The sequence below is a fragment of the Loxodonta africana genome, chromosome 23, assembly GCF_030014295.1.
Source record: "Loxodonta africana isolate mLoxAfr1 chromosome 23, mLoxAfr1.hap2, whole genome shotgun sequence".
NCBI lineage: Eukaryota > Metazoa > Chordata > Mammalia > Proboscidea > Elephantidae > Loxodonta > Loxodonta africana.
In genome coordinates, this window is record NC_087364.1 from 46,628,562 (window position 1) to 46,772,740 (window position 144,179).

Below are 144,179 nucleotides of genomic sequence, written 5' to 3' on the forward strand. Positions count from 1 at the left end.
ATACAATGTGCATCAGAGAATAACTGCGCTCCATAGCTACCGATGGCTGCTTTTTTGGAAGTAGATTGCCAGGCCTTTCTTCAATGCATCTCTGTGTTGATTTGGCCCAGCGACCTTTCACTAACAGCCTAGTGCATTAACCGTTTGACCACCCAGGGACTCCTGGTGCCTAGTAAACCCTAAAACTCAAACTCATTGCTTCCAGTGTATTCCAACTCACAGGAACCTTATAGGACAGAGTGGAACCGCCCCATGGGGTTTCCAAGGAGCAGCTGGTGGATTCGAAATGCTGACCTTCTGGTTAGCTCAACCACTGCACCACCCTAAAAAAAAAAAAAGCACCTAGTAAAAAAAGACAGCTGTAAATATATCTGAATTAATAAATACCAAAAAGGATTCCCCCACCACCACACACAAAAGTGGAGTCAGAAAGAAAAGCATATTCCGAGAAGAAAGATGAAGTGAAAAAACAACCAGTTTCAGATGACGGTTTTTTATTCACAGATTTGATTCTTACCGAGAAGAAAGCAATTAGAAAAAGCAAAGACTGTGGCAGCAAAAAATATGAGGAGAAAAAGACGAATAAATTCAAGCAAAGACTGTCATTTAAAATAAAGTTCCGGGTAAATTACTTCTGGTCCTGACACGTAACTTTTAAGAAGAAAAAAAAAAAATGTTTAAAATGTGGTTTTCTGAGTATTATGTCCGTGGATACCAGGGATGAATCTATCCTAACATTTCAACACGACTTTTCTTAGTTCCTGCTCCTTCTGCATATTAGGGAAGTACGTAAAACCTTTTTCCTTCACTTTAGAAAATCCGAATTCGATGTAAACAACTGCCTGAAATTTTTTCTCATCCAGGCGCCGGAAAACCTTTTCCGGTATAAAACCCACCTTCCTTTAAGGTTGCGCATGCCCAGTATGCCCAACTGGTTTGCTGCGCTTTCTTGCACCTCAGACTCCTACTAGCGCCAGGTAAGAGCATCCTAGTTATTGGGCTACCGTTGGCTGCTGCAAACAAAACCTAGGGGGTCCAAAGAGCTTTCGGGTCTGTAAACGGTTAAGGGGTGATCAGTCTCAGTTCAAAAATCCCCTATGGCTCAGAGCCCAAGAGTACACAAAGCAGCTGTTTCTGCTCGCGGGGCACCCAGGAAAGAGAGGATGATGGGAGAAGACGAGCAACTACAAGCCCCAGCATGCAGCGGGCAACTCGACTCCTGGAAAGAGGCCCGCGGTACACTGGCGCCTGGCCTCGGCCCAGAGCCCGGGCCGAGCGTTGAGTGCTGACTGTCGGCCGACCGGAATGCTTAGAATGAGGAGGACGGGCGGGGCGCTGCGAACGAGCCCTTAGGTTTCGTATCCGTGACGCCCCAGTTTCGTGGGGCCCTTCGCATGCGGCGGAGTGGCGTCTTTGCGACCGCCTGTGGCACCCCGCCTGGAGTCGGGCCTCCACGGTCCCACAGCCTCCTGCGTTGCCATGAAACGCCCGGGACCGGACGTGACGCCGCCGTGGAGGAAGAAGGGAGAGGCGGAGCGCGGCACGGTGACGTTCTCCCAAGATGGCGGAGAGAGAGTGAAGAAACTGTGTTCCCCCTTGGGTTGCTATCGGTGAGTTCCATCTTCACCTCCAGCCCTCCGTCTTCGGTCTTTCCTGACTCTGGGCTGTCGCAGGGCAAGCTTCTTGGATTTCAGGGCGAAGGTGCTAACGTAAAGCTTGGGTGAGGCATCCCCGGGGATGGCTTTGGCCGTAACCTTTGCTGTGGGAATTTGCGGGAGTGGGAACTAGGCTGAGGGCAGGGCGGCAGAAGCCAGGAAGGGACTGGCTTCGGTTGTCACTTTCCGATCCCGCCTTGAGGGAAGAGGCAGCAAGGGGAGGGGGTGTGGCCTCCACTGGACGAGTGACAGAATCATTGACAACCTTTCGCCCCGCGGATTTTCCATCTCTGGGCACCGGCTTTTCGTTTTAGAACAGCTGTGTGCACCAGAGAAGCTAACAGCTTTCGGTGATTTGAGAGCAATTTACAGAACCTGTATCATGTCCTTTCCCCATCTGTCTCAATGCGCCCTTCTTAGTGGTTTGTTAATTTTCTTTTTAATATGCATATAGTACCTACTGAACTTAAAAGTTTGGGGATTCGCCTCATGCATGCATGAAGTTTTGCTGTGCTTTTTTCAGCTCACTGAAGCATTTTCAGTAGTCATTTATTGATGTATGCAAAAGGTTGTGTTAGTTGTCCACAGTGAAATGGAAAGGGAGAGAGTCAGTCTCATTCTTTAAGCCTTTTTTAGTTGTATCTGTTTGATATGGGTTTTCTGTGGGGATAAAGTGAGACCTGACTTTCTTCTTGTTCTTGTTATGTTCTCTGTCTCTTTCCTCCCCCTCTCCCCCAACCAATTGCTTGGGCAAATGTTTGATGAAAACTTATGGTTACTGATTTACCTTTTTTTTTTTTGTCTTTTAGAACAAGGGTAAAATTCCATTCTGATAACAAAATGCAGTATTCCCACCACTGTGAACACCTTTTAGAGAGACTGAACAAACAACGGGAAGCAGGCTTTCTTTGTGACTGCACTATAGTGATTGGGGAATTCCAATTTAAAGCTCATAGGAACGTGCTTGCCTCCTTTAGTGAGTATTTTGGTGCAATCTACAGAAACACTTCTGAGAACAATGTCTTTCTCGATCAGACTCAGGTGAAGGCAGATGGATTTCAGAAACTGTTGGAATTCATATACACAGGAACGTTAAATCTTGACAGGTAAAGTACGTATTTTATATTTGGTAATAAAAGGTAATGAGTAATCTTTAGAGTTACAGTAGGTTTGTATTCTATTTTTTTTTCTGAGTTCAGTCTTTAAATACGATACATGCAATTTTTCTTAAATAAATCAGTGTCACAGATTTGAAATGAACAGAAAACAGCATTTTATAAGCATGAAAAGCACAGGTGTTAATGAGGTTACAACTTTGTTTCTGATACATTTGATTTACCTACTGAAACACAGTTCATGATTTCAGTTATGTAAACTTGAAGATGAAATAGTGAATTCTAAGTTCCAGTTTCCCACTGCTTTTTGGTGTTTATATTCCTCTGGTCATTCTTTTTGTTCTCTATTCCTTATCTCTTAAGGTGATTAGGATGGGGGAGTGTAAATGGGGAGGAAAGGAAGAACCTCTGCTCAATTAATCGTAGTCCCATTTCCAAACATAAATAGCAATGTGCAGGGTCTCTTTCTAATCTTGATTCTGGAAATTGGAGCATAAATGGCAGTTACTCCTGTTACCTCTTTAAAACTCCCTTTAAAAAAAAGTGCATAAATCAGATCTGAGGTGCTAGATGAATGCTATCACTATTCTAACAAGAAGCAGGTTCTGAGGAATCTGGTAATGCAGGCGCTGTGTCTCTCTCTTAGATAACAAGCTATTTAGATTAATTGCACTACATCTAGTTATGGGGAGAAAAGTGGAGGGAATAAAAGCAGAGAGAGATCACTCAAATTACTCTTTCCTTCTTTCTTCCATCTTTTATGAAATTGTAAACATAAGTGAAGTTTTCATAATTTTCTGCTGTAGAGAGATTATTCCAGCTGCTGTTAAGTTGATTCCATCTCATGGCAACCCCATGTATGTCAGGGTGGAACTGCTTTGTAGGTTTTGAATGGCTAATTTTTCAGAAGTAGATTGCCAGGCCTTTCTTCTAAGCTGCTTCTGGGTGGACTCAAGCCTCCAACCTTTTGGTTAGTAGCAAGCGTGTTAAGCATCTGTGCCACCTGGGCACTTCAAGGAAAGGTTACGCACTTTGGAATTAGATCTTGCCCGTCAGTCCATAGCAGGATGTAACCTTTGTGGGTCTCAGTTTCCCCGTTTGTAAAAATGATATGGTAGTAACCATCTTGGTGTTACTACGAAGATTAAATAAGAGTTTTCTTGAAGGAAGGGGAACAGTTATGGATACATACTTCCTAGACATAACCAAACACCTTGTGGGGTTAGTGTACTGGGTTTGAAGCCTTAGGACCATAGTCTCTGGAGATAACTTGGTCAGTTGGCATATCTTTGTTCAAAAAGATGTTGGTCTGCATCGTACCTTGGTGAGTAGCATCTGGGGTCTTAAGAGGTAGCGAGCAGACATCTAAGATACAACTATTGATCTGTACTAATGTGGAGCAGAAGAGTAAAAAGGAAACCAAAGACTCAGAGAAGAAACTGCTGTACAGGACTAATACCCCACGTGAACCATGGCCTCATCTGTCTGGAGACCAGAACTAGATGGTGCCCAGCTACTCCTAACGACCGTTTGGACCAGAGACATGATAGATAATTTGGGACAGACTGAGAGAAGAATGTAGGACAAAGCTCAAATTGCTGAAAAAGGCAAGACTTACTGGACCATAGAGACTGGAGCGTCCCCTGAGACTGTCACCCTGAGATACCTTTTAAACTTGGAACTGAAGCCACTCTCGGAGGTCACCTTTAAACCAAATAATATATTGGCTCATAAACAGTATCACCCATGAGTGATGTGCTTCTCTAAATAATCATCTGTATGAGATCAAATGGTGGATATTTACCCTAAAGCGAAGATGAGAAGATTGAGGTAGAGGAGCAGGGAAGCTAGATGAATGGAAACGGAACAACCAGGATGGAAATAATGAGAACATTGACACATTGAAAAAAACGTAACCAGTGTCACTGAATGTGTTTAGAAATTGTCAAAGTGGGCACCTAATTTGCTGTGTAAACTTTCACCAGAAACATAATAAAATAAAGAAAAAAAAGAAAAGAATTTACTTGAAGGCCCACCTCCCAATGAACATTAAGTTCGTTCCTTTGTTTTCTTTCAACTCTTCTTTCTCCCTTGAATTTCACATTTCTTGGGGAAGATTTTGAAAAAACAAAAAGAAAAGGAAACACCTGAAGTTTTACAACCCACTGATAACTGTTATTAACATTTTGATGCCTGTTCTTGCATACTTTTCAAAATGATTTATAGAGATAGAGTAAAACCTGTGAAAGCCAGAACCTGTGTAAGGTGGAAACTTGCCAGAGAAGGAAACCTCAAAATATTTTCCACTAATTTAGAGAGCGATAGAAAAGTGGTAAGACTGCAGCCTGTGAAGGGCGGATATCTTGTGAGACCCGAAGAAACAAGGCAGGTCCATCGTGTTCTGGCTTTCATAGGTTTCACTGTATATGTATGTTCATTTTAAGCAAACGTGTACCTCCCTTTTACATTTCCGTTTACTATGGAAGTATACTTTTTTAAAAAAAAAAACTATAATCAGTCTCTCCTTAATCCTTTTTTTAAAATTGTACTTAGGTGAAAATTTACAAAGCAAATTAGTTTCCCATCCGGTAGTTTATATACTGTGACGCTGGGTGTAATCCCTGCAGTGTGTCCACACTCTCTGCATTACTACCTGAGTTCCCTGCGTTCCCTGCTTCCATTTGTCCAGTTTTCCTGCCCCTTCCTATGTTCTCATCTTTGTTTTTGAGCATTGTCCTTTTGGTCTCACGTAGATGATTTGTTACAAAGAGCATTTTTCTCACGTTATTTTTTATTTATAGGCCTGTTAGTTATTTGGCTGAAGGTGATCTCGGGGATGACTTCAGTTCCAAGTTGGAAGGGTGTCTAAGGGCTATAGTCTCAGAGGTTTCTCCAGCCTCTCTCAAACCAGTAAATCCGGTCTTTTTTTAATGAATTTGAATTTTGTTCTACGTATTTTTTTCCCCAACTCTAACCAGGACTTTTTATTGTGATCCTTGTCAGAGCGATTGGCAGTGGTAGCCAGTACCATCTAGTTCTTCTGGTCTCAGGCTGGTAGAGGCTGTGGTTCCTGTGGTCCATTAGTGCTTTGGACTAATTGTTTCCTTGTTTCTTAGGTTTTCTTCACTCTCCTTTGCTCAGGACAGAAAGAGACTGGTAGTTGTATCTTAGGTGGCAGCTTAGGTTCTTAATCTTTTGAAAAGGAAACATTCGTGCTGCTTTGAAATTTTTTTAAGTTTTGGTGTAATGAAATCCTAATGTGAGTCAGTTCTGTAAGTCTATTAAAAGAATAGTGAAAGGCCATAGGTTAATCTCAAATGATTATTCAATTTACTTAGTAGTTAACTGTACAGATTTCTCTGATTTTAGAATACTAAATACAAAACAAGGTGGCTGGGTTGGCACAGATGGTAAAGCACTCAACTACTAGCTGAAAAGTTGACAGTTCAAACCCACCCAGAGGTGCTTGGAAGACAAGCCTGGTGATCTGCTTCTGAAAGGTCACAGCCTTGAAAACTGTACGGTGCAGTTCTACTCTGCGCACATGGGGTCTCTATGAGTTGGTATTCACTGGATGGCACTTGACAACGATAACAATATGTAATAACCACAAAGCCAGAGAATTTTGGTTGAACTTCAGTTTAGTGGTTTCCGTTTCTCATTTAACTATGCCAGAATAAATCTTGTTGAATTGGTTTGAACACACTGCTGAGCACCTTTCTTTGAGCCTCCATGCAGAGAATCAGTGTGAAGAAGAGTCATGTGTTTTGTTCTATCTTTTTGGTACGTGTTAGTCCTGGCCCAGCCAAAACTGTAAGAGAAGACTTATACCAAAGTAGAAAGACTATACAACTAAATTATTAAGAAAACAGGTAGAATAGTAGAAGTGGGCTCAGGAGCCGGATTGCCTTGATCACATTTTGATTCTAACACACTATGATCTTGGCCAAATTAATATCTTTGAACCTCTGAATCTTCATTTGTATGTAAAATGGTGGTTATAATAGATTTCATAGGCATGTTCTGAGGATTGAATGAGCTAATCATGTAGAGCATTTAGCGATATGCCGGGCAATATATAATTAAATGACTTTCATGACTGTTCAAAAGATAAAAGCAGGTTTGCAAGCGCTATGCTCGTAAACAAAAGCAGAAGATCAGGTATTGAGGTAAACAAATGCTGATTGGTTCTCTTAACTGTGACTAAGAATGCAGGCTGGTCTGTCAAATAGTTGAATGATTTTTACAAATTACTGTTTCGGTACTGAATAATTAGAATGTGACCTAATGCTAGTTTATATTAGTTTTAAAGGCTACCTGATTGTCAGGGGCAGATTAGCAAATAGACAAGGTAAGCACAGTGCTTACCTTGCTTACCAGATCATCTGCAGTGAACAATTTTGCATTTTTTCACCACATCAAAGATCCTGCTGCTAGGTATGGCTGGCATCTGTCTTTCTCCCAACCTCACAGCACTTTCCTGCAGAATCAAAGCCTTTTTTGAAATTTACAATCCCTGACAAGGGTGGATTACCTGGTAAGCAAGGTAAGCACAATGAAACCCACGTGAAATTGTGCACTAAGTAGGCACAAGTAAGCCTGTGTTTACCTTACTTACTGGGTAATCCTCCCCTGCTGATTGTGTTATCTCTTTGGTGGTTCATTTTATGGAGATGAGCTGCTAACCAAAAGGTCGGTGGTTCGAACCCACCAGCCCACTCTGTGGCAGAATGATTTGGTAGTCTGTTCCCATAAAGATTTACAACCTTAGAAACCCTCTGGGGCAGTTGTACTCTGTCCTGTAAGGTCGCTGTGAGTCGGAAAGTACTCGACGGCAGTGGGTTTGGAAGCACAATTATAGTTTAGGACCAAAAAATCTGTTTCAGTTAAGTATAATAAGTGGTGAAGTAAATTTGCTTGTCAACCCAGTAGTATCTGTGGGATATCGTTTTAATAGATTAAATAATAAAATCTATAAAAATGCTTAAGAGTAAATGTAATGTTTTTGGAGAATGATGCTATTACATACATGCAAAAAACATTTTTTATGAAAGATAAATTAAGATTGTATTTGGGGTATTCGTGCTATTTCTTTGCAAATAGAGAATTAACTTGATGAATCATTATTCCAAAATTACAGCCAAAGGCTGTAAAAAAATATCTTAGGTAACATTTTCTTAACTATGGGGAAGGACCCAATTTGCAGACAGATGGTGTTATGAGTTATTTGTAATATGTTTAGGAACTTGAGAAAGGCTTACCCAGAGAGTAAAATGTCCTCTAAATTGGTGATTACGTTTCCAAATTAGCGTATTAAGCCTATAAATTTATAATGAGCTGAAAAATGGTTGTGTTTATTTAAAAAAGGCACTTTGTAAAAAGCTGCTGTCATGTTAAATTATGTAAGGGAAGCATACAGTTGGCACTTGAGGAAAAGCAGATTTAATTAGATGATGATGGGGAAAAAGGGTAGATATATATAGGTTCTGTAGGATGATTTCAGGAACCTTTAGAAGTTCGTGACACTATTCATTTCCTTTCAAATTTTAGGCCTTTTCTTTTTAAAATAAAGTTGTATTATGTATACTATATATCGTCAGCTGTGATTAAAAGCTTTTTCTGGCTCATACGTATAATAAAGAGGGAAAAGGAAAAAGAGATCTTTATCTTGAAGAACTAAACAGTATTTGGAGCCCTGAGGCGCAGTGGTTGAGATGAGAGCTCAGGCTGCTCACCAAAAGGTGGGCCATTCGGATTCGCTAGCCGCTCCTTGTAAACCCTATGTCCTATAGTGTTGCACCATTGAGTCTGAATCGACTTGACGACAATGAGTTTTGGAAAAGAAGGCAAGTAGGAAGATTATTTGAGGGGGTGTGTGTGTCCCCTCAAATAATTAATGGGTTGTATTTTTTTTGTGTTTAACATAGTAGCTGCAACAATGGGCTCGGGCATAGCAGTGATTGTGAGACTGGGGCAGGGCTGGCAATATTTTGTTCTGTTGTACACCGGTTGCTTTGAGTTAGAACCAACTTGTCGGCACCTAACAGCAACAACAGTATTTTTTGTGTGAATACCAACTCTACTCTGATTTTACAGCTAAGGAAATTAAAGCCCCCAAAAGTGGTGACTTACCCTGATTATGCAGCTAGTAATGCCAGAACCAGTGCTAGGTTAACTAACAAACTTTTGACTACATGGTAAATTTCTGGAGGGCAGGGGCTGTTTGGTATTTCGTAATATCCTTCTCAGTACCACACAGAGTAGCTCAGTAAATACTGACTGGAATGCTGAACAAGGCGACATGTAACTTTATCAAGCTGGGTTGAGTATTACACACACACACATACAGAAAGGTGGGAGAGTTGCTAGAGAGGGCTTACTTCTTGCCATCAAGTTGATTCCAACTCGTAGTGACACTATAGGACAGAGTAGAGCTGCCCCATAGGGTTTCCACGGAGTGCCTGGTGGATTCGAACTGTCAAACTCAGCTAGCAGCAAATGCTTAACCACTGAGCCACCAGAGCTCCAGAGAGGGCTTACTACGTTCTAAAACCTTGTTCCTCAAAATATGGTCTGTGAACCAGCAGCATCAGCATCACCAGGGAGTGTGTTAGAATTAAATGATCTCAGGCTCCACTACACACCTGCTGAGTCAGAACCTGCATTTTAACCAGATCCTGGAGTGATTCACATGCACAGTAAAATTGGGACGTGCAGCTCAAGCGCCCACAGGGGAGCAGAGAAAGGGAGTGGGAGGCCATTTTTATTAAACTCTCCTGGGTGCCAATCCAGAAATGTTGGTTGCTCTGAAGAGGTCTCGGGGTGAATGAGAGGAGGCAGTAAGTTATCAACAGCTGTTTTCATGTCCTAAGTATTTTTAAAACAACCAGAAAATATAACATTTTATTTTTCTTTAGTGGAGCCATGGTGGCATAGTGGTTAAGAGCTGCACCGCTAACCAAAATGTTGGCAGTTCAAATCCACCAGCCGTTCCTTAGAAACCCTATGGGGCAGTTCTGCCCTGTCCTAAGAGCTGCTGACGGGTTTTTTGGGTGGTGGTTGATAGGTAGGCGTGAATAGCCATCATTTTTCATCTTTTCAAGCTCTGTGAAATTGGAGGTTTTTCTTTGAATGTTATTCTGAATGAATTACTTTTGTACATTTATTCCTTGCACATTTTTTTTAGCATTTTGTTTTAGTATAGGTTTTTAAAAGACATTGAAGTATATGCGCAACTGTTTGAACAACAGTTTTTCTTTGATCAGAATATTGTCATTTAGCCTTGTTTCCTTACAGTTGGAATGTTAAAGAAATTCACCAGGCTGCTGACTATCTCAAAGTGGAAGAGGTGGTCACTAAATGTAAAATAAAGATGGAAGATTTTGCTTTTATTGCTAATCCATCTTCTACAGAGATATCTAGTATTACTGGAAACATTGAGTTAAATCAACAGACTTGTCTCCTTACTCTACGAGATTATAACAATCGGGAGAAAACTGAAGGATCCACAGATTTAGTTCAGGCAAATCCTAAACCAGGAAGTTTGGGGAGGAAGTCATCTCAAACTAAAAAGAAGAAGAAGGCTTTCAACTCCCAGCAAACAGAACAGAATAAAGCACTGCAATATTCCAGTGACATTTTAGGGAATGCATCTGTTGAATTATTCCTAGATGCAAATAAGTTGTCCACACCCGTAACAGAACAAGTTGCACAAAGACATGATAATTCAGAACTTGAGTTGACATCAGTTGTGGAAAATACTTTTCCAGCACAAGATACTGTGCAGACTGTCACTGTGAAACGGAAACGTGGAAAATCCCAGCCAAACTGTGCTCTGAAAGAACACTCCATGTCTAATATAACCAGTGTCAAGAATCCTTATGAGCTGGAGAGCTCTGGGGAAGAGCTGGATCAGAGGTATTCCAAGGCCAAGCCGATGTGTAATACATGTGGGAAAGTGTTTTCAGAAGCCAGCAGCTTGAGAAGGCACATGAGAATACATAAGGGAGTCAAACCGTACGTCTGCCACTTGTGTGGGAAGGCATTTACTCAGTGTAACCAGCTGAAAACACACGTAAGAACGCATACAGGTAAGACTGGTTTGTGGGGTATGTAGTTGTTTTTAATACTGTGATTGCAATAACTTTAAAAAAAAGTATTTTATATATTTATGTTTTGTATTATAAAATGTGTATATTTTATATTTCTATCGCAAATGCTGACTGCTTGTGCCCAAAATTTGGTATATTCTTGTCTTCAGAAAAATATATAGTAGGTGAGACTGTTGAAAATTTCTTTGTAGTTCTTACCAAGTATTTTAATGGCTTTTTTGGCATTTAATATTTTATTATAACAGATGAAGTCCTAATGCATAAACTCTTTATACCTTTTTCCTTCATAGTTAAAATAAGCATAAACTTGGTTCTAGTTTGCTAAGTATTTAACAGAGACAAAGATATTAAAACTAATAAAAAAAAAAAAAAGCGTTAGTTCAGGCCAGTTCCGAGATTCTGTCAAGACTCCTCATCACCTGCTTCCTCAACCTTGCCAATGCCTGAACTTGTTTATTAGAATTACACATATATGCCTTCCTCAGTCTCTACATTTGCCTTTTATTTTGCAGATACTCTGTCTCATGGTGAAGTGTGAGCACTCATTGGTACCCCTAGATTTATTATTTTTTAAGATGCAATATGTATTTTTCTTATTGATCATCTGTCACTATTATGAATTGAAGAAAACTAATTTTTTTTTTTTTAACTCTACAGATGTTTTAGCATTAAATCTGGAAAAAGAGATCCTATTTGCTTTTACTTTTACCAGTTAACCTTTTCTGATCACCGAAACTAGTAGTATTGATGAACTCTTTGGAAAGCTTATATGGCTTAAGCAAACAGAACAGAGTATTTCCTTCTAATTCTAAATTTTATTTATTTCTTCCTTTAGGTGAGAAGCCATACAAATGTGAATTATGTGATAAAGGGTTTGCTCAGAAATGCCAGCTAGTCTTCCATAGCCGCATGCATCATGGCGAGGAAAAACCCTACAAATGTGATGTTTGCAATTTACAATTTGCAACTTCTAGCAATCTCAAGATTCATGCAAGGTAAAAAAAAAAAAATAAAAAAAAAAAAGTCATTTGATCTTTTAGTTTGTCGTTCACCACCATCTTATGAATAGACTACTGGATTAGAATTCAGGACAGTAGAATTCTAATTGTGATTCCACCATAGAATATCCTTAGTATATTCAAGGAACTACAAAGAAACCATGGTGGCTGGGACGGAAGCTGGTGAGGGGTAAAGAGTCCTAGGAGATAAGATCAGAATGATGATAGGGCATCCTAGTGGTAAAAGGTTTTGTAGGTCATTTAAAGCTTTTATTCTTGAGATTGAGAGATGATATGAAATTGCTTGCATTTTAAGAGGATCACTGTGGCTGCTGTATTAGGAAAAGACTGTAGGATTGCAAGAGTGGGAGCAGGGTGACCAGTTAGGAAGCTGTAGATAAAACCCAGGTGAGAGTGATGTTGGCTCACACCAGGGTGGTAACAGTGGAGGAAGTAAGAAGTTAGATTCTGAATATATTTTAAAGGTAGACCTGTCAGAATTTGCTGATGTATTAGATGTGGGGTAGGAAATAAAGAAAAGTCAACGGTATTTTGAGATTTTAGGATTCAGCACCTGAAAAAATGGAGTTGCTGTTAACTGAAATGGAGAAGGTTTTCAGGTAGAGCAGTTTAACAGGGAAAGGTCAGTTTTGGACATGTTAAATTTGACATGACTAGTAGACATCCAAATGGAGATGTGCAATAGATAATTAGATATCTAAGTTTAGAGTTAGGGGACTGGCTTGAGCTGAAGATACAAATGTAGGAGGCATTGGCATTTAAATGGTGCTTAAAGCCATACCATTGAATAAGGTCACAAAGAGAGTGAATGTAGCTAGAAAAGAGATCAGAAAACTGAGTCCTGAGTCACTCTAAGTTCCAGGAGGTAGGAAAGAAACAGCAGAGACCACTAGGAAGGAATAGCCATTATAGGAAGAAAACCAGGAAAGTGGGCTGTCCTGGAATTCAGGTGAAAGAAATGATTCCAGAAAGGAATGACCAACCATGTCAAATTCTGCCTATAGGGAGGTGAGGACTGAGAACTGATTAGTGAAGTGGGAGGTCAGCAGTGCTCTTGACCAAAGCAGCATTAGTAGAGGCTAGTAGAGAAGAGGTTAGTAGAGAAGAAATGAAAGTAGAACATTTGGAGACTCAAGGAATTTTTGGTAAAGGGGAGCAGAGAAATCGAAAAGCAAACAGGGTTGGTTGGTTTTTTTTTTTTTTTAAAGAAGGGAAAAATATCAGTATTATTTGTACGCTGTGATCCAGTGTGGTAGGAAAAATGGGACACTGTAGGACAGGGGAAATGCAAGAGTGGTATCATTGAGTAGGCGGGGGGGGGGGATAGGCTGTCTAGTGTACAAGTGGAAGTAGTTCGTTTCAGATAAACGGTTACTGTCATAGTTAACAAGAGAAAGCAAACTATATAGGTACAGATCCTAGTAGGTAGATAGTTGAGATGGTGGAAATTTTCTTCTGATTGCTTAAATTTTTCCGGGTGAAGTAGGAAGCAAGAACATCAGCTGAGAGTGAATGCTCGAGGTTGGAGGAAAGCTTCAAAGAGTGGACGGTGAACGGACTAGCGAAAATAATTGCTGGGGAGTATTAGAGGCCAAGCTGACAATCATGGAAAGATGATGGCGAAACTTTTGGAACTGCTCTCAAAACTAATGTTTTGATAATAACCAGAGCATTTATTTTGGCAGTGTTTACACTGAAACAACTGTCAATTTTAAATATATATTCTTAATGTGTTAAGAGGAAGTAAAATACTGTATAAGAAACTACTAAAAAGACCATTTGCAGAGATAGATCCCCAGAGTATTCCACTTACCAGCCTATAACTTTGTTTACCGTAGGAAGCATAGTGGAGAGAAGCCATATGTCTGTGATAGGTGTGGACAGAGATTTGCCCAGGCCAGCACCTTGACCTATCATGTTCGTAGGCATACTGGAGAAAAGCCTTATGTGTGCGATACCTGTGGGAAGGCATTTGCTGTCTCTAGTTCTCTTATCACTCATTCTCGAAAACATACAGGTAAGATTTTGACACCGCTTAAAAGAAGGCAAGGTGTTGTACATAAAAGGAAGTAAATTAGGTCTTTACAGAAAGTGGGTTGTTGACTTTGTAGTTAGATATCTGTTTATACCTCTATAGGCTTTTTAACTTGATTTTCGTATAAATATTAGATATAAAATGACTTATTTTCTAGAGTAATATAAGGTGGGTGAATTTTCGTATCATGCAACTTATACACATTAAAATTTTGACAACATATAAACTTGAGTTGAGACGTGTTTACGACCTTAGCAAGGTTCCTTAGTCTCTTGAAGCTTCATTTCTTTTGAATAAAATTATGGAGTAGCTAGGGGGTGAGGGTGGGTTTGGGCAAAACGTTGATTTTATAACCTCTTAGGACCTACACAGACATACCGAGATTTGAAAATTAAATATTACAGACAAAGACATCAAATGCAGACTATGAGTTTTGAAGCGGACTTTATTGTTCAAAGATTTTCATTTTTTGTAGGATACGTTTTTTAATGGGATCTTTCCTCAGTGCTTTTATTTCCCTTTTATAGTATAGTATATAGCAAAAACTAAAATATGGGTTGATGCATGTACTTTTTTTTTTAATCATATAAAAGTCAGTCTCCTTGCCTAACCCATCTCTGCTAGAAGGGACATTTGCAGAAGTGAAGATTTATTATATAAAAGCTTCAGGTTACATGAACAGTGTAATATAATTACTAATATTTAAGTGGGATTACTGAAAATACCTCGAAAATACAATATAAAGAGGTTTTAATTTAAATACAGCCATGTGCTGCATAACGTCCATTTGGGCAATGTCTGACAGCATATATGTTCATGGTTCAGGCTGCCACCCTCTGGGGGGTGCCCACAGTCTGACTTGGCAGCAAGCCCACCCTGCCCTGCTGCCCCTACCCTCAGGAACAGGTGCCCCTGCTGCTGGGAGGAGTAGGGCCCAATTCTGTTCCTGAGTACCCAAGGTCGGCAGGTATCATGGGATCTGGCCTGGGCAGGGCACTGGGTCACCAAGGTTGCTCCCCTGCTGCCCTGTCCAGTGCCCAGACCCTCCCTGCCATGACTTTCACGAGGCTGCAGGGCCCCGTGCTGAGTAGGACCTGACCACTTTACTGAGCGCTCACCCAGGGCATCCGCAGCAGGAGCTCTCTAGGCCATGCATCACACAGCAGCCCTTGAACCCCACAGGCCCGGATGTTCACACAACATCCCAATCACAGGATCCTATCAACATCCTGTTTAACAGGACGTACCATGGACGTTAAGCGACATATGACTGTTATATTTTAGAAGAACAGTTTAGTTATTTGTAATTAATAAATATTATATTCGTATAGTACACCACTTCGCTATCTTTTATTTTCCATCTAGGTGAAAAACCATACATATGTGGTATTTGTGGGAAAAGTTTTATTTCCTCAGGAGAGCTCAACAAACACTTTCGATCCCATACAGGTCTGTGTTTAGGGAGAACGTATTATTTTTTGTTCTCTCTAATTTCTTTTTATGTAAACCTTGACTTTTAAACCATTATGCACTATGTGATATCTAGTTATACTCTACAGTAGCAATATTTTAATGTATAAATATCAACTTTTTATTTGGTTATTTCATTTTTTTTTTTTTTAGTTGCTTGGAGTGTGAATTAAGTTTAGTCATTAGTTGTGTAGATCTCTGAGAGATATGCTAGATAATCATTAGTTTTTAATGATTTGGATTAAAGTGCACAGATACACCAAGAAATGAAAAGGAGCGATAGTACCAAGTTAACATCAGAATTTCTTATTAAACAGTGTTTAAGAATAAATTTTAGTATTGATGTGTTTATTGTAAAAAGTAGTCTGTAGGTAGTATAAAAAATATTGAATGTAAAAATATTTTGGAAAACGCCACTTTAAAAATGTACTGTTTTGACTTTTTAAAAAGTATTCCTTATAATTTGTATCTAGAATAGTTTGAGCACCAAGTAGAGTTTTAATAAGTAAGTTTACTGACGTCTATATTCTAAAGCTCCGTAGTTCACGGTATAAAGCATTGAATAATTCTTAATTTCAAAAGAATTTTGATTTTGTAGCATTGTATTCCATCAGTACTCTTTAAGGATTTCCTGATGTGTAAGCTATCTGAGGACAGAAACCGTAAATTTTTTTTTTAGTTGTACCTCTAGCCAGAGACTGGCATTTAGTTGGCATTCACTAAATGTTTGATAGAAATAAAAGCGTAAGTTTTTTGTTTGTTCGTTTGCAAATAAATTTCTGTTAACGAAAATGTTCGCTTTTCCCTGAATTGGGGATGCTTTTAAAGGAGTGCCTGTGTATATACGATTTTTCATTTCACTGTGTTAGAACCAAATGATAAAAATTATAATTTCAAAGCAGTATTAAGCAGTATAATAATTTTTGCTTTGTGTTCATAACATTGATATTTTTGTCTTAACTAGCAGCTTCTAAAATACTGAGATTTTAAACTTTTTAACTTGTTTTTTAGGAGAAAGACCATTTATCTGCGAATTATGTGGAAATTCTTACACAGATATTAAAAATTTAAAGAAGCACAAAACAAAAGTCCATTCTGGTAAATGCTTGTATTTTTAAAAAATTTGATGCTCTCATATTTAGTGTGTGCCATTCCTTAAACTGTTACGGTTGAAGTGTAAGTTGTAATAGTTTAAACCAGATATCTATTTTTAAAAACACATATATGAGTAAAGTAGTTTTGCAGTTTGCAAAAAAGTTCACTCTAGATTTGTTTTCATAGTGAGATCCTAATAATGCATACTTAAAATATTTCCTCCTTTAAAATTTTGATTTATAATCCATTTCAGGATGAACATATATATAATAAGCAAACTATATATCATTGTTCCCCATAATAGAGTCCTTGTAACCCAGGATTTCCTGTAGTTATTGTGAAGAAAGGCTCATAATTTAACACTAGCCCAGAAATGCAAAAGAGGAGATAGGGAAAACAAGTATCCCCAAATTATTAAAATATCCATAAATGGAAAGCCCGTCTGTTGCTTAAAATCAGTCCTTGAAAGCGTTTCATTGTGCTTATCACTTTATTTTGCCACAATTAGAAACAAAACAAAAAACTGGACTCCTTTAATGTGTAAAGGTTTGTTCATAAGGATTAAGCTAGAAATATCTGAAAACTGCAGTAAGCCATTAACTCAACATTTATTAAATGCTTATAAAGTGCACATTAACTGCAGCGAATATGAAGTTGAACAAAGTAGACCTAGCTCTTAAAAGCTTACAACCTGATGTAGGAGACAAGTACAAGTAACTGTATTTGTTACAGTTTTTTCTTTATCACAAAAAGTGCTGATAAAGAAAAATATTAATTCCTTCTGAGGGTAGGTATTAGAAAAGGTTAAAATTAGAGGGACTGTGCAGGATGATTCAAGAGCTGGCAGTGGGAGAAGGAGGGTATGTTCTAGGCAGAAAGAACCTTGTGAAGAGAGTCACTGGGACGAGAAAGTGCAGGCTATATTCTTGGCTGGTCAAACTGTAGGGTAGTTGGCAAGAATACACAAAATTATATGTGCAGTTTCGTCTAACTAGGATGTTGTGTGCTGTCAAGTAAATTCCAGCTCATAGTGATCCTGTAGGGCAGAGTAGAACTGCCCCCGTAGGGCTTGCAAGGCTATAATCTTTACTGAAGCAGACTGCCGCATCTTTGTCTCACAGAGCGGCTGGTGGGTTCGAGTCACAAACCTTTTGGTTAGCAGCTGAGTGCTTATCCACTGCGTTACCAGGGCTCCTCCTGACTAGGATAGTGAGAATGAGATAACGTCAACCCTTTGGAGCGACCAAAGCATGTTAAAGCTGTGGAAAATTTGATGGCAAAAAATTATAAAATTTCTTATTTCTGTCAGTGTGAAAATTACTCCCTTGTGTAGAACAGCATTTGTCTTCTCTGAAATATATGAAAATACCATACTTCTAAATTTGAACTCACAGAATAGCATAAGCTACTCAATACATTCAGTGAATGAATAGAAGAGTTATTATGTATGTTGGTCTGTTAGGCACTTTGAAGGGGTTGGAGAAGTATAATTTGATATTAATCCTCAGAATTTAAAGTTTAGTTGAGGATTCATGTCACACCTGAGTAGAATGTTGAATAGCAACAAAAGGAATGTCACAAGGCCGGATATGATTAAATAGGTAATAAGCAGCTCACCCTGTTTCAGACGGATTAAGTCCATTTTTATAATAGAGTGAGTGCTTGAGCCTAGCCTCCTCGAGGGTCAGATTGGATTTGTGTAATAATGAGGAGGAGAAATCAGTGGAAGAGAGACAAGAGTGAAAAAGGAGTGGAGGTTGGAATGCAAATTCTGGGAATAGTAAGTTGATCAGTCTACTGCTGGAGTTGGGGGAGGGTTGTTTTGTTTTTTAAAGATAGTATAAAATTTTTTCCCCTTTTTTCCATTTCAGGTGCAGACAAAACTCTGGATTCCAGTGTAGAGGGTCATACCTTGAGTGAACAAGATTCCATACAGAAAAGTCCTTTTTCAGAAACTGTGGATGTGAAGCCTTCTGACGTGACTTTACCCCTAGCTCTTCCCCTTGGGACTGAGGACCACCACTTGCTTCTGCCTGTCACAGAGAATCAGTCTCCGATGTCAGATACGCTGTTGAGGTCAGCTGTCAATGGTTACTCAGAACCACAGTTGATATTTTTACAGCAGTTATACTGACTTTGTGAGGAATATGGAATTGCTAAGACATCTCTGATAGTAAATATAAACATCTCTAATTAGGTGAATATATTGAGATTAAATTACCATTCTTTTGATTTGTGACCATTATTTTTCATTCACTGAAGTAAAAGCACCTGATGCCGCATCATTACTGTGCAATGTTTGTTTTGATTTTGGGCTTTTATGTCTAGACTATACATACAGATTTTTTAGAAAAGAATTATGCTACAGTAGCACTCTTTTGGGTAGATAAGTTTTATTTTCTCTTAAAGCTGCCTTGAGCCCATTTTATTTTGCATTTTAGAATTGCCGTTCATTTACTGAAGTAAAATCCATTAGTTTATATGATTCAGTTTTTTTTTTTTTAATTGTGTTAAAAACATTTGCCATGTCAACATTTTTACAGGTACAGTTCAGTGACACTGATAACATTCATTGTGCTGTGCTGTTCCCAGATTTTTTTATCACCCATAACAGAAGCTCAGTGCTCCTTAAATGGTTCAGTTTTGACCTGTGTGGGTTTTGTTCTTTACTTCCCCTCAGAATTTAAGCAAAATCCATGGTAATACCAGCCCAAGAGTGTTGCTGTTTATAACTGCCATAGGCCGGTACATAAATTATGGAGGGATGGGGGATAAAATTTCTTAATTTCTGCCTAAGGAAACTTAGGTACTAATAAGAATTGTGCTTTTTCTCAATTAATATATTTCGTTGGAGGTAACTATTCTAATAAAACAAATATTTCTCTTAAAAGCTAGAAAATAATATATATGTTTTTGTTCATTTAAAACTCAGTATTCTGGAGAAAACCAATAATAGTATTTTTGGTTTGAGTTAATTGAGGCTACGTTTTTTAAATGAATTTTAAGTAGGTATTTGGTGTTTTTATGTTGTCAAAGGATAGTTACAAAATTTGATTCAATTTGTTTTATGTTTTAATAGGTTTCTAAATTGCTGGAGGTCAGGAGACCATACTGGGTTTTGAAAATTTTGATAAGCATCTCTTATGCCTATTATGCACTTTTAAAAATAAATATTAAATTCTAAATTTTCTAAACATAAACTTAACGCATACTATAAATCACTTGGTTTCTGTATTTGATACATTATATTACATAAAGAGTAAGAAGCTAGCTTCAATTATAAGTAAACATTTTGGACTATCAGAAGGCCAATTTATTTTATATTTGAGTTTTCTATAAGCTTTGGATTTTAAAATTTTATAAATTAAACAATATTTGATCGTTGTTATAGTTTCGCAGTGGTCCTTTTCCTTCCTAATGAATGTAGAAAATGCTGTATTATTGTGATATTTACTGCCACTCTTCCCCATCCCCCTTTTCCCATGTATTGGTTTATTTCATTACCTGTTCTTTGTGCATTAAATTATCAGTTCCACACAGTTTTCCTATACCGCTGATCAAATACCATGGCCACATTATTCCTGCCATACATTAGTTGTGGCTTGTTTTCTGGTTTATTACATCTGTAATAAAGTTAATGTATTTTCTATTGGTACTTTAATTGTAATTTTCTCTGTTTGGGATCCAAGTCATAGGAACCAATTAGAGGATATAATAAAACCACTTAATTCTTGTAAACTGTAGAGATCTTTACCATTTCACAGTACATTCAGTATTTTCACAATAACTGGCCACCAGTGAGACTGACTTAATTGAATCACTTTAAAATACTGCCTTTGTGTGATGCACATCAAACTTACTAATTAATTATTTATCTAAGAAATCTAATTCTATGTGTTTATTAACCCAGTATACTGGGTTTTAGTGTAAAATCTGTAAAGTTAAAAATGCTCAACTAATTGATTCTGGCTTAAATTCAGTAGGAGTTTATTGAAATACGAAGAAATTAAAGAAAATTGAAAGACTTTGCCTCTTTAAGAAATGTACTGCAATGGAGACGTTATGTTTAATTCTCATCTTCACTAATCACAGCATCTAAGGAACAAATTTTCTTTTTAAAAACTGCTGCAGTGATGTTGAGGATGATATTCACCAAATTTGCTCAAATATAGTGGTAATTAACATTTTGCCTTTGTGTAGATTAGCCTTCAAATTTGTAATTATTATTACTTTATATTTTTACTTGATATTACTTGTTTGGAGTGGCAAAGGTTGGTTTACTATGCTTTTCTTCACCACGTTACCTGCTTCTTAACTAAAATAATTTTCTTTTAAATTGACATGGTATGAGTCATCATTATCATCTGCTATTTCGGAATGACATGTAAAGAAAGTTTGAAGGCTAAGTGTCCCTCAGCATTCTTCTCATCATGCTATGCTCCTCTTTACCATAACATGCATATATATTTAGTTGTACACCTGGTATTATTCCAAGGAGCCCTGGTGGCACAGTGGTTAAGCGCTTGGGTGCTAACTGAAAGACTGTCAGTTAAAATCCACCAGCTGTTCTGTGGGAGAAAAGACCTGACAATCTGCTTCTGTAAAGATTTCAGCCTAGGAAACACTACTGGACAGTTCTTCTACTCCGTCCTATAGGGTTGCCATTAGTCGGAATTGATTCAACGGCCCACGACAACGGCAAGGGTATTATTCTAATGCTTGTGATTAACATTTTAGTTCATCTTTTGATAAATACATTTATTACAGTGCTGTGTTTTGGAAAAGGCATATTCTTAATCATTTAAGTATTACAAAGTTGGTTGAAGTCTTTAGATTGTTGAAGTTTATTTTATTGTTTTGTTGAGAATATACACAGTAAAACATAGCAATAGTTTCTGCATGTACAGTTTAGTGACACTGATTACATTCTTCGAGTTGTGCATCCATTCTCACTCAGTTCCTAAGTTGTTCTTTCCTCATTAACGTAAACTCACCTCCCTGAGGTTCCTATCCAGCCTTTCAAGTTGCTGATACCAATTTGATCCCATATAGGTAGTTCTTAAAAGAGCATAATGCTCAAGGAAGGCCTTTTTTACTAGTTAAGGTAAACTATTGTTTGGTTTTAAGATGGCTTCAGGGGATATTTTTGGTTTAAGCTTTAGAGACTATCTCAGGGCAGTAGTTTCAAGGGTTCATCACCCTCCATGGCTCCAGAAAGTCTAAAGTCCGTGTACTTTCCCTCTTTCGACCAAGATTCTTTTGTGGAATCTGCTCAAAATATTTAGTAGTGGTAGCTGGGCACCATCCAGTTCCTCTGGTCTCATGGCAAAGGAGACAGTTGTTCACAGAGGCAGTTAGCCACACATTCCATATCCTCCTAGTCTCCTTCCTCTGTTGCTCCAGGTGAGTAGAAACCTATTGTGCCCTTGGATGGCTGCTAGTAAGCTTTTAAGACCACATCACTACACAACGAACTAGGAGGTAGAGCAGAAGCACTGAACATGTTATTAGGCCAATTAACTGGGATGTCCCATGAAACCATGACCCTGAACTCCAAACCAAGGAACCAAATTCCTTGAGGTGTTTGGTTGTACATAAACAGGTTCAGCAGCTACTCGGGTTTTTTTTGGTCATAAGTATATCACACAACTTTTGCCAATTCAACTTTTTACAGGTGTATAACTTACAGTAATTATAATAATAGATTGTGCAGCCCTACCCTTAATGCAGTTTTTCCATCAGCTTTAATCCTTGTTTTCCACCTCCCTCCCACCTCTGGTAACCACTAATAAACTTTGGTCCCTATACATTTGCCTTTAGGTCATACAATATTTGTCCTTCTGTGATTGGCTTATTTTCTTCAGCGTAATGCCTTCATGCTCCATCCATACTGTAGCATGTGTCAAGGCTTCATTTCTCCTACTGGCTGAGTAGTATTCCTGTTGTATGTATGTACTACCTTTTGTTTATCCATTCATCTGTTGATGGGCATTTAGGGTGTTTCTACTCTTTGACTCTTGTGAATAATGCTGCAGTGAACATCGGTGTGCAAGTCTCTCTTTAAGTCTCAGCTTTCAAGTCTTTTGGGTATATACCTAGGAGTGGAATTGCTGGGTTATATGGTAGTTCTATTTTTAGTTTTCTGAAGAACCACCACATTGTTTTCTACAGCAGTTATACACAATTTTGCATTCCCACCAATGGATAAGATTTCAGTTACCCCACATCCTTGCCAACATTTATTTTTGTTTTTTAATCTTAGCCATCTTAGTGGGAGTGAATTGGTACCTCAGTTTGATCTGCATCTCTGATAGCTAATGACGCTGAGCATCTTTTCGTGTGTTTGGTGGCCATTTGAATGTGCTCTTTGGTGAAATGTCTATTCAAGTCCTTGTCCTTTTTATGATTGGGTTATTTGTCTTTTTGTTGTTAAGTTCTTGAAGTTTTATATGTTTTTTGGTTATTAGATACTTGTCGGATATATATGGTTTCCGAAGATATTCTCCCCGTCAGTAGCTTGTCTTTTCCCTTTTTTGGTAAAGTCTTTCTGATGAACAAAAGTTTTTAATTTTTATGAGGTCCTGTTTATTTTGTCTTTGCTTTTATTATATTAGATAAACCATTGTTGAAAGCTAGGCTTGACAACGTTGCCCCTGCTTGTTCTTCTAAGAATTTTATGGTTTTAGTTTGCACATTTAGGTCCTTAATGCATTTTGAATTTGTTTTTGTGTATGGCATGAGGCATGGATCCTGTTTTCATTTTTCTGCATGTGGAAATCCAGTTTTCCCAGCACCCTTTATTGAAGAGACTCTTCTTTCCCCATTAAATGGATTTAGGACCCCTGTCAAAAATCAGTTGACCATAGATGTGTGGGTTTATTTCTGGACTCTCAGTTCTATTCCATTGGTCCGTGTGTCTGTCGTAACACCAGTACGAAGTTATTTTGATTACTGTAGCTGTATAGTATGTTTTAAAATCAGAAAGTGAGAGTCCTACTTTGTTCTTCTCTTTCAACATTTTTTTAGTTATTCACGGCCTCTTATTCTGTATAAAGTTGAGGATTGTTTCTTCTTTAAGAAGGATATTGGAATTTTTGATCAGGATTGCATTGAACCTATGGATTGCTTTGGGTAGTATTGACATCTTAAAGTATTAAGTCCTTCAATCCCTGAATGTGGAACATCTTTCCATTTATTTAAGCCTTCTTTAATTTTTTTCAACAGTGTTTTATAGTTTTCATTGTATAAGTCTCTCACATCCCTGATTAGATTTATCCCTAGGTGTCTTGTTCTCTTGGAGCCTTGGTGGTGCAGTGGTTAAGAGCTTGGCTCCTAACTGAAAGGTTGACAGTTCAGATCCACCAGCTGCTCCTTGGAAACCCTATGGGGCAGTTCTACTTTGTCCTATAGGGTTGCTGTGAGTTGGAATCAACTCGGCAACAGTTTTGATTTGGTTTTATTTTGTTCTCTTAGATGTTATTGTAAATGGAATTGGTTGCCTAATTTCCCTTTCAGATTTCTCATTTCTGATGTATAGACATCCAACTGATTTTTGTTTGTTGACCTTGTAACCCTGCAACTTTGTTAAATTTCTCTGTTAGCTCTAGAAGCTTTCTTGTGGACTCTTTGGAATTTTTTATATATAGGATCATATCATCCACAAATAGAGATACTTCTTCTTTTCCAATCCTGATACCTTTTATTTATTTTTCTTGTCTTATTACTCTGGCTAGGACTTCTAATACAATATTGAAAAGAAGTGATGAGAATAGGAACCCTTGTTCCTGATTTCAAGTGGAAAACTCTCAGTCTTTCCTCATTAAGTATACTGTTGGCTGTTGGCTTTATGTATATGCCCTGAATCACATTAAGGAATTTTCTTCTATTTCAGTCGTCTTTAGGGTTTTCATCAAGAAAGGATGTTAGCTTTTATCAAATGCTTTTTCTGCATCCATAGAGATGATCATGTGGTTCTTTTCTTATGTTCTATTGATGCAGTTTATTACATTGATTTTGTAATGTTGAAGCATCTCTGTATTCCTGAAATAAATCCCATTTGGTCATAGTGTATGACTCTTTTAATATGCTCTCGAATTCTGTTCACTAGTATTTTGAGGATTTTTGCATCTATATTCACAAGAGATACTGGCCTGTAGTTTTCTTTTTTTTGTGGTGTCTTTGGGTATTAGGGTTATGTTTGCTTCATAGAATGAATTAGGGAGTATTCCTTCTCTGTCTTTTGGAAGAGTTTAAACAGTGTCGGTGTCAATTCTTCTCTAAATGTTTGCTGGAATTCCCCAGTGAAGCTGTCTGGTCCAAGCCTTTTTTTCGCTGAGAGATTTTTTGATCACTGATTTAATCTCTTTGCTTGTTATGGGTCTGTTGAGACGTTTATTTCCTCTTGAGTCAGTTTGGGTAGGTTGTGTGCTTCTAAGATTTGTCCATTCGGATTACTCAGTTTGATGCATACAGTTTATAATATTCTGTCACGATTCTCTTCATTTCAGTTGGGTAAGTTGTAGTGTCCCCTCTTTCATTTTATATTTTGGTTCTTTGCATCTTTTCTTTGTCAGTCTAGTTAAAGGTTTGTCAATTTTATTGATCTCTTCAGAGAACCAACTTTAAGTTTTATTGATTGTTTTGTTTTCAATTTTAATTATTTCTGCCCTGATCTTTGTTATTTCCTTTCTTGTAGGTTTAGGCTTAATTTGCTCTTCTCTTTCTAGATCCTGGAATTGTCAAGTTGGGCTGTTAATTTGAGATCTTTTTTTATGTAAGCATTTATTGCTATAAGCTTCCCTCTGAGTACTGCCTTCACTGCATCCCATGAGTTTTGGTATGTTGTGCTTTCATTTTCATTTGAATCTAAGACATTGTGATTTCTCTTTTGATTTCTTCCTTGACCCATTGGTAGTTTAATAATGTGTTGTTTAATTTCCATGTTTGTGTATGTTCCAGGTTTTTTTTTTTTTTTTTTTTCTGTCACTGATTTATAGCTTCATTCTATTGTGGTCAGAGAACATAGTCTGTATGATTTCATCTTTTTAAATTTATCGAGACTTGCTTTGTGACCTAAAATGCAGTCTGTCCTGGAGAATGATGCATGTGCACTGCAGTAGTATGTATATTGTGCTGTTTTGGGGCGGCGTGTTCTATATATGATTGTTGAAAATTCTGATAAGAAATGAATTATTTTCACAGTGAATTTAATTTTTTGTATTATTCTTACTGTATTGTTAGATTTTAGACTTTAAATTTAGATTGTATATAAGTGGTTTTTTGCTGTTTTTAAATTGTATTTGTTTTATGTTTTATTTCACAGGATGATTTTTATCGACAAATTTTTAAAAACTTATTTTTTCAAAGGAAAGGGTCTGTCAGTTCCATTGCAACAGTAATTTAATACTTCTTTTCTGTATGTTTCAGTTTGACAGTTGTGCAAATGAGAGCAGTTAAAATGTACTTAAAGATAATGTACAGGTACTCAATTTTTTTTTTAGATATCCTAAACTAGTAGTTCAACATGGATGCATATCAGAAAATAGTTTTAAAAGTTAATGATGTTCAGACCCCACTCTAGTTTAGAGCTACTGAATCAGACAATCTCCAGGGCATATAGATGCAGGAAAAGCCCCCTATAGGTGATTTTAAGATATACCAAACATTGTGAAATACTATCCTAAACATCTCTTGTTCTTCTACCTTTGGGAAGCAGTTACAAATGAAGCCCTTGATAAAGCTTTTTATCTTTTATTAAAAGATTTTGAGTCCCTAGAACTTGGCTAGAAATACCACCAATGTTTTTACATGTATTTTACTGTAATTTCTTTAAAATTCTACATTTTCATTACTTATGCATAATATTGAGATTTAGTTATTGGAGCATTAATTTTGGGGGACAATGATATAGTCTACTCGTCTATCCTCTGCATCCTTTGCCCCATTCTTTCAAGAAAGGTTTGGTGTATTTTTTTAAAGAATTAGATAGCTATTGTATAAACATAATAACCTTCCAGAAACAAAGTATTTAGTTTCAAGAAGAATATGCTAAAACACCATGGGTGTAAACACTTTTGGACAAATGTATCTGGCCAGTATTTCAAATGCTGGAAAAATACTGAGATCAGAGTACATAAAGCTTCAAAGATAGATAAACTCCACCCTTACATTTACAGTCAAATGGGAAAGACAAGCATGAAAAAGACTAGCAATAAAACAAGTCAGAATTTATGGACTGTTACGGAGGAAGGCAAGAAATGCTGGGTAATCAGTTGATGGACAGGGAAAGAGCCAGTGCTCACCTGGATAGGTAAATGAGATGGCCAGTGGAGGGAATTTGCACCTACCTTGCTGACTGAAGAGTGAGACAGGTGGAAGGGAAAAGTATGAAATGTGGAGGCAGGGGCAGATTAACCAGTAAGCACTAACCTTATTAACAGAAATTTGTGCACTATAGTAAGTAAACACAAGTAAGCCCGAGCATACCTTGCTTATTGGGTAATCCATCCCTGTAGCAGAGCAGATAGCAGTCAGACATGTCTAGCAGTACGTCCACACCATCTAATTTGAAACATCCCTGTCTACCTATGGCCTGTACTGAAGGGGTATAATTAGATAGCCAACTTTATAACCCACGATCTTACACCCCCAATTACAGTTGACTACTGAAGAGCCGGGAATAGACACCCAAGTTTGTAACTCATGATTTCATACTTGTAATGGCAGCTGACTGGACACCCTACCAGGAAGAAAATTCATAGGCCGGACTGATCTGGTCAGATTCTCAAAAATTTGAACTACGAAAATTCAGAGACTATCAGGTAATGGTATACACTTAAAAGATCATTTAGAACTGACCCAGAGTCAGCGAAGCAATCTAAAGGAAATTTTAAATAAGCACGGAAAGCTAACCTATAGAGCAAAGCAAGGGAACAAAGTAGGTTTAACAGAGCCGAGACTGAGGTCCTAGGAGAAACAGAAGGAACAGCCTTGGTTTCTGGCTATACAGTCCCATTTCCTGTCCCGGGATGCCAGTGGTTCTGCTTGTTTTTATCCTTACAGTAAATCCCCTTTCTCGTAAACAGGCTTAAAGTCAATTTCTGTTCCTCACAAACAGCCCTGACTTAGATACCTAAATTTTAAGCCCTGGTGGTTGAGAAGACGGTGATGCCATGAACTATGATAGGGAAGCTAAGTCAAGGAGCAGGTCTGTGGAAGGGAAGACTATTTTGGATGTGGTAAATTTGATTGGTGGTGAGATACTCATGCGAAAATGTTCAGTAGTAGAAAATGGGTCCTGAAGCCTGGGAGAGATTAAAGCTAGAGATTACAGATGTTAGAACTTTCTGCATAAGGCTAATAGTTTTTGTAGGAGAATTACTAAGATGGCCCAGGGAGATAGTACAGAAGAACAAAAGATGACAAAATTTTGGGGAAATTGCATTTAAAGGATGAGCAAAAGACAGAAAAGGAGATGGAAAGTGAAAACAGAAAGATGAGAAGAACACCAGCGTAGTGCTAGTTTTACAAAGATAATGGCGACTTTGCAGTGGTATCACATGGTACAGAGAAATAGGATAGGAATCGAAGACAGCACTGGGTCCTGTGGAGCATAATGGTCCTTTGAGAAAGAAGGCAGTTGCAATATAGTAGTGGGAGTAGAGGCCAGGTGGATATGGTTTAAGTAGGAGAGATTAAGGAGACAGGGATGAACGGATACAATTCTTTATAAAAGTTTGAAAAGGAGAGGATGTAGGACAAACAAGATCATTATTTTATCAAATGCCTAAAAAGTACAAACCATTTTACTTGAATTTTTGCATTCAGATTTGAAACATCCGTTAAGTGAGCATAATATGACCTATAGCACTAATATGAGACAGTATTGGAGCTGAGTCTTAAAGGATGATTGCTAATAAGGAAGGGGGAGGAAAACTTATAACAATGTAATATGGCTGCAAATTTACAATTCAGGTGTGCAGAGGAAATGGAGTTTTCCCTACAGAACTATCTGCCCTTCCTCTTGAGCCCCCACCCGATGGGCAGTCAGGAAAAAAATTCGCTTTTAGTCCTAACCAATTTAAAACCTAGTCAGGTTAAAAAAAAAAAAAGTTAATTCCAACTCATAGCGACCCTGTATGTGTTAGAGTAGAACTGCACTCCGTAGGGCTTTCATGGCTGTGACCTTTTGGAAGCAGATCGCCAGCCCATTTTTCCAGGGTACCTCTGGTTGGGTTCAAACTTCCAGCCTTTTGGTTAATTGTGGAGTGCTTAACCATTGGTGCCACCCAGGGACTCCAATCCAACCCCACCCCCCCAAAAAAAAACCTATTGGCAAGTGGATTCTGACTCATAAAGAGGGTATAATTTATCCCCTTTAAGTAATGCTTAATCTTTTGGGGGGGAAAAGTCTCATTTCCACCCTTTGTCTTCTCTCTAAAATGTTGTCAAGCTGTGTGGTGGAGGGGGCTTACATGACATAATGTCATCAGGGAAATGAGGTCTTCAACTGTTTATTCTCCGGGCATCCTACTGGCCTCTGGTGCTGTAGGCAGCAGCTTGTAAAATATGGGATCAGGTCTCTCCTAGCCTTGTTAGGGTGGGGTAGTCCTTGGCTGCACTGGGTTCATCGCTGTTTTTCTGGGTGTGGAGAACTCTGTGAGGCTATCACCTGCAGCTCTGTCTCAGGTAGTGCAGCGTAGGTCTTGTTGGAGATTTACCAATGCCACCTCACTCTAGGCTGGAGGCAAGCCTACTTCACTTTGAATTCAGCTACCTTCTTAGTCTCTCCTTGGGAGAATGTGGGGAACTTGTGGGTCCCTTCCATAGCACGCAGGAACAGAGTAGCCTGAGAAAGAAAGCGTCAGGGCTTCTTTGTCTGCACTGCTAAGTTTTGCATTCATGTGACTATGTCCTAGCCTGAGGGGCTCTCTCCAGAATCCTATATGCTCCTCTACTTTCCTAAACTATGATGGAACACTTCAAAGCAATGAAAAATGAATGGATTATTGCTACATTAAACAACATGAATGAATCACACTAATGTTAAGCAAAAGAAGCCAGATGCAAAGAGTACATGCTGTATGAGTACATACCATTGTACATACCATTGATAGTTCAAAAACAGGCAAAACTAATCTATGGTGTTACATGTCAGGATAGGGGTGGCCTATTGGAGAAGGGTGGGAAAACTTTTGGGAAGCTCGTGGCATTTACTTTTTTTACCTGGGTCATGATTAACCAGATGGGCTATCTTTGTGATAATTCATCAAGCTGATCACCTAAGATTTGTGTACTTTTCTGATTTGCTATACTTCCGTTAAAAAAAAAAAAAAAGTTAAACTAATTTGAAGATGAGGAAATCAGATTTTCATGAGATTAAGGGTGACCAAATCCCCAGACTGTTGGCAGTAGATCTTGATTCAGTGGGTCTGACTAAAAGAATCTATTTTTAATATGTGTCCCAGGCGATGATGCATATAGTACTCCACACTTGGGGAAATGCTGATTTAGAGTCTAGTTTAACAAACTGTAATCCCTGGACGTTCAAGTGTAGGAAATTTATCATATTGTTATTCCCGTTGGAGTTTATTGGCTTTATGGAGCTGTAACTGCTAGAGTAACATTTCGTCATCAACTTTTTTCAAAAGTAATGACCCGTTGCTATCAAGTCGATTCCGACTCATAGCGACCCTACTGGACAGAATACAACTGCCCCATGGGGTTTCCAAGGAGTGCCTGGTGGATTCAAACTGCCAGTCTTTTGGTTAGCAGTCTTAACCACTCCACCACCAGGGTTTCCAGCGACCTTACAGAACATAGTAAACTGCCCCATAGGGTTTCCAAGGAGCGGCTGGTGGATTCTAACTGCTGACCTTTTGGTGAGTAGCCGTAGTCTTAACAGCTGTGCCACCAGGGCTCCAAAAGTAATGACAGTTGTTAAAAATGTCCATATTTTTTTCTATTTTAGGACACAACAGGCTAGGATATTAACAGTCTTTCCTGAATAAACAAAAAAGGAACATTGACAAGTAAGGTTTCAGAAAACCTAGGAACTAGTAAAATCAAGCAATTTAAGTGTCAGAGTCCTTAATCACTTTGTGGAATTCTCTGGTTCATACAGTTTTCCCAGTACCATGGTAAATTTCTGGGCAAGGATCATGCTTCATCTTTATATTCTCTCTAGCACATAGACAATGCTTTGTGGGCCACAGGGACAAAAAGTGTCTTTTGCATCAATGAAAGGTCAGATAATTTCTAAAAATAACATAGAAACAAGATTTACAAAAACAACCACCTTGAAATCAGTTTCACACATTTTGTTATCAGTATGGGCTACTGGGTGTGTATCTTTCAACCAATTCCAGATATTTTGAGTTTTTTTTTTTTTTTCCCCAGAACAGATTCAGCCTAAGGCTAGGATATTAAATATCTGTCCTAAAACAAACAAACAAACAAACCAAACCCCTTGCCACTGAGTCGATTCCAACTCATACCGACCATTCAACTTTCTGAAAGCATGAGATTGGAAGACAACATTTAGATCTGTTTTGGTTGGTTCAGTGACTATAACATTAACTGAAAATAATTCCTCATACAGTTTATTCAGATGCTCTTCCCATTTCATAACTCTTCCTCCCCCCCTCGCCCAGAGTAGGAAAAAAGTGACATTAGGTGACAAATATGAGTAAAGATTGGTTAAACTTTAAAAATCATGAACTAGTAGGGGATATTTATCTTAATTATTCTAAAGAAATGAGCAGTAGCAGTTTTTTTTTTTTTTTTGATGTTAGATTTTGGGAATAAACAGCTATGATTTGAGGAATGCACAGTCCTTTAAGTGAAGGTCAATATTTTTACAACTATAGAGTTGACCACCTTCTGCATTCTACCTCCTCATTCTCAACATTTAGAGACAGTATTTTCTTTTAGCCCGCAGAACTTAAGCTTAATTTAAAGTAACCTTTTAAAACCATCCACATGTTTTTTCACACTTTTCTTGGCTTGGGGCAGTAATAAATCATTCAGATTAAGCAGCCTTCTCTTGGTGTATATGAACTTAAAAAATGATATAGTATCTTTTACACGTTTGACAATATAAAAGGCTTATTGTGTCTGTTTCAGTTATCTAGTGCTGCTATAACAGAAATACCACAAGTAGATGGCTTTAACAAAGAGAAATTTATTTCCTCACAGTAAAGTAGAAGTCCAAATTCAGGGTGTCAAATTCCGGGGAAGGCTTTCTCTCTCTGTTGGCCTTCTCATCAGTCTTCCCTCATAGTAGGAGCTTCTCTGCGCAGGAACCCCAAGTCCAAAGGACACACTCTGCTCCTGGCACTGCTTTCTTGGTGGTATGAGGTTCCCCGCGTCTGCTTGCTTCCCTTTCATTTCTTGTAAAATAAAAGGAGGTACAGGCCACACTCCAGGGAAACTTCCTTTATATTGGATCAGGGATGTGACCTTAGTAAGGGTATTATAATTCCACCTTAATCCTCTTTAACTTAAAATTACAATCACAAAATGGAGGACGACCACACAATACTGGGAATCATGGCCTAACCAAGTTGCCACATATTTTGGGGAGACACAATTCATGACAGTATCTATTGCCCTCTGATGGTATCTTAATTTGGAAACAAGATTGGCCATATACAATAGGAATTATTTGCCATCAAATCATCAAAATGTCACTGACATGATTCAGCAGAGAGAACTATCCTAATTTCTATTTAACTGGCAGCACTGATTGTTTGGAAAGGGGCATCCATGTATATGTATAGTATCTGCCTGTATTTGTGAAACGGTTATTAATACTATATGTAATACCTACATAGGCTATATAGATTATTTTCTAAACTTCAAAATTCACTGGAATTTGCCACCTGAAACTTTTTTACCACTTGATAACTTTTAGTTAAGATGCCTGTAGTGATCTTATCTTACATGCTATGTTACTCCTTGGTTATGTTTTCGTTATAAAAAGAACTTAGTTCCTTGATCACTTTCTCTAGGGTTAACATTTTAGTCTCTACTTTGTAAAATTCTTACACTCAGTTTTTCACAGTGAGCAACTATACAAGGTTCAATATAGTTGTATGTTACACATTTAACGAAAGTGTTCTAATTGATGAAAGAAAATACATTTATTAGGCAATGAAGTATTAAGCTCTGTGAAAGTAGTAAATATATGAAAATTAGGACTTGTTTTTCACAGATTTTGACCTACTGGTACAAGAGCAAAACCTGCGTTAGATGAGTGGTTGTAAGCCTCTCCGTAAGTTGGTGTCCAATAATAATGCTTCTTAAGGCCATTGGAGACTTCTGCCAGATACACGTGTTCATCCACCACAAATGGCTCTACGTCGGTACTGTCTGCTTTTAAACGGCCTGTGTGAATTAAGTCTGAATATGCCTAGGATATTTAAGAGAAGAGCAAACATATTGTGAAGAAAATTATTTATTCATTTTTCAGTACTTAAACAAATTTAAATATTCAAATTGACTATGTTAATTTGTAGTTTAAAGTAAAATACTCTGAATAACACTGCTGAATTTTAATATTTTCCAGGTATTATAGGTAGATTTTTTAATTCATTTAATTTCACACAAGGAAATTATAATTTTGCGATACTTCTAAGTTAATGTATTAGGCATGCTTCCTTTGTGACTCCCAGAATTAACAATTTTCTGTATTACAAATGTTGTGGACAGATGGTTCCGTAGTCAGAATTTTCAAGTCCCACATGATTTCTTAATTGAGGCTGTTGTATACGCCCTTGGAAATCTGATAATCAGAGACTCATTTGTCAGAAAAATAACGGAATCAGAGATTTTGGCACACAAGTGTGTGGCGTTCATGGACACCTCCTTTCCCCAAAAAAGTAATCTCCAGGTTTAGGCTAAGAAGGACAATTCCTACAGCAGTAGTGCTGAGCTTCTGGCCCGGCTGGCCTACTAGTTATTTCTTCATTGTAGAATTTCTTTTTACATCTCTTATGGCTCCTTGGTTTCTATGTAAGGGTGTCATATAAACATGGTGAACCGATTTATCAATAGATTGCCATTATAGAGAAACAGGTGGAAATTTAGATAGCAAAAGATTTAAAAGTTTAGATGCTTTCTGCTATAGCTTGTCATTAGTTCCAAACTAAAGGACATAGATGTTTTTCTAAAATTAAGAAGTTTGTTTTGTTTTGTTTTGTTTTAGGATAGTAGTGTACCTTTTAATCTTTTTAGTAGTGGGGTTTTGGTTAGTCCTTTAGCAAATTTTTCTTCATTCTTTACAAATGAAAATTTTTGTTACTTTGCTTTTTGTTTCTTTTAAACGTAGTGTCCAGGACTCTGTATTTATATATGTGAGAAACCAAACATTTTGACAAATACCTTTACAAGTTGTATATCTTGTTTAATTTTGGAGAAGCTGATTGGAAATTTTGCCACGTCAAATTTAGGACAAATCAACAATTGTGAGTAGCCTTTTTAACTTTGGAAGAATTAGAAGTGTGTGATTCAGAGATCTTTATGCTAATATCTGATACCTGATTTCTTTTCCTAGTTTAACCACAAAATTTTCCAGTTGCTAATTTTTGGGACTTAAAAATTAATTTAATGGATTAAATTAAGATGGATTGACATAGAGGCTGCAACAATGGGCTGTAGCGTAATAATGATTTTGAGAATGGCGCAAGACCAGGCAGTGTTTTGTTCTATTGTACACAGGGTCGCTATGAGTTGGAACTGACTCAACGGCACCTAACAACAACAACAAAGTTAAAAATTATCAAAACTGCAGTGTCTCATACGCTTTGTAACCATTTTAAGACACCATTCTAAGCTGTGAATAATGTCTGATGTTATCGAGAGAATCTCAGAAAAAACTTACCACGCAGGTAGCCTCATCAAATTTGTTTCCCCAGATGTAGATATGAGAGAGTGTGATATTTGTTTTCATTGATTGTGAAAGTGCGACAAGTCCTTCTCCCTCTATGTTGTTACTAACTACTGACAACCTATGGAAAAACAAAATGTAATAACCCTGGAAACCAACTGTTGTACAAAGAGAGAACACATGAGTTAGCCACAACTTCTATTACAAACATTTGATTGTGTACTCACCATTATTCTTCAGTATATTTAATGGTGTGGTCAAATACTGACCATATATAATTGCTAAAATCCAAGAGACTTAAGTTTTCTAACTAGATGTTTCATGGACCTGATAGAGCTACCTACATTCTGAAAACAGTCTGTTGTTTTATATTAATTATTCAGTAAATGTTTGGATAGATTACAAATCTGTTTTTTAGGATAAGGTCATCCGACTAGTAATTTCTTTTTGATTCATTTTTATTTTTAAAACTTGATCATATAGAATGCTTATGATTTTTCTGCTGAGGCTCAGGATAAATAACATAAGCAATAAGAATTTTCTCATTAATTTTAATAAGTAGCCATAACTAGAATCTAATTTTTCAAAGATATTGTTTTTGAAAAATAGAAGAAACTGAACTGTTACTGTGACTTAACACTATGTCAGTTTAGAAACTGAGTTTTTATACTTCATCATAATCTTAAGAATTAAGAGGTTTGAGGTTAGTATTGTAAAAATTTGAGTTATGTTGTTTTGATTATATATAAAAGCATACTAACGCTTTAAGACTTCTGTTGTGTGAAGCAAGAGTCTGACTGAGATAGCTTGCTCCTGCATTTTCTATTCTGTTGAAGGAAAGATCTATTACTTCCAGGGTGGTATTGCTCTTCAGTACATCGGCCAAAAACACCATTCCATCACAAGTTATTCTATTGCTGGGAAAGGAAAAATATTTAGTTACATGTGAAAATAGCATGTTATTGTTCTTTTATTCATAGAAATAAAATGCTTTAAAACTGTTACATAATAATAAAAAATATTTTCTATTTTAGTAAAAGTTTATTTTAATCACTCAATTGCAGGAAAGTTAATGAAGTTTTATCGTAAAATATTGCTTCTTTCCTGGTTTAGAAAACTAAATTGCTCATTCAAGTTATTAGAAGGTATCAATATAAACTAAATTAATAAATATTAAGGATTAAGATAAAAGGCTCACTACGATGCTTGTATTTCCTAATTATTGGAATTGGTGTATAACAACGTATCCTGTGAATATGAGTATTTACATAGATTATTCCTGTGATTTACTGTAATGTGTAAATTACAGCTTACCAGCTGACATCAAGGTAGCGTAGGTTACTATTCACATACAGGGCATCACATAACTGTTTGAAGCCAGAATTTTTCATATCATGCTTACACATGTGTAGTTCAACAAGGCAGTGATTTTCTTTTAACATGTGGCCTATGTGGACTGTGGACTCTTCCTAAAATTGAATTAAAATCTTGTTTCTAAAATGTAATTTTAAAGCAGTACATGTTTATTCCAAACATATGGAATAAAGTTACTTAAATTAGCTTTTTAAAAAGATTTTATTGGTTAAGACTATTTGTTTGCAGCGTGCAGTTGTTTGTCATGTTGTACAAAAAAATCACCTCTGCCCCAAATGCTACCTTTACCCCCTCAGAAACAGGTAGCAGGCACTTATAAAATACAGTGACCATGTGATGCAAAATAGACTAGTTAATTTAAAACAACAATAATCCAACAATGCTTTCAGGGAAAAAAAATTGGTCCTATTATATGTTTAGCATTAAAAAAAAAAAACCCTTGCCGTCAAGTCGATTTGCACTCATCGCGACTCAATAGGACAGAGTAGAACTGCTCCATAGGGTTTCCAAGGCTGTAATCTTTAGGAAGGCAGAGTGCTACATCTTTTGTTTGAACCAACTTTTTGGTTAGCAGCGGAGTGCTTAACCACTTCGTCACCTGGGCTCCTTCCATTTAGCATATAAGCTCCCATATTGCTGGCCTCTCAAGAATCTCTCAACCTTTCCTACAACCCCGCATATGTTTCAGAACTTCGTTTTTGATCTCTAGTCTTGATGGTTTTTAGACAAAATACAGGCACATCTTCCAATCTTCATTTTTATTAAAAAACAAAATTTGTTATCCTGTATCTGATTTCTCCTTTATAATCACCCTAAATGTTTATAAAATGTTCTTAAATGTTTTCTGGTCACTAGAAGACTTTTTTTTCCCCCGCTTAAATTCTTCAGTCTAGCTGCTTATAGGCAAAAAGTATACCACCTTGCTATGGATTGAATTGTGTCCCCCAAAATATATGTTAAAATCCTAACTCCTGTACCTGTAAGTGGAGTCCCTGGGTGGTGCAAACAGTTAACCATAGACTACTAACCAAAAGGTTGGCAATTAAAACCCACTCAGAGGCACCTTGGAAGAAAAGCCTGGTGATGTTTCCTAAAGGTCACAGCCTTGAAAACCTTATGAAGTACAGTTCTACTCTGCAACACATGGGGTTGCCATGCATTGGAACTGACTTGATGGCAACTGGGTTTTTTGGGGTTTTTTTTGTTGGTACCTGTAAACATTACCCTGCTTGGAAATAGGGGTTTTCTTTTGTTATACTAATGAGGTCGTACCAGAGAAGGGTGCGTCCTAAACCTAATCACTTTGTTAACTCATTTAATTCTCTGAGAGAAGTGTAATTTAACTTGTTTTACAGAAACAGGAATACCACAAGAAGGTGGCTTTAAAGAAGCGACATTTATTTTCTCATAGTTCTGGAGACTAAACGTCTAAATCAGGGTCTCAGATGCTTTGATTCCTTCTGTGGGCCTCTCTCCTAGTCCTGGTAACTGCCATCAGTCCTGGGCATTCCTTGGGGTTCCTCACCACCAGGTGTGTCACTGTATCTATTCTGCTCTTTTTTATAATGCAAAAAAGTACCTGGTGCACAGTAAATCTGTTCTATAGGAAAATGGAAAGCATTTAATTACTGTTCAATATTCTGTTTCAGTATTCTGTATCTGATTTGTTTAAATTATTGCTTTGACAGTGAAAAGATATGTTCAAAGGGATGCTGTTTAGTCTGGGATCATAAAAAAATGCCAACTGACCACTTAGGAGTCCCAGTATTGCTCTGGCTAGTGACCAGCACAGAGGACATATTCAATAAATATTTGTATTCGTACCTTGATTGCATTTTTAGGCCAAGAAACTTGAAAGATGAATCATCCTAATTAAGGGAGGGAACTAGTGTCAGGCATAGTAAAGGGTTTTAGTCCTGACTTTCTGATTTAATTTGTATAGGGTGGCATGGCTTCAGTGTTTTTCCAGGCTCCCCAGGTAATGCCAACAAGCAACTAAGGGTGAAATCCAACATCTTAGAGCTTTTTGTTTTGTTATCCCCTCTGCCTCCATGGTAATAAACAGTAAAACCCTTAAATAGACTAGGTTTTAAGCTTATCTTTGGGAACAGCAAAGTATGGGGAAACACAAGAGAATTCTACTCAAAAGCCATTTAAGAGGGAATAAGCACCCTTAGGATAGAGAGAGTGGTGCTGGCTCAGAGAGGAAGAGAAGGCAGGCTAGTGCTTGGTTGGCTGCAGACCTAGGCCTTAGAGAGGGGCTGGGCTTTTACTAACTACTCTCAGATGGATTTGGGAATGATAACATCACTCAGCATGTGTAAAAGAGGGTCTGTATTTCTAATGTGTTTTCATATATCTTAACATACTTATTTCCTCAGGAATTTAATCCAAAAATTTCTAATTTAGCCTTCAAATCTCCTGTCATGTCCTCAATCCGACAGATTTCCCTGCCACCTACTTCCCCCTGCTTTGATTTTGATGTCCTTCTTCATGCACCCATGGCACCCTGAGCAGTTCACTCTAAAGACTCTACATTTTACTCGTTAATGGCTCTCCATGTAGACTGAAAGCTCCTTGAGGACAAGGGCCATGTGTTTTATTTGACTTTATAGCACCTAATTGTGTCTGGTTTACAGTTACACTCAAATATTTACTTAAGCAAATGAATCATGATGAAACAATTCACTGGGTATTTGAGCCAGGTATTTTGCTGATCTTTTAAGTATTTTGGGTTGTTGTTGTGTGCCATCAAGTCCGTTCATAATGAGACCCTATATGACAGAGTAGAACTGTCCCAAATAGTTTCCTAGGCTGTAATCTTTATGGGAACAGATCACCACATCTTTCTCCGTGGAGTGGCCCGTAGATTTGAACTGCCGTCTATGAGGTTAGCAGCTGAGTGCTTAACCAGTGTGCCACCAGGGCTCCTGTATTTTGGGTAGGGTTCTTGTATTTGAGGATTCTGGGTATACTGTTGAACAGACTATGTACATGAAATAATTAACATGATATAAGATTACAAAAAATTTGGTACAGAAAAGTACAGAAATAATTCAGAGGAAAAAGTCCATGCTGGAAAAAAAAGGAAAACACACTTTTGCATTAGAAAAAATACTACTTTAAAAAATGGTTAATTCTGAATTTCTCAAACTGATGGGCCGCAGTGAGGTAGATAATTTAAAGACTGTATAAAGTGCTTTCAACATTTTCTTTTCCTTTTAGTACACATAACTGTGCTTTTGTTCAGACCAATATTAAAATGAGTTCTTATTCCATAACTTTTTACAACTAATGGGAAAAGAAATACTCCCAAAAGGATGTTAAAGCTTCAAGGGAGAAGCCCTGAAAGTAGAAACCATGTTTTTACTCATCTTTCTGTCTTCCACACGCAGCTTTACATATAAGATCAAGTCCAGACTTGCCAACCTGCTAGTCATACACATTTCAAAGATAATTTCAAAGACATAGTGGTTCAGTCATATCAGTTAATGTAACAAAAAACAGTAGTTCACACTGGGCCCTTTTAAAGCCTGGCCTTTACAGCTTTAACCATTTATACTTCCAGCTTACTACTCTGCCCCTCACAGATTTACTCACTCAGTACCTGTCTACAAGAAAACAGATGACATGTTTGCTACTTAAGTTAGCAACTTCTAAGATCACAGTTATGAGTCTTGTCAAGAAATAATGTAATAATGTTCTATAAATAAAACTTTCTTAGTAAATAGTAGCTTAGAAGATATAGTAAGTACAGTTACAAGAATATGGTACATTCATGAACCTTGAAATAACTCTCAGTCCCTTAATTCTATTCACATGTTGTTATGTTAACTGCCATCACTTTGAAAACATACCTGTTCGCCATACAGTATAGGACGGTTTAGGTTTATTCCCTTAATTGCTTGGTTTTGAGTTAGTACTGTAGCAAATGCGATCACACTTTGCATTCCCTAAAGACAGGTAAATTCATTAAGGAAACTGACAAAGTCTATAAATGAACCTCCCTAAATAAATATTTCAGTTATCCGAGGGCTGATAAATCAAAACTGTTTTCATTTTATTACACTCTGAATTGCAGGCTGATGAAATTCAGAAATGAATTGTTACCATGTTCTTTTCTCCCTGCCCTAAAATCTATCTATGACTTGCACGGGGAGTTTCTGAAGTTTCAATACCCATTATTCCTAGGGTGTCTGCCTCTGGGTTTGCTCCGAGATCCTCAGAGTTCTGTGTGGTACCCAATAATGCAAACTTCAGATATACAGACATACATTCGGATCTCAGCAAGGGGTCCATACTGCTTGTAACACATCCCTTTGTGCAAGTATTCTTTCATATTCATACTAGTACTTCAAGTGTGTGCATGTGTGGCAGGGGAGGGTTCCTGGCCACATTTTTCTCAACTTCTACAGGTCTCCCTCTCCACCTTACTGGACAGCTCTAATCCCATCTCCATGATGGACACCACGACACACACCCAGCTGTTAGGCTAGAAAACCTAGGCCTCTCCTCACTCCACCATTCCTCATGCCCTCCCATCCAGCTGATAAGTGAGCCTTACAGATTCCAACTGCTGGGAGAACAGCCTGTGGTCAACTCCCCCCCTCTGCACTGCCTCGAGCTGAAAACAACTTCTCACAGATTGATAGCACAGTATGTACTGGATGTTCTACCTTGTTTGGAGAGATCTCTCTCTCGCAGTTCAACGTGTACTTCTTTGTTCTGCTTATGTGTGTGCATCACGTGGCACCTAACCAACCCCACTGCTTTATCTGTTCCTGGAGGGAAGGGGACAGCACAAGACAGGTCTGTGCAGCCCACCATCTGGCCCTGAATGCAGTGAGTGACCCATTGGGCATGGGAGACTGACACCCACTATTGAAGCAGATCTTACTCTGCTTCTGTTCCATGTAAGCAAAGACTGTTCTATCCAGTGCCTGTTGTGTGAATCGTGTTTTTATTGGTGACCTGAACACCTGCTTGACCTCACCTCCAAAAGATGTCTCAAATTAGTCAACTCCTTTCTACTTATCGGCCACCCCCCAGCCCCAGTCCTCATCATCCCTCATCTAGAATGTTGTATCTTTCTTTCTTTTTGTATTTGTACTTTTTTTTTTATTATTGTACTTTAGATGAAGGTTTACAGAGCAAACTAGCTTCCCATTAAACAGTTAGTACATACACTGTTCTATGACATTGGTTACCAACCCCATGACATGTCAACACTCTCCCTTGCTTGACCCTGGGTTCCCTATTACCAGCTTTTCTGTGTCTCCTGCCTTCCAGTCCTTGCCCCTGGGCTGGTGTGTCCCTTTAGTCTTGTTTTGTTTTACGGGCCTGTCTAATATTTGGCTGAAGGGTGAACCTCAGGAGTGACTTCAGTACTGAGCTAAAAGGGTGTCCAGGGGCCCTATTCTTGGGGTTTCTTCAGTCTCTGTCAAGCCAGTAAGTCTGGTCTCTTTTTGCGAGTTAGAATTTTGTTCTACATTTTTCTCCAGCTCTGTCCAGGGCCCTCTATTGTGATCCCTGTCGGTGCAGTCAGTTTGGTAGCTGGGCACCATCTAGTTGTGCTGGACTCAGTCTGGTGGAGTCTGTGGTAGTTGTAGTCTGTCAGTCATTTGGACTAATCTTTCTGTGGTAACTTTATAAGTGAGCAGTCAGCTTCCTCTTGCCACCCTTTAATTTCTCACTGAGAAACCAGAGTGCTTTTTTGAAAATGTCAATCAGATCACACCATTCCACAACTTTAAAACATTCCAAGTTTTCTTGTAGCTTTTATGACACAATCCTCCTTCCTCCCGCCCATGCAACCTTGCCTAATCTGGCCTCTGTGGACGTCTCCACCTTCACTTTAAGGCACTCTTTTACTCCCTGTGCTCAGCCACACAGGCCTTTCAGTTCTTAAAACCTGGTAGGCTCTTGCTTGCCTTCAACAGTTTCATTATTCATGTCCCTCCCTCATGGTTTTTGCCACATCTGAATATCCCTTTTACTATTTACTTAATACTCTTATGTTAAATCAACCCACTATTTCACTTTTGTTGTAAAAATCTGGTATCACTGCCATAAACAGAAAACAGAAATTATCTGTAAAATATGTGAATATTAAAATTACCTTATTCTGCACCAGTAATGCTATTCATACCACACTTAGAAGCACTATCTTAGAGTCTATGCATGCTAGGCTCCTTGCCTGGAATGTTCTGCCATGACCCTTCTACATAGCAGTTTCCTATCTTAGGAGGTTACCTCTTCCCCATTATCAAAGCACCATTTGTCATCTTCATAGCAGGTGTATTTATGTATTGATGTTCTCCCAGTGAAAATATAAGCTCCATAAAAGCAGAGACCATACTGGTTCACTGTTATACCCTTAATGTCTAGCACAGTGCCTGGTACAAGTAGACAATAAATACTGAATTGAACTAATGCTTTCACAGTACCAAAGTGACTACCCTTACCTCCTTAAAAAGGTAGTCCTTCAGAACCTGTGGCCCTAAAGGACCACCTGGCTTATCTTACTGTTTGCATGTCCCAGGGATTTTGCATGGCTGGGTGGAACCTAGAGGCTGTACAATAGATTTTCAAAAGTAGGCCTGAAAGTTTAAAAGCATGTTTGAGAAAGCAAAGCCTGAAGTTTGAAGACATGCAAAAACCACACATTTCTCATTATCAGACCAGATGAAGGCTCAGAGCAGTTTTCGTAAACCATCATCATTTTAGGTTTTTATGCTACAATACAAATAACTACTCACTACAAAATTTTTTTCTCAAAAGTAAATATATATTGTTTTAATGAGTGAAGTAGTATTTATTTAATTAAAATGGACGTGATCAATTTCTTTAAAAATCCTGTATGGGTTAAGATGGACTGGATGGATGTTTGGGAATATTTTTATTACACTGGGTATTTTTCTATGGTTTTACTACAATCTGATTTTATTAACAGTACTATTATGTCTGGGGGGAAAAATCTTTTCTCTGATATTAGATATTAGGGGCAAGATTAATCATTCATAAGGCTCAGGGTCTCCTGAACAATTCTGCTCTGTACTGGTTTCCTGGGAGAATGGCATTCCTTATCTCAGTGACTTTCTTATAACCAATTTACTCACCAGATCACAATCTCCTAGATCTAATTTCTCTAAGGATGAATTAACTTGCAGCATTGCAGCAAAAAACATTCCACCTTTGTTTTCAATCTTGTTTCCAGTCATTCTTAGGTACTTCAGGGTTGTATTCTTCTGAAAAGGAAATGAATCAAAACTTAGATATTTAAGTATTTAATCCATAGAATTCTCTTTAAGTTATGTGAGTTAGAGACTATTTTTCTAGGATATATTCCTTAAAAGGTAACATGGGATTTCTCATAATAGATAAAAAATTTAGTTTAACAGTAGGACTGTTTAGGAAAGAGATGTCCAGGCAATGACCAGTAAATAAAACAAATCTTAATAAACTTTCCTTTCATTGGAAAATCTGCAAATGTATCTTGCAAGAAAATTATCACTTTTTTATTGTGGTAAAACTCACATAAAATTAACCATTTTGAAGTGTACAATTCAGTATCACTTAGCACATTCACAATGTTGCTCAACCATCACCTCTATCTAGTTCCAAAACATTCTCATCATCCCCAAAGAAGACCCCGTCCGTACCCATTAAGCAGTCATTCTTCATTCCCTCTGTATCACTTTAAAAAAAAAAAAAATTGTGTTTTTGGTGAAAGTTTACACAGCAAATTACTACACATTTTAACAATTACTACACAAACTGTTCAGAGACATTAGTTACATTTTTCACAATATGTTAACATTCTCATTAATTTCCTTCTGGATGTTCCATTTCCAGTATTCTGGTTTCCCTGTCCCCCTACCCTTTCATCTTTGCCTTAGAGTAATTGTTGGACTATTGGTCTCATATAGGTAGTTTTTTAAAGGTGCACAGTACTCACTGGTAATATATTTTACGAGCCGATCTGCTTTTTAGCTAAAAGGTGCTCTCAGGGGGTAGTTTTTGTTCAAGGTTTATGGAGTATCTCCGGGCAATAGTCTCTGGGAAGTCTTCTAGTCTCAACTGGTCCAATAAGCCTGGGCTTTTAAGAATATGAATTCTGCTCCACATTTTTTCTCCCTCTATCAAGATCCATCTATTGTGGCCCTGATTACAAATGTTAGTGGTAGCCAGGCACCATCTAGCTTTTCTGGATAGATGAGGCCATGGTTTGTGTAAATTGTTAGTCCTGTAGACTAGTTTCCCTGGTATCACTTCTAAAGTGATATAATTCCTCAGACATCTGCAAAGTTTAATTCTATCTCCTATTCTCTTTTGATAATTTTTTTCACAAAAATTACAAATGTTTCATAGTTCTAGTGAATAAATATGATATATTTATATCGAAGAGCAAATATATTAAAAACGAATTCAGATATTTCTAAGATCAGGACCAAGATAAGATGCCCACTCTCACCACTTTTATACAACTTGTACTAGAGATTCTAACCAAAGCAATTAGGCAAGAAAAAGAAATTTTAAAAAACATTGGAAAGGAAGAAAATGATCTATTTGCATATGACATGATCTTGTATGTAGAAAATCCTAAAGACTCTACAAAAAGGAAACTATTAGAACTAAAAAATGAGGTTCCTCAAAAAGCTAAACAGGCAGGGGAAAAGGCAAACACTTTGGCCTGACATGTTCTTCTCCCTGGTGCTATGGGCCAGGGCAGTTGGCCTCACCACCCAGTGGGGAAGACATATAATGTATGTGCATAAGACAGCTGTGCAAAATGGAGCTGGAGGAACCATATTTGTGCACAGAGATACTCCTGAGAATAATCCAGATACTCCATTTGGTTTTACAACAGAAAACTATAAGAGGATAGAGGCAATTGTAAAAAAAAAAAAAATACCCAGAAGGGCATAAAGCAGCAGCTGTGCTTCCAGTCCTGATTTAGTGCAGAGACAGGATGGATGGTTGCCCATCTCTGCCATGAACAAGGGTGCAGAAGTTTTACAAATATGTCCAACGATGGTATATGAAATAGCAACTTTTTATACAATGTATAATCAAAAGCCAGTTGGCAAGTATCACATTCAGGTCTGCTCTACCTCACCTTGCATGCTTTGAGATTCTGACTGCATAGTGGACCGCCATTCAGAGAAAGCTTGGAATAAAGGTTGGGGAGACTGTACCTGACAAACTTTTCCACATAGAGGTGGAATGTTTAGATGCCTGTGTAAATGCACCAATGGTTCAAATAAACAACTGCTGTGAAGATCTGACACCTAAGGATATTGAAGAAATTATTGATGAGCTCAAGGCTGGCAAAATTCCAAAACCTGGGCCACGGAGTGGATGCGTCTCTTGTGAGCCAGCTGGTGGTCTTACCTCTTTGACTGAACAACCCAAAGGAACTGGTTTTGGTATACAAGTAGATGTTTAATTTATATTCAACTGTACATATGTCATATGTCAGTGGAAAAATAAAATATGCCTCTCCCGTCTGAAAAAAAAAAAAGTTAAACACAAGAGCCAAAATGGCACTATAGATAAAAGCACCATGCCATCCCTCTGAAGCAAAGACCCGAAAAAAACTAAGTAAAACAGATACAAATGTCAATCCTGGAACCCTAAGCATCAAATGAAGGAATCAAGAACTCAGTCAAGCATCAAATGGAATAAGAGAACAGAGAAAGAGGAGAGCTACAGAGTGGAAGTCGCCTGCCAGCTCACTGCCACCTGGATTCAACATTTTGGACCTCAGCCACCAAGGACTGTGGACAGAGAGTACAGGAAGGCAACTTCACAGAGCTTCCAGCAGGAGACAGTGAACCCAATAACCAGGGATAAATGCTTTCCCACTCCCCACCCTTCTTTCCTGTACAAGGCCTTCACCACTTTCCAATGGGCCACGGTCACTCGGCTGAAGAAACACCAGTTCACTGCCACCTGGGTCCACCTGACCCCCACCACCCAGCTCCTTAGTTGCCATTTTTTTGTTTTTTATTTTTTTGTTTTTTGATCATGTTTTTTGGCTTTTTTTGTTGCCTCTCCCTCTCTCCCTTTCTCCCTTTCCTTTCTCCCACCCAGGTAGCTCCATGTGCTATCCCCTCCCCTTCTTGACAGGCTGTGATTTTTTGGTTTGTTTGCTTTGTTCTTTTTTTCTTTTTCTGTTTCTTCTCTCTCTCCTTTCCTTTCTCCTGCCCACCTATGCAGCCCTGTGCACTGCCCCTGCCCCTTCTGGAGGGGCTGTACGGCACTGCTTGGCTGGTGAGTCACTGCATGTGGCCTCCCTGGGTCTGCGCTGCTGTCACCAACCGGCTCCCTCAGTGCCACTGTGTTTATATTTGTTTTTTCCCTTTTTTTGTTTCTTCTTTCTCCCTTACTTTCCTTTCTTCCACCAACCTAGCCCCATGCGCCACACCCCCTTCTTGGTGGGGTGTGTTGTACCACTTGGTTGGAGAGCCTCTGGCGCACAGCCTCTTTGGGTCTGTGGCGCCTCCACAGGCCAGCTTCCTCAGTGCCATATTTTTTGTTTTTCATCATCTTTCCCCTACTCGCTTTTCCTTCTCCTTCCCACCTAGACCTTGCACTGCCTCCTGCCTTCCTGATGGGCTGTGCCATGCCACCTGGAAAGAGAGACATCAGCTTGCTGCCACCCCAATTCCGCCCTACCCTCAATGGCTGGCTCCCCTTCCACATGTAATTTTTGTTGTAGTTATTTTTATTTATTTAATTTCTTTGTTGGTTGCTTTCTTCTCTTTCCTTTCTTCTGCTCACCTAGCCCTGTGCACCACCCACACCTCTTCTCAACAGGTTGAGCCACACCACTCAGCTAGACAGCCATCAGCACGCAGCCTTGCCAGGTCTGCCCCACTCCCACCACTGAATTTTACTGTGCCACCATTTTATTTACTTTTTTTTGGGGGGGGGGGATTTTTTTCTCTCTTCCTTCTCTTCCTTCACCCACCCACTTAGCTCTGCACATCACATCCTATTCTTTCCCTCCTGCCTATCTGCACCTTGCACTGAGTGCCGCAACCCTGAGCAGCACCAATGTAGTCCCCTCGGTCCTGCCCTGCACTGCCCTCCAGCCTCACCCCATTGATCCCAGTCTGTGCTGCAAACTACTCATCCCTACCCCTTTACTCCCGCTGGACCTGCCCTGCTGCACCATAGCTGAGTGATGGGCCTTGTCCACCTGGACAAGGTGGTGAGAAGTATTGTGCCCACAGGCAAGCAAGCAAAAAAAGATGCCCAGCCTGCCTGCCCAGATACAACCAAATTTTTTTCAAAAAGCAAGGTGAAACAACAACAACAAAAAGGAGGATGCAAATAATTCCTGAATGTTCCAGAGATAGCAGACAATATCAAAACATATTTAAAAAGCAGGAGAGGATGGCTCCAGAAAGTGATCAAACTAAAGCACCAGATGACCTTAGGGTAGAAGAAAAAGCACTGAAACTACCTGATAGGGAATTCAAAACTCTAATATTCAGGGTTCTCCAAAAGATGAAGGAAAATGCAAACAAAAATAATGAAAAAATAGACAAAATTATGGAAAATACAGACAATATCGGAAAACACAGACAATGCAATGGAAGAATTCAGGAAAATAATACAGGAACTAAATGTCAAAGTAAATAAACAACTAGAAATCATACAAAAACAGCAATTAGAAATCCAAAAGATAAACAACAAGATTTCAGAAACAGACTGTGCAATAGAAGGTTTTTGGAACAAATTTGAAACAGTGGAAGACAGGATCAGCAAAATTGAAGACAAATCCTTGGATACCACTTTGTTTAAAGAAAAATCAGAAAAAAAGACTAAAGAAAAATGAAGTAACCTTGAGAACAATGTGGGATACAATCAAAAGCAAAAATTTATGTGTGATAGGAGTTCCAGAACAGGGGGAGAAAGCATTGAAGATTTGCTGACAGAAAACTTCCCTAATATCATGAAAGATGAAAAGCCGCCATCCAAGAAGCTCAACGAACCCCACACAGGATAGACCCCAAAATAAAATCACCAATACATATCATAATCATACTCTCTAAAACCAAAGACAAGGAAAGAATCCTGAGAGCAGCTTGAGAAAAATGAAAAGGGGAAACAATAAGAATAAGCTCTGATTCCAAGAAACCAAACCCGCTGCCGTTGAGTTGATTCCAACTCAGAGTGACCTACTCAGCAGAAACCATGCAGGCAAGACCACGATGGAATGACAAGTATAAAATCTTGAAAGAAAAAAACTGTCAACCAAGAATATTATAATATATCCTGCAAAACTCTCGCTCAAATATGATGGTGAAACTAGGACATTTCCAGATAAACAGGAATTAAGGGAATATGTAAAAACCAAACCAAAAAAGAGTTAACAGGAGTCCTTTGGTTAGAGAACAAACAATATCAGACAACAACCTTTAGGACATAAGACATCAGCCAGATATCAACCTAGATAATGAACTTCAAGGATAAAACAAAACTAACAAAATTACAACAGGGAACCAGAGAGGTCAATCTGTAAATGACAACAACGTCAGAACAATAAAGAGGGAATAAACGGTGTAGGTATAGAACTTTCAAATGGAGAGGAGGTCAAGGAGATATCAAGTAATAAAACACTGGTTTAAACTTAGCAAGATAGGGGTAAATTTCAAGATAGCCACAAAGAACATTAACAAACCTACTCATCAAAATGAAAAAGAAAAAGTCTCAGTAAACACAAAATCTAGAAAAATGAAAGAAATGAAAAAAAAATGCACAAACAAAAGGAACTCAGGACAGAAGAGTAAGAGAAACAAAGAAAATGTCAGCTCCACAAAAAAAGCACTATAGAATGAAAGCAATAACTCACACCTATCAATAATCACACTGAATATAAATGGCTTAAATGCACCAGTAAAGAGACAGAGTGACAGAATGGATTAAAAAAAAAAAAGATCCATCTATATGCTGTCTACAAAAGACACACCTTAGAAATAAAGACACAATTAAAATCAAAGAATGGAAAAAAAAATATATATCAAGCAAAGAGTAATCGAAAAAGAGCAGAAGTGGCAATACTAATCTCAGAGAATACAGACATTGAAACAAAATCCACCATAAAAGACAAGGAAGGACATTATATAATGATTAAGGGGACAATCCACCATGGGGACATAACCATAATATCTACACACCTAATGACAGGGCCCCAAAGTACATAAAACAAACTCTAACAGCACTAAAAAGAGAGATTAACAGTTCCACAATAATAGTACAAGGGCAACATACCACTCTCAGTAAATGACACAATATCTAGAAAGAAACTCAACAAAGGCACAGAAGATCTAAAGGCCACAATCAACAAACTGGACCTCATAGACATATATAGAACACTCCACTCAATAGCAGCAAAGCACACATTCTTTTTCAATGCACACGGAATGTTCTCCAGGATAAACCATATGCCACAAAGCAACCCTCAACAAAATCCAAAACAGAGAGAATACAAAGCACCTTCTCTGATCACAATGCCATAAAAGTAGAAATTAATAATACAAAGAGCAAAGAAAAGAAATCAAGTACATGGAAACTGAGTAACACCTTGCTCAACAGCCACTGGGTAACAGAAGAAATCAAAGATGGAATAAAAAAAATTCCTAGAATCAAATGAGAATGAAAACACATCATACCAAAACCTCTGGGACACGGTAAAGGCAGTGTTCAGTGGCCAATTTGTAGCAATAGATGCACACATCAAAAAAGAAAAAAAGGACAAAATAAAAAAATTAGCTACACAACTTGAACAAACAGAAAAAGAACAGAAAAAGAAGCCCACAGCCACCAAAAGAAAGGAAATAATGAATATCAGAGCAGAATTAAATGAAATAGAGAATAGAAAAAATAGAATCAACAAAATCAAAAGTTGGTTCTTTGAAAGGATCAATAAAATCAACAAACCATAGCCAAATCAACAAAAGAAAAACAAGATAGGACACAAATAACCCAAATAAGAAATGAAATGGGGGACATTATGCCAGACGCAAAAGAAAGAAAAAGGATCATAACAGAGTACTATGGCAAACTATACTCTGACAGATTTGACCTACCTAAACTAACACAAACAGAGGTCGAAAATCTGAACAGATTCATAACAAGAAAAGAGATTGAAAAGGTAATTAAAAAAAAAAAAAAAAAAAACTCCCAACAAAAAAAAGCCCTGGCCCAGATGGCTTCACTGGAGAATTCTACCAAACATTTAGAGAGGAGCTTGCACTAGTACTAATCAAACTATTTCAGAGCATAGAAAAGGAAGGGATGCTTCCAAATTCATTCTATGAAGCCAACATAACCCTGATACCAAAACCAGGCAAAGACACCAGAAAAAAAGAAAATTACAGACCAATACCTCTCATGAATATAGGTGCAAAAATTCTCAAAAAAATTCTAGCCAATAGAATTCAGCATCACATTGAAAAAAATAATATACCACAACCAAGTAGGGATTCCTACAAGGTATGCAAGAATGATTCAACATTAGAAAATCAATAAACATAATCCACCACATAAATAAAAGAATCACATGATCATCTCATGGATGCACAAAAGGCATTTGCTAAAGCCCAACACCCATTCCTGATAAAAACTCTGAATAAATAGGTATAGAAGGGAAATTCCTCAACACAATAAAGGACACCTGTACAAAACCAACAGCCAACATCATTCTTAACAGAGAGAGGCTGAAAACATTCCCCCTGAGAACAGGAACAAGACATGGATGCCCTTTATCACAACTCCTATTCAACATTGTGCTGGAAGTCCTAGCTACAGCAATAAGGCAAGAAAAAGAAATAAAAGGTATCCAAATTGGTAAGGAAGAAGTAGAACTATCCCCATTTGCAGATGATATGATGCTATACACAGAGAACCCAAAGGACTCCACAAGAAAACTACCGGTACTAATAGCAAGATTCAGCAGAGCAGCAGAATACAAGATAAACATACAAAACTCAGTTGGATTCCTATACACCAATAATGAGAACTATGAAAAAGAAATTAGGAAAGCAAACCATTTATAACAGCCCCTAAAAAAAAAAAAAAAAAAAAAAATCTTAGGAATAAATCTAACCAAGGACGTAAAAGACCTTACAAAGAAAATTACAAAAAACTACTCAAAGAAACCAAAAGAGACACACATAAATGGAAAAACATACCATGCTCAACATTGTGAAAATGTTAATTCTACCCAAAGCAATCTACAAATACAACACAATCTTGATCCAAATACCAACAGCATTCTTGAATGAGATGGAAAAACTTATCAACTATATGGAAAGGAAAGAGGACCTGGATAAGTAAAGCACCATTGAAGAAAAAGAATAAGAGGGCTTGCACTACCTGACCTCGGAACCTACTATACAGCTACCATAGTCAAAAAAGCCTAATAATAGTACAAAAGACACACTGACCAATGGAACAGAATTGAGAATGCAGACGTAAATCCATCCACCTACAGTCACCTGATCTTCAACAAAAGGCCAAAGTCCATTAAAAGGGGAAAAGACAGTTTTTCAAACAAATTGTCATGAATTGAATTGTGTCCCCCCAAAATATCTGTCAACTTGGCTAGATCATGATTCCCAGTATTGTATGATAGGCTACCATTTTGTCATCTGATGTGATTTCCCTGTGTGTTGTAAGTCCTATCACTATGATGTCAAGCGATGGATTAGTGGCAGTTATATTGACGAGATCTACAAGATTAGATAGTTTCTTAAGCCAATCTCTTTTGAGATACAAGAGAGAGAAGCGAGCAAAGAGACATGAGGACCTCATACCACCAAGAAAGCAGTGCCGGGAGCACAGCGTGTCCTTTGGACCTGAGATTCTTGTGAGGAGAAGCTCCTAGGCCAAGAGGAGATTGATGACATGGACCTTCCTCCAGAGCCGAAAGAGAAAGTCTTTCCCGGGAGCTGATACCCTGAATTTGGACTTGTAGCCTACTAGACTGTGAGAGAATAAATTTCTCTTTGTTAAAGCCATCCACTTATGGTATTTCTGTTATAGCAGGAGTAGATGACTAAGACAACAATCATACAATACTGGGAATCATGACCTAGCCAAGCTGACATATTTTGGTGAAACACAATTCAATCCATAACAACTGGGATCTTCTAAAAATTTTAACCACTTAGGCTCATCAAAATACTTCATCAAAAGAGTAAAAAGAGAACCTGTAGACTGGGAAAAAAATTTGGGTTATGACAAATCCAACAAATATCTAATCTCTAAAATCAATAGGAAAATTCAACACCTCCACCTCAAAAAGACAAATAATCCAGTTAAAAAATGGACGAAGGATATGAACAGACACTTCACCAAAGAAAACATTCAAGCAGCTAACAGACACATGAAGAAATGCTCAAGATCACTAGCCATTAGTGATCAAAACTACAATGTGATACCATCTCACCTTGACATTACTAACACAAATTAAAAAAAAAAAAAAAAGAAAATAACAAATGCTGGAGAGCCTGTAGGAAGTTTGTAACTCTTATGCACTGCTGGTGGGAATGTAAAATGGTACAACCACTTTGGAAAATGATATGGTGCTTCCTTAAAAAGCTAGAAACAGAAATACCATACGATCCAGCAATCCCATGCCTAGGAATATATCCTAGAGAAATAAGAGCCGTCACATGAATAAACATATGCACACCCATGATCATTGCAGCATTATTCACAATAGCAAAAAGATGGAAACAACCTAAGTGCCCATCAATAGATGAATGGATAAACAAACCATGGTACATGCACACAGTGGAATACTGCAAAACAATAAAGAACAATGATGAATCTGTGAAACATCTCATAACATGGATGAATCTGGAGGGCATTATGTTGACTGAGATAAGTCAATCACAAAAGAACAAATAGTGTATGAGACCACTATTATAAAAACTCATGAAGAGGTTTCCACACAGAAAGAAACAATCTTTGATGGTTACGAGGGAGGGATGGGAAGGGAAAAAATTAACTAGACAATAGATAACTGGTAACTTTGGTGAAGGGTACAACGGTACACAATACTAGAGAAGTCGCACAACTTGACCAAGGCAAGGTCATGGAAACTTCATAGACACATCCAAACTCCCTGAGGGACTGAATTACTGGGCTGAGGGCTGTGGGGACCACAGCCTTGGGGAACATCTACCTCCAGTGGCATAATATAGCTTATAAAGAAAATGTTCTACATTCTACTTTGGTCAGTAGCGTCTGGGGTCTCAAAAGCTTGACAGCGGCCATCTAAGTTTTCCACTGGTCTCACCCTAACTGGAGCAAGGGAGAATGAAGAAAACTAAACACACAAAGGAAAGATTGCTCTAAAGGACTAAGGGACCACAACTACCACAGCCTCCACCAGACTGAGTCCAGCACAACTAGATGGTGTTCAGCCACCTTCACTGACTGCTCTGGCTGGGTTCACAGTAGAGGGTTCTGGACAGAGCTTGAGAAAAATGTAGAACAAAATTCTAACTCACAAAAAAAGACCAGACTTACTGGTCTGACAAAGACTGGAGACACCCTGAGAGTATGGTTTCCGGACACCCTTTTAACTCAGTACTGAAGTTACTCCTGAGGTTCACCCTTCAGCCACTGATTAGACAGGCACATAAAACAAAACCAGACTAAATGAGCACACCAGCCCAGGGACAAGGATGAGAAGGAAGGAGGGGACAGGAAAACTGGTAATGGGGAACCCAAAATAGAGAAGTGGAGAGGGTTGACATGTCGTGGGGTTGGCAACCAATGTCACAAAACAACATGTGTATTAATTTTAATGACAAACTAATTTGCTCTGTAAACCTTCATCTTAAGTACAAATAAGTAAACAAAAAAAAGTTAAACACAGAATCACCTTATGACCCACCAATTCCACTCCTAGGTGTATACCCAAAAGAACTGAAAGGAGCGCAATACTCACTCCAGCGCTATTCACAATATCCAAAAGGTGGGCATAACCTAAATGCCCATCAAAAGATAAATGAATAAACAAAATGTATATACATACAATGGAATATTAGTCATAAAGAGAAATGATACATGCTACAACAAAGATGAACCTTGAAAACAATACGGTGAGTAAAATATATCAATCACAAAATGACAATGTATGATCCCACTCATATGAAATATCTATAACAGGCAAATTTATAGAGACCATTAATGGTTGTTAGGGGGGAGAGGGGAGGGGTACTCACTGCTTAATGGGCACTGAGTTTTTGTTAAGGTTGATGGAAAAATTTGGAAATGAAGATTGCTGATGGTTGTACAGCATGATGAATGTAATTAAAGTTGCTGAATTGTACACATAAAAATGTTGAAATGGCAATTTTTTTGTTATATGTTAGTACTACAATAAAAAAAACACATTCCCGTAATATTAGAACATAAGTTCACATTAACATTTGATTCCATTGGATCCAAGCTATCAAACGTTAAAATTCCAAAATAAAATATTAGTTTGACGTCTATAAATGCTTACATGTAGTGCTTTAGCAATCAGTTCTCCACCATCGGGCCCAATATCATTAAACATAAGGTTTAAGTAAATGAGATTAAGTTGTTTCTAGAATAAGGAGAGAAGTTATTACACATGTGTTATTGGAAATCGATCAATAATATATATTTCAGAGCTACTATAAGTAAAAACTTTTACCTCCAAAGAAAATGTTCTTTAAAACCCAGAAAAACTTAAAGTGCAGCAAAAACAACTGTTGTTGTTAGGTGCCAGCAGGTTAGCTCCAACTCATAGTGACCCTATGTACCACAGAATAAAACACTGCCAGGTCCTTCGTCATCCTCACAACTGTTGCTATGTTTGAGCCCATTGTTGCAGCCACTGTGTCAATCCATCTCATTGAGGGTTTTCCTGTCTTTTGATGACCCTCTACTTTACCAAGCATGATGTCCTTCTCCAGGGACTGGTTCCTCTTGATAACATGTCCAGAGTACGTGAGATGAAGTCCCGCCATCCTCACTTCTAAGGAGCATTCTAGCTGTACTTCTTCTAAAACAGGTTAATTCATTCTTCTAGCAGTCCATGGCATATTCAATATTCTTCACCAATACCACAATTCAAAGGCATCAATTCTTTTTCGGTCTTCCTTATTCATTGCTCAGCTTTCGCATGCATATGAGGCAACTGAAAATACCATGGCTTGGGTCAGGCGCACCTTAGTCCTCAAAGTGACATCTCTGCTTTGTGTGTGTGTGTGTGTGTGTGTGTGTGTGTGTGTGTGTGTGTAAGTTATTGGCATGGCTTAGGGACTTGGCATAACCCAGAAGCCTTTTTCTTGACTGCCTTCTTGTGAGCTGTCTTGACTTCACATCTTAAGCAACAATTGATGTCCTTGCTTTTTAACATTTTAAAGAGGTCTTTTACAGCAGGTTCGCCCAATGCAATATGTCATTTGATTCTTGGCTGCTGCTTCCATGGGCGCTGTGAAGCCAAGTAAAATGAAATCCTTGACAACTTTAATATTTTCTTCATTTATTGTGATGTTGCTTATTGGTCCAGTTGTGAGAATTTTTGTTTCATTTATGAAGAAGTGTAATCCATACTGAAGGCTACATAGTCTTGGATCTTCATCAGTAAGTGCTTTAAGTCCTCTTTGCTTTCAGCAAGCAAGGTTGTGTCATCTGCATATTGCAGGCTGTTAATGTCTTCCTGCAATCCTGATGCTGCATTCTTCACATAGTCCTGCTTATTTGGATTATTTGCTCAGCATACAGATTGAATTAAGTATGGTGAAAGGATGCAAACCTGATGCACACCTTTTCTGATTTTAAACTACACAGTATCTCCTTGTTCTCTCAGTTTACCGTACCGTGGTGGCTTGATGTTGCTGTGATGGTGGAAGCTATGCCATCAGTATTTCAAATCCCAGCGGGGTCACACAATAGTGGACAGGCTTCAGCAGAGCTTCCATATTAAGACTGATTAGGATGAAGGGCCTGGCCATCTACTTTGGAAAAAAATTAGCCAGTGAAAACCTTATGAATAGCAGCAAAAGCTACTATTATTGAGGAGAAAAAAATCACCATTCTCATTTAAACATAAAAATAATTGTAGTATAAGTGAAACAAGAAGTCTCTACATTCAGCTTTGACCAATGGTTAGAAGTATGGCTATGTTTATGTATGTATTTAACCATGGTGTACAACAAGTGTGCCCAGGGTGACTTGGGAACTATAGGTATCAGCTCTGTAAGACAAGACACAAATGCATTCCCAGTGTATTTCCAGTGTTACAGCAGTCAGGATCCTTGATATTTTGCAAAATTAGTGTTTTATGTGTATGCCATTAAAATAAGTGATTTCACTCTGAACAGAACTGAGAACATTTTGTAGAAAAATAATACCTGAAGCAGTTTTGCAGCATAGTAGGCACCAACATCTTTTAAGAGGTTATATCTAACATCCAAACCTAGAGGACATAGATGAATAGAGGCTGACATTCCTTATCATGAACACTTAAAAACCAGGTCAGTGGAAAGCAGGAGGTATTGATTCTTAAAGAGACAAACCATTAACATATGGATTCTTCTTTAAAATTCCAGAAAGAATCCAAAAATCTTCACTTGTTACTCTTTCCACTGGTATTATGCGATTGTTTCCAGCAACATTTAAAGTGATTCCTTTTTCCAATCTGTTTAAAAAAAAAAAAAAAAGATTTTGAACTACAAAGAAAGAAACTCAGTAAAGAAGTAAAAGTATTTTTCTTCATGTGGATATAGTAACATCACGAATAGCATTTACTGGAACCAAGTATGTACCACAATACAGACTTACACCAGATAAAACAATACTGGACATTGTACAGCAAAGTACTACCATATATCCTGTATCATTTAATTTTTCACCAAAAAACAAAGTATCTCCTTTTTATTAAACACTGGCTTCTTCAGTGATTTATTTGCCTAAATTCAGCCAGCTCAGAGGAATTAAGGACAAATTTGGAGCCCAGGCTGGGGGACTCCTGATCTAGTGTTCCTCCCAGTATATTACACAGCTTCTAAGACCTATCAACAGGAAACCCTGGTGGTATGGTGGTTAAGCACTATGGCTGCTAACTGAAAGGTCAGCAGTTTGAACCCACCAGGTGCTCCTTGGAAACCTTATGGGGCAGTTCTACTCTGTCCTATAGGGTCGCTATGAGTCAGAATCAACTCTACAGCAATGGGTTTGGTTTGGTTTTTGGTTAAGACCTACTAACAGTGTTGGTCATTTTTTTTTGTTTGTTGTTTTAATTGTTTTAGATGAAGGTTTATTAGTTTCTCATTAAACAATTGATACACATATTGCTTTGTAACACTGGTTGCCAACCCCACAAAATGTCAACACTCTCCCCTTCTCCACCTTGCATTCTCCATTACTAGCTTTCTTGTCCCCTCCTTCCTTCTCGTCCTTGCCCCTGGGCCGGTGTGCCCATTAAGTCACATTTTGTTTTATGGGCCTGTCTAATCTTTGGCTGAAGGGTGAACCTCAGGAGTGATTTCAGTACTGAGTTAAAAGGGTATCTGGAGATCCGTAGTCTTGGGGTTTCTCCAGTCTCTGTCACACCAAAAGTCTGGTCTTTTTTGGTTAGAATTTTGTTCTACATTTTTCTCAAGCTCTGTCTGGGACCTTCTATCGTGATCCCTGTCAGAGCACTCAGTGGTGGTAGCCAGACACCATCTAGTTGTGCTGGACTCAGTCTGGTGGAGGCTGTGGTAGTTGTGGTCCATTAGTTCTTTGGACTAATCTTTCCCTTGTGTCTTTGGTTTTCTTCATTCTCCTTTGCTCCAGAGTGGGTGGGACCAGTGTAGTATTTTATGTGGCTGCTCGGAAGCTTTTTAGACCCCAGACGCTACTAACCAAAGTAGGATGTAGAACATTTTCTTTATCAACTACCTTATGCCAATTGAGCAAGCTGTCCCCTGAGACCATGGTCCCCCTTGGCCTAGTAATTCAGTCCCTCAGGGAGTTTGGATGTATCTATGAAGCTTCTATGATCTTGTCTTGGTCAAGTTGTGCTGGCTTCCCCAGTGTTGTGTACTATCTTACCCTTCACCAAAGTGAGCACTTACCTTTTGTCTATTTAGTGTTTTTTCCTCACCATCCCTCCCTTGGGTAACCATCAAGGATTGTTTCTTTCTGTGTGGAAACCTTTTCACGAGTTTTGTAATCGTGGTCTCATACAGTATTTGTCCTTTTGTGATTGACTTATTTCACTCGCATAATGCCCTCCAGATTCATCTGTGTTACCAAGCATTTTTAAATGGCTCTAATATCACTCAGGTTTCAGAATTTTCACACAGATAACTATCAGTGAATGCTGCTGATATAATGAAGTACTTGTCTTTCTTACCCCTTTTTACTTTCTTCATCCACTTCCTGAAGTATATGCAACAAAAAAGGATTAATTCTCTGAGACTTTTCCATACACAGATTATAATAATGTTCCCGGAGGCTGGCAACAGGTGCTGAGGCTTTTGAAAAAGAAATACGTTACCATTCATCACATATAAATTATTCCAGAAGGTGTCCCTCTAAAAAAAATGAGAGTTTTTTCAATCAAAGATATGCATGTGTGTGAGTGTGTGTATAGACTGGGGGGTAGGGATAGGAGGTGAGAGAAATGAAGGACAGAGAAGACAGAAAGAAGTGAGGAAAAACCAAAAACCAAACTCGTTGCCATTGTGTCGGTTCCGACTCATAGCGACCCTGTAGGCCAGAGTAGAGCTGCCCTATAGAGTTTCCAAGGAGCACCAGGTAGATTCGAACTGCCGACCTTTTGGTTAGCAGCCACAGCACTTAACCACTACGCCACCAGGGTTTCTGAAGTGAGGAAGAGGGATAAAAAATACTCTTTGGAGAACTAGGGTCATAGAACCTGGACCATTAAATCAGACCTCACCACGTGTCTGAGGGTAGGGAGACAGGCTTGAATAAGCACACTAACTTGCAAGGGACATAAAGGGAAAACTAACCTCCATTATGTACCAGGATTGGCAGCTGAGGGAAATGCCTTGAAAGAAGTTAGATCATTTGTCCAAAATCACACAACTAATAAGGGCAGAGTAGAGAATCACATTCCAAATCCTCTTTTCACTCTGCTACACTGGGTTGCGGTGACTCAAGGTTTATTTTTTTTAAATAATGATTGCAGATAAGCACAACTGTTATCAGAGGATCTAAACTCAAAAGGAATCTGAAAAATCACCAGGTCCCCTATGCTTCTTGGATATAGCTCTGTGCGTTCTTCATACCAAGCTGAGTCTTGGCTCATAGAATCTCTTCACCTACCCTGTTCTTCCGTGTCCTCTTTCTAAAGGTGGTTCTTTCCTGTCAGTCCGTAATAAAGAAGACAGAAACAAAGCAGGAGTTGAGACCCCTTCCTCTGTTCTACCTGCAGCTTTCTGTAATAACAGTTTTATTGTTTTCAATATTTACAAGTGTCTATCGCAAGGCTCAGGTCTGGAGTGGGAGCCATGCTGTTATTTCTTACAAGCACGTGCCACTGTCTTTGTTTTCCCTTTCTGGATGTCCCTTCAGAAATCTGTGCTCAGAAAACTTACTGTTCAACCAGGCTGGTTTCTTTAGGAGCCAGCAGACTGCGGATCTGATGGCCTGCAGATCACTAAGGCTTTCTTCCACAGCACCGCCGGGTGGGTTCAAACCACCAACCTTTAGGTTAGTAGTCGAGCGTAAACCTTTTGTGCCACCTAAGGACCTCTTGGGTCTTGATATGCTGGAAGTGTCCTTTGCTGACTGGATTTCTGCACTATCTATGAACTAAAGAGTTTGCTAAGCAAATTTACAGCACAAGATTTAAGATAAGGAACATTACATTTAGACGCTTTTCTTACAGTTCTTTTAACAACCTTTTAAAAATAAATTCAACACACTCCAGACAATCTGGAAATTTTCATATCAAAAAGAAAATCCATGTTCATCAGCAATCCCACTGCCAAATTACAACCAGTATTGAGGTTTAAGAGTATTTCCTTCCACATCATTTTTCTTTTATATGTATATATAAATATTTTAAAACAAAATGGAATCTTTCAGTATACTTTTATATCCTACTTTTTTCAGTTTATATTGTGAGCAGTTTTCCCATATCCTTAGGTATTCTCTTAACATTTTTTAATGTCAGCGTAATTCCTGTCATGTAGATGTGCATAATCAAACCCTTCAACTATTTTAGCAAATCTTCATGTATTTAAATAACACTTTAGCACAATATTTCCAAACTGTGTTCTGTATGGTACTAATGTTCTACAAGATGATCAAAGATGTTCCACACAGAATGGATTTTACTGTCAAAGTGCTGTTTTAAACAAAGTTAAACAGTCCTATCTACAACGCTTCTCAGGACATTTAAAACGCTCACGTGCACGAAGACTCTTCAGATTCTTGAGCTCGGGCTGGAAGTGAGAATGTCGCATTTCCCAGACACACGTGACCATGGCTCCCTTGGAATCCAAAATTGCTTTAGTGTCACCAAGAAACAAAGCAAGTAGATCTCAAACAGAAGGTGAAGCTGAGCTGCCACTAGATTTCTCTCCCCCCTTTTGCCTACTACCTTCCTGGGTATTAAAAAGAGGGAGACTGCAGGAGTCAGAAGCCACCGACAGGAATGGGTTTGGTTTTGGCGAGAACCTAAAGGTCAGTGTCTACCCTCAGCTGGCCCCACCACACCCAGGACAGGCAGAATGTGTCAGGTTCAAACTCGTTGCAGTTGAGTCGACTCCGACTCAAAGTGACCCTACAGAGCAGAGCAGGACTGCTCACAGGGTTTCCAGAGCTGTAATCTTTACAGAAGCAGACTGCTACCTCTTTCTCCTGCAGAGCAGCTAGTGGGGTCAAACTGCTAGCCGAGTGCTTAGCCACACTGCTACCAGGGCTCCCTTTCGTGTCGGGCTTACAACTAACTCACGTTTTTGTGAAGGCATGAAGGAATCTTAGGTTACAAGCTAAATACAGCCACAGAAGGTTATAAGAAGACTATTCATATTCAATTAACTAGCCATAGATTTAAAGTATAAAAAGTTTCTGCTATTTTTTTTCTGGCTAGTCTTCCTTTTATTTAAAATTCACCTGAGTACTGTATGCAGGATTTTATGGCAGCAGTCATTTATTTCCTATACAATATTCATATTAGGAGAAAAATAATAAAACCAGTCTTCAAACTGTACACTGTAAAGCAAAAACTAGGGAATTACCAGTTACGCAGAAAAATGTCAAGAATCTAACACAAATTTTGTGTTTCACCCCTGCCTAAGCTTTGGATTCTAAATCCCTTCTTTCACCTGGCAGCAAGAGCTCGTATGGGAGGCCGTTACCTATGCTCTACTCTACCAAGGAGCCAAGTATTGGGAAATCCAAGAGGACTCGGACTTGGGTGCCTAACAAGAATATGCTGTTGTGAATTTGAGCGAGTTATTTAAATTCTCCTAGCTTAAATTTCCTCTTCTGCTAAAGGGAAAGCATAACTATGCCCATCTCCTGGGTGTAGCGAAAATTAAAAGAGGCTCCTGCCTCAGCTCTTTATCCGCAAGCACACTTTAAAAGAGTCATGAAATATGGAAATGAAGGAGGGAAGCAGGCTACATTTAACTTGCTAGATATAATTCATGGGCACAGAAATATTTAAAACAGTGGTACAATGTTGGAACTTTCTCAAGACCCTCTTGCACACATGGGGCTTGCCCTCTGGAGCTTCTACATAAAAAGGACTGAGGAAGAGAGCTTCCAGGTTCCGTTTTCCCCAAGACTATAAAAGCCACCACTCGTCTGTTGGTTTGTCATACTGTGGTGGCTTGCATGTTGCAGTAATACTGGAAGCTATGCCACCGGTATTTCAAACACCAGTAGGGTCACCCATGGTTGACAGGTTTCAGTGGAGCCTCCAGACTAAGACAGACTAGGAAGAAGGACTTGGCCATCTACTTCTGAAAAAATTGGCCAGTGAAAGCCTTACAAATAGTAGTGGAATATTGTCTAACGCTGTGCTGGAAGATGAGCCCCTCAGGTTGGAAGGCATTCAAAATATGACCAGGGAAGAGCTGCCGCCTCAAAGTAGAGTCGACCTTAAAGACGTGGATGGAGGCAAGCTTTCTGGACCTTCATTCGTTGATATAGCACAACTCAAAAAGAGAAGAAACAGCTGCAAACAGTCATTAATAATCAGAATGTGGGATGTACAAAGCGTGAATCTAGGAAAATTGGAAGTCATCAAAAATGAAAAGGAACACATTAAGATCAATATCCTAGGCATTAGTGAGCTGAAGCGGACTGGTATTGGCCTTTTTGAAACAGACAATCATACAGCCTACAATGTCAGGAATGATAAATTGAAGACGAATGGCATCGTGTTCATTGTGAAAAGGAACATTTCAAAATGTACTGTGAAGTACAATGATGTCAGTGATCCGATAATATCCATATGCCTACAAGAAAGACCAATTAATATGACTATTATTCAAATTTACCCACCAACCACCAAGGCTAAAAAGATGAAGAAATTGAAGATTTTTACCAACTTTTGCAGTCTGAAATTGTCTAAATATGCAATCAAGATGCATTAATAATTATTGGTGATTGGAATGCAAGAGTTGGAAACAAAGAAGGATTGGTGGCTGGAAAATATGGAGTTGGTAATAGAAACGATGCTGGAGATTGCATGATAGATTTTGCAAGACCAAGGACTTCTTTGCAAATACATTTTTTCTACAACATAAACGGCAGCTGTAAATGTGAACTACCAGGTGGAATAAACAGGAATCAAATCAAGTACATCTATGGAAAGAAACGATGGAGCAGCTCAATATCATCAGTCAGAACAAGGCCAGGGGCCAGTTATGAAACAGATCATCAATTGCTCATATGCAAGTTCATGTTGAAGCTGAAGAGAAAACAAGTTCATGAGAGCCAAAGTACGACCTTGAGTATATCCCACTTGAATTTAGAGACCATCTCAAGGACAGATTTGACACACTGAACACTGATGACCAAAGACGAGTTGTGCAAGGACATCATACATGAAGAAAGCAAAAGGTCATTAAAAAGACAGGAAAGAAGAAAAGACCAAAATGTCAGAAGAGACTCTGAAATTTGCTCTTGAATGTAGAGTAGCTAAAGCAACTGGAAGAAATGATGAACTAAAAGGGCTGAACCGAAGATTTCAAAGGGCAGCTCGAGAAGACAAAGCAAATATTATGATAAAATGTGCAAAGACCTGGAGTTAGAAAACCAAAAGGGAAGAACACGTTCGGCATTTCTCAAGCTCAAAGAGCTGAAGAAAAAATTCAAGCTTTGAGTTGCAGTACTGAATGATTCTATGGGAAAAATACTGAACAATGGAGGAAGTATCAAAAGATGGAAGGACTACACAGAGTCACTGTACCAAAAAGAATTGGTTGGCGTTCAACCATGTCAAGAGGTAGCATGTGATCAAGAACTGATGGTACTGAAGGAAGAAGTCTAAGTTTCAGTGAGGGCACTGGCAAAAAACAAGACTCCAAGAATTGATGAAATGTCAACTGAGATGTTTCAACAAACGGATGCAGGGCTGGAGGTGCTGGAAGACAGCTACCTGGCCAACCGACTGGTAGCAGTCCATATTTATGCCCATTCCAAAGAAAGATGATCAGCAGAATGTGGAAATTATCAAACAATATCACATGCAAGTAAAATTTTGCTGAAGATAATTCTAAAGTGGGTGCTATACATCGATAGGGAACTGCCAGAAATTCAAGCTGGATTCAGAAGAGGATGTGGAAGGAGGGATATCATTGCTGATGTCAGATGGATCTTGGCTGAAACAGAGGATACCAGAAAGATGTTTACCTGTGTTTTATTGACTATGCAAAGCCATTTCACTGTGTGGATCATAACAAATTATGAATAACATTGCAAAGAATGGGAATTGCAAAACCCTTAATTGTGCTCATAAAGAACCTGTACATAAAGAGGCAGTTGTTTCGACAGAACAAAGAGATACTCTGCGGTTTAAAATCAGGAAAGGTGTGTGTCAGGGTTGTATTCTTTCTCCATACTTATTCAATCTGTATGCTGGGCAAATAGTCCAAGAAGCCAGACTATATGAAGAAGAACGCAGCAACAGAATTGGAGGAAGACTCATTAACAACCTGTGATGTGCAGATGATGCAACCTTGCTTGCTGAAAGCAAAGAGGACTTGGTGCACTTACTGATGCCTTCAGTATGGATTTACACTTCAACATAAAACAAGAAACCAGACTGGTCCTTCACAGCTGGACCAATATGCAACAGCAGGATAAATGGAGAAAATACTGAAGTTATCAAGGGTTTCATTTTACTTGGATCCACAATCAACACCCAAGGAAGCAGCAGTCAAGAAGTCAAATGATGTATTACATTGGACAAATTTGCTGCAAAAGACCTCTTTAAAGTGCTAAAAAGAAAGATGTCACTTTGAAGACTAAGGTGCGCCTGACTCAAGCCATGATATTTTCAATTGCCTCATATGCATGCAAAAGCTGGACAATGAATAAGGAAGACAGAAGAATTGATGTATTTGAGTTACAGTGTTGGCGAAGAACATTGAATATATCAGACTTCCAGAAGAAGGAGCAAATCTCTCTTGGAAGAAGTACAGCTAGAGTGCTCCTTAGAAGCAAGGATGGCAGGACTTTGTCTCACATACTTTGCACATGTTATCAGGAGGGACCAGTCCCTGGAGAAGAACATCAAGATACATAGAGCGTCAGCTAAAAAGAAGACCCTCAATAAGATGGATTGACACTGTGGCTGCAACCATGGGCTCAAACATAGTAAGGATTTTCAGGATGGCGCAGGGCCCAGCAGTGTTTAGTTTTGTTGTACAAGGGTCGCTATGAGTCGGAACCTAACAACAACATAAAATCAAAGCGACAGGCGCACATTCCTCCAAGGCAACCTATAGGGCCAAGGGCGCATCCACCTTGGGGTCCTGGGGCTTCCCTCCCGCCCACCTTTGGGGATGTCCCCAAAGTTCCGGCCACAGCCGGGGTTCCCAGGAGCACCCGTCCGCCCTGTCGCCTCGGGCCTGCAGCCTGAAGGGCGGGTGCGATCTCTCAGCTCCGATCCCGCTGCTCCTCGCGCGTTTCGGCCGGTCCAGACGGGTACCGAACGGCCCCTACTTCTTACCGTCCTCACTGACTGGGCCCAGAGAGGGTGCAGGAGTGGAGGCAGGAGTGGGGAACTGGACCCGGGCGGGGGCTGGGACAGGAGCAGGGGCCGAGGCGGGGCCGGGGTAGGAGCTGGGGGCCGAGCCCGGCTTGGCCTCCTTCTGGGGACGCCACATGCTGCTCTATCCGGGTGGCCCTAGCGGCGGCGCCGGCGTTGCCACGGTGACCCCGGGCGCGCCCCGCCCCTGCCTACGGGCGCGCTCCCTGGACCCTGGGCCGCGATGCGGCCGCGCAGACCCTGCGGGAGGGATCCAGGAGGCTTCCGCGGCCCGTGCTGGCCTCTGCCTGGGCCCTGAGGCCTGTCTGGACGGCCAGTGACTGCCGATTGTGTAGAGGCTTCTCAGTCGCCCGGTCTCAGTCCAGGTCACCCTACCCTGGGTTAAAGGCACACTGAGAGGAGGTTCCCCGGCTCCTTTTTAGGAAGAAGAGTTTCCGAGATTTGGAGGACGCGGCTTCTGGGCTAGGGGGCGGGGCTACAAAGACGATTATGACACCGCCCCCTCTCCTACAAAGTGTGCACAGGCCTCTAGTGCCCAAGGGCAGAAACCGTCGTACGTGATAAGGGCGTGAAGTCTTAGACGTATAAAGGGGCACGTAGAGCAGACTTGTGGGGGAGGGGCAAGACATCAGGGAGGGCTTCCTGAAGGAGGTGACAAACAGGCTGGTTTGAGTGAACCCGCCAGGAGGTGGAAAACTACTTGGTGCATGCGAGAGACGCACAGGTACTTGGGTTGCTCAGAGCAGTGCAGATGGATAGTGGGGAGATGGCAGGTCCCGATCCGTGTTAAGCCCTGTGCATCCTCCAGGGAGCAAGGCTGCTATGGGGTAGGGTGCCCTCAGATCTGGAGGGCTCGGATGGAGGATGGACAATGACAGATTTGGTGGAGACTGAGTCTGAAGCAACTGCAATAGACCAGGAGAGACAATAGGGCCTCGGCTAAGGCTGGGTTGGGAAAATGAGGAGGAAGGGACAGAAGGAAGTGATATACAGGGTAACATGGGCAGGATTTGGTAGTTGGATGGGGAGGGAGAAGGAGAGGGCAGGAAAGGCCTGTTTGGAGGCTGGCATTCACCAAGAAGGAGGTCTAAGTGATGTGCAGAGGGCCCTGGAGCCAGCCAGAGACTTCTCGTGGGTGGAAATGGAGAAGATTCTCAAAGTGAAACCAGGCTGCTTATGAACACATTTAAAAGGTGAAAAACAAAACATCACAGCCCTCCCTACCTTATGCTGTCTCACTCTGCAATTCAGGCCAGTGCTCCACTGCCATGAAACTGTGTTCCGGGCAAAGCCAGAGTCTCTGGAGTCTTTGTGTAGCCTGCAGACTTTAAGCATCACTTGAAATGTCATTTCTTCAAGGTGAACGTGATGATGATAGAAAACAAATAGTTGTGTGATCATTTACCCCATCTGCTCCCAACAACTTTGAGGCCCCTCGGAATAATCCTAAAGCAAGTGTGAGTCCAGGTAAAATTCAGCATTTGCCCTTGCCGATCTTTACCTTAAAATAAATAAATAAATGTTTGTGTTGAGCTGATTCTGACTCATAGCGACCCTATACGACGGAGTAGAGCTGCCCCATAGGGTTTCCAAGGAGCAGCTGTTGAATTCAAACTGCTTACTTTTTGGTTAGCAGCCAAACACTTAAACATAGCGCCACTAGGGCTCCCCCCCTACCTTAAAGTATTTTGCATTAAGAAGATAGAGAAAGGTAAGGAGGGATTGAGTGTCGAGCCAAGGTCCAGGGTCCAAAAAATGCACAAATCACACACAAGCATCAGATGGAACAATGCTTTGCTCAAATAGAGAAGAGACAGATGATGTCAGCTTCAATAGTGGGTACCAGCCCGCCATGGCCAGTGGGTTACTACCCACAGCTGACTGGCTCAAGCCTGGTGGTCTCCACACACTTCTCTGTTGTCTCAGTGGAAAGATTCTTCCCACCCTCCTCGCCCCCCCGCCAATGGATATAGTAGTTGGGTTGGCCAGGTGCATATGACATGCACGCATAAGCAGAATGAAGAACTCAGTAGGCCTGGAAGAGGAAGTTTCCCTGTTAAGGAAGAAGAAGAAGAAACTGGGAGAGAGCCGTAGTTTCTAGCTTCTGTTATCAGGGAATGTTCCAGTCCCAAGTGGCCGAAGCAGACCACCCTTCCAACATTGAAGATTAATTAATTGCTCCTCCAGGAGAAGAGGGGGGACACTCTCTAAGGAATCAACAATTGCAGAATCAGACTTTGTGTTTTAGAGAGTGACTAATAAACAATTAGAACAGAATAAACAGAAAAGAGCTGCTTTCACCAGACAAACAGCACCCTACAGCACCGTTCTCCCTGTTTGCCTTAGCAAAAAGTAAAAAACAGAAACAAAACAAGACAGCATTTACACAGAACTACAGCCTGCAGTATCAAAATGCACATCAACTCAGATGGTCAGAAAGACACTGATCACAAGTACAATTCATTTCCATCACTACCCCTGGTGATTTCCCGGTGAAGGTAGGCTGCAGTTTGAGAATGCTCCCTCAAGACTCACTGATGGGATGGGGGTGTTGCCGAGCCAGTTTCAAGGAATCTTGAGTGGGTTCACGGAGTGCTTATACCCCAGGAACCCAGAGTGGAGGTCTAACGTGAATCTGAGTTTTCTAGAAGTCAAAGCAAAAGAGAATATATAAGGGTATGCGGTTCCTTGGTAGTGGAGTGGTCAAGAGCTATGGCTGCTAACCAAAAGGTTGGCAGTTCAAATCTACCAGGCACTCCTTGGAAACTCTATGGGGTAGTTCTACTCTGCCCTGTAGGGTCGCTATGAATCAACTTGACAACAATGGGTTTTTGGTTTTTTGGTGGTGCTCGGCTGCTAACTGAAAGGTTGGTGGTTTGAACCCACCAACCACTTTGTGGCAGAAAGATGTGGCAGTCTGCTTCGGTGAAGATTACAGCCTAGGAAACGCTGTGGGACCAGTTCTACTCTGTCCTATAGAGTCCCTATGAGTCAGAATCAACTCATGGCAAAAGGTTTAGCCCCCATTTTCCAATAAAAGGCAGTGTTTACATTTGTCTGGCACCTTATACTAGGAAGGTTTAGAATGTGTGTCTTTATAAAATTAATAGACAATGTCTTTAATGATAGCTTTGTAGAGGATTCAGAAATATTTTCCAAATGGTTGTTTCTTTTGTTGTGACACTACTTTAAAAGCCATCAGCATGGCATTTAATTATAATTTAAGGAAGTCATTCCTCCAGTAAACACAGATAATGTGGTTTAGATATGTTGTGTTCAGATAACATGGAGGTAGAACTCAAAGGTGCTGGGAGAATTAATATTTAACATATCCGTTAGCTATTTTTTCCAACTATCAGATGGCTCAACTGAGTTGCTAGCAAGTGCTTGAACAGAGTAAATTCCTGGTTGGATTTTCTGACAAGTGTCGGAAGTGCTGACTTTTGGTGGTGGTCACGTATGCATACATGAGGTTATTATTCTGTTATTAAAACATGGTGTTGGTCCTGGATTTAAAAAAAAGTGAGTTGTATGAAAAGTTTACATTCATATTTTCTGTTGAGATGAGAATATAGAAGCGATTAGTAGTGGAATAGCGCCCAAACCTTCTTTCTCACTGTGCAAGATAATAGGACTAAATTCTAAAAAAGAATGGTTTTGTCTATGAATTACTGGATCTGTAGTTTGGTGGTGTGCATGAGAGAGAAAGAGTGGAAACATTTTTGAAAATGGATAAAATGCCATTTTTGAGTCTATTTAAAGGGAACAAATCCTGATAAGCTGTTTCAAATAAATAATTGGGTGGCGATGGAGGCGCAGAACTCAGCACAAGAGCACAAGAGCTAACAATTTCAGATGTTTGTTAACGCTGTTTTCCCCTTCAGGTGACTGATTAGAGGTTTTCAAAAGAATGGGGTTACTGGAGTTCAGCTTGGCAGAAGTCTTCACTGCGCAAAACTTTCAGGCTCATTATCCGATTACAGGTGTTTTTTCTTTTCTTTTTTTTTTTTTGTCTTTTAAAAAATTTTTATTGTGCTTTAAGTGAAAGTTTACAAATCAAGCCAGTCTCTCATACAAAACCTTATGTACACCTTGCTGTATACTCCTACTTGCTCTCCCCTTAATGAGACAGCACACTCCTTCTCCCTACCCTGTATTTCCCTGTCTAATCAGCCAGCCTCTGTCCCCCTCGCCCTTCTCATTTACCCTCCGGATAGGAGCTGCACACATAGTTTCATGTGTCTACTTGATTCAAGAAGCTCACTCCTCACCAGTATCATTTTCTGTCTTACAGTAGATTATGGGGTTTTGTTTCCCCCTTGTAACATTTCTCTTAAGAAGAAAACATATCAAAGATCTCAGTATCCCAGAATCTGCCTTATCAGCTGAGCATTTGAGATTACCCCTACCCCTTGCTGAAAATATAATTTGCTTGCTTATAGATTTCCACTGAAGTCTGTATGAGACTTCATCTCAATACCAGCTGAGCCAAGACTTGAAAAAATTTCCCAGAAGTATTTATCAAAGCAAAGGGCAGTATGACCATTAAATGATTATCCAGTCATAGGTCAACTAAGGCTATTTTTAGCTTGTCCGTGATCCACTGGTATGTTGTTAGAGAAAAAAGATTTTCAGGGTGAAGCTTTAAGCAAAATATTGATACTGTTTTAGCCAAAAACAGTTATTTATGCAATCAAAGAGAGTCACACACCATATTAACATCAGGCCCCTAATTTTATTTTTCCAGTTTGTATATAATCAGACTTGGAAACGAAAGTATCAACATTCAAAGTAAGCCTGAGAGAATTCATCCGTTCCTAAATGATTTCCTCAAGCATCAGAATTATGCCAAGAAGGGCTAATTATTAAACTATAAAAAACCCTGGCTCCTTGAAATGAAGATGCAACAGTTATTCCACTTAGAAACCCCACAGTAACACCAAAAAAAAAAAAAAAAAAAAACACCTGTTGCCGTCAAGTGTATTCTAACTCATAGCGACCCTATAGGACAGAGTAGAACTACTCCATAGGGTTTCCAAGGAGCGCCTGGTGGATTCAAACCGCCAATCTTTCAGGCATCAGCCAAGCTTTTCACCACTGCACCACGGTAACATCAGGTTACAATAATTAATTTTACCAAGTTCTGATAACAATTCCTAGAAAAATGGCCAGTAACGATTCAATCTTTCAATTCTTATTTACTGTGGTTGAATTACTGGCAAAGCTGTTACAAATCCTGTCTTTACAATCTTTTGTTAAGTTTGTTAATGGATGCACAATGTACATAGATAGCTTTGAGAGGGCTGCCAAACTGGTCCCAGACACACATGGAATACGTAATGAAGGAGAGAGAACGTATATACATACACATTCAAATGTACTTAAACCAAAAAAACCAAACCACGGTTTCCTCAGACGTACTAAAACCAAAAACCCGTTGCTGTCGAGTCGATTCCGACTCATAGCGACCCTATAGGACAAGGAGAACTGCCCCATACGGTTTCCAAGGGGCGCCTGGTGGATTGGAACTGCCGACCTTTTGGTATAGCAGCCGTAGTTCTTAACTACCATGCTACCAGAGTAGGTCTTATTATGGAGCAAGATGAATGTCAGGAGAAGTAAGTTCTTTCATGTGTCTGAAAACCCTGGTGGCGTAGCGGTTAAGTGCTACGGCTGCTAATCAAAAAGTTGGCAGTTCAAATCCGCCAGGCGCTTCCTGGAAACTCTATGGGGCAGTTCTACTCTCTGTCCTGTAGAGTCGCTATGAGTCGGAATCGATTCAACAGCACTGGGTTTGGTATTTTTGGTTTAGAAGCCCAGACGCACACGTGTTAATGCTAACGAGAGTTGCAAGTCCACATGAATTTCTTCCAGATGACTCTGTGGAAAGGCTGGCACAAGAAAATCAAACCTGAAATCTCAGACCCAAGGAGAATGATTTTCATAAAAGGCAGGGTTCTTATGAAAAAATACATTAAAAACCTAGGTGAGGTTAGGTCAAATCTTCTGCCTTTGTTTCCGCTTCCTACCATATTTTAAGAGTCTTTTTAGTTTCTTTATCCGTAAAACAACAAATAGTGCCTTCTTCGAAGGATTAACCAAAGGGTCGCCAATTCGAATCCGCCAGGCGCTCCTTGGGAACTCTGTGGGGCAGTTCTACTCTGTCCTACAGGGTCGCTATGAGTCGGAATCGACTGGATGGCACTGGGTTTGGTTTTGGTTCACAGGGTTACTGTGAGGATTAAATAGGCTAATAAAATGCTCAATCTAAGTAAAACCTAGGGCATGTTGTTAGTGCTCCGGATGTTAGCTATTTTTATTATCTCCTCCTCAGTCATATACTGTGAATTGTCTAGGAGCTTTCAGCATTGTCTGAAGTTTGTATTTAGGAAACTGGAGATTTTATCCTATAGGACTGAACAGTATTAGATTAATCTAATGACAAAAATATTGAAAATGGCTAGTTCTATACATAAGTTACTCAGTACTAAAACTTCGTCTTCCTTTAAATAACAGAAAGCAACACTGCTCCAGAAGTCCCTTTAAGGCTAGGCCTGCAGTAGCAAGGGCCTGGACCACATACTGTTTGTTGTGTGTTGCTGGGAACAGTAACATCAAGCGTGCTTAAAGGGAAAATTATGGCTTTAATACCTGTATTAGAAAAGTTTAAAACCAGTCTCAGCTGATTTTAAACTGATCTCAGATATTATCTCAAGAGACCTAGAAAAGAATAACAAAATTAAATAATAAATATAATAGTTGTTGTTATTGTTAGGTGCCATCAAGTTGGTTCCAACTCATAGCAACACTGTATACAATAGAACAAAACACTGCCAGGTCCTGTGCACTCTCTAAATCGTTCTGTGCTTGAGCCCATCCGTACAGCCACTAGTGTAATGGTAGAAATAATAAAAGAGAAAACAAACAATACAATCAACAAAAGCCATCGTTGGGTCTTTGAAAAATTTGATAAAATCACTAAAATCTTATCGAACTGATCAAGGAAAAAAAACACAAATACCAACATCAGGAATGAGAGGGGGAGGTGATAACAGATCCCAGACCTTAAATGAATTAGGAAGGAACATTATTTAACTTTATGCCAATAAATTTGAAAAATTAGAGGAAATACAAAAATTGAAAACAGTAACTCTCCACATGAACAGACACAGAAAGATACGGAAAACGACATAAATGGACACAAAAAGATACAGAAAATATGAATAGTTCTATATCTGTTTGAGAAATTGAAATTGTGATTAAACACTTTTTCACAATGAAAACTCCAGGCCCAGATGGATTCACTGGTGAATTCTACCAAACTTAAAAAATAAAACCAACTATTATAGTGGTTAAGTGCTACGGCTGCTGACCAAAAGGTCGGCAGTTTAAATCCACCAGGTGCTCCTTGGAAACTCTAACGGGCAGTTCTACTCTGTCCTATGGGGTCGCTATGAGTCGGAATCGACTCGATGGCAGTGGGTTATTATTAATCAAGATTATTTGGGTTATTGGTCTTGATTATGATTTTTAACTTTTCATTTGGAAATAATGTGACACTTACTGAAAAGTTTCAAGAATAAGAATGGTACAGAAAATATCCATTTACTGGTTACCCGGATCCTCCTTTTATTAACATATTACCCCACTTGCTTTAGCATTCTCACTTTTTGTCTCCGCATATATAATTTTTTTTAGAAACATTTGACAGTAATTTACATATATTATGACCTGTTACCCCTATATCCTTTAGTCCTTCAGTTTGAACTTCCTAAAACTTCCTAAAAGCTTCCTTGTATGTGTGTGTCTCTGTTTAGTCTGGCTGTCATTCTCTGAGAGTCCTGGATCTGTTATTTGGTGATTTAATCACTTTGATGCAATTAATTTAAATGTCCAGCTGTTATTTTTGAATATTTCTTGTACTTCATTCTCACACTCCTCTCTTTCTAGCATTCCAGTTGCTTGCATATTACACCATCTGATATCTACCCATAGGTCTCTGACATTTTGTCTTTTTTTTTTTTACTGTATGAATTCTATTGACCTGTCTTAAGTTCACTAATTCTGCCTTATGCTGAGTCCAAGCTGACAATAAGACCTCTTAATTAATTTTTCAATTCAGATATTACATTGCTCCATTCTAGAATTTCCATTTGTTTTGCTTTGTTTTAGAGTTTCCATTTCTCTGCTGAAATTCTCCATATTGCCACCCATTTAAATTAATTTTGTTATTTTTATGCTATTGTTAATGGAATTTTGTTATTTTTATGCTACTGTTAATGGAATTGTTTTCTTAATTTCTTTTTTGGTTGTTCATTGCTAGCATATAGAAATGCAACTGATGTTTGTGTATTGATTTGTATCCTGCAAATTTGCTGAATTTATTAGTTCTAAGAGTTTTTCGTGGGTTCTTTATGGATTTCTAGATAGAAGATCATGTCATCTTCGAATAGAGATTGTTTTACTTCTTTCCAATTTGGAGGCCTTTTATTTCTTTTTCTTGTCTAATTACTCTGGCTAGACCTTTCAGTACTATGCTAAATAGAAGTGGTGAAAGCAGGCATCTGTCTTTTTGTTCGTGATCTTAGGCGGAAAGCTTTCAATCTTTCACCATTGAGTATGATGTTAGCAGTGGCTTTTCCATGTATGGACTGTATCATGTTGAGGAATTTCCCTTCTATTCCTAGTTTATTCAAAGTTTTTATCATTATGGTTACTAGAGTGGGGGGGGAGGGGGCTTTCACGAATTAGTAGATAAGAACTATTTTAGGTGAAGGGAAAAACAACACACAGTACAGGAGAGGTCAGCACAGCTGGACTAAACCAAAAGCAAAGAAGTTTCCTGAATAAACTAAATGCTTTGAAGGCCAGCATAGCAGGGACAGGGATTTGGGGACCATGGTTTCAGGGGACATCTAAGTCAATTGGCATAATAAAATCTATTAAGAAAACATTCTGCATCCCACTTTGGAGAATGGCATCTGGGGTCTCAAACGCTAGCAAGAGGCCATCTAAGATGCATCAGTTGGTCTCAGCCCTACCTGGAGCAAAGGAGAATGAAGAACACCAAAGACACAAGGTGATGATGAGCCCAAGAGACAGAAAGGGCCACATAAGCCAGAGACTACATCAGCCTGAGACCAGAAGAACTAGATGGTGCCTGGCTACAACCGATGACTGCCCTGACAAGGAACACAACAGAGAACCCCTGAGGGAGCAGGAGAGCAGTGGGATGCAGACCCCAAATTCTTGTAAAAAGACCAGACTTAATGGTCTGACTGAGACTAGAGGACCCTGGAGGTCATGGTCCCTAAACCTTCTGTTAGCCCAAGACAGGAACCATTCCCAAAGCCAACTCTTCAGACAGGCATTGGACTGGAATATGGGATAGAAAATGATACTGGTGAAGAGTGAGCTTCTTGGATCAAGGAGACACATGAAACTGTGTGGGCGGCTTCTGTCTGGAGAGGAGATGAGAGGGCAGAGGGGGTCAGGGGCCAAAGGGACATGAAAATAGAGAGTGGAGGGAAGGAGTGTGCTGTCTCATTAGAGGGAGAGCAACTAGGAGTATATACCAAAAAAAACCCCAGTGCCATCGAGTTGAATAGTGACCCTATAGAACAGATAGAACTGCCCCACAGAGTTTCCAAGGAGCGCCTGGTGGACTTGAACTACCAAACCTTTGGTTAGCAGTCGTAGCACTTAACCACTAAGCCACCAGGGTTTCCAGGAGCATATAGCAAGGTGTATATAAGGTTTTGTATGAGAGACTGACTTGGTTTGTAAACTTTCACTTAAAGCACAATAAAAATTTTAAAAAAAGTTTTTATCATCAAAGGGTTTTGGATTTTATCAAATGTTTTTTTCTGCAACAATTGAGATGATCATGTGTTTCCCCCTGCTTCATCCTATTAATGTGCTGTATTACATTGATTCATTTTCATATGTTGAGCCACCCTTGCATCCCTGGGATAAATCTCACTCGGTTTTGATCCTTTTAATAAGGTGCTGAATTTGTTCCTCTATTCTTTGTTGAGGATTCTTACACCTATTTTCATAAGGGATATTGATCTGTAGTTTTCTTTTATAGTGTCTTTGTCTGCCTTTGCTACCAGGGTTCCATGTACACTTGGATGTTCCATTTACACTTGAGAAGAATGTGCATTCTGCTGTGCTTGGGTGAAGTGCTCTATATATGTCTGTTTTATATATGCTGGCCTGATAGAATGAGTTAGATAGTGCTCCCTCTTCAATTTATGGTAAGAGTTTAAGAAGGCTGTGTATTAATTCTTTAAATCTTTGGTAGAATTTACCATTAAAGCACCTTTTTCTGGCCTTTTTTGTTGTTGTTGCATGTTTTTGATTATTAATTCAATCTCCTTACTCCTTATAGGCCTGTTCAGTTTTCCTATTTCTCCTTGAGTCTGTTTTGGTAGTTTGTGTAATTATAGAAATTTATGCATTCGTCTAGGTTATCTGATTTGTTAGCATACAGTTATTCGTTGCATTTTCTTATAATCCTTTTTATTTTTGTAAATAGTAGTGTCCCTGTCCCTCGTTCATTTATTTTATTTTATTGTTCTTTAGATGAAAATTTACAGCTTAATTTTTCATCCAAAAATTTATACACAAATTGTTTTGTGACATGGGTTGCAATCCTCACAATGTGACAGCACACTACCCCTTTCCACCCTGGGTTCTCTGTGTCCATTAATCCAGTTCCTGTCCTTTCCTGTCTTCTTGTCTTGCTTTTGGGCAGGAGTTGCCCATTTGGTCTTATATATGTGATTGAACTAAGAGATACTTCCTCACATGTGTTATTCTTTGGTTTATAGGCCTGTCTAATCTTTGCCTGAAAATTGGGCTTTGGGAGTGGTTTCAGTTCTGGGTTAGCACAGTGCCTGGAGGCCATAGTCTCAGGGGTTTTTCCAGTTTCTGGAAGACCAGTAAGTCTGTCTTTTTTTCATGAATTTGAATTTTGTTCTACATTTGTCTCCTGTCCAGTACTCTCTGCTGTGATCCTTGTCAGAGCAGCTGGTGTTGGTACCTGGACACTGTCCAGTTCTTCTGGGCTTAGGCTGGTGGAAGCTCTGGTTCATAAGGTCCTTTAGTTTTCGGGCTAATATTTTCCTTGTGTCTTTGGTTTTCTTCATTCTCATTTGCTGCAGACAGGATGGGACAAATAGATGTATCTTAGATGGCCGCTCACAAGACCCCAGACACTACAGATCACAGTGAAATGTAGTACATTTTCTTTATAAACTATGTTATGTCAGTTGACCTAGATGTCCCCCAGAACTAAGGTCCCAGCACCCAGCCCCAGAAACTCATCCCTCAAGGTGTTTGGATGTGCCTAGGAAATGTTTATGCCTTTGCTTTCTTCAGTTTCTGTTGACTTCCCCTATACTGTGTGTTGTCTTTCCCTTCATCAAAGTCGACACTTGCCTACTATCTAGTTAGTGATTTCCCCTCTCCCTCCCTCCCCACCCTAAAAAAAAAAAAACCATCAAATATTTTTTTCTGTGTATAAACCTTTTCTTGAGTTTTTATAATTGTGATCTCATACAATATTTGTCCTTTTGTGACTGACTTATTTCACTCAGCATAATGCCCTCCAGATATATCCATATTGTGAGTTATTTTGCAGATTTATCATTGTTCTTTATTGTTGTGTAGTGTCTTAGTTATCTGGTGCTGCTATAGCAGAAATACCACAAGTGGATGGCTTTAACAAAGAGAAATTTATTTCCTTGTAGTAAATAGGCTAAAAGTCCAAACTCAGGGCATCAGCTCCAAGGGAAGGCTTTCTCTCTCTGTCAGCCTTCTCATCAATCTTGCCCTGGACTAGGAGCTTCTCTGTGAAGGGACCCCAGGTCTAAAGGAAGCGCTCTGCTCCTGGCACTGCTTTCTTGGTGGTATGATGTCCCCCCTCTCTGCTAGCTTCCCTTTCGTTTTATCTCGTGAGAGGTAACAGGTGATGCAGGCCACATGCCAGGGAAACTCCCTTTACATTGGATCAGTGATATGACCTGGGTAAGGGTGTTACAATTCCACCCTAATCCTCTTTAACATAAAATTACAGCTACAAAATGGAGGACACCACACAATCCCAGGAATCATGGCCTAACCAAGTTGACACATATCTTTGGGGGACACAATTCAATCCATGACATGTAGTATTCCATTGTATGTGTGAACCATAATTTGTCTATCCATTCATCTGTTGATGGGCATTTAGGTTGTTTCCAACTTTTTGCTATTGTGAATAATACTGCAATGAACATGGGTGTGCATATATCTATTCATGTGATGGCTCTTATTTCTCTAGGGTATATTCCTAGGAGTGGGATTGCTGAAAGGTATGATATTTCTATTTCTAGCTTTTTAAGGAAGCTCCATATCGTTTTCCAAAGTTGTTGTACCATTTTACATTCCAACCAGCAGTGCATAAGAGTTCCAATCTCCCTGCAACCTCTCCAACATTTGTTATTTTCTGTTTTTTTGATTAGTGCCAGTATTGTCAGAGTGAATGGTGTCTCATTGTAATTTTGATTTACATTTCTGTACTGGCTATTGATTGTGAGCATTTCCTCACGTGTCTGTTGGTTGCCTGAATGTCTTCTTTGGTGAAGTGTCTGTTTGTATCCTTTGCCCATTTTTTAATCGGATTATTTGTCTTTTTATTATTGAGGTGTTGAAGTATTTTGTAGAATTTAGAGATTAGACCTTTGTTGGATATGTTGTAGCCAAAATTTTTTTCCCAGTCTTTAGGTTCTGTTTTTACTCTTTTGGTGAAGTCTTTTGATAAGAGTGTTTAATTTTTGGAAGCTTCCAGTTATCAAATTTCTCTTCTGGTGTTTGTACATTGTTAGTTATTGTTTATATCCTATTTATGCCGTGTCTTAGGGCCCTTAGCATTGTTCCTATGTTTTCTTCCATGATTTTTATCGTTTTAGAGTTTATATTTCGGTCTTTGATCCATTTTGAGTTAGTTTTTGTGTATGGTGTGAGGTATGGATCTTGTTCCATTTTTTTACAGGAGGACATCCAGTTATGCCAGCACCATTTGTTAAAGACTGTCTTTTCCCCATTTAATGGACTTTGGCCCTTTGTCAAATATCAGCTGCTCATAGATAGATTGATTTACATCTGGGTTCTCTGTTCTGTTCCATTGGTCTTTGTGTCTGTTGTTGTACCAGTACCAGGCTGTTTTGACTACCGTGGCTGTATAATAGTTCTAAGATCAGGTAATATGAGGCCTCCCACTTTGTTCTTCTTCGTCAGTAATGCTTTGCTTATCCAGGGTCTCTTCCTTTGCATATAAAGTTGGTGATTTGTTTCTCCATCTTGTTAAAGAATGCTGTTAAAATTTGGATCAAGATGGCACTGTATCTGTAGATTGCTTTGAGTAGTATTGACATTTTCACAATGTTGAGTCTTCCAATCCATGAGCATGGTATGTTTTTCCACTTGTGTAGGTCTGTTCTGGTTTCTTGCAGTAGTGTTTTGTAGTTTTCTCTGTATAAGTTTTTTATGTCCCTGGTTAGATTTATTCCTAAGTACTTTATCTTCTTGGGTACTATTGTAAATGGTATTGATTTGGTGATTTCCTTTTTTTTTAATTATTTTTATTGTGCTTTAAGTGAAAGTTTACAAATCAAGTCAGTCTATCACATGTAAGCTTATATACACCTTACTACATACTCCCATTTACTCTCCCCCTAATGAGTCAGCCCACTCCCTTCTTCCAGTCTCTCCTTTCGTGACCCTTTTGCCAGTTTCTAACCCTCTCTACCCTTCCATCTCCCCTCCAGACAGGAGATGCCAACACAGTCTCAAGTGTCCACCTGATACAAGTAGCTCACTCTTCATCGGTATCTCTCTCCAGCCCATTGTCCAGTCCCTTCCATGTCTGATGAGTAGTCTTCGGGAATGGTTCCTGTCCTGGGCCAACAGAAGGTTTGGGGACCATGACTGCTGGGATTCTTCTAGTCTCAGTCAGACCGTTAAGTCTGGTCTTTTTATGAGAATTTGGTATCTGCATCCCACTGTTCTCCTGCTGCCTCAGGAGTTCTCTGTTGTGTTCCCTGTCAGGGCAGTCATCAGTTGTGGCCTGGCACCATCTAGTTCTTCTGGTCTCAGGATGATGTAAGTCTCTAGTTCATGTGGCTCTTTCTGTCTCTTGGGCTCATAGTTATCGTGTGACCTTGGTGTTCTTCATTCTCCTTTGATCCAGATGGGTTGAGACCAATTGATGCATCTTAGATGGCCACTTGTTAGCATTTAAGACCCCAGACACCACACTTCTAAGTGGGATGCAGAATGTTTTCTTAATAGATTTTATTATGACAATTGACTTAGAAGACCCCTTAAGCCATAGTCCCCAAACCCCCACCCTTGCTCCACGGACCTTCGAAGCATTCAGTTTATCCCAGAAACTTCTTTGCTTTTGGTCCAGTCCAGTTGAGCTGACCTTCCCTGTATTGAGTATTGTCCTTCCCTTAACCTAAAGTAGTTCTTATCTACTAACTAATCAGTAAAAAACCCTCTCCCATCCTCGCTCCCTCCCCTCCTCGTAACCAGAAAAGAATGTGTCCTTCTCAGTTTATACTATTTCTCAAGAACTTATAATAGTGGTCTTATACAGTATTTGTCCTTTTGCATCTGACTAATTTCACTCAGCATAATGCCTTCCAGGTTCCTCCATGTTATGAAATGTTTCACAGATTCGTCACTGTTCTTTATCGATGCGTAGTATTCCATCATGTGAATGTACCATAATTTATTTAACCATTCATCTATTGATGGACACCTTGGTTGCTTCCAGCTTTTTGCTATTGTAAACAGAGCTGCAATAAACATGGGTATGCATATATCTGTTCGTGTAAAGGCTCTTATTTCTCTAGGGTATATTCCGAGGAGTGGGATTTCTGGGTTGTATGGTAGTTCTATTTCTAACTTTTTAAGAAAATGCCAGATGGATTTCCAAAGTGGTTGTACCATTTTACATTCCCACCAGCAGTGTATAAGAGTTCCAATCTCTCCGCAGCCCCTCCAACATTTATTATTTTGTGTTAGAATGTTCCATGTGCACTAGAAAAAAAAGTGTATTTTGCAGCTGTTGGGTGGAGTGTTCTGTATAGGTCTATGAGGTCAAGTTGGTTGATTGTAGCAATTAGGTCTTCCGTGTCTCTATTGAGCTTCTTACCGGAAGTCCTATCCTTCTCCGAAAGTGGTGTGTTGAAGTCTCCTACTATAATTGTGGAGGTGTCTATCTCACTTTTCAGTTCTGTTAAAGTTTGTTTTATGTATCTTGCAGCCCTGTCATTGGGTGCATAAATATTTAATATGGTTATGTCTTCCTGGTCTATTGTCCCTTTAATCATTATGTAGTGTCCTTCTTTATCCTTTGTGTTGGATTTAACTTTGAAGTCTATTTTGTCAGAAATTAATATTGCTACTCCTGCTCTTTTTTGATTGTTGTTTGCTTGATATATTTTTTCCATCCTTTGAGTTTTAGTTTGTTTGTGTCTCTAAGTCTAAGGTGTGTCTCTTGTACGCAGCATATAGACGGATCGTGTTTCTTTATCCAGTCTGAGAATCTCTGTCTCTTTATTGGTGCATTTAGTCCATTTACATTCAGAGTAATTATAGTAAGGATCTGTTTAGTGCTGTCATTTTGATGCCTTTTTGTGTGTGTTGTTGACAATTTCATTTTTCCACTTACTTTTTTGTGCTGGGATGTTTTTCTTTGTAAAATGTGTGTTCCTCATTTTCATAGTAGTCGAATTTTTGTTTGCTGAGTCGTTATGTTTTTCTTGGGTTTTATTTTGAGTTATGGAATTGTTAGACCTCTTTGTAGTTACCTTAATATTTGCCCCTATTTTTCTAAGTAAAAACTTAACTTGTATTGTCCTGTATCGCCTTGTTTCCCTCTCCATATGGCAGTTCTATGCCTCCTGTATTTAGTCCCTGTTTTTGATTATTGTGATTTTTTACATAATGACTTCAATGATTCCCTGTATTGAGCATTTTTTTCTTTTTAAAATTAATCTTAATTTGTTTTTGTGATTTCCTTATTTGAGTTGATATCAGGATGTTCTGTGACCTTGTATTGTATTGTTATCTGATGTTATTGATTTTCTGACCAAACAATTTCCTTTAGTATTTCTTGTAGCTTTGGTTTGGTTTTTGCAAATTCTCTAAGCTTGTGTTTATCTGTAAATGTTTTAATTTCGCCTTCATATCTGAGAGAGTTTTGCTGGATACATGATCCTTGGCTGGCAGTTTTTCTCCTTCAGTGCTCTATATATGTCATCCCATTGCCTTCTTGACTGCATGGTTTCTGCTGAGTAGTCTGAACTTATTCTTATTGATTCTCCTTTGTAGGAGACCTTTCTTTTATCCCTGGCTGCTTTTAAAATTTTCTCTTTATCTTTGGTTTTGGCAAGTTTGATGATAATATGTCTTGGTGATTTTCTTTTTGGATCAATCTTAAATGGGGTTTGATGAGCATCTTGGATAGCTATCCTTTTGTCTTTCATGATGTCAGGGAAGTTTTCTGCCAACAGATCTTCAACTATTCTCTCTGTATTTTCTGTTATCCCTCCTTGTTCTGGAACACCAATCATATGCAAGTTATTCTTCTTGATAGAGTCCCACATGATTCTTAGGGTTTCTTCATTTTTTTTAATTCTTTTATCTGATTTTTCTTCAGCTATATTGGTGTCAATTGCTTCATCCTCCAACTGCCCCACTCTGCATTCCAATTGCTCTATTCTGCTCCTCTGACTTCCTATTGAGTTGTCTAATTCTGTAATTTTACTGTTAATCTTTTGGATTTCTGAATGCTGTCTCTGTATGGATTCTTGTAGCTTATTAATTTTTCCACTATGTTCTTGAATAATCTTTTTGATTTCTTCAACTGCTTTATCAGTGTGTTCCTTGGCTTTTTCTGTAGATTGCCTTATTTCATTTCTGAGGTCATCCCTGATGTCTTGAAGCATTCTGTAAATTAGTTTTTTATATTCTGCATCTGGCAATTCCAGGATTGTATCTTCATTTGGGAAAGATTTTGATTCTTTAATTTGGGGAGTTGTAGAAGCAATCATGGTCTGCTTCTTTATGTGGTTTGATATCGACCGTTGTCTCCGAGCCATCTATAAGATATTGTAACGGTTTATTTTATATTTGCTCACTGAGACTTATCTTGTTTTGTTTTCTTTCATTGTACGTAGATGGGCTACTAGATAGCGCTGTCTTGATTGTTGTAGGCTTTGAATCACTTATATCGTCTTACCAGCTGGTTTGGGCCATTACCAGAAACACAAGCCTAAGAGTCCACTCACTATTCTTGAGTAGAATCTGATTTTGGGTCACCAAGTGTGTTGGGTAGACTGTCACCTATTCGCTTAGAGGAGTAGTGGTGATAGTTGTGTGTACCAGATTCTAGTAGCAGCAGAGGGTCACATTCCGGGGGGTCAGGATGCTGACAGGCTTCCCTCAAGTGCCAGTGAGGTAGGTGTGTCTCTATTCCTAAAGCACTTTGGTGGGTGGGCTCTGCAGCTGTACCTTAGGCACCCAATGCATGTACCTCTACAGATGGGTAGATGTCACTATCCTCAGACCCCTATGGCAGGAGGTTAGGTGGTTTGGGTGGAGCTTCAGCCCTCAGTTCCCCGTTGTGGGTCAGTGAGGGCTCCGTTTAATAGGTAGAGATATCAGACCTGGGAAACTTGTCTTTCCAGTAATCCGCTAAAACAATTACAGTCAAATCCCTATCAGAATTGCCTTTGCATTAGAATAGCCACCTTGTTCCCTGTAGGGATGAAAGCCCAAGACTGTGGATCTCAAATGCTTGGGTGGAGCTGGTTCTGTATTTTTAGTCCAATTTTGGGAAGTCAGGGAAGGATTCTTGGTCCCTGGGTTTTTTGTAGCTGCTTCTCTCAAGCCAGGAGAATGGATTAGGAAAAGACAAAACAAACAAACAAAGAAAGAAAAAAACCAGCAGAGCACTTCACTCTCTGGCCCAGGAAATTCCAATGTTAATGAAGCCGCCTGGGAAGGGGAGGGGAGGGATCAGAAAAAAAGGAGAGAGTAGCACCCTGGAATAGAGACAAAGTTACTTATCTTGCTTGGGATGACTGTTTTATCTGAGATTCCTGAGGGGCGCGCCGACTGTGTGTGCTGGCTGGGTAGAGATTGCCCCCGAGGGTCAGGCCCATGTCCCGTGCTTGCGCTGTCTCAGAAGCCATGGTTAGTTCCTCTGCTCCCAGTCCAAAGCCCAGCGCCAAGGTTCCCCAGCTGGGACGCCGCACTCCCGGCTCCAAAACCAGTCACTGCCTCCCGGTGACTTCTCCTCCTGTCAGCCATGTTGCTGCGCTGCCTGCATGCACTGACTGGGCTTCCCCCGAGGTCACTTCTGGGGGCTAGGGCTGCGTCCCATGTTTGCGCCATCTCAGGGTGCCATGCTCAGCTCCCCTGCACCCAGTCCAAAGCCCGACACCAAGGTTTTCTGACTGGGACGCTGGCTCCAGGCTCCAAAAACAGTCGCTGCTTCCCCATGGTTGTTCGTTCTCTCGTTAGCCCCGTCAGTGTGCAGCCTGCTTGCACTGGCTCAGTCTCTACGGAGGTTACCCCAGGGGGCTAGGGGTTAGGACTGTGTCCTGTGCCTGCCCCACCTCAGCAAGCCGCAATCAGCTCCACCACTCAGCACCAGAGAACCGCCAGGGCTTCAGGCTGTGGGGTGGGTCACGGGTTCCAGAAGCGGTCGCTGGTTCAGGGCACAGCTTTTCGCTCACCTGTCACTCAGGTCAACTCTTTAGATCTGTATTTGATGGTCAGGATTTGTAGATTGTCATGTATGTGATCGATTCACTTGTTTTTCCGAGTCTTTGTTGCAAGAGGGATCTGAGGTAGCCCCCTCCCTGGTGATTTCCTTTTAAAAGTTCTCTTTGATGATGTAGAGGAATTCAACTGTTTTTGTGTGTTTATCTTGTATCCTGTCACTTTGCTGAAATCTTCTGTTAGTTCCAGTAGCTTTCTTGTAGATTCTTTGGGGTTTTCTGTGTATGAGATTGTTATGCATTGAATTGTGTCCCCCCAAAATGTGCGGCAACTTGGCTAGGCCATGATTCCAAGTGTTGTGTGATCGTTCACCATTTTGTGATGTGATCCGGTTTTCCTATGTGTTGTAAATCCTGTCTCTGTGATGTTAATGAGATGGGACTAGCGGCAGTCATGTTAATGAGGCAAGACTCAATCTACATGATTAGGTTGTGTCTTAAGTCAATCTCTTTTGAGATATAAAAGAGAGAAGTGAGCAGAGAGACATGGGGACCTCATTACCACCAAGCAAGAAGAGCCAGGAGCATGTATCCTTTGGACCCGGGGTCCCTATGCTGACAAGCTCCTAGACCAGGCAAAGATTGATGACAAGGACCTTCCTCCAGAGTTGACAGAGAGAAAGCCTTCCCCTGGAGCTGGCACCATGAATTTGGAGTTCTAGCCCCCTAGACTGTGAGAGAATAAATTTCTTTGTTAAAGCCATCTACTTGTGGTATTTCTGTTATAGCAGTGCTAGATGACTAAGACAAAGATCCATATCCTCTGCGAATAGGAATTATTTTACCTCTTCCTTACCAATTTGGATGTGCTTTATTTCTTTTCCTTGCCTTATGGCTCTAGCTAGGACTTCCAGCACAATGTTCAATAAGAGTGGTAATAAAGGGCATCCTTGACTGCTTCTCTTTCTCAAGGGGAATGCTTTCAGTCTGTCTTCATTTAGAATGATGTCGGCTGTTGGTTTTGTATAAATGCCCTTTTTATGTTGAGGAATTTCTCCTCTGTTTTTTTTCTCTGAGAATTTTTATCAGGAGTGGGTGTTGGACTTTATCAAATGCCTTTTCTGGGTCAATTGATATGATCATATGGCTCTTTTGTTTTATTTATGTGGTGGATTACATTGATTGTTTTTCTACTGTTGAAACATCCCTGCATACCCGATGTGAATCCCACTTGGTTATGATGTATTATTTTTTTTGATATGCTGTTGACTTCCATTGGCTAGAATTTTGTTGAGAATTTTTGTGTCTATGTTCATGAGGGATATTGGTCTGTGGCTTTTTGTGTGTGTGTGTGTGGTGTCTTTGCCTGGCTTTGGTATCAGGATTATGCTGGCTTCATTGAATGAATTTGGGAATATTCCTTCCTTTATTTGCTCTGAAATAGTTTGAGTACTATTGGTGTGAACTCTTCTCTGTAGGTTTGGCAGAATTTTCCAGTAAAGCCATCTAGGCCAGGTCTTTTTTATGTTGTTGTTGAATTTTTTCTTTTTAATTACCTTTTTAATCTCTTCTTTTGTTATGGGTTTTTTTAGTTTTTCTACCTCAGTTTGTGTTAGTTTAGGTAGGTAATGTCTTTCTAGAAATTCGTCCATTTCCTCTAGGTTTTCAAATTTGTTAGAGTAGAATTTTTCCTAATATTCTGTTATGATCCTTTTTATTTCAGTTAGGTCTGTTGTGATATCATCCATCTCATTTCTTATTTGGGCTATTTGCTTCCTCTCCTGTTTTTCTTTTGTCATTTATGCCAATGATTTGTTGGTTTTATTGATCTTTTCAAAGAACCAACTTTTGGTCTTGTTGATTCTTTCATTGTTTTTCTGTAGTCCATTTCATTTATTTCTGCTCTAATCTTTTATAGGGTAGCTATGAGTCAGAATCGACTCAATGGTAATGGGTTTTTTTTTTTTTTTTGGTGCCTCGGGGCTTCTTTTGCTGCTGTCTTTCTATTTGCTTGAGTCGTAGGGTTAGGGTTTTGATTTTGGCCCTTTTTTCTTTTTTGATGCATGCATTTATTGCTATAAATTGACCTCTAAGCATTAGTTTTGCTGTATCCCAAAGGTTTTGGTAAGATGTGTTTTCGTTCTCATTTGATTCTATGAATTCTTTTATTCCATCCTTCATTTCTTCTATACCCCTTTCTCTCTTTCTCATCTCCTTCTGGGATTCCCACAATGCATATGTTGCTCCACTGATGGTGCTACACAGGTCCCTTAGACTGTGTTCACTTTTCTTCATTCTTTTTTTCTATCCATTCCTCAGACTGGATAATTTCAATTTTCCTATCATCAAGTTTGTTAAATCTCTCTTCTGGTTGCTAAAATCTGCTGTCAAATTACTCTAGTAAAATTTTCATTCAGCAACTGTAATTTCTATTTGATTTCTTTTTATAATTTCTATCTTTATATTGATATTCCCATTTTGTTCATACATCATTTTACTGGTTTCTCTTAATTGTCTATGGTTTTCTTTAGCTCTTTGACCATACCCATTGCTGTCAAGTCAATTCTGACTCATAGCAACCCTATAGGACAGAGTAGAACTGCCCATAGTGTTTCCAAGGAAATGCTGGTGGATTTGAACTACTGACTTTTTGATTAGCAGCCAAGCTCTTAACAACTGTGCCACCAGGGCTCTCTGTCTAGTAAGTCCAATGTCTAGTCTTTCTCAGGGATGGTTTCTGTCCATTTATCTTTTACCTTTGAATGGGCCATACTTAGAGTAGTGGTTAAGTGGTTTTTGGCTGCTAACCAAAATGTTGGCAGTCTGAATCCACCAGGCAGTTCTTGGAAACCATATGGGGCAGTTCTACTCTGTCCTATAGGACTGCTATGAGTTGTAATCGACTCGACGGCAATGGGTTTGGGCCATGCTTTTTTGTTTCTTTGTATACGTTATTTTCTGTTGAAAACTGGACATTTGAATATTATAATGTGGTAACTCTAGAAATCAGATTCTCTCCCCTTTCCCAGGGTTTGCTGCTCTTGATTATTTAAGTTTTAGCTTATCTTTTGACTAAGCTTTCCTTGAACATCAGGACCTTAAAAAACAAAGAAAAACCTCTCCACATTAGCTCTGTGCTTGGGCACTCCTTTAACACTTAGCCAGGCTGTTTACAATTTTGCAACCTTCACTTCCTGCTTACACTTAGCATATAGATCAGCCCATAGTGAATGCTGAGGGTCTTTTCAAGTTTTTTCTGAGCATGCATCCTGTCCTGGGCATGCAGGTGTCTTTCTAAATTTCCCAGTACGCACAAGCTCTTTCAAATGCCCCAATTTCCCAGAGAAACTCTCCCTCCTTTCTCCCTGACTTTAGTCAGTCTATTGACTGTCTCAAGCATAATCTCTTGCTGCAGATGCCTATGAGTTTTTTGATCACCTTTCAATGTTTTTGAGAAATTCGCACCACTTTTCCAACCTGAGTCGTTCCTACTTAGGCAAAACAGAAAAATTAGAGTGTCCTTCAGGTAGTTCCCAGGCAGATGAAAACAAACACAATAATTTTTAAATAAAGTCTGCTCTGCTTTCTCCAGAACCATGGGACAGGTTTCTGCACCGGAAATGCAGGCCTCTGTCCTCTAGAGTGCCACTGAGCCAGAGAGAGGGTGGCTCAAGGATAAGTAAAAATACCACGAAGATTTCCTACCATTTTTCAGTTGTGTTTTTATTGATTAAGCATTCACTTGACTACTGTACTGGTAGCTTTTTCAATGTTTCTGATTTTTAACTTAGTGTTTTCTCAATGTTATGTAGGAGCAACAATCTTTCACAACCTTTTCATCCCTACTTGGAAACAGAATCAAGATAGACATTTTTAAAAACTGAAATTAGACAACCTTTTTTTTTTTCTTTTTGTCTGTATAAGAATGAACTTGATAGAGGAGGCTATGCTTCAATTCTTCTCCCAACAAGAAAGACAAAAATCTAAATTTTTTGTTCTGTTATAATTTCAAGTACTAAATTGAATGAACTAAATTTAATCTTTTTTAAGGATACCAAGTCTGGTGGCAGGTAAATTCTGCTTTTTATTCCCCTTTCTTTTCACAATATTTCAGGCTTGAATGTTTGAACTTCCTTCAAAATGATGTCAATGGACATTATAAAATCAGTAGAACATTCATCTAAAATTCTGAGAGATAATCCACAACATATCACTGATAGAATATTTTTCATAGATGCTTCTAACCAGAGCCTGACTACCATTCCACCAGAGATCTTAGAATTAAAAGAATTAGAAGAAGTACATTTGGAAAATAATGACATTGCAGTGATTCCCCAGGATATTCAGCATTTAAAGAACATCAGGATCCTCTACTTGAACAAGAACAAACTGAGGAATCTGTGTCCGGAGCTGGGGAAACTGGCCAGGCTGAAGGGCCTAGATCTAAGCAACAATCCCCTTCTTTTCTCATCCATTCCCGTCATCAGTCACATCCGTACCCTGCGGGAGCTCCGGCTCTACAAGATTTACCTGAGGGAGTTTCCCATTGTGATCTGTAAATCTCTTCACCACCTGGAGCTGCTTGGCCTGTCGGGAAACCTCCTGAAATCTTTGCCCCAGGAAATAGTGAACCAGACCAAACTGAGGGAGATCTACCTGAAGCAAAACAAATTTGAAGTTTTCCCTCAGGAGCTCTGTGTTCTCTACAACCTGGAGATCATTGACCTGGATGAGAACAAACTAAATTCCATTCCAGAAGAGATTGGAAATCTGACAATGCTGCAGAAATTCTATGTAGCTTATAACAAGGTGCCCTTTATACCCGACTCACTGTACCATTGTAGCAAGTTGTCAGTCCTTGATTTTTCCCACAACCTCCTCTACTGCATCCCGCACACCCTCACTGAGCTCACAGAGATGACAGAAATTGGGCTGAGTGGGAACCAGCTGGAGAAGGTGCCCCGCCTCATCTGTAAGTGGACCTCACTGCAGCTGCTCTACCTGCGCAATACGGGTCTGCGGAGTCTGCGGCGCTCCTTCAGGCGCCTGGTCAACTTGCGTTTCCTGGATCTCAGCCAGAACCACCTGGAACACTGTCCGTTGCAGGTCTGTGCACTGAAGAACCTGGAAATCCTGGCGCTGGATGATAATAAAATACGGCAGGTACTGATATCCTGACTGTCACTATGCCCTTGTCAGGAACCTTTCCTGTTCCATGGTGGTGTGGTTCTGTGTCTAAACTTCAACTCCATCACAATTATCTATTCAAACTGACTTTATGGTCGAAAACCTAGGGTTAAAAAATATATCCAGCAAGGTAGTAATTTATGTGTATATATACCCAGAACCCAGTGCTGTCGAGTCTATATATATATATATTTTTTTCTTTCCCTAAATAACAATAGTAATAATGACTATTGTTTATTTAGAATATGTATATGACAGTCACTGGGCTAAGTACCTTGCATGGATTATTTCATGCAATCCTACAATGACTGTTTGATGTATATAATATTATTATCCTAAATGATATGTGAGGAAAATGAGGCAAAGGGCGCTTAACTAATTTATGCAAGGCCACACAATCTGTAAGTGATAGAGCCTGGATTACACCCCAGAGCTACTGAGCTCCAGGGTCGATATTCTTAACAAAGATTCCCCCATCAGGGTTTCCTTAAACAGCAGGCTTTTCTGACACATACTACCTTTGGCCTTAATGTTCCACTCACAGGAAACTGCAAAAACAGATCTGTGCCTAGGGAAACTCTCCTACATGTACCTTGAGTGGTGTGTTCAGAAATGTCCATCAGAGCATTGTTTATAATTGTGAGATATGGAAGACAATCTAAATGTCAGTCAGTAGGAGAATGGGCAAATCAATTGTAGCATTTTTATAAAATGGAATATTTTATAACAAATTAAATGAACTAGAGCTTTCTCTCTCTCTCTCTCTAAAACTCTGTTGCTGTCTATTCCAAATCATAGTGACCCTATAGGACAGAGTAGAACTGCCCTGTAGGGTTTCCATTGAGTGTTTGGTAGATTAGAACTGCCAACCTGTGGTTAGCAGCCGATCTCTTAACCACTGCACCACCAGGGCTCCATGAAAAAAAAACATACACACACACACACACAATGTGGGTAGATTTCAAAATTGTAGTGTTTATTAAAGAACATTCTGATATCACTTATAAAATTTTAAATCACACAATACTACAAATACACACATAGAACACACATTTTATGAATATTTATATATACATGAAATGAAAGCATAGAATTGTAAATTGGAAGAAAACTCACTCAATTCCTGATAGTGGCTGTCTCTGTGAAGAGGGAGGGAGGAAGTCAAGGAAATGGGAAGGGTAACATAGGAGACCTGAACTCTAATTTTAGTATTTTATTTTCTTTATTAACAGACTTAGATGATAGGCATACATGCATTTATGTTTCTTTTTAATACCTGAAAATTAAAAAACAACAGCGTTGTAAAAAGCAAAGTACAACTGTAGAGAGAGAAAAACAGAAATTTAGAAATCAACAACTATAACCAAAGAATAGGTCTGCTTTTCCTGGCCATGAACACCAGTCTCAGGGATTCACTATACATTATAAAAGTCTTGGGCCTTTAAGGTATTTAAATATATATATATATTTTATTTAATTTTCAATTTCTAGAAACTTCTGTCTTTTTTTTTTTTTTTTTAAGTTTTTCTAGTCCTTAAACTGCCTTTCGAGAAAGTAAATATTCTGATGTTAATTTTAAGATTTAGGAAGATAATCTACAGCTTTAACCTCTACTCAGGTAGCAGCCTATCTTGCAGGATTTTGGAGATTTCATAAAGGCCTTCTGCCCCCATCCCTCGGCCCCCCAGTATTCTACCACTAATATAAGACATTTTTTTTTTTTTTTATAGGAGACAAAATCTTTCATTCCACAGTTAAAGGCTTAAAATAGAAAATACGCTTTGGAAGGATAACACACTGATTGAATTCTTATTGAGTTATGAGTGATACTCAATTCTTTTCTGAGAAGAAAAAGAAAACCACACACAGACTGCTTGTTAACAAAGATAACCCTCATCCAATACCAAGTTTTACAAGTCAAATTGTGCTGAACGTGGACATGTTAACTATTATTATAAACCTGTTGAAACCCGTTGCTGTCAAGTCAGTTCTGACTCATAGCCACCCTATCGGACAGAGTAGAACTGCCCCACAGGATTTCCAGGGAGCACCTGGTGGATTCAAGCTGCCAACCTTTTGGTTAGCAGCTGTAGCTCTTAACCACTATGCCACCAGGGTTTCCAAATATTATTATATTGAACATAAAAAATTCTATGCACTATTCCTTTTCATTTTTCAGCCATTCTGACCATATTTTGTGTGTGTGAGTTTGTCCTCCCTTCCCAATTTCTTCTTATATTAACCTCTCCTGTAACCTCCCAGTACATTTCTCTCCTAAATGACACAAGCCCTTTAAACTAAGTCTTTATCTCTCCCACCCCAAATATTTAACTGTGGTTTCTGGCTCTTGAAGCCTGGCCAATTGCACCCGTTATAGTCTTTTAAGCATCATCTCAGTAGCTTCTCCTTGCCTGGGTGGGTGCAAAAATAGCTGACTTTCAATGTGTGCCTAGGTGGATTGCATTTGCATAGTGCATTTCTATTGGAGTCCCTGGGTGGTGCAAAGGATTAACAAACATAGCTGCTAACCAAAAGGTTGGATGTTCGAGTCCACCCACAGGTGGCTCAGAAGACAGGCCTGGCTATCTATTGAATCAGCTTTCGGAAACCCCATAGAACACAGTTCTACTCTGACACATATGAGGTCACCATGAGTTGGAGTCGATTCGATGGCAACTGGCTGGTTATATTTCTATTAACAAAGAAAATCAAGACAGTACGCCCTACCTCAAAATGGATATAGCATCATCAATAATTACTCTCATTTGAACCACTGAAGTTTTTCTTCTGTTCATCGAGGTTTATTTCTACTACATTTTAATACGACTATAGTGGGACTAATTCTTGGATCTTGAATATCCAGAAAAAAATTTTAAAACACTTAAAATCCACTTTGGAAAAAAAAAAGTTAAAGCCATGAGCTAGGTAAACAGCAATGACTGAAATCACTAGGTTATAATGAAGTGGTTAGACTTAAAAATCTTTTCTCATTGTTTTGACTGCACTGATTGCAGGCACCTTGCATTAAAGAGATCTTAGTGCCTGATACAAATTTTGAATAGCCAAGGAGAAAAGTTTAAATATCAGTTTCTCTGGGTATTGACTTGATCTGATTAAATAAACTAGAATATTTTATAGCATCTTTGTGGAAATGGGCCCTCACCCTACATAGTAAAGAGAAAAACATGTCTTCTGAAAGATTCCAAGTTGTGAGACTTTTATAGGTGGGTTATCCTTATACTGAGCTTTCTTTTTTCTTCAACTGTGAGTGATCTTTTCACCAATTATCTGTGTATTCTACCAATCTATAGAGAGGTTGGAAACCCTGGTGGTGTAGTGGTTAAATGCTATGGCTGCTAACCAAGGGGTCAGCAGTTCAAATCCACCAGACGCTCCTTGGAAACTCTATGGTGGAGTTCTACTCTGTCCTATAGGGCCTCTATGAGTTGGAATCTACTCAACGGCAGCGGGTTTGTTTTTGGGTTTATAGAGAGGTTGGAGACGATGGAAAAGCTCAATATCATCAGTTAGAACAAGTCCAGGGGCGACCGTGGAAGAGACCATCAATTGCTCATATGCAAGTTCAAGCTGAAACTGAAGAAAATCAGAGCAAGTCCTCGAGAACCGAAATATGACCTTGAGTATATCCCACCTGAATTTAGAGACCATCTCAAGAATAGATTTGACGCATTGAACACTTGTGACCGAAGACCAGACGAGTTGTGGAATGACATCATCCATGAAGAAAGCAAGAGGTCACTGAAAAGACAGGAAAGAAAGAAAAGACCAAGATGGGTGTCAGAGGAGACTCTGAAACTTGCTCTTGAGCATCGAGCAGCTAAAGCAAAAGGAAGAATTGATGAAGTAAAAGAACTGAACAGAAGATTTCAAAGGGCCTCTCGAGAAGACAAAGTATTACAATCACATGTGCAAAGAGCTGGAGATGGAAAACCAAAAGGGAAGAACATGCTCGGCGTTTCTCAAGCTGAAAGAACTGAAGAAAAAATTCAAGCCTCAAGTTGCAATAGTGAAGGATTCCATGGGGAAACTATTAAATGATGCAGGAAGCATCAAAAGAAGATGGGAGGAATATACAGTCATTATACCAAAAAGAATTAGTTGATATTCAACCATTTCAAGAGGTGGCATGTGATCAGGAACCGATGGTACTGAAGGAAGAAGTCCAAGCTACTCTGAAGGCACTGGCGAAAAACAAGGCTCCAGGAATTGATGGAATATCAATTGAGATGTTTCAACAAACAGACACAGCGCTGGAGATGCTCACTCGCCTATGCCAAGAAATACGGAAGACAGCTTCCTGACCAACTGACTGAAAGAGTTCCATATTTATGGCTATTCCCAAGAAAGGTGATCCAACTGAATGTGGAAATTATAGAACAATATCATTAATATCACATGCAAGCAAAATTTTGCTGAAGATCATTCAAAAACGGCTGCAGCAGGATATTGACAGGGAACTGCCAGAAATTCAGGCTGGTTTCAGAAGAGGACGTGGAACCAGGGATATCATTGCTGATGTCAGATGGCTCCTGGCTGAAAGCAGAGAATATCAGAAGGATGTTTACCTGTGTTTTATTGACTATGCAAAGGCATTCGACTGTGTGGATCATAACAAACTATGGATAACACTGCGAAGAATGGGAATTCCAGAACACTTAATTGTGCTCATGAGGAACCTTTACATAGATCAAGAGGCAGTTGTTCAGACAGAACAAGGGGATACTGATTGGTTTAAAGTCAGGAAAGTTGTGCGTCAGGGTTGTATTCTTTCACCATACCTATTTAATCTGTATGCTGAACAAATAATCCGAGAAGCTGGACTATATGAAGAAGAATGGGGCATCAGGATTGGAGAAAGACTCTTTAACAACCTGCATTATGCAGATGACACAACCTTGCTTGCTGAAAGTGAAGAGGACTTGAAGCACTTACTAATGAAGATCAAAGGCCACAGCCTTCAGTATGGATTACATCTCAAGATAAAGAAAACAAAAATCGTCACAACTGGACCAATGAGCAACATCATGATAAACAGAGAAAAGATTGAAGTTGTCAAGGATTTCATTTTACTGGGATCCACAATCAACAGCCATGGAAGCAGCAGTCAAGAAATCAAAAGATGCATTGCTTTGGGTAAATCTGCTGCAAAGGACCTCTTCAAAGTGTTGAAGAGCAAAGATGTCACCCTGAAGACTAAGGAGCGCCTGACCGAAGCCATGGTATTTTCAATCGCATCATATGCATGTGAAAGCTGGACAATGAATAAGGAAGACCAAGGAAGAGTTGACGTCTTTGAATTGTGTGTTGGTGAAGAATATTGAATATACCATGGACTGCCAAAAGAACGAACAAATCTGTCTTAGAAGAAGTGCAGCCAGAATGCTCCTGAGAGGCAAGGATGGCGAGATTGTGTCTTAACATACTTTGGATGTGTTGTCAGGAGGGATCAGTCCCTGGAGAAGGACATCATGCTTGGCAGAGTACAGGGTCAGCGGAAAAGAGGAAGACCCTCAACGAGGTGAATTGACACAGTGGCTGCAACAATGAGCTCAAGCATAACAACGGTCGTAAGGATGGCGCAGGACCGGGCAGTGTTTCGTTCTGTTGTGCCTAGGGTCGCTGTGAGTCGGAACCGACTCGACAGCACCTAATAACAACACAACAGAGAGGTTGGGGGCTGAGCTGAGCTCTAACCATTCTAGGGAAAAGTAGGATGGCAGGTTAGGGAATGGGTGGGAGGAAAGCCCAAAGACTAAAGTGGTGAACTTTGAAAGATATCCTCAGTTAGGAAGGAAGCCAGATAAACAGCGTGTGGTTTCATATGAATTAAGAGGCCACTGAAGCTGGGCTTTTTCTTTCCACAGGAAAATGAGGTATCTCTGTAATGCGATCAATAGGGTGATCATGTCATATATTTTAAGAAGAATCCAATTTTTCCATGTTGTTCCAGAAGGCCTGAAAAAAGACCAAGAGAGGAAGATTTTGACTTAAAAGAAAAAAATCTGATGATTAGAGGTCTCCAGGGAAGATAATGAGCTTTTCATTCCAGGTGTTAAATATGGGCTAGATATCAATCAGCCTATTGGAGGGTTGGGATAGAGGACATTTTTTAAAGCCTTCCAACCCTGACAGTCTGGGAGTCTGTGAAACGTCTGTCTAGACCCTGCACAAGGCATCCACTAGGTATCAGGCAGAAGGCAGACTATGACAAGGTGTAGTTGCAGTCGTCTTAACTGAATACTCTGATTAGGAATAGTATGAACATACGGTTACTTCCAAATGGGGTTTAAATTTCAAAATTGCTGAGTTTAGCCTTTTAGGATGAGGGGTCATATCACTAAATTTATTGGTTCTAATAATTGAATTTATTATGAATGTTATGATTATAATATTACACTAATAATTCTAGTACTTTCTTTTTCAGTAGTGTCAAGCAGTTGCCACACTAAATGTACAATGAACAGATTAAAAAATGCTCCAGTTTAAAACAGTGCATAAAAGTAAAGAGTAGAGAGCCTCAGAAGAAGGTTGAACTCTTGATTTCAGGTCTACAAGTATAAATACTAGATACGCAAACACGTGCAAACTTTTCATCAGTGTAAGGTGCTACATTGCTCTACTTTTTGTTGAACAATCTGCCCCAAACCAAAAGCCCAGCTGATTTTCTTACTGTTAAAAAGAATTTTGACCTGAAACTTATCTTTTTGGAATACTTCTAGTTACCTCCAGAGATTGGCTCACTTTCAAAACTGAAGATACTTGGATTAACAGGAAACCAGTTCTTTTCCTTTCCAGAGGAAATCTTTTCTTTAGCATCTTTGGAGAGACTATACTTGGGACAAGATCAGGGAGTCAAGTTTACCACTGTGCCGGAATGCATTAGCAAACTGCAGGTAAGCCTCCACAAATGAACAGGCAGAGAAGCACAGGCCACTGACTCCTTACAGTAGCTGATGTCAGAAAACAGGGAGGTGTTCCTGCAGGCTGGATGTGGAATCATGGAAACCCTGGTGGCATAGTGGTTAAGAGCTACAGCCGCTAACCAAAAGGATGGCAGTTTGAACCCACCAGGCGCTCTTTGGAAACTCTATGGGGCAGTTCTACTCTATCCTACAGGGTCACTATAAGCCAGAATCAACTTGATGGCAACAGGGCATGTGTGTGGTGAGATTCCCAAAGAAGCAGTCATTCTCACATTTTGCGGCTTCCACTGTCTTACTGAACAATTCCTGTCTGCATACCCAAAGAACATTTTATTGTGATTGCTATTGGATATGTCATATCATTCTCACTGTGTGGTTTGGCATGTTTTATTTACAGAAATAGCATCATATGTCTTTCCATTTAATTTCCACTTTTCATAAGTAAGCTCCCTGAAAATTGAACTATTTTGAAGTTAAAATATACAGGTGATGTGGCTGGGAGCCTGTAAGGGGCAATGTGACCTCCTTCTCTGCATTGTGGCAGCTCCTGAGTTGTCCAACAAATCATGGTTTATTTAACTAGTGCACCAGCTTCATGCTGAAGTTAAGTCCACAGTACCGTGCTGAATCCTAGCAAAACAACAAGACAACTTCATTCAAAGTAGCTACGTCAGTGTGTCTTTAGACATACATCCTTTAAAGAACTGTTATGTTTTTCATGTTCCTGTTACTGCACTCCTAATAGTGATGAATTATGTGTGGGCCCCTAGGCAACCCCAGTCGTGGATCTGAGCAGTAGCATGTACAGCACACAGGTCCTATGATACAGCAGTCCTATTCCTAGTTCCCCATCTCTTTGCCATGTGTTCATAGAACACCTTTTGTCATCTTGCTCCTTACACATGTCATGCCACACTCTCCAGAATCTTAGGGCATAATGCAAACATATATTTTGCCCAGTGAATTTGTAATAGTAAGATCGAACACATCCAAACCTATCTCCATGGAAGTAGCATTTTGGCTATGTCCACTTAGATGATGTTGAGTCAATATTTGTGGCAATTATAATTCTGTAGCAATGGCTGCAGAAAATTAGTGATTAAAAGGAAGAAAATGATAAATGTAGTTAAACAATCCAAACTATTTTCCATGAATTATAGTGAAACAAATAAGCACTAGATTCCCATAGTCTCTTCTCCCTGCTAAAATGGGAAATGGGTTCAATGGCTTTCTCAAAAATAATTTTATTTCTTGAAGATGGTTCTTTAAATATGTTCTTTTTCCTTTATCCCAATGCATAATTCCCCCAATTTAAAGGGGATGGGAACTCACAGGTGATTTTGGTTATTCTAATTTACTGTTATTATATTAAGGATCATTATGGTACATCTCATGTTGTTTCAGAGGCTTAAAGAGCTGCACATAGAGAACAATCACCTGGAGTACCTGCCCGAATCCTTGGGTTTACTGCCTAACTTGGAAATTCTTGATTGCTGCCACAATTTGCTTAGGCAACTTCCAGATGCCATTTGCAAAGCACAAGGTAAAGAATCTTAATAGTTCCACAGCCTATTAGAGTTTGTTGTTGTTGTTGTTGTGTGTTGTCCGGTTGATTCCCATTCACGTGACAGAGTAGAACTGCCTTAATTTTTACCAAAGCAATGGACAGATCTTTCTCCCACAGAGCTTCTGGGTAGGTTCAAACATTCGAGTTTTTGGTTAGCAGCTGAGTACTTAACCTTTGCGCCACCAGTGCTTCTGAAGCATAATGGCTCCATTGCTTTATTAAAGACCTTTCTCAGTGTCTGGAGGACTGAGTCTTAACTCATTACCTCCTTGCAGCTGCTCCCCAGCAACATGAGGAAGGCCAGGTATCCTACCTACTACAGGTAAGAACCTCACAAAAGCTGTTAGGTTGTACTGAGAATTAAAAGAAAAATAAATAGCAACTGCTAAGAAAATTAACATTCATCCATTACACCACCAAGAATAATTTACAGAGTATCTACTATATGTCTACTATTTACTGCAGATGGATTCTGCAGTAAATTTACATCTTTGTTGCTAAATCACTTGAATGAAAAGTATTGACCCAGAGTGGTGAAATCAACAAGGGGGAATTTTGGAACTACAGAACTGACATGGGAAATCATATATGACTCACATTTAAACACCCAAATATTTTCCACCATGCTAAACCATTCTGCATCTGTCCATCCATCAATCCATCCATCCACTTAGCAAGCTTTTGCTGAACACCTACAGGGGACAGACAGGGGCAGATTAACCAGTAAGCAAGGTATGCACTGGCTTGTGCTTACTTACTAATCTATAATGAACACTTTCACATATGGTGAAACCCATGTGAAATTGTTCACTGCAGATTAGTAAATATGCACAATTAAGTGCATGCCTACTTTGCTTATCGGGTAATCTGACTCCGGGGACAGATAAAAAAATTTTTTTGCCATAGTGCGCTGAATCCCCAGGTTTACAGACAAATTCTCAAACTATGGCTATTCTCCTTTAATAAAAGAAGGATGAAGGAATAGGACAGTGGAAGCTGCCACCTATACATAAGACATTCAAAAATTTGGCTCAGAGGCTGGGCCAAAATGGCAGAATGTCCTCCCTTTTACAACAAAGACCTGAAAAAACAAGTGAATCAGATATATATGACAATCTAGGAACCCTAATCATCAAAGACAAAGCTGAAGAATTAGACTGAGTGACAGGTGGAAGGAGAGACAATTCAAAGACTGTGGAAACGAGAAATTACGGATTGTGGGATCGTCAGCATCCTGCTAGCTGAATCTGCACAGCTCACCCAATTGAGGCAAGCAGTAACATCCCAAGCTGAAACCCACCCCATCTGGCGTAGCTAAGAAACAGTGAATATGCACACACTTCCAGAACCAAACAGGAGTGGCACCCAGACCTGCAAAAGTTAAGTGCAAGCTCCCAACCTACCACGTGTGCATACCATAACCCTTCCCCCATAAGAGCTCCACAGTCAAGGAGCACTCCCTTCTCCTCATCTATCCCCCTACCTGCTCCTATACCAGTCCGGTGACATTCAACACAGCCATGCCCCCTAAGCCGGGAATTCAAGGGTCAGGACTGGAGGGACCTACTCCTTTACCAGCCACTGGCATAGGGGGTGCATGGACTTGCAGTGACCTTCAGCCCCACCCCCCGACTACCCACACCAGTGCCTTGAGGGCCGACACCACACAGCATGCCCTCATTACGACAAAACACGCAGGGCATCAATCCTAAAGCCTATTTTTACCTGCAAAAGCCAAGTAGGAGCTGCAGATTTGTAACATTCAACATCACCCCGCCCCCTAAGAAGGGGCCTCATCCACCCACACCCACAGGGTTCTGAAGGCTGGTGGTACCACCCATCCCATCTAGCTGCCCATGACAGTGGTCTGAGAATTACTGGGGTCCTGTATGGATTGAATTGTGTTCCCTCAAAATGTGTGTCAACTTGGCTAGGCCATGATTCCCAGTACTGTATGGTTATCCACTATTTTGTGATCTGATGTGATTTTCCTATGTGTTGTAAATCCTACCTCTATGATGTTAATGAGGTAGGATGAGAGGCAGTTATGTTGAGGCAGGACTCAATCTACAAGATTAGGTTGTGTCTTAAGTCAATCTCTTTTGAGATAAAAGAGAGAAGTGAGCAGAGAGACAGGGGGACCTCATACCACTAAGAAACAAGATCCAAGAGAATAGCATGTCCTTTGGACCCAGGGTTTCTGCTCTGAGAAGTTCCTTGACTGGGGAAGATTGATGACAAGGATCTTCCTCCAGAGACAACAGAAAGAAAGTCTTCCCCTGGACCTGGCACCCTGAATTCAGACTTCTAGCGTCCTAGACTTTTAGAGAATAAATTTCTCTTTGTTAAAGCCATCCACTTGTGGTATTTCTGTTATAGCAGCACCAGATAACTAAGACAGGCCCTCAATCTCTCTGGCCAAATACCGGGTGCCCAATGACTGGCTGCACTACCTCTCCCCACTATGCACTGTAGCGGGCAGGGGCACGCTATCCATTGGGCACTCAGGGGCAGCCAACAGCCCCCTGCCTTGCCCTCCCACTGCAACTAGAGACCTGTGCCTGCTTTGAACACCCCCATGCAGCCTTGCCTGCCCAGTACTGTAGGTGAGAGTCTCCACATCACATACTTGTTGACCGAAGACCTGGGCACTTGTGACCAACAAGTAAGTAGCAGAGCACACATACAATGCCCACCCAATGATCAGGGAGAACACCCCCTGCACCCATGGCCAGGTGACCAGCAGGACAGATTCATGACCTCACCAAAAACTTTGCATACATATTCAGCACCCCAATGAGAACAGTGAACAGACTCCTGGGCTCACACACCTAGTAGCTGCTCTGACCAATTGGAGACAGGAAGTGAGAGCTTCAGCAACTTCACATAGGGTAGCACACATGCCCAGCCTACTCGGACATATCAAAACAAAAATACAAGACACAGTCAAATGAAATACAGTAAATAAATATAATAATTTATTGATGCTTTGGAGACAACAGTCAATATCAAATCATGTAAAGAAGCAGGACAAGATGGCTCTAGCAAGTGACCAAAATAAGGAGCCAGAAAACCTCCTGGAGGAAGGCAATAGGGACTACCTGATAAAGAATTCAAAAGACTAATATACAGAGTTCTTCAAGAGATCAAGAAGGAGATCAGGCAAAACACAGACCAAACCAAGGAACACACAGGCAAAGCAATAGAAGAATTCAAGAAGACAATACAAGAACAAAATGACAGAATAAACAGGCTGCTAGAAACCATACAAAATAAAATTTCAGAATTAGACAACTCAATAGAAGGTTATAAGAGCAGAACTGAAACAATGGAAGTCTGAATTAGTGAGATTGAAGATAAAACCCTTCACACCAGTATGTTTAAGGAAAAATCAGAAAAAAGAATGAAGAAAAATGAACAAAGCCTAAGGATTATGTGGGATACTATCAAGAGGAAAAACCTACGAGTGATCAGTGTTCCAGAATGGGGGAGGGAGAGGAGAAGATAACAGAAACACAGAATTGTTGAAGATTTGCTGGCAGAAAACTTCTCTAATATGAAAGACGAGAAGATATTTATCCAAGAAGCTCAACAAACCCCATACAGGATAGACCCCCCCACCAAAGAAAGTCACCAAGACATATTATAATCAAACTTGCCAAACACAAAGACAAAAAAAGAATCCTGAGAGCAGCTAGGACAAATGAAAAGTCACCTACAATTGAAAACCAATAAAACTAAACTCTGATTACTCAGCAGAAACCATGCAGAGAAGAGGACAATGGGATGACATATATAAAGCCTTAAAGGAAAAAAATTGCCAGCCAAGAATTATATATCCAGCAAAATTGTCTCTCAAAAATGATGGCAAAATGAGGTCATTTCCGGATAAACAGAAATTAAGGAAATTTGCAAAAACCAGACTAAAATTACGAGAAATATTAAAGAGAGCCAACATCAGGCAACAATCCAAGACTAGGACACAGGACAAATCAACCAGATACCAACCCAGATAGGGAATTCAGAAAAACAAAACAAAGCTAAAAGACTGAAAATAAGGAACCAGAGACATCAATATGTAAATAATGACAACGTCAAAACAAAACAGAAGGAATACACAGTGTAGTCATAGAACTTCCATATGGAGAGGAAGTCAAGGCAATATCAAAAAAGAAAAAAAAAAAAGACTAGTTTAAGCTTAGAAAAATAAAGGTAAATTTCAAGGTAATCATAAAGGAAGCTAACAAATCTGCCATTAAAATAAAAAGAAAAACAAAGACTCAGCAAACACAAAATCAACAATAATGAGATGAAAAGAAAATACATAAACAAAAAGACCTCAGCACAAAAATTTAAGCAGAACAAAGAAACTATCAACCACACACATGCAAAAAACAAACAAAAAAAACAAGACAGCAGTAAGCTCGTAAAAAAAAAAATTTTTTTCATACGTATCAATAATTACACAGAATGTAAATGGCCTAAATGCACCAGTAAAGAGACAGAGAATGGCAAAATGGATTAAAAAACACAATCCATCTATATGTCATCTACAAGAGACGCACCTTAGACACAAAGAGGTAAACAACTAAAACTCAAAGAATGGAAAAAAAATAATCAAGCAAACAGTAACCAAAAACAGCAGGAGTGGCAATATTAATCTCCAGCAAAATAGACTTTAAAGCAAAATTCACCATAAAGGATAAGAAAGGACACTATATAATGATTAAATGGTCAATACACCAGGACACCAGAACCATAATAAATATGTACACACCCAATGATCAGGCTCCAAAATACATAAAACAAACTCTAACAGCATTGAAAACAGAAATAGCAGCTCCAGAAAAGTTGTAGGAGACTTCAAAACATAACTTTCAGTGAAGAATAGAACATCTAAAGAGAAACTCAATAAAGATACAGAATATCTAAATGCCACAATCAACCCACTCAACCCCATAGACATATACAGAATACTCCACCCAACCAGCTAATTATACATTCTTTTCTAATGTACATGGAACATTGTCCAGAATAGACCACATTTTAGGCCACAAAGCAATCCTTAACAAAATCGAAAACATTGAAGTAATACAAAGCATCTTCTCTGATCATAATGCCATAAAAGTAGAAATCTGTACAGAAACAGCAAGGGAAAAAAATTAAGTACATGGACACTGAACAACACCTTGTTTAAAAACTACTAAGTAATAGAAAAAAATCAAGGATGGAATAAAAAAATTCATAGCATCAAATGAAAGTGAAAACACATCTTACCAAAAGTTTTGGGACACAGTCAAACAGTGCTTAGAGGTCAATTTATAGCAATAAACACACATGTCAAAAAAAAAAAAAGAAGGGCCAAAATCAAAACAGTAACCCTACATCTGAAACAAATAGAGAGCAGCAAAAGAAGCCTTCAGGCACCAGAAGAAAGAAAATTATAAAAATTAGAGCAGAAATAAATGAAACAGAGAACAGAAAAACAATTGAAAGAATCAACAAGACCAAAAGTTGGTTCTTTGAAAAAATCAACAAAATTGACAAACTACTGGCCAAATGGACAAAAGAAAAACAGGAAAGGAAGCAAATAACTTGAATAAGAAATGAGACAGGTGATATCACACAGACCCAATGGAAATGAAAAGGATCATAACAGAATACTATGAAAAACTGTACTCCAACAAATTCAGAAACCTAGAAGAAATGGACAAATTTCTAGAAACACATTATCTACCTAAACTAACAGAAACTGAGGTAGAAAAATTAAACAGACCTGAAACAAAAGAAGAAATTGAAGAGGTAATAAAAAAAAAAGTCCCAATGAAAAAAATTCCTGGCCCAGAGGACTTCATTGGAGGATTCTACCAAACCTTCAGAAAAGAGCTAATACCAACAGTATTCAAGCTACTTTAGTGCAAAGAAAAGGAATACTCCTGAACTCATTCTATGAAGCCAGCATCACCCTGACACCATAGCCAGGCAAAAACACCACAAAAAAAGAAAACTACAAACCAATATCCCTCACAAAGACACAAAAATTCTTAACAAAATTCCAGCCAATAGAATTCAGTAATATATCAAAAAAAAAAAAAAAATTATGTCATGACCAAGGGGGATTCATACCAGGTATGCAGAGATGGTTCAATAGTAGAAAATCAAACAATGTCATCCACCACATAAATAAAAAAAAGAACCACATGATCTTATCGATCGACACAGAGAAGGCGTTTGACAAAGTCCAACACCCATTCCTGATAAAAACTCTCAGCAAAAGGAATAGAAGGGAAATTCCTTGATTTAATAAAGAACATTTATACAAAACCAACGGCCAACATCTTTCTAAACAGAGACAGACTGAAAGCAATTCCCTTGAGTACAGAAACCAGACAAGGATGCCTTTTATCACCATTCCTACTCAACATTGTGCTTCTGTGCTAGCTAGAGCAATAAGGCAAGAAAAAGAAATAAAGAACATCCAAATTGGTAAGGAAGAGGTAAAACGATCCCTATTCGCAAATTATATGATCTTATATAAAGAAAACCCCTAAACATCCACAAGAAGCTACCGGAACAAATAGAAGATTTCAGCAAAGCAGCAAGATACAAGATTAACATATACAAATCAGTTGGATTCCTCTACACCAACAAAGAGAACTTTGAAAAGGAAATCAACAACTCAATACCATTTACAATAGCCCCCAAGAAGATAAAGTACTTAGGGATAAATCTAACCAGAGATGTAAAAGACCTATACAAAGAAAACTACAAGACACTACTGCAAGAAATCAAAAGAGAACTACATATGATGAAAAACATACTACGTTCATGGATAGGAAGACTCAACATTGTTTCATTTTTTTACAGATGGACATCCAGTTATGCCAGCACCATTTGTTAAAGAGTCTGTCTTTTCCCCATTTAACTGACTTTGGCCCTTTGTCAAATATCAGCTGCTCATAGATGAATTGATTTATGTCTGGGTTCTCAATTCTGTTCCATTGGTCTATGTGTCTGTTGTACAAATTCCAGGCTGTTTTGACTACCATGGCTGTATAATAGGTTCTAAAATCAGGTAGTGTTCTTCCCACTTTGTTCTTCTTCTTCAGTGATGCTTTACTCATCTGGAGCCTCTTCCCTTTCCTTATGAGGTTGGTGATTTGTTTCTCCATCTAGTTAAAGAATGCTGTTGGAATTTGGACTGGGATTGCATTGTATCTGTAGATTGCTTTGTTTAGAATTGACATTTTTACAACGTTGACTCATAGCAACCCTACAGGACAGAGTAGAACTACCCCATAGGGTTTCCAAGGAGTGGCTGGTGGATTTGAACTGCTAACATTTTGATTAGCAGTCATAGCTCTTAAACCACTGCACCACCGGGGTTCCATTAGCCATTAGAGAAATGCAAATCAAAACTACAATGATATACCAACTCACCCCAACAATACTGGCATGAATAAAACACACACACCCACACAATAACAAATGTTGGAGAGATTGGAGATTTGAACTCTTAAACACTTCTGGTGGGAATGTAAAATGGTACAACCAGTTTGGAAAAGCTAGAAATAAAATACCATATGATCCAGCAATCTCACCCCTAGGAATATACCCTAGAGAAATAAAAGCCGCCACACGAATAGACATATGCACACCCATGTTCACTGTAGCACTATTCACACTTTGAGAGACTGAATAGTTGGGACTAGGGGCTGGGGATCATAGTCTTGGGGGATATCTAGGTCAACTGGCATAATATAGTTTATAAAGAAAATGTTCTACATCCCACTTTAATGAGTAGAGTCTGGGGTCTTAAAAGTTGCAAGTGGCCATCTAAGGTACATCTATTGGTCCCATCCTGTCTGCAGCAAAGGAGAATGAAGAAACCAAAGACACAAGTAAATATTAGCTCAAGGGACTAAAGGACCACTGAACCAAAGACTCCACCAGCCTGAGACCAAAGAACTAGATGGTGTCCAGCTATGTAAAAACAGTGTGGGGACAGTGTCTGACCTCCTCGAACTTCACAAAGGGGAAGGAGAATCAAGATCGACAGCCCAAGGCTGATTCCTATGAGGCAGAGGTCAGATACGCCTCCTCCTTCTGCCATCTGTACCAACTCTGACACTAATCGTCCCTCCCACAGCACACTCTACTTTGCTGGACTTGATAATTCATTGCAATGGCCACACAGAGCTCACCGACTACACTCATGATTATGGGGTTTATCAGGGAAGTAACAGGTTACAGTTCAAGCTCAGGAACACTCAGGATACATTTTTCCCATCAGGACAGCCTCTTTCCAGCTGTGTTTGCAGGCATGCCTCTCCCTGGCCCTAGACCTCTCCCCAGAGGCACTCAGCTTTCTCTCTCTCTCTTTCTCTCTTTGTCTTCTGCTTCTAGGAGCTTCTCAGCGCAGTTATCCCGGGTCCAAAGGACGTGCTCTCCACTCCTGGCTGTTCTTTCTTGGTGCTGGTAGGATCCTCCTCTCTGCTCTGGAAATGGCTCTCTTTTAAGGCAAAATGGATCAAGCCCCTGTAGGGCTACAATTATGCTATTACACACTCCAGCCCAGTCACCTGGGTGGGAGTTACAAGACCATGGCTAGAAAGGCCACACAAAAGTAATCAATCACATCACAGGCTACCACCACTGACCGCTCTGACAGGGATCACAACAGAGAGTCCTGGACAGAGCAGGAGGAAAATGTAGAACAAAACTCAATTTCACAAAAAAAGATCAGACTAGAGGAACCCCTGAGATTATTTCCCCCCATATACTCTGCTAATTCAGAAATGACACAATTTTCAAAGCCCACTTTTCAGACAAAGATTAGACAGCACACTTTATAAAACAAACAGTAACTCAAGTGAGGAACACACTTCTTAGTTCAATCAAAAATATGAGAACAAATGGGCAACTCCTGTCCGAAAGCAAGACGAAAAGGCAGGAAGGGACAGGAACTGGGTGAATGGACACAGGGAACCCAGGGTAGACACGAGGAGCATGCTGTCACATTGTGGGGATTGCAACCAATGTCACAATATAATGTGTATAAATTTTTGAATTAGAAATTAAGTTGAGCTGTAAACTTTCACCTAAAGCACAATAAAATAAAATAAAAAAATTTTGGCTCCGGGCATGGTGTGCAGCACCCAGGGCAACGCTTCTGACCATGCATCTTGTTCTTGCCCTGAGTCCCTGGGAAAATTAAACTCTCTTAAAACTTCTCAGTGGTTACCACGTTTTTGTCTCTAATATTTATTTACACTGGCTCCAAGAATGAGTGGTAACACATGAGTTTAAAGAGAATGCAAATGAGGTGCATCAGACCATTAAATCTGTTGCTTTTGTTACATGGCACAGCAGGCAGCAAACATTTCAAAGTGACTGGACTAAAGAATGTGTGTTTGAATTGTTCTGTTCTTAAAGCTAAATCTACCATTATATATATTTTTTTCAGCTTTGAAAGAATTATTGCTTGAGGACAACTTGCTCACCCATCTTCCAGAAAATTTGGATAGTCTAGTGAATATAAGTGCCCTGACACTGATGGAAAACCCCATGGTAGAGCCCCCAGTGGAAGTGTGCACTGAAGGCATTGAGGCTATATGGAGATACCTTAAGGGAAACAGAAATATGAAAATAATGGCGACAAAGGTAAAATCAGCAAAATTCTAAATAACACATTCACACTTGGTTTGGAAAGGGATTAGTTTTAAACACATTACAGCTTATCCTATAGAGCTTCTCTTTACACATCTACTCCTTGTCCTTCTCAAGAATAAAAAAACCAAACTAGTTGCCATGGAGTTGATTCTGACTCTTGGTGACCCCATGTATGTCAGAGTAGAACTGTGCTCCATAGAGTTTTCAATGATTGATTTTCTGGAAGTACACCACCTTTCCTTCAAGCCGCCTCTGGATGGACTAGAACCTCCAGCCTTTTGGTTAGCAGTAGAGCGTGTTAACTATTTGCACCACCAAGGGATTCCTCTTGAGAGTCAAAACCGAAAACCAAACCCAGGCCATCGAGTCAATGCCGACTTATAGCGACCCTATAGGACAGAGTAGAAGTGCCCCATAGAGTTTCCAAGGAGCACCTGGCAGATTCGAACTGCTGACCCTTTGGTTAGCAGCCGTAGCACTTAACCACTACGCCACCAGGGTTTCCCATAGAAAGTGATAAATGCTATGGAAAAAAGTGCAAACTAAGACGAACTGAAGTTTCCAGAAGTTGTGGTGGGGGTTTTCAATTTAAATGGGATGGTCAGTTTGACCTCATTGAGAAGATGACAACTGAGAAAACCCATGAAGAGTTGGAGGAGGTGAGTCATGTGGATATTGAGAAGACTGTTCCAGACAGGAAGCAGCTAATACAAGGGCCCTGAGCTAGGACTGTGCCTCGTATGTCCGAGCAGTGAAGAGGTCAGCATGGCTAGAGCAGAGTGAGCAAGGGGCAGAGTAATTAAGAAATGAGGCTGAGAGGTTAGGAGGGTAGGGTCTTGTAAGTCATTGTAAGGACTTTGGCTTTGACTCTGAAAGAAATGGGGACCCACTGGGAGATTCTGAGAAAAAAGTTACGTATAATCAAACACAGGTATGTTTTTGAAAGACCATGCTGGTTGTTGTTTTGAGAGTAGGCTGTAGTGGGGCAAGCAAGGAAAGTAATTATAAGACCCAGCAAAGATGATGGCTTGACCACCTCCAGCAGGGGAGTTGTAAGAAGTGATCTTATGCTGTGTATATATTTTAAGTAAAGCCAACAGAGCTGCCGACAGATGGGATGTGGGGTGTAAGCAAAAGAGAGGAATCAAGGATGACTCCAAAGTATTTTACCTGAGCAACTGGAAGAATGAAGTTGCTGATAAGTGAAATGGGGAAGATTGAGGGTAGAGCTTGTCAGGGGTGGATGGGAGATCAGGAGGTATGTCTTGAGTGGGTTAAGTTTGAGATGTCCGCTAGGTATCTCAAGTCGATGTGTCCAGTTGTTGCACACGGGTCCGGAGTTCAGGAGAGGTGGCAGGAATGGAAATAAGAGTTTGGGGTCTTCTCTGTACAGATGGTATTTATACCCATGAGACTTTAAGATCACCAAGGGAAAAGTATAGAGAGGAGGACCAGGGACTGAAAGAGTCCTGGTGCAGGCCAACATCAAAAAGCAGAGGAAAGAAGACCAGCAAAGGAGACTGAGAAGGAATTACCAGTGAAGTAGAAGGAAAATCAAGACAGTGGGGTGTCCTGGAAGGCGAGTGTTGTTTCAAGGAGGAGAGAGAGGGTAATTGTGTGAAATAAGTCAATAAAGTGAGGCCTGAGAACTGACCATTGGATTTGAGCAACATGGAGGTCGTCAATGACCTGGATGAGAAGCTATGTAGTGGGTGGGTTTGATAGACAATTTCCAAAAACCAAACCAGTTGCTGTTGAGTTGATTCCAATGTGTGCAGAGCAGAACTATTCCATAGGGTTTTCTTGGCTGTAATCATTATGGAAGCAGATTGCAAGGCCTTTCTTCTGAGATACCTGTTTCAGTTATTCATCGAGGGCTTAACCATTTGTATCACTCAAAGAATGCAATAGACAATTAGAGGAGGAGAATTAGAGACTACAATCTGGACAATGCCTTTGAGACACTTTGCTGTAAGGGAAAAATAGGTCAGTGACTGGAGAGGGAAGTGTGTGTGTGTCTGGGTCTGTGTACCTAAGACAGGAAAAATAACAGCATGTTTGTATGAGGTGGGAGTGAGTCAGCAGAGCGGCAAGTAGGAATGCTGGTGTAGATGAGAAGGAGCTACTGCGGGGGGCCAGGGATGTTCCTGAGTAGGTGAGAGGCGGTAGGATCTGGGGAGCAATGAGGTCTGGCTTTAGGTAGGAGCACAGACAACCCAGTAAAGAGAAGGAAGGCAGGGAGTAGGTGCTCCCAATTCCCCTACTCTGCTCTGTCATTCTGCGTAGCACTTATCACATCTGACAAATTACACATTCATGTGCTCATTGTTTATTGTCTCATTCCCCACTGAAACGCTCCATGAAGGCAGCATGTTGATTTCTTACTGCTGTTTCCCAAATGTCTACAATGGTGCCTGGCACGTAAATGTTCTGAGTTTTTTTTTTTTTTTAATTTGCCTCAATGACTGGCTGATTGAAAAAGAAAATAAGCTTTGGAGATCTAATCACATCCCATTCTCCACATTCCTAAGACCACCTACCAGATCAATGAGATTGAACTCTCTTCAGTTCATCACGATACCTGCTAATGCTCCGTTTGGTTTTACCTTGTTTTTAGATCCAGGCGTGGTGGCGTGGAATAATGGTAAGGAAAGGACTGGGGAGATTTGAAGAACTACAAAAACCACGAAAGAAAGGAAAGGCTTCTCCAAAAGATAAGAAAGGAAAGAAGGCTGAAAAAGGAAAACCTCCAAAGGGAAATAAGAAATAATTTTATACATTAATGAATTAGGATAAAGGATCCTAATGGATTAAGAAGAAGGCTAAATATCTAGGAATTAGATGACTACCACTCTGAAATTAAATCATGAATTATGGTTATGTGTAAGATAGAAGATTCTTACCTTTACTGAAATATTTATGGATAAGATGATATGACGTCTGAGAATTGTTTCAAAATAATATTGGTGAGGTAAGTGAATGGGGGAACATATGTAATAGATTGACCATGAGTTGATAATTGTATAAGCCAGGTGGTGGGTACAAGAGGGTTCATTATACTATTGTCTACTTTTTAAAAACTTTTTATTTTGAAATAAGTTTAGATCCCCAGGAGTTTCCAAAGAAATGTACCGGGAGGTAACACGCACCCTTCACCCTGCCTCCCCAGTGTTAACCTCTTGCATAACTATTGTACAATAAAACCAGGAAACTAGCACAACTCACTCGGCTTATTCAGATTTCATCTGTTATACATGCATTCGTTTGTGTTGTGTATGTGTGTAGTTCTACACAATTTTATCACATGTAACTTCATGTGACCAGTACCACAATCAAGATAAAGAGCTGTTGGATCACCACAAGGCTCCCTTGTTTTATTCTTTTGTAGTTACACCTGACTCCTAATCCCCTAACTCCTGGTCATCAGTAACCTGTGTTCCATCTCTTATGCTTTTATTATTTCGAGAATGTCATGTAAATGGAATCACACAGTATGTAACCTTTTAGGATTGACATTTTTCTCTCAGCATAATTCCCTTGAGGTCCATCCCGGTGGTTGTATCAACAGTCCATTCCTTTCTATTGCCGAGTAGTATTCCGCTGAGGTAGCCAGGATTCGGAATGGACTTGAGGGCAGTTAATGACAACATGCTACTGCCTCACAGTTTGTGTAACCATTTACCCACTGAAGGACACTGGTTTGTTTTCACTTTGGGGCTATTATGAATAAAGCTGCTGTGGACATTTGTGTACAGACTTCGTATGGACACACATGTTTATGATTCATGATCATACCCAGAGAAATGAAGAACACCAACATTACCCAAAACATCTTTTATGCCACTCAAAACCTCCTCATTCTGATGACTTCTCTCTTGGAATAGTGTTCAGCATCAATTTTACATGTCTTTCAAGCAATGATTGTAATACAAACCAAAACCAAACCCAGTGCCATTGAGTCGATGATTGTAATACAAATTATTATACCTCAAGAAAAAAAACAGAATTTGAGTCCAGTGTATCACAATAGAATAGAAACATGTGGGCAAATATATCTACCACACCCTGACTTTACGCTCTTGTGAAAGAAACTAAAAATGTCAAAAATCACTTAGCGGCAACACAAACGCTTTCATTAATGAATGGAATAGTGTTATGTAGGAAATTCCATGCAAAAGAAATGCCCAGAGGTAATGCTAATAATTGTTTGTTTTAATAACAAAAGGTTTTATTTTAACAAAATGCAGCTTGGAAACTAGTTACTGACGTTCTGACCACATTTTATGAAGATTTATATGTCAGCGACTACTATTAGTGTTTACTGTTTATATCTGAGATAAAAGGCACCATCAATAAACCACTGAAAGTTACACTCTCTGATAAAAATGTAAGTAGACCATGTTATGATACATAGAATAAAAGTGGAGATAACATGTAACTATTACCCAGCTAGTGCCTTTCACATTAGAAAATTCTCTCTCTCACACACGCCCTTTTATTTAGAACATTTAACATGTAGGAAAAAACGAGGCAGAAAATTCCAGGGGAAGAAAAAAATACATACATTACCAGATTCTAAACATTTTTGGCAGGGCTTCTAACCAGCAAGTGAACTGAGTATACACTCAAAACAAGTAAAATTTCATTCAAAAATGTCATCCCAGGGGGTTGGCAACCAATGTCACAAACAATATCTGTATTCACTGTTTAACGAGAAACTTATTTGCTCTGTAAACCTTCACCTAGGGAACAATAAAAAAAAATTTCATCCTTGGCCCATAAGATAGAGAATAAAGACATGCGCACATTAAATCATTGTATACGTGTATTTTTACAGTTCTGGTAACTGAAGTCTCATTAAATGGCCCAAAAGTTGATAGTTGATTACACTGGGATTCATTCATATTCTTTTCCTCCTTCGGATAATGGTTTACAGTTAATATGACTTGGAAAATCCACTTACTGAAATCCACCATGGTCAATGTGAATTCTTCTTTTGTGATCCTGGTTGAAGCGTTCCAGTTCTTCTTCCTGAGAAGCTGTAAGAACCCATCTTTTCATTCCTATCTCAGTGATTTCAGGAAGTTTGGTCATGGCATGTAACAAGTGTCCAAACCACTGTCCACAATTCTGAAAATTTGATGGCCGAAGGCTGATATCCAGCTCCGTTAACTCTTTGAGGAACTGCAAATTCTGGCAGAAGACAGTCCATCCTGTGCCACAGACGCTGTCATTATAGCTCAAGTCGAGTTTCTGCAATTTGGCCAGATGACCTGTCTGTATTATTGATGCTGAAAAACAAAATCACGCTAAATGCTAAAGTACAAGAATATTTTCTACCATGGCTACTTTCTACTTCCCAATAACACAGTGTCTCCAGGATTAGTAATGACAAGTTCAGGAATGATTTGTTTTTAGCTAGCAGCTTTATTCAGGGCATCTGAAATTACTGTAGTAACCAATTTCTTCTCTGTGCATCCCATGTACAACTCAAAGATGGATTTTTTTTTCTTCTTCCAAATTTCAACCCAAAGAATTTCTTTTTTTGTCAATTTATTATTTTCTGCTCCCCTGAAGTCCCAGCCTTCCTGCAGACGTTCTCTAATTAGATGAGAGGAGTGATGGCTCCTTGGCTTTAACACAGGGCCATTTGTAAATAATCCTCTTGCTGCTTAATACTGTTTAATTGTCATTGCTCATTCATTCATACCTCATTCAATAATTCTTTAATTGAGCACTTGCTATGTGCAAAACATACCTGGATCATTTCTAACTCACCTCAGAGACACAGGACAATTTTCCCTTTGAACAGCACATATCACAGTACCAACTACAATGGCACTTAATAAATACCAGTTAATGATAAAGCTAAGAAAAGACAATGACTTCTGAAGAAGAGGTAGGAGAGATATACGAGGCAAATGGCTTTTTCAACCAAAAGCAGGAATAAATTAGAGAAATCAGATGAGTATATAGAATCTCCAAGTTGAAAGGGATCTTGGAAGTGCCTTCATTCAACTCTCAGATCAATGATCAAGAGAATCCCTTTCAGAGCCTCTCTACCAGTGACCATCCTGATTCTGCCTGAGCCATCCTTTCAAAGTTGCCCACAATGCTGTGAAGCAGCTTGCAGCTTTGGGCCGCAATCTACCCTTCTCAGTCAGCTAGAAAACTCTGCTCCTTCCTTCTCATGCCTGCAGTGCTTGACAACAGTCCCAACGCCCTCTAATCTTTCCCCTGTAATGCTAAACATGCCCTAGTCTTTCAAACACCTCTCACTCAGCATGGCTTCCAGACCAAACAGAATGCTCCAACTCCATTGCTCTTATATGCGGACAGCTTAGCAGTCCATACCCCACAACAGCCACACTCTGTCTCTAGGTACCCATGTCAATGTGTATCTCCCTTCCTTTCTGTTTCAAATTATTCATGATATTCTCAAGACTTAGCTAAGAGTTAAAGACAATATGCATGTTTCTTCTTTTTTACATGTTTGTATTATGGAAATTTTCAAACATACACAAAAGTAGAATAGGAGAGTGAATCTCCTTGTACCCATCATTCAGCTTCAGCAGTTACCAGTATTACCCCAATCTTGGCTCATCTGGTCCCCTCCTCTCTACTTTTTTGTTTTTATTTTTACTATTTTAAGGCAAATTCCAGACATCATGTCATTTCACCAATCAATACTTTAGTATGCATCTTTAACAAATACTTTTATTTTTATAACCACCCTGCCATTATTGTACCTAATAATATTAATAGTAATTTTTTAACCAAAACCCATTGCCGTCAAGTTGATTCCAACTCCCAGCAATGCTATAGGACAGAGTAGAACTGCCCCATAAGGTTTCTAAGGCTGTAATCTTTATGGAAGCAGACTGTCACTTCTTGTCCCACGCAACAGCTGGTGGGTTTGAACCACCAATCTTTCAGTTAGCACCCAAGCTCCTTAATCGCTGTACCACCAGGGCTCGTTAATTTTTTTTTTTTTTTTTTTTACAATAAGCATTAATTCTGGAAGAATTTGCAATAACCTGCTAAGGGAGAGAAGGATTTTTATTTTTCATTTTACCTTTCTATATTGATTGAATTTTCCAAATGTGTGAGTACCTATTTAATAAAATATAATAAAGTATCACATTTTACTTTATATTTATTATATTTTTAAAATCTGGGTAGTAGGATTGTGGGTCATGGTAGTACTTTTATTTGTAGTTTAATTTGTTACTAAGGGCCTGACTAAAAATGGAAAGAAGGAAGAACTACCCCTGACAAAATGTAAAGATGTAAATTTGACTTGAGAAAAAATCTGGCCATAAAAAAATTAAGAAAACATATATACGATGGCTGAAATTATGAGTAGTAAAATTTGATGCAGACAAAAAAAAAAAGTTAATTGAAGACGTAAATCTTAATTATAAACTTTAAATAAAATAAATATATTTAATGGTGTCCAATTCAGGAAAAAAAAATAATCAATGAAACCAAAAGCTTACCCTTTGAGAAGACAGATAACATTGATAAGCGTAGTATGATAGGTAGAATTTCAGCTTGGCTCCGAAATTTCCCACCCCAAACCCCAGGACTGTGAATATAGTGGATTTTACTCCCATGATTAGGTTACGTTATATGACATAGTTGATTTTAAGAAAGAGAGATTATTCAAGTGGGGCTAACTTAATCACACGAGTCCATTCAAGGTAGAGAGATTTCTCCAACTGGTGGCAGAAGAGGAAGGAGGTCACAGAAGAGGAAGTGAGAGAGATTTGAAGTGTGAGAAGGCCTGACAATTATAGGCTTGGAGGTGAGGCGGCTACATGTCAAGGAATATGGGTGGCCTCCTGTAGCTGAGAGCAGCCCCTGGCCGAACTAAGAAGAAAATAGGAACCTCATTCCTATAGCTGCAAGGAACTGAATTCTGCCAACGAGAATGAACTTGAAAGTGGATTTATCCCCAGAGCCTCCAGGTGAGAATTCAGCTGGGCCAGCGCCTTGATTTCAGCTTGCGGAACCCTGATTAGAGAACCTAGACAAGCTATGCCAGACTTCTGAACTACGTACTGTAAGTTAAGAAAGGGGTGTGGTTTTAGGCCACAAATTAATTTATTATGCAGCAATGACTAGTTAAAGGGGGGCGGGGAGGAAAAGGGAGAAGACAGAAATTACCAATACCAGGAATGAGAGATGGGATATTGCTACAGATGCTAAAGGGTTAACAATGGAACAACTTTATTTCCATAAATTCAGCAGCCTGGGGAAATGGACCCTTGAAAGATATGACCTACTAAAACTTACTCCAAAAGGAAGAAATAACCTTAACAGCCCTATATCTATTTTAAAAATTGAATTTTTAATTAAAAACTCACAAAGAATACTCCAAGCTCAGATGCTTTCAATGGTGAATTCTATTAAACAGTTAAAGAAATCATACCAATTCTATACAATCTTTACAGAAAATAGAAGAGGGAGGAACACTTCCCAACTCATTTTGTAAGACCAGAGTTACCAAGCAGACAAAGACATTATAAGAAAAGAAAGGTGAAGGCCATTATCCCTCATGAGCATAGGTGCAAATATCCTCAACAAAACTTTAGCAAATAAAATCCAGCAATATATAAAAAAGATAATACATCATGGCCAAGTGGAGTCTATACCAGAGATGTAAGGCTGATTCAACATCTGCAAATCAATTAATATATTCACTATATTAACAAACTAAAGGAAAACACAAGCAGATGATCATCTCAATAGATGCAGAAAAAGCATTTGACAAAATTCATCTTCATTGTAAAAACTCTCAACAAACTACGATTCCGTAACCTAACAAATGGCACCTACGTAAACCCTAGAGCTAATGTACTTAATGGTGAAAGACCAATTGTTTTACCTCTAAGACTGGTAACAGGCAATGATGTCTGCTCTTACCACATTCAGCATTCAACTGGAAATTCTAGCCAGTTAAGTAAGAAAGAAAAAGAAATAAAAGACACACAGGCTGGAAAGGAAGAAATAAAACTGTCTCTAACCACAGATGACACAATAGTCTCTACAAAAAATTCCACAGAATCTACCAAAAAACTCCTAGAATTAATAGATGAGTTTAACAAGATCAGAGTGTAAAAAGTCAATATAAAAAATATCAATTGTATTTCTACATACTAGCAATGAACAGTTGGGAGTCAAAAATTTAAAAACAGTACCTTTTATATTAGCACTATAAAATGGAATATTTAGATGTAAACTTAAAATATGTATAAGACCCATATGTTAAAAACAATAAAATACCAGTGTAAGAAATCAAAGAAGACTTAACAGTTAAATACACTGTGTTTGTGGATTGGAAGACTCGATATTGTTAAGATGTCATTTCTCTCTGAATTGATCTATAGATTCAATGCAATCTTAATCAAAATTCTAGTAGTGTTTTTTTTCTAGATCTTGGTAAGCTGATTTTAAAATTTATACGTAAAGGACAAGGAACTAGAATAACCATACAATTCTGAAAAAGAACAAAATCGGAAGACTCATACTACCTGATTTCAACATTCGCTATAAAGCTTCAGTAAAACAAGATTGTGTGGTAAAAGAGTAGACACATAGATCAATGCAGAATGAGAGTCCAGAAATAGGCCATCACAAATATAGCCAACTGATTTTTAATTAAAGTGCAAAAGCAATTCAGTGGAGAAGAGATAGTCTTACCAGGTAATTGTGCTTGAACAATTGGACCTGAAAAATAAAATAAACTGGAGTTCTGGTGGCACAGTGGTTAAGCATTTGGCTGCTCACTGAAAGGTTGGCAGTTCGAATCCACCAGCTCCTCCTTGGAAACCCTATGGGGAAGTTCTACTCTGTCCTATAGGGTCACAATTGGACAGCCATATGCAAAAACATTAACCTGAACACCTCACACCGTGTACAAAAAGCCAACTCAAAATTAAAACATTTAGAAGAAAATATAGGCAAAATTCTTGAGAACTTGAATTTTGCAAAGAGTTCTACGATGCAACACAAAAAGTTCGATCCATAAAATTAAAAAATTAATAAAGAGCACTTCATCAAAACAGAAATTTTGCTCTGCAAAAGACACTGTTAAGAAAATAAAAAGACAAGATACGGGCTTGGAGAAAATATTTGAAAATTATATACCTGACAAAGGATTTGTATCCAGAAAATCTAAAGAATTCCTAAAAGTCATCAACAAGAAAACAAATAATCCAATTCTTAAAATTAGGTAAAAGACTAGAACAGCTGTTTCACAAAAAAATACATATGATTGACAAATAAGCACATATAAAGATGTCATTAGTCAGTAGGGAACTGCAAATTAAAATCACAATGTTTTTGTTTCTATCTTCTAATGACAGTCCGTTCCAGTCCATTCTGCCATAACACATGTTCTGAAAATGCAAATTTGTTCCAACTAGATTGAAATACCAGAGAACGATTGGAGCATAATGCAAATTTTGCATTTGCTTACACATGATTCGTCCACAAGAAACACAAGGTGAACACAAAACTGCATCTAGCTGAACTGAGCTATGTGAAGGAAGAAACAAAATGCACGCACACACACACACCCCTCACAAGGATGAGAGTCATCCACCCACATCCGGTGTTAGAACTTCCCATTTGATTTCAGATAGCCCTCCTTCCACCACTTACAAGAATTCATAAGCTGCAGCCCTTGGCCCTGAAGCCTCGCCTCTTTAGTTTTCCTCTCAGCCAATTTTCTATTGCTCCTGTCTGTTCTTTTTCTCTTATCGCTCTCCTCTCTTGCTTTTTCCCCGTCTCCCTTTAGTCCTCTTCCTCTGCACACAGGGTGGCAGGCATCAGAACCAGGCAGTACAGTGCGAGTGTGGATGGCCCACTTCCACAAGCAAACTTCAGGTCTTTTCAAGAAAAAATGTCATGTTTACTGTAGTCTTTATGTATTTCTTAACCATGTAATATGTATAAAACTACTGTCATTATTAGTTTTCTATTTTTAAAAGTGTGTTAGTACGAAGTTTTGAGTGTTGAGCTTCTACCCATGATTTCTCATGAGCCCTGTGGTTTTTATTGTGTGATTTTGTATAGTATGGTAATTTTTTAGGAACTTGTCACATGATAGCAGAACTGACTATATATATACAGAGAACAAAGAAACAACTACCTGGAATGACTGTTCCAGACCCTTCAGTTAAAGGGGTGCTCATTGCTTCAGAGATCTGGCAGCTGATAGGTGAACAGTCGTGGGGAGTGTGGGGCTGAGGGCAGATGGGAGACTGAGATAGTACTCAGTCCCATGGGAAGTGGACACATAGAGGTGATTTTAGGGGATATTTTTTTTGGGGGGGGTAAGGTATTATATAACTCGAAACTCCACAGTTCAGAATTTATTCCTTATTCAATTCTATCTCCATCTTTCTAAATGGACATATATGGAGGAAGCATCAGACTGTCATTTAATCCCTCTCATCTCCTTTTTCTAACAAATAGGATGAACCTCTACTCAAAACCTTCAGCTGGCAACAGGCTAGTAACATCTAGACTAATGGTGCCCGTATTGTAGTTGTGGTGATGATCAAAATTTCCTATTTAAGACTCAATATAAAGAAAAAAATTAAGAAACAGTGCAAGTACCATGTGGGCAAAATTTGTGAAGGTAGAATTTAGATGACTGAATTTGGTTAATACTGAGCTGGCTACGGAAACCCTGGTGGTGTACTGGTTAAGAGCTACGGCTCCTAACCAAAAGGTCGGCAGTTCAAATCCACCAGGTGCTCCTTGGAAACCCTGTGGGGCAGTTCTACTCTGTCCTGTAGGGTTGCTATGAGTCGGAATCAACTTGACAGCAACGAGTTTGGTTTTGGTTTGAGCTGGCTACAGAGCACTGAAGCTCTCCTGTACCAGGGAGGTGTACAGCTGAAGCTGATTGCCTACAGGAGCCTCCTTACCACCACATCTATATCCATCTCCTTTTATGAAGCACCTGCACTGTCTTGTTGGCTTTGGAATTGCCCTTTTTTGTCTTAATTGGATCTTTCCTAAGCAGATGCTGGGGAGAAGGGAAGCTACACAGAGGACTTAGCCCTAGTCCTCACTGCCCTCCCTACCACTCTACCCCTGAGCTTGGCAGGACAGGCAAATTGGGCTCTGCCTTCCAAGATTGCTTTGAAAGTAGTAGATACAAACCCAACAGGGTCACATCCTCTGTCACCAGGGAACAGCTGCTCAGTCCCAGAACTTGAAGAGACGCCGAAAGCTGTAGCGTTTCCACAAGCAGCTTCAGGTTGCCACCAATACACTTATTCCAAGACAGATCAAATATTTCTAGACCAGGGAGATGAACAGAGGCTTCAGCTAGAAGTGATAAAGAGCAACACAAATTTAGGCTTTGTAAGAGATCACAGGCCTCAATTTTGAGGAACCTAAACTGGGACAACATATTAAAATAACGGGTTAGGAAGGTTGTAAATACTACTTTTCTCCTGCCTGAAATACAGGGCTCCCATTTTTGTTGTTATTTTTATTGGGGGGAAATGTTGGAAGCCTTAGAAAAGTAAAAGTTAATTAAATGGAATTCACTATCAACCGGGGTTATTTAATTCACTTCACATTTAGGAAAGAGAAAGAAGCAAAGGGCTCGAGAAAGCTGGTCAAGATTCCTAGAGAGTATCCTCGTTGGTACACATTCCATTGTACACATTCCAATGGACAGTCGCACTGAAACTCAGGGACAAGTCAGGCCTCCCTAGGACTCTGAAAGACCAAAATGTATTTGCATTTCCTTATGTGCAATCACTAAGGCAAGGAAGGGAACTAATGTATTTTACAGAAGTTTTTAAAGGAAATTAAAAGATTTTCTGCTTAATTCTTAGTTGCCCCTAAAGTTAAAATTAGCCACAACTTACTCCCTAGCAGAGTGGTTAATTATATTTTAAATCATTCTGCTTTCTTTATAAAAAGTAATGTATTCAAGGGGCAAATACATTCTTCAGCAATATCTAATAAGAAATTCCCTCCCACTCATGATACAGGAAACCCTGGTGGCGTAGTGGTTAAGTGCTATGGCTGCTAACCAAAGGGTTGGCAGTTCGAATCTGCCAGGAGCTCCTTGGAAACTCTATGGGGCAGTTCTACTCTGTCCTATAGGGTTGCTATGAGTTGGAATTGACTCGACGGCACTGGGTTTGGTTTTTTTGGTCATCATACCAATAAGAAAAAATGGAACTTTTAAAATTTTCTTGCAGAAATGATATAGAGAAATATATAATTATATGATACTTCTTAAGCGAAATTGAATGGTAGATTTCTATCAGATGGTGTAATTTAGTGTAATAGCTACTTGATTGTGATTGCTTGATATTTGGAAAGAGCCCTGCCTTTCTCCCAAAAACATTTAAATTAAAAAAAATTTTTTTTCTTAAAAAATATTCAGTTTTTTGAAGTAGGAAATATATTTATGAAACATCATGTTGCCCCTAAATTTATTTTTTGTGGAACTTCCCTAACTGAATATTCATCTGAGCAGCAGGATGTGCTTTGTGTGTGTGTGTTTACCTAACCATTTTGGGGGTTACGGACCCTTATGAGAAGTTATTTACGTACTTACCTACTTACTTAACTAGTATGGAGAGACTACCTATGATTTGCTTTGGGTATGCAGTGAAGAACAAATACAATCTCTGCCCTCAAGGAGGCTGCAGACTGGGGAAAACATGGACATTAAATAAGCACACAAATATATAATTGTAAATTCTGATAGAAGTTCTAAAAAGCACAAGTGCTCCTTATTTAGATAGGGAGGGGCTGTCTTAAAAAGGGACGTCGACACTGAGACCTGAAAGATGAGTCAGACCTACCTGGAAAAGGATGGGGAGGAGAGCATCCCAGAGAACCGGAAGGCCACCATTCAGGAGGGGGCTTGGTGATGTGAGGGAACGGGAAGAAGCCCACTGAGGCTGCATTCAGGCAGCAAGGGGGAGAGGGGCCCAAAGGTACCAGGGCCTCATCATTCGGGCCTCTGAGGGCCCATAAAGGAATTTGGATCTATCTGAGGTGCAAAAGAAATCACTATCTTTAAACTAGGCAGTGATAGGATCCAGTTAATTTTGTTTTTTTTAACTTTTATTAAGCTTCAAGTGAACATTTACAAATCCAATCAGTCTGTCACATAAAAGTTTACATACATCTTACTCCGTACTCCCACTTGCTCTCCCCGTCTTGAGTCAGCCCTTTCAGTCTCTCCTTTCGTGAGAATTTTGCCGGCTTCCCTCTCTCTCTATCCTCCCATCCCCCCTCCAGACAAGAGTTGCCAACACAATCTCAAGTGTCCGCCTGATACAATTAGCTCACTCTTCATCAGCGTCTCTCTCCCACCCGCTGACCAGTCCCTTTCATGTCTGATGAGTTGTCTTCGGGGATGGTTCCTGTCCTGTGCCAACAGAAGGTCTGGGGACCATGGCCGCCGGGATTCCTCTAGTCTCAGTCAGACCATTAAGTTTGGTCTTTTTATGAGAATTTGGGGTCTGTATCCCACTGATCTCCTGCTTCCTCAGGGGTCCTCTGCTGTGCTCCCTGTCAGGACAGTCATCGATTGTGGCCGGGCACCAACTAGTTCTTCTGGTCTCAGGGTGATGTAGGTCTCTGGTTCATGTGGCCCTTTCTGTCTCTTGGGCTCTTAGTTGTCGTGTGGCCTTGGTGTTCTTCATTTTCCTTTGCTCCAGGTGGGTTGAGACCAATTGATGCATCTTAGATGGCCGCTTGTTAGCATTTAAGACCCCAGACGCCACATTTCAATGTGGGATGCAGAATGTTTTCATAATAGAATTATTTTGCCCATTGACTTAGAAGTCCCCTCAAACCATGTTCCCCAGACCCCCGCCCCTGCTCCGCTGACCTTTGAAGCATTCATTTTATCCCGGAAACTTCTTTGCTTTTGGTCCAGTCCAATTGAGCTGACCTTCCATGTATTGAGTGTTGTCTTTCCCTTCACCCAAAGCAGTTCTTATCTACTGATTAATCAATAAAAAACCCTCTCCCTCCCTCCCTCCCTCCCCCCTTTGTAACCACAAAAGTATGTGTTCTTCTCAGTTTTTACTATTTCTCAAGATCTTATAATAGTGGTCTTATACAATATTTGTCCTTTTGCCTCTGACTAATTTCTCTCAGCATAATGCCTTCCAGGTTCCTCCATGTTATGAAATGTTTCACAGATTCGTCACTGTTCTTTATAGATGCGTAGTATTCCACTGTGTGAATATACCACAATTTATTTACCCATTCATCCGTTGATGGACACCTTGGTTGCTTCCAGCTTTTTGCTATTGTAAACAGAGCTGCAATAAACATGGGTGTGCATATCTCTGTTTGTGTGAAGGCTCTTGTATCTCTAGGGTATATTCCGAGGAGTGGGATTTCTGGGTTGTATGGTAGTGCTATTTCTAACTGTTTAAGATAACGCCAGATAGATTTCCAAAGTGGTTGTACCATTTTACATTCCCACCAGCAGTGTATGAGAGTTCCAATCTCTCCACAGCCTCTCCAACATTTATTATTTTGTGTTTTTTGGATTAATGCCAGCCTTGTTGGTGTGAGATGGAATCTCATCGTAGTTTTAATTTGCATTTCTCTAATGGCTAATGATCGAGAGCATTTTCTCATGTATCTGTTAGCTGCCTGAATATCTTCTTTAGTGAAACGTGTGTTCATATCCTTTGCCTACTTTTTGATTGGGTTGTTTGTCTTTTTGTGGTTGAGTTTTTAACAGAATCATGTAGATTTTAGAGACCAGGCGCTGGTCGGAGATGTCATAGCTGAAAATTCTTTCCCAGTCTGTAGGTGGTCTTTTTACTCTTTTGGTGAAGTCTTTAGACGAGCATAGGTGTTTGATTTTTAGGAGCTCCCAGTTATCGGGTTTCTCTTCATCATTTTTGGTAATGTTTTGTATTCTGTTTATGCCCTGTATTAGGGCTCCTAGGGTTGTCCCAATTTTTTCTTCCATGATCTTTATCGTTTTAGTCTTTATGTTTAGGTCTTTGATCCACTTGGAGTTAGTTTTTGTGCATGGTGTGAGGTATGGGTCCTGTTTCATTTTTTTGCAAATGGATATTCAGTTATGCCAGCACCATTTGTTAAAGAGGCTATCTTTTCCCCAATTAACTGACTCTGGTCCTTTGTCAAATATCAGCTGCTCATACATGGATGGATCTATATCTGGGTTCTCAATTCTGTTCCATTGGTCTATGTGCCTGTTGTTGTACCAGTACCAGGCTGTTTTGACTACTGTGGCTGTATAATAGGTTCTGAAATCAGGTAGAGTGAGACCTCCCACTTTCTTCTTCTTTTTCAGTAATGCTTTACTTATCCGAGGCTTCTTTCCCTTCCATATGAAGTTGGTGATTTGTTTCTCCAACACATTAAAAAATGACATTGGAATTTGGATCGGAAGTGCATTGTATGTATAGATGGCTTTTGGTAGAATAGACATTTTTACTATGTTAAGTCTTCCTATCCATGAGCAAGGTATGTTTTTCCACTTAAGTATGTCCTTTTGAATTTCTTGTAGTAGAGCTTTGTAGTTTTCTTTGTATAGGTCTTTTACATCCTTGGTAAGATTTATTCCTAAGTATCTTATCTTCTTGGGGGCTACTGTGAATGGTATTGATTTGGTTATTTCCTCTTCGGTGTTCTTTTTGTTGATGTAGAGGAATCCAAGTGATTTTTGTATGTTTATTTTATAACCTGAGACTCTGCCAAACTCTTCTATTAGTTTCAGTAGTTTTCTGGAGGATTCCTTAGGGTTTTCTGTGTATATAATCATGTCATCTGCAAATAGTGATAACTTTACTTCCTCCTTGCCAATCCGGATACCTTTTATTTCTTTGTCTAGCCTAATTGCCCTGGCTAGGACTTCTAGCACGATGTTGAATAAGAGCGGTGATAAAGGGCATCCTTGTCTGGTTCCCGTTCTCAAGGGAAATGCTTTCAGGTTCTCTCCATTTAGAGCGATATTGGCTGTTGGCTTTGCATAGATGCCCTTTATTATGTTGAGAAATTTTCCTTCAATTCCTATTTTGGTAAGAGTTTTTATCATAAATGGGTGTTGGACTTTGTCAAATGCCTTTTCTGCATCAATTGATAAGATCATGTGGTTTTTGTCTTTTGTTTTATTTATGTGATGGATTACATTAATGGTTTTTCTGATATTAAACCAGCCTTGCATACCTGGTATAAATCCCACTTGATCATGGTGAATTATTTTTTTGATGTGTTGTTGGATTCTATTGGCTAGAATTTTGTTGAGGATTTTTGCATGTATGTTCATGAGGGATATAGGTCTATAATTTTCTTTTTTTGTAATGTCTTTACCTGGTTTTGGTATCAGGGAGATGGTGGCTTCATAGAATGAGTTGGGTAGTATTCCGCCATTTTCTATGCTTTGGAATACCTTCAGTAGTAGTGGTGTTAACTCTTCTCTGAAAGTTTGGTAGAACTCTGCAGTGAAGCTGTCCGGGCCAGGGCATTTTTGGGGGGGGAGATTTTTGATTACCGTTTCAATCTCTTTTTTTGTTATGGGTCTATTTAGTTGTTCTACTTCTGAATGCGTTAGTTTAGGTAGGTAGTGTTTTTCCAGGAATTCATCCATTTCTTCTAGGTTTGCAAATTTGTTAGAGTACAATTTTTCATAATAATCGGAAATGATTCTTTTAATTTCATTTGGTTCTGTTGTGATGTGGTCCTTCTCGTTTCTTATTTGGGTTATTTGTTTCCTTTCCTGTATTTCTTTAGTCAGTCTAGCCAATGGTTTATCAATTTTGTTAATTTTTTCAAAGAACCAGCTTTTGGCTTTGTTAATTCTCTTAATTGTTTTTCTGTTCTCTAATTCATTTAGTTCAGCTCTAATTTTTATTATTTGTTTTCTTCTGGTGCCTGATGGATTCTTTTGTTGCTCACTTTCTATTTGTTCAAGTTGTAGGGACAGTTCTCTGATTTTGGCTCTTTCTTCTTTTTGTATGTGTGCATTTATCGATATAAATTGGCCTCTGACCACTGCTTTTGCTGTGTCCCAGAGGTTTTGATAGGAAGTATTTTCATTCTCGTTGCTTTCTATGAATTTCCTTATTCCCTCCTTGATGTCTTCTATAACCCAGTCTTTTTTCAGGAGGGTATTGTTCATTTTCCAAGTATTTGATTTCTTTTCCCTAGTTTTTCTGTTATTGATCTCTAGTTTTATTGCCTTGTGGTCTGAGAAGATGCTTTGTAATATTTCGATGTTTTGGATTCTGCAAAGGTTTGTTTTATGACCTAATATGTGGTCTATTCTAGAGAATGTTCCATGTGCGCTAGAAAAAAAAGTATACTTTGCAGCAGTTGGGTGGAGAGTTCTGTATAAGTCAATGAGGTCAAGTTGGTTGATTGTTGTAATTAGATCTTCTGTGTCTCTATTGAGCTTCTTACTGGATGTCCTGTCCTTCTCCGAAAGTGGTGTGTTGAAGTCTCCTACTATAATTGTGGAGGTATCTATCTCACTTTTCAGTTCTGTTAAAATTTGATTTATGTATCTTGCAGCCCTGTCATTGGGTGCGTAAATATTTAATATGGTTATGTCTTCCTGATCCATTGTCCCTTTTATCATTATATAGTGTCCTTCTTTATCCTTTGTGGTGGATTTAAGTTTAAAGTCTATTTTGTCAGAAATTAATATTGCCACTCCTCTTCTTTTTTGCTTATTGTTTGCTTGATATATTTTTTTCCATCCTTTGAGTTTTTTGTGTCTCTAAGTCTAAGGTGTGTCTCTTGTAGGCAGCATATAGATGGATCGTGTTTCTTTATCCAGTCTGTGACTCTCTGTCTCTTTATTGGTGCATTTAGTCCATTTACATTCAGCGTAATTATAGATAAATAAGTTTTTAGTGTTGTCATTTTGATGCCTTTTTATGTGTGTTGTTGACAATTTCATTTTTCCACATACTTTTTTGTGCTGAGACGTTTTTCTTAGTAAATTGTGAGATCCTCATTTTCATAGTGTTTGACTTTATGTTAGTTGAGTCGTTACGTTTTTCTTGGCTTTTATCTTGAGTTATAGAGTTGTTATACCTTTTTGTGGTTACCTTATTATTTACCCCTATTTTTCTAAGTAAAAACCTAACTTGTATTGTTCTATATCGCCTTGTATCACTCTCCATATGGCAGTTCAATGCCTCCTGTATTTAGTCCCTCTTTTTGATTATTGTGATCTTTTACCTATTGACTTCCATGATTCCCTGTTATGTGTATTTTTTTTTAATTAATCTTAAAATTTGTTTGTTTTTGTGATTTCCCTATTTGAGTTGATATCAGGATGTTCTGTTTTGTGTCCTTGTGTTGTGCTGATATCTGATATTATTGGTTCTCTGACCAAACAATATCCTTTAGTATTTCTTGCAGCTTTGGTTTGGTTTTTGCAAATTCTTTAAACTTGTGTTTATCTGTAAATATCTTAATTTCGCCTTCATATTTCAGAGAGAGTTTTGCTGGATATATGATCCTTGGCTGGCAGTTTTTCTCCTTCAGTGTTCTGTATATGTCGTCCCATTCCCTTCTTGCCTGCATGGTTTCTGCTGAGTAGTCTGAACTTATTCTTATTGATTCTCCCTTGAAGGAAACCTTTCTTTTCTCCCTGGCTGCTTTTAAAATTTTCTGTTTATCTTTGGTTTTGGTGAGTTTGATGATAATATGTCTTGGTGTTTTTCTTTTTGGATCAATCTTAAATGGGGTTCAATGAGCATCTTGGATAGATATCCTTTTGTCTTTCATGATGTCAGGGAAGTTTTGTGTCAGGAGTTCTTCAACTATTTTCTCTGTGTTTTCTGTCCCCCCTCCCTGTTCTGGGACTCCAATCACCCGCAGGTTATCCTTCTTGTTAGAGTCCCACATGATTCTTAAAAAGATTTTTTTAATTCTTTTATCTGATTTTTTTTCAGCTATGTTGGTGTTGATTCCCTGGTCCTCCAGATGTCCCAGTCTGCATTCTAATTGCTCGAGTCTGCTCTTCCGACTTCCTATTGCGTTGTCTAATTCTGTAATTTTATTGTTAACTTTTGGATTTCTACATGTTGTCTCTCTATGGATTCTTGCAACTTATTAATTTTTCCACTATGTTCTTGAATTATCTTTTTGAGTTTTTCAACAGTTTTATCAGTGTGTTCCTTGGCTTTTTCTGCAGTTTGCCTTATTTCATTTGTGATGTCTTGAAGCATTCTGTAAATTAGTTTTTTATATTCTGTATCTGATAATTCCAGGATTGTATCTTCATTTGGGAAAGATTTTGATTCTTTTGTTTGGGGCGTTGGAGAAGCCGTCATGGTCTGCTTCTTTAAGTGGTTTGATATGGATTGCTGTCTCTGAGCCATCACTGGGAAACTAGTTTTTCCAGAAAATCTGCTAAAAAAAAAATGCAGTCAGATCCCTATCAGAGTTCTCCCTCTGGCTTAGGCTATTCGGATGTTAATGAAGCCACCTGGGGAGGGTGGGGGGGGAACAGAGAGATAGGAGAGTAGCACCTCAGAATATAGCCAGAGTTGCTTGTCTTGCTTGGAATGACTCTTATATCTGAGATTCCCGCGGGGCGCGTCGCCTATGTGTGCTGGCTGTGTGGAGATTGCCCCCGGGGGGTCTGGCCCGCTGGAGTCACGGTCAGATCCTCCGCTTCCAGCCCCACGCCCAGCGTCAAGGCTCCCCTACTGGGACGGTGCACTCTCGACTCCAAAATCAGTCGCTGCCTCCCGGGGACTTCTCATCCCGCCAGCTGCGTCGCCGTGCCGCCCCCGAGAACCGGCTGTGCCCCCTCCCGGGGTTAGTTCAGGTGAGTGTAGCAGCTCTCCGTGTTTATGCCGTACCTGCGTCCAGTCCAAATCCCGGCGGGACGGTTCCCTGGCTAGGACGCTGCTCTCCCCGCTCTAAGACCAGTCACTGCCTCCCGGGGACTTCTCCCACCGGCTGCGTCCCCACGCCGCCTGCGAACCGGCTGGGCCCTCTCCCAGTGTTAGTTCAGGGGGGTGGAGCAGCTCTCTGTGCTTGTGCCGTACCTGACTGGTACGCTGGCTCCAGGCTCTGAAAACAATCGCTGCTTCCCCGTTCGTTCTCCGTCTCTAAATCTGTGTTTGTTGTTCAGGGTTCATAGATTGTTATGTATGTGATCGATTCACTTGTTTTTCCGTGTTTTTGTTGCAAGAGGGATCCGAGGTAGCGTCTGCCTAGTCCGCCATCTTGGCCCCGCCTCCAGGATCCAGTTAATTTTTAAAGGAAAGTTATAGACTTTCTCCCCATAATAATATTACTAGCTAACATTTATTATTGAGCATTTACTACATGCGAGGGTCGCTATGAGTCGGAATGGACTCAACGGCAGTGGGTTTTGTAGGCCCCTCTCCAAGGACTCTACATGTATCAATACATTTAATTCTTACAACCCTACGAGTTCTGTACTGTTATCATTTTATTCTACATTTACAGAGGAGAAGACTGAAGCACAGGGTGTTAAATACCTAGGGACATACAAGGTCACAAAGCCAGAGCCAGGATTTGAATTCAGGTAGTCTGAGTCCAGGTGCTCTGGAGTCAGAAAATGCACCACACACACATACACATTGCAATCAATTTTAGGGAGTTCATAGGCCTCTGTAGCACACCTATGGACTCGCCAAGGGTCCATGACCCTAGATGAAAAACTCCAGGTCTGAAACGCACACATTCTGCTAGTTCTGCCCACCCAGACATGCGGACAATTAGATGAGCAGTACTAGGGGAGGAGTGGGAACAGTGAACAGCAATGACCAAGTCTACATGAGCTGAACAAAATACTTGGGCTGGCAAGGAGGACAAGAGTGCCCTAAATATAAAGTTCTTAGAATTTGGGGTAAATGATATGAATTCATTTTCATGAATAGAAATAATCAAGAATGTGCTCTTATCTGGATCATAGTATAGTTCATTTTTAAGGAAGTGTCAACTGACATAATGCTTGGAAGAGGAACAGAGAGAGGACTCTGTTTTCACCATTGTCCAAGAAGCACCAGAATCTAACAACTTTAGTCTAGTGTTTGTGTGCAGAAAAGGGCCAACATAGCAGGTTGTAGACTACTCGCCTTAGCGCACCTTGCCTGCTTGCAAAGTTGACCTTGGGCTGGTGTCTGGAACTTGGGTTTCAGGGGTGTTGCCAGCATCCCCGTGCTTATGTGTTCGTGCAAACAACGTATGCTAAACATCTGCTTTCCTTTTGTGAGCCTGGAATTTTGGTACCTGCTAGCAGGTGGTGCTTAAGTGCGGGGCAGTGAATTACTTAATATGGCCCTTCTAGTCATAGTCTTTGTAACTCCCACCAAATCACTGGGTGAGCTTATGCAAATGAGGTGCTTGTGGCCCTCCAAGGGCATTGGATAGCTTGCTAATAATGGCCTCCACCACTCCATTTTTACACTAAGTGACTGACTTCCATTGAAAAACCTGGGCTTGAAGGCTTAGGTGAGCCTCCCTGGTACACAACGCTTTGCCCATGTCATCATAACTCATTGCTGGAGGAATCAAGCACGGCCTGTGTGACGCCCCTGGGAGAGACTCTTGGGAGCTTCCTCTTGGTTCCCTCTGAATTTGGCCCCAGGCAGCTTTCCCTTTGCTGATTGTGCTGTGCATCCTCTCCCGTAATACATCGTAGCTGTGAGCACATCTACATGCTGAGACCTGGGAGTCCTTCCAGTGAGTGAGTCCTGAGCCTGGAAGTGGTGTTGGGGACCACAAAGTGCTGGTTGCCTGAGTGGTATATTCAGAAAAATGCTGTAAAGGCCTTTCACCTCAAAATATCTCCTTCTACTTGCTGACTCCACCACTCATCTGTCATTTTGTCATGCTGTGGTGCCCTGTGTGTTGCTGTGATGCTGGAAGCTATGCCACAAGCATTTCAAATACCAGCAGGGTCATCCATGGTGGACAGGTTTCAGTGGAGCTTCCAGACTAAGATAGACTAGGAAGAAAGGCCTGGCAATCTACTTCCAAAAATTAGTCAATGAAAACCCTATGGATCATAACAGAATATTGTCGAATATAGTGCTGGAAGATGAGTTCCCTAGGTTGGAAGGCACTTAAAATACACAGTGGCTGCAACAATGGGCTCAAGCATACCAATGATCATGAAGGTGGCACAGGACTAGGCAACATTTTGTTCTGTTGTACTCAGGGTTGCTATGAGTTGTAGCCAACTCAATGACAGTAAACAACTAACAACTTGTTAACTACGTACTCTCTTTCCCCCAATGGGTAGAAATTTCAGCTTCAGTAGATCTTTGACATAGGCTGAGGTGCATTTGAGACCTTCAAGCCTGCCCAGATTCTAAGGGAGATCACCAAATCCTGTTCAGAAGCGGATGCTAGGAAGTCAGCCAGGCTCGCTCATTACTAATTGCCTGATTTGTCTCACCAGGCTCACAATAACCTGACACATATCGGCATCTCAGCAAAGCTACAAGTTATTATGGACATGAACACTATGACCCTGTGAGGGTAGGTATTTTATGGATGAGAAAATCTGATGTTCAGAGAGGTTATTTGTCCAAAATCACACACCTCTTTAGTAGCAGAGCCAGAATTAGAACCCAGTTCTATCTGTCTCCAAAGCCTTTGCTCTTAACTTCTAGCCTGGATTTGTTTATAAACACTTTACATTTTAAATGTTAAATCTGCAAATGCTAAAATCATTCATGTGGCCCACAGAAGACCATTTTAAGAGGGCATATTTTCTGACTGGAAGACAGATTAGTACTTCACAGCTTTGCCTATGGCTGAACCTTGGAATGAAATTCGTAGGTAGAGAAACAAAGAGAGGCCAGCCCCCTCACAGGCTGTTGTACGGTGCCGGCAGAGATGGGAACATTTTCTTACCTAGAGCTGTTAAAGTTTCATTTTCCAAAGCACAGTTGTTGATTAATAAAGACTTCAACGCTGGTAAAAATCGGAGCCTGCTGAGTAAGTTTTCAGAAGAAATGCCCATCTTTTTGTTGGCAGATAAATCCAGTTCTTGAAGATTTGAGAGCAAAGGAATGACTTGGGCTGTTAAAATATCACACAGTGAACATGTTTCACGCATCATCTCACAAAAAGTTTTCTGGTTCTTTGGTCTCCTTAATCTGGCCATCAGAGCTTTCCACAGTCTGACCCCTCCCACCATTACACACTCTTACACACCACGTAAACCAGCCACTCTTCCCAGTACACAACTGTGCTTTTCTACTTCCAAGCCATTCTCCAGGCTAGAAGTTAAGAGCAAAGACTTTGGAGACAGAGAGAACTGGGTTCTAATCCTGACTCTGCTACTAAAGAGCTGTGTGATTTTGGACAAATAACTCTCTGAACATTGGGTTTTCTCACACATAAAACATCTAGCTCACAGGGCCTTTGGAAGATAAAATGACTTGGTATATATAAAGTGCTTAGCACAGTGCCTGGCATATATCAAATCTTCAATTATTGAGCAATATTATTTTTTCTCAGAATGTAAGTACCAGTAAAGCAATGACATCATCCAGTCAGAACAGGCTGTTGGTAACAGCTCTGGAGTGGGTCCTGAGGGCCCTTGCCATGCCAAGAGTTAGCCCTGGTTCACTGTCTTCCTGCTACTTTTCCTGCCTCAAGGCCTTTGCCCTGGCTCTTCCCAATGTTGGAAATGGGGTGTCTTCTGGTCTCTGTAGGGCTGGCTCATGATTCACAACTCAACTGGATGACAGTCTTCATGGGGAAAGTCTAGAGGCAAACATCTCTCCAAACTGATTCCCTAACACTCCTTGATTCCCTGATTGAAGGTACAGTCTTCTTATGTTTGTTTTATGTATAATGTCCAAGGATTTTAGCTGAACGAAGCAGAAGGATTAGGGAGAAGTGCACCTATTCCATCTTGGGTCAGAACTTGCATAGGAATCACCTGGAACTCTTAAATATGCAGATTCAGCTTCAGGAGGTCTAGGGTGGGACCTAAGACTCTGCACTTCTGGCAATCTTCCAGGGGATACCCATGCTGCTGGGCCATGGAGGATAACTTGAGTAGTGAGGAAGTTGGGCAAGGGGAATAGGGAATGGTCAGGAAGGCCTCACTGATGAGGTGATGCTTGAAGAGAGATCTGAGGAAGTGGGAGAGTAAGCAGGGCCCAGATCTGGGGGCCAAATATCCAGGCCAAGGGAGAGCAAGGGCAAAGGTGCCAAGGCCAGATCATACTGGGTGTGTCTCAGGACCAGCAAGGACAGTACCGCCGGAGTTGAGTCAATGAGGGGAAAGAATACAGTCAGTGAGAGAAAGAGAGAGAGAGAGGAAACAGGGAAACCAGCTGTGCTCTTGCAATCGGATTCTGGTTGCATTTTGAAGGTTTTTTGTAACCTCAGATGGAATAAAACCTTTAATCTCAAGACCATTCTTGCTGTGATTTTTATAAAGGACAACGCATTGACAAATTATATGCTAGAATTACAGGACTATGTTTATGGTGGAAAAGTAAACGTAGTCACCTAAGGTTGTAATGCACATCCATTATACACCACCCCACTACCTTCTTTTCTGTAACTTCATTTGTATTTAGGTAGCTTGTCTCTACTTGTTAGTCAGAAAGCCTCGACGCCCTACCTCCTGGCTTTCTTTCTACAGACCCGTTAGAATAAACTTTGTGACACTAATAGATTCTTACTTAAAAAGCATCACAAATGCAAAGTTTTCTCCTTCCAGTGCCACATCTATTATTTACAGATGTATACAGGAGGAGCTCAGGTTCACTGACATTTACTAGGCACTCACACATACCCAGTGCTCTAGGGGGGCATTCATAGAACATTTATGAGTTAAGCCTCCCAAAAGCCTCATTAAATGTAAGTATAAAAATATACGTCTCAAATTTGCCAGGTTTCCAAACATCTGCTAAGTTCCACAAGTCCTCCCTTTGCTCTGCAGTAGGCACTTACTCAGCGACACCACGTCACCCGCTGTCAGTGAGCACTGGTGGAGATTGAGGACTTGGAGATGCCGCAATGTGGCCAACTGAGCTGGTGAGCCTTCAAAACCTCCACCCAGTTCCTTGTTGCAGGAAAGGTCTAATCTCCTTAGATCACACAGGTATCTAAAAGCAGCATCTACCAAGAAAGCCAAAATCCCATTCTGACACAATGCAAGGCTGTAGGAAGGAGCGCAGCACGGGAGAGACGGGTTTGTAGGAAATAAGACTGAGTACTTAAGTACACTGTGTTGACAAAAACCGAAAGGAGAAATAACTTTGGTCATCCTACCACCCAGCCCTCTAAGGACCTAACAATGACCACAAAACCACCCTCTCTTTATGATCAGCACTGATTGCCAAAGGTTGTGACCTGAACCCTGCAGCTGATGGTTCCTCTTCCACAAGGCTTGAGGATTGGGGCTTTCACAGAATTTTAGATCTATTCGAGCTACCCATGAGAAGGCTATTAGACTCTGAAAATTGAAGGGAAAAACAGTTTCATTTTACAATCCCCATCAAGGTGGATGCTCTGTGTAGAGGAATATGTTTTGTTTTAATTTTAAAAAAATTTTTGTGTGTGTGTGGTAAATATGTATGTAAAAAAAGTTTGCTATTTCAACCTTCTTCACATGTACAATTCACTGACATTAATTGTATTCATCATATTGTGCAACTGTCACCATTATCCATCTCCACATTTTTCCATCACCCTTAACAGAAGCTCAGGCAGTGTCCCCTAAGCAATGATTGGGTCCCCTGGAGGATAAGTGTTAACTACAGATGCCACTGAGGTCATTTCTGTTACCAGTACCGATTCCTTCCACTACGGAGCATAAAATAATGCTGAAAATTTCCAAGGTAAGAGTAAGATTGGTAGCTTTGATAACAATTTGGTAGAAATTTTTATTTTGCCCCAATGTCTATCTCAAGCCTAAAGTGTCCTGGCCCTGTCAGAGTCAGCCACTCAAAAATTATTTTTGTAATGATGATAGTATATGGTTATTGTAGAAGATTTAGAAAATAAACATAAAGAAGATTTAAATTACCTATAATTTTATTTCTCATCATAACCACTGTTTATATTTTGTTGTATTTCCTAACAGTTTTAATAACATATATCAAGTCCAGTCATTGTTAACTCACCCAATATTTTGACACTGTCTTGTGATAATCCACATGAATGTAATTTCAGTACTTTCAGATTTGAGGTATTTTTTAATCCCTGAGCAATCCTGTTTAGACTGCCACTGATGTTTCTATTAATGGAAAGATCAAGTACTTCAAGACTTTGCAGCATAGGGAGCAACTGACCTGGAGAAAAGGAAAACCAAACTTAAAGAAAAACACTGAAAAAATGTAGGATGTGAAAGTCAGGGCAGGAAGGAGTGGGGACTGTGGCTTAGTGTGACCTGGGGTTATAGTAAGGTCCCGACCCACACATACCCATTGTGGTCGAGTCAATTCCAGCTCATAGTGACCCTACAGGACAGAGTAGCCCCATAGAGTTTCCGAGTAGTGGCTGGTGGATTCGAACTGCTGACTTTTTGGTTAGCAGCCTTAACCACTGTGCCACCAGGGTTTCCTAGGTGGTACAGTTTGCTCTCTGCTGCTGACCTAAGGGTTGACAGTTTGAACCCACCCAGCATCTTCACATTTTTGGAAGAGTCAAGGGAAATGACTCTTCCAACTCTACTTACCCATAAATGCCCCGTCTTCTGATGTGAGGGCACAGTCCACAAGTTCCAGGGTTTGTAGCTTGCTCCCTTCTTGGAGTGCCTGGAGGATCAGAGGCAAATTTCCTCCCACTTTGCTGTTCCAGGACAAATTTAGCTCTTCAAGTTCAGGTATCGCTTTAAGTGCTTCTCCTGTTACAAAATGGTGGGGAGATCGGCAAAGCAGGGAATTCACTTCAAACTCAGTACAACCAGTATTTCTGGAGTACTGAAGCTGGGCCAGGTACTCTGTTTGTTGCCAAGGAATGCAGAGAAGGAAAGGACCCAGCTCCTGCCCACTCACAGTAGGTTGAGCATCTATATTTACAAGCACAGCAATTCTAGTCCCTCCCAAATCCTGAAGCCACGTTTATGAGCTAAAAATAGTTATATAAAAACAATAACACTATTAATCCACTACGGGTAGGGTAGTTTAACTGAGTTGTTTTTATAGTAGTAAATATTTGTACAGTTCATATACTTTCTCTCATCCACTATCACTGGGACTAGCATCTCTGAGAAGCTCAGTGTGGGACACAGAATAATTGCTCCGCCTTCCCCAAGATGTCCACTTCCTGATCCCTGAAACCTGTGAATATGCTACTTGATAGGGCAAAAAGGACTTTGCAGATGTGATTAGATTAAGGGCTATTATGGACTGAATCATGGCCCCCAAAAATGTGTGCTCCAAATCCTAACCCCTACTCCTGTGGGAGGAGCCCTCGTGGTGCACTGATTAAAGCGCTCTGCTGCTAACTGAAAAGTGGGTGGTTCAAACCCACCAGCTGCTCCTTGGGAGAAAGATGTGACAGTCTGCTTCCTTAAAGATTATAGCCTTGGAAACCCTATGGGGAAGTTCTACTCTGTCTTCTAGGGTGGTTATGAGCCAGAATCGACTGGACTGCAATGGGGTTTGGGTTTTAGATACCTGTGGTTATAATTCCATTTGGGAATGGATTTATGTTAATGTGGTAGTATTAATGCAGGACATGTTTTAAATCAATTTCTTTCGAGGTATAAAACAGCAGATTGAGCAAGGAAGCAAGCAAGCACAAACAGAGGGGAAGATACATGCCACATGACCACCAAGGAATTTCAGAACAGAAGCTGAAAAGAGACAAGCACCTTCCCCCAGAGTGGACAGAGAGAGAGCCTTCCCCTAGAGCCACTGGCCTGAATTCAGACTTCTAGCCTCCTAAGCTGTGAGAAAGTAAATTTTTGTTTGTGAAAGCCATCCACTTGTAATATTTCTGTTATGGTAGCACTAGATAACTAAGACAAGGACTTGAGATGGGGAGAGTATCCTGGATTATCCAGGTGGGCCTAGTCTTATCACAAGGGTCCACATAAGAGGGAGACAGGAGAGCAGAGTCACAGATGTGAGGACTGAAGCAGAAATCAGAGAGAGAAAGATTTGAAGATGTCACACTGCAGGTTTTGAAGAGGAGAAAGGGACCAAGAGCCAAGGAAAGTAGGCAGCCTCTAGAAGGTGGAAAAGGCAAGGAAAGAGATTCTACCCTAGAGCCTTCAGAAGGAACGCAACCCTGCCAACCCTTGGCTTTAGAACTTCTAAGGTAATAAATTTGTGTGGTTCTAAGTCGCTAGGTGGTCTCAGTAGCCACAGAAGATAAATGCACTTGGCCAGAGGTAGAAGCAAGGCAAAGCAGGTAAGTGGCCGCCACAGGGGCAAAACTCATTTTAACATCAAGCACATCACGCAACGCAACTGAACTGACCACTACAAAGGGGAACGAAAATAGAACACTAGAAGCTCACAGTTAATGACAGCAAAGCAGCTGGGGGATGAGGCTGGGGCAGTGAGAGTGGTGAAGCTTGATGTTTTTGAAACCATTTCAGCCAGCAAAGCATCCAAGGGCTGGCTGGGACAGTAGGGAGAGCTGCCTGAGAGATCAGCCTTAGAATGGTCTTCATTGCCTTTGGAGAGGGCAGAGTGGGGAGCCACACAGATGCAAGATGGGCCTTCTCAGTGTGCAGAGCCTGTCTTAACAACACAACTGAGGGGGCTGGAAAATCCCCTGTGTCTGGACACCTCTTTTTCACTGTCTGCCCGTGGGCTTGAACTTCCACCATTGGCTATTAATTCTATCGACTAAGGTTTTGGCACTCCAGAAACCCCACATGAAAATGCATGTTCTCCAGAAGTTATAACCGCTTAAGCTAGGGGCGAACAGGTGTCATCTTGTGTGCCATTGAAGCGAGCAGTCATAAAAGGGTTATTAGGAGTAATTAACCATCCCATCCCCCACGTGTCTGTTTCAGTTTGTCATACTTTGGGGGCTTGCGTGTTGCAGTGACACTGGAAGCTATGCCACTGGTATTCAGCAGGGTCACCCATGGAGGGCAGGTTTCAGCTGAGCTTCCAGACTAAGACAGCCTACTAAGAAGGACCTGGGAGTCTACTTTTGAAAAGCATTAGCCAGTGAAAACCTTATGAATAGCAGCTAAATATTGTCTGATCCAGAGACCGACTGTGGAACCGACCATTAATTGCTCATATGTAAGTTCAAGCTGAAACTGAAGAAAATCAGAGCAAGTCCACGAGAGCCAAAATATGATCTTGAGTACATACCACCTGAATTTAGAGACCATCTGAAAAATAGATTTGACACATTGAACACTAGTGACCGAAGACAAGAAAAGTTGTGGAATGACATCAAGGACATCATACATGAAGAAAGCAACAGGTCATTGAAAAGACAGGAAAGAAAGAAAAGACCCAGATGGATGTCAGAGGAGACTCTGAAACTTGCTCTCAAACGTCAAGCAGCTAAAGCAAAAGGAAAATTGATGAAGTAAAGGAACTGAACAGAAGGTTTCAAAGGGCGGCTCGAGAATACAAAGTAAAGTATTATAATGACATGTGCAAGAGCTGGAGATGGAAAACCGAAAGGGAAGAACACGTTTGGTGTTTCTCAAGCTGAAAGAACTGAAGACAAAATTCAAGCCTCAAGTTGCAATAGTAAAGGATTCTATGGGGAAAATATTAAATGACACAGGAAGCATCAAAAGAAGATGGAAGGAATATACAGAGTCATTATACCAAAAAGAATTAGTCAATGTTCAACCATTTCAAGAGGTGGCATATGATCAGGAACCGATGGTACTGAAGGAAGAAGTCCTAGCTGCTCTGAAGGCATTGGTGAAAAACAAGGCTCCAGGAATTGATGGAATATCAATTGAGATGTTTCAACAAACAGATGCAGTGCTGGAGGCACTCACTTGTCTATGCCAAGAAATATGGAAGACAGCTTCCCCGCCAACTGGCTGGTAGAGATCCATATTTATGCCTATTCCCAAGAAAGGTGATCCAACTGAATGTGGAAATTATAAAACAATATCATTAATATCACAAACAAGCAAAATTTTACTGAAGATCATTCAAAAACGGCTGCAGCAGGATATTGACAGGGAACTGCCAGAAATTCAGGCTGGTTTCAGAAGAGGACGGGGAGCCAGGGATATCATTGCTGATGTCAGATGGCTCCTGGCTGAAAGCAGAGAATACCAGAAGGATGTTTACCTGTGTTTTATTGACTATGCAAAGGCATTTGACTGTGTAGATCATAACAAATTATGGATAACATTGCGAAGAATGGGAATTCTAGAACACTTAATTGTGCTCATGAGGAAACTTTACATAGATCAAGAGGCAGTTGTTCAGACAGAACAAGGGGATACTGATTGGTTTAAAGTCAGGAAAGATGCATATCAGAGTTGTACTCTTTCACTATACCTATTCAGTCTGTATGCTGAGCAAATAATACGAGAGGCTGAACTATATGAAGAAGAACGGGCATCAGGATTGGAGGAAGACTCATTAACAACCTGCGTTATGCAGATGACACAACCTTGCTTGCTGAAAGTGAAGAGGACTTGAAGCACTTACTAATGAAGATCAAAGGCCACAGCCTTCAGTATGGATTGCACTTCAGCATAAAGAAAACAAAAATCCTCACAACCAGACCAATGAGCAACATTACGATAAACAGAGAAAAGACTGAAGTTGTCAAGGATCTCATTTTACTTGGATCTACAATCAACGGCCATGGAAGCAGCAGTCAAGAAATCAAAAGATGCATTGCATCGGGCAAATCTGCTGCAAAGGACCTCTTCAAAGTGTTGAAGAGCAGAGATGTCACCTTGAAGACTAAGGTGCACCTGACCCAAGCCATGGTATATTCAATCGTACATATGCATGTGAAAACCGGACAATGAATAAGGAAGACCGAAGAAGAAATGACACCTTTGAATTATTGTGTTGGTGAAGAATATTGAATATACCATGGACTGCCAGAAGAACGAACAAATCTGTCTTACAAGAAGTACAACCAGAATGCTCCTTAGAAGCAAGGATGGTGAGACTGTGTCTTACATACTTTGTAGAAGGACATCATGCTTGGCAAAGTACAGGGTCAGTGGAAACGAGGAAGACCTTCAACAAGGTGGACTGTCATAGTGGCTGCAACAATGAGCTCAAGCATAGCAAAAATTGTAAGGATGTCGCAGGACCGGGCAGTGTTTTGTTTTGTTGTGCATAGGGTCGCTATGAGTCGGAACCCACTCTACGGCACCTAACAACAACAACCATCCCATAATAGTTGTTTCTCAGAAAAGTGTACTCTTTGTACATTTTGTTACAACTTTTACATCACTTCACCATGATTGGTCAAATCTATAGGTTTTTTGTCTTCTCCTGGCAGGAGGCCAAGGCGCAGGCACACTGACTCGGAACCTACCCTGTATATGACCATCCTGAGGTGGCAATCGTGAGCCGTTGCCATTTTTTCAGGGCTGTGCACAGTATTTTTAGAGCCATGCACAAAAATCTGTTCACTAAACTTATGCGGACTACACGCGTATCAAAAGACTGAAGATCTTCCCCTCGCTGTTCATATGTATGTCACTCCCTATAAAAGGAACAAATCTGCCCTGGTTTGGGGAGCTGGCAGCCTTGGGTCACAAGACCCTGCCTGTGTCCCAGTTTGCAAACTGAATAAACCTTTGTGTTCTTCCAACCCTGTGTCTGGCTCACTTCAATTCGCTAGTCTGCTTGACAAGAACCTATTAATTGATGGCTTAGCCATTGCCAGTCAATTGGGGGTGGCTTTCTATAGCTCTGGGGTGTCCTCTGGGATCAGGGAGAAAGAGTGTATGATTAATTAGCTATGTTCGCAGTGCACATGGTCCTGGAGAAGGCCATGCACTTTTGCCATCCTACATTATGCAATTTTAATGGGTGTAATAATTTTGAAATGCCTCCTGATTTATGTTCTCTTATCAGTAAATGGGAAACCCTGCTGGTGTAGTGGTTAAGAGCTATGGCTGCTAGCCAAAAGGTTGGCAGTTCAAATCCACCAGGCTGTCCTTGGAAACTCTATGGGGCAGTTCTACTCGGTTCTATAGGGTCGCTATGAGTCAGAACTGACTCAATGGCAACGGGTTTTTTGCTTATATATGTATATACATAAATCACCAGTTGCTGTCCAGTTGATTCCAACACATGGTGACCCTGTGTGTGTCAGAGTACAACTGTGCTCCACAGGGTTTTCGACGGCTGATTTTTTGGAAGTAGGTTGCCAGGCTTTTCTTCCAAGATGCCTCTGGGTGGACTCAGACCACCAATGTTTTGGTTAGCAGCCAAGAGGGTTAACCATTTGGGCCACCGGGGACTGCCTGTTCAGTATATAAACTGTCCTGAGATTCTTGTCAACCTGTTGCTTTTAATGAAAATTTTTGTTGTGATCAATCTTTTTTAAAAGGGGATAGAAAAACAGAAAATAGAAATATTATTTGGGGATTAGAAAAAAACTTAATTACTATCTTCTCCAACTTCTCTCTATTTTACAGAGGAAGTGACAGAGACCCAGAGCTGCAAATTTTGCGACGACCTCCATTTTAAGCTCCAGGAGAGCAGGTACCTGGTCAGCTTTGCTCCCTTCTCTATCCACAGAGTTTAGCACAATATCAGGCACAGGGTTACATAGCTATTTAGCAGTTATACAAGTGCTTCACGGAATTTTTACCCATTGCCATCAAGTCGATTTCAACTTATGGCAACACTGTAGGACAGAGTAAAACTGCCGCATAGGGTTTCCAAGGCTGTAGATGGCACTGGGTTTTGTTTTAATCTTTACGGAAGCAGACTGCCATATCTTTCTCCCACAAAATGGCTGTGACTTCTAACCACTGACCTTTCATTTAGCAGCTGAAAGCTTAACCACTGTGCCACCAAGGCTCCTTGCTTCACGCAGTACTGTATCATACATAGTTCTCTTATCCATGATCACCTGTGGGGGTAGTGACATAAATAGCTTGCCCTTGACCTTGAGGGTTTAGGTTGCAAAGGTGCTTGGAGTTGCAAAGATGGCTTTTAAAGGCAGCATTCATCATACCCAAGGCTCCAATATCATCGGTGGTGAGTCTGCAACTACTCAGCCTCAGAATTTTTAACTTGCTGACAAGATGCATTTGCTGGGTGATTGAGTGGAGGGTTCCACCTACAAAATCATTCCAGGAAATATCCAGTTCTTCCAAGTCTGGGAGAGAAGGAAGTAAGGCAACTAGAAGTGAACAGAAAAGAATACAGATTTGTACATGTAATTTGTGATAAGGAATCAATGCCTATGTGCACAGAATATAGCTTTCAGCTGTAAGACTAGGGAGAGCGTGCTGTCTTTCACCAAAGATGGAACCTTTCAGCAGTGCAATTGTGACATTTACATTTCCTATTTCCGGGGATATTTTATATTTCTGCCAAATAACTGCACTCTGAAAATGCAGTGGTATCCCCATAAGGTTTCACAGCACCTCCTTTATTGTAATTGAACCCAATAACCCAGCATCGAGTGGATTCTGACTTATAGTTACCCTTATAGAACAGATTAGAACTGCTCCATGGGGTTTCAAAGGCTGTAAATCTTTATGGAAGCAGACTGCCACATCTTTCTCCCGTGGAGCCGCTAGTGAGTTCTAACCACAGGCCTTTTGGTTGTCAGCCAAGTGCTTTAACTACTGTGCCACGAGGGTTCCTTGTGAACCTAGTAACAGTAATGGTATCTCTACTACTACTGCTGCTGCTTAGACTGCTACTACCACTGTGATGGTAATGTGTACGTTACTGTCCTTTATTTTGCAAAATCCTCCTGACATCTGTCATCTTCAAGGGGTTCTCAGGCTGAAGGGCCTGGGGAATGCTCTGCTGGCCAGGGCTGCAGAGATCGATGCTGCCTGTTACTGCTCTTTTTTTCCCCTTTATCTTGATTACCTGGACATTCCCACCTTAAAAGCCTTCATTATATTTAAATGAATCAACTCAACATGTGCAGCTTTAAACCTGCACTAAGCCTGACTGGGACATTCTCTGAGTCTCAGCCGCTGCTCATTAAAAGTGAAGTTACTATCTGTGAAAAAATTCAAAGGACATCTTTATCTCCTGGAAAAACAAGTCTTGAGAATGGAAATGCCAAAGGAGAAGGGATCAAGGGGCTTTGCTACCTTGTTTACTTTTAAATATCTGTTTTGAATGTTAAAATGATAGTGGCAGTCACAAGCAGCATGGAGAGCTTCTACAGATAAAGGCACAGCGATTCCAGACCTTCTAAAGTTACGACGCCATGCTTACAAGCAAAAAATTGTTTTCTTTTTACTAGCATTCAAAGCACTTTAGCAGTTTCATCTTGTTCACCATGATCCTAGCTTCATGAGGTATAAAAGTCTATTGAGTACCTTGACCAGCTGCTGTCTAGTCAGCTCCAACTCATGGTGACCCCATGTGTGTTGGAGTAGAACTGTGATTCATAAGGTTTTCCATGGCTGATTTTTTTGGAGGTAGATCTCCAGGCCTTTCTTCCGAGGCAATTCTGGGTGAATTTGACCCTCCAGCCTTCCAGTTGGCAGCCAAACTTATTAGCTGTTTGTACTACTCAGGGACACCACTGAATTTATTAGGAAGGCCAAACAAAACAAAACAAAAAGAGACTTGTTTTCTAACACTAAACAATGAGTTAGTGGCTGAACTGTGTCCTTACCGTTGACTCTCAATATTTTTCAATTCATAAAGGAAATCAAACCTCCTTTCTATTTGAAATTCCACTAAGAAAATGCAACAGCCATACAGAAAATGTAGTTCAGTGATCAAACTTCAGCATGCATCAGAATTCCCTGAGGGGCAGCTTATTAAAACACAGATTCCTCAGGCCCACTGTGAAAGAATCTGATTCTGTAGGGTTTGGAGTGGACTCAAAGGCCTTCATTTCCACAAGCTCCACAAATGATTGGGACACACAGGCATTTGAGAACTGCAGGCATGGTTAGAGTTCCCTCTGAAGGGACCAGTCTGCAAATATGGCATGAGTTTTCATGAAGAGCTAAAGATACCTCATTCAAAATGCAGTTTGTCTGATACCTCTCTGTTGGCAGACACACCTAAGGTAATTAAAACAGGGCTTCAAACCAGTTCTTCCTGGTTCGGTCACGGCCAAGAAAGCAAAACTGAAACAGACCGAATTTTTAAAAATTTGGGCGAGCCAGAATAGGAAAATTACTGGTAAAAGCCCTGCTAGAAACTTAATCTCCCCCTTAGAAGACAAGAGCAGCATATGTGTTGCATAGCAACCAAATCTCTTGCCCATTGAATTTTGAGCAGAGTCAGAAATGGCGGTGCCTGCTCCAAGATGGCGGCTAACCCTGCCGCTTAGAATGTGTGTCACTCTCCACAGTCCTGCCAATGATCTAATCTCAGCATCAGGCTTCTGAGTCTCCCACTTCAGGGCTTTAACCTGTAAATTTTGCCATTCCAATTATGGTTCCAGATCACCCAAATTGTAACAATTTGGGTCTTTCTACTTTCGATTTGTTGGCCATGACTGAACCGGTTTGAACCAGTATGAAGCCCTGGATTAAAGGCTTGACATAAGATCGCTACAGAAAAGAAAATGGTGGCGGTGGTGGGGAGAGAAGTCTTCACAACCAAACGCCTGTTTGGATGAAACAAATGGTAGTTATACTTCTGTGTAAAAAAGGTATATACAATATTTGCTGGTATTTATACTTTTCATTCCACAAATAAACAACATAAGACTCTTCAAAATTCTCCACAGGGCTCCGTTTTATGGATGAGTTTCATAAGTTTTTCATATGCAAGAACAGACAGATGTTTTTCAGGGAGCAAGAGGCAATCAGTAGGTGGGTAAAATGGCTCAGGAAAAACAAACGAATGAACCTTCATTCTAAATTCAGCTCAAATTTTTAAAGCTTGAGGAAGGATCACTTAACTTTTTTTTTTTT

General features: G+C 39.8%; 4 protein-coding genes and 1 pseudogene across 6 annotated transcripts in view; 3 read left to right on the forward strand and 2 right to left on the reverse strand.

Moving 5' to 3' along the window:
- The first annotated feature begins 915 nt into the window (after positions 1-915).
- MYNN (myoneurin) lies at positions 916-23,693 on the forward strand. Of its 2 annotated transcripts, XM_003416248.4 has the most exons (8): positions 917-1,610; positions 2,465-2,761; positions 10,067-10,860; positions 11,717-11,876; positions 13,739-13,917; positions 15,301-15,384; positions 16,417-16,503; positions 18,372-23,693. In XM_003416248.4, the coding sequence occupies exons 1-8, from the start codon at positions 1,480-1,482 to the stop codon at positions 18,632-18,634; spliced, it is 1,995 nt and encodes a 664-aa protein (XP_003416296.3). In that variant the 5' UTR covers positions 917-1,479; the 3' UTR covers positions 18,635-23,693. The 2 variants fall into 2 exon arrangements, with proteins under 2 accessions (XP_064131516.1, XP_003416296.3); XM_064275446.1 differs by lacking the exon at positions 15,301-15,384 and having other exon boundaries at positions 916-1,610.
- Positions 23,694-35,106: 11,413 nt separating this feature from the next.
- LRRC34 (leucine rich repeat containing 34) lies at positions 35,107-58,261 on the reverse strand. The gene is made up of 8 exons (XM_010596042.3): positions 58,167-58,261; positions 56,344-56,465; positions 56,179-56,243; positions 54,300-54,383; positions 42,880-43,008; positions 39,619-39,714; positions 35,702-35,856; positions 35,107-35,304 (listed from the first exon to the last, which is right to left on the reverse strand). The coding sequence occupies exons 1-8, from the start codon at positions 58,238-58,240 to the stop codon at positions 35,127-35,129; spliced, it is 903 nt and encodes a 300-aa protein (XP_010594344.1). The 5' UTR covers positions 58,241-58,261; the 3' UTR covers positions 35,107-35,126.
- LOC135228570 (NADH dehydrogenase [ubiquinone] flavoprotein 2, mitochondrial-like) lies at positions 39,709-46,435 on the forward strand (annotated as a pseudogene).
- Positions 58,262-87,940: 29,679 nt separating the features above from the next.
- Positions 87,941-110,929, forward strand: LRRIQ4 (leucine rich repeats and IQ motif containing 4). The gene is made up of 5 exons (XM_003416247.3): positions 87,941-88,960; positions 95,725-95,898; positions 97,333-97,471; positions 106,962-107,158; positions 109,785-110,929. The coding sequence occupies exons 1-5, from the start codon at positions 87,941-87,943 to the stop codon at positions 109,935-109,937; spliced, it is 1,683 nt and encodes a 560-aa protein (XP_003416295.3). The 3' UTR covers positions 109,938-110,929.
- Positions 110,930-111,996: 1,067 nt separating this feature from the next.
- The window catches only part of LRRC31 (leucine rich repeat containing 31), a 39,718-nt gene continuing 7,535 nt past the window's right edge, over positions 111,997-144,179 (reverse strand). Inside the window, exons 3-9 of one of the 2 annotated variants that reach the window (XM_064275447.1) lie at positions 141,287-141,454; positions 134,859-135,026; positions 134,305-134,472; positions 133,130-133,297; positions 131,069-131,236; positions 119,348-119,515; positions 111,997-112,458 (exon numbers count right to left, since the gene is read on the reverse strand). In XM_064275447.1, coding sequence (XP_064131517.1) covers positions 112,127-112,458; positions 119,348-119,515; positions 131,069-131,236; positions 133,130-133,297; positions 134,305-134,472; positions 134,859-135,026; positions 141,287-141,454 — 1,340 coding nt within the window. In that variant the 3' untranslated portion in view covers positions 111,997-112,126. The remainder of the gene's footprint in view (positions 112,459-119,347; positions 119,516-131,068; positions 131,237-133,129; positions 133,298-134,304; positions 134,473-134,858; positions 135,027-141,286; positions 141,455-144,179) is intronic. The other variant, XM_064275448.1, reaches the window with a different exon arrangement.

Coding starts and splice junctions, on each gene's coding strand:
- MYNN (XM_003416248.4), top strand. CDS start 1,480: ATGAAACGCCCGGGACCGGACGTGACGCCGCCGTGGAGGAAGAAGGGA. Junction 11,877..13,738: donor AATCTCAAGATTCATGCAAG/GTAAAAAAAAAA, acceptor TGTTTACCGTAG/GAAGCATAGTGGAGAGAAGC. Junction 13,918..15,300: donor TCATTCTCGAAAACATACAG/GTAAGATTTTGA, acceptor TTTTCCATCTAG/GTGAAAAACCATACATATGT.
- LRRC34 (XM_010596042.3), bottom strand. CDS start 58,240: ATGGAAAAGTCTCAGAGAATTAATCCTTTTTTGTTGCATATACTTCAG. Junction 43,009..54,299: donor TGATTGCTAAAGCACTACAT/GTAAGCATTTAT, acceptor TTTCCTTTTCAG/AAGAATACAACCCTGAAGTA. Junction 39,715..42,879: donor ATCTAGGAGATTGTGATCTG/GTGAGTAAATTG, acceptor ACCTGTCTTTAG/GGAATGCAAAGTGTGATCGC.
- LRRIQ4 (XM_003416247.3), top strand. CDS start 87,941: ATGTCAATGGACATTATAAAATCAGTAGAACATTCATCTAAAATTCTG. Junction 97,472..106,961: donor TGCCATTTGCAAAGCACAAG/GTAAAGAATCTT, acceptor TATTTTTTTCAG/CTTTGAAAGAATTATTGCTT. Junction 107,159..109,784: donor TGAAAATAATGGCGACAAAG/GTAAAATCAGCA, acceptor CCTTGTTTTTAG/ATCCAGGCGTGGTGGCGTGG.